We start from the raw sequence: 121,896 nt of genomic DNA, 5'->3' as shown, positions 1-121,896 counted from the left end.
TAAATAAGAATACTTGTGAAACATACATAAATATCTGGGGTACATAGATGTTCTAATTGGTCATGATTCTACCTGTGTGAACACACTACACCTGTTCTTTCCTTTACAGTATATTGGAGATACTATCATTCTCAGATACACCATTTTATTTATTTTAACTAGCAAATAGCCTGTCTGTGCATAGCTTTTTTTTTTAGGCTTTAAATAACCATACACATTAAAAATCAAACATTTTATTTAAGCACTTAGGACAAGTTTACTGTACATCAAAAACTTCTTGCAGCCAAAATCTTTTTTTTTTTTTTTTTTTTTTTTAAATGTATCTACAATAAATTGAGTTTGGCAAAGAAAAAAACATATGTGATAAAAAAAAAAAAAAAAATTGCGTAACTGTAGCATAAAGATGATACTGACTAGCATAATTTAGTAGTTTACTTTGACATTACTAACAATATATATGAAAAAATTCTGCACATTTTACACAGTGCTATTATGAAAAACCAAATGAGCTATCTGCATACTTTACAATTGAGGTCAAAGTGGTTGCTCATTCTTAAGTCACTTATGAGATATCAAATCACAGCAACTGTACATGTAAAAGGAGTACAAAGAATCAAGTCACAATTTAAGAAATCCTCCAGTCTCCAGATTTACCTTAATTTTTTTTGTTCAGCACTCAATAGAAACAAGCGGGTAGAGTACTAGGGTAGCAGGTTTAATAGGGCAATAGGCAAGTCTATGAGACATAGCACACAGTTTTACTAGTTAGGGGAGAAAGATTTTGGGCAAAATTCTGGAGCTCTCAATTAGGTCTGATATATGTTGGCTGTATGGTTGCATTTTGTGTGATATACTTCTGAATTTTGTGCTATTTCACCAATACTGAACATTGTGTAATCTGCTGCTATTCAATGGGTAAGTAGCACAGTTGCTATCTTTTCTATGGTTAAAACTTTTATAAACATACTAACAAAATTGGCAAATGATGAAAAAGTGCATAAACATGTAAATAGTCAAAATACTGTACAACAGCAAAAAAAAAGCCAAAAGTAAAATGATATCCACATAACTTTAGAAAAAGGTCTAGCAAACCACTATAACACTGTGTATGAATGATGTAGGCTATTTATTTTTTTGTCCAGGAGTTGTTAAAACACACTCAGTTTCCGAAGTCACAGCTTGTTTTTTTTTTTTTTGTTACACTTAATATACATATCACTTCCTTAAAAATGTTTAACAGCGGCAATTCATTCTTGAATCTGTTTTGAAAGATACACGTTGAAGCAGTACTGAAGATCGGTAAGCCACTGTTCTTGAATTTCACAGCTTTTGAGATTCTAAAAGCAAACAAATATACATAAATATATATACATACATAAGACACTGCAAGGGAAATAAAAAAATCAAACAGTAAATTAATTATTAAAGGAACTATTTATCAAGTCCATTATTTATAAAACATTTGTTTGGCACCTTCGGTTTAAGCCATCCTCAGATGTTGTAAACCGCTTTAAATCTATGGAGGCAACCTTGCAGAGAGGGATCTTATGATCCATTTTCCACTCAGCTCAGGAATGTGACATTGTGCGCAACTGCAATGGTCAGATTCTCAAGAGTCTTTCACAAATGTAACTTGCAGAGACAGTGATTATTGTTACCGCTGTCCCTGCAAGTTACATTAAGTACATATAGCAGGAGCATTTTTTCCTAAGAAAGTCAGTTGCAACATGGACTGTTAAAAATCACGATTATTAATATATAGGCCCCTAAGTGAGTTACAAATATAAACAGTAGTACTCACTGAGGCAGTGTCTAGGGAAGGCGGACATAAAGGATCACAATTACGTATTAAGTGGGACAGCATAGGAGTAAAGGATGAGAAGGTATAGAGCCCTGCTCGTGAAAGCTTAAGTCCAGGGGAAGTGGACGTAAAACTGGGAGGTGGACTAGGAACAGATGAGGAGGGAGAAGAGTTAGAGTGTGAGGAGGGCTGGTGGACTGAAATAAAACAGGGGGCTGGGGCATCCATGTATAGATGGAAATTGTTATCAGTAGAGTGGTGAAAGTGATAGTGTAGACTGAAGGAGCCGATTAAATCACCACAGGAGGAGGTGGTGGAGAGAAAGGATCCAAGGGCAGAGTCTTTTGAAACATCACTAAAAAGAGAGTGTTCCTTCTCTGTCTCTACTTCGTCCAGACAGAAAGATAAGAACACAGCTATGAGAGGTGGCAGTGTCACAGAAGAAGTGGAGGCTTTAAAGGAGGAAAGTGTTGTCAGAAAATATAAAGGCAGCTGACAGATCAGTAAAGATGAGAATGGAAAGCTGACTGTTAGAATTAGCGGTGAGGTCATTAATGACCTTGGTAAGAGCGAGGAATAAAGAGTCCGGAGGGGAGAAGCAGGAACCCCATGAAGCTGTTAGAACAATTAAACAAACCAGAAGAGAAAAGGACCAAAATCCTCGCACGACTGAGCCTAAGGGAGGGAACGCAGTGTTCCCCAGCCTGCTTAAGAGAAAAAGATTCAACGGTAAGTTGATCTAAAGTCTTATTTTCTCTTGCAGCAAGGCTGGGGAATACTGGACAATGGGACGTTCAAAAGCCGCCCCCAGTGGAGGCAACGCTCAGGCTGCCTGACCGGAGAATTGTACGTCCAAAGTGGGTGCCACCGGAGGCAAAAAAACCTGAAAATGTAAAAAAGGTGCGGATAGGGACCAGATAGCTGCACGACGGACCTGTGCTGCTGAATTCCCGCATTGCGCTGCCCATAAGATCGCTGCCAGAGCGGAAGGCGCTAAAACCCCCGCTCCAGAATAGGCTTGAGTGATGACCGAGCGGATAAAACACACAAGGGTCTGCTGAGTACCGGCCAACCATGTTCACACGTGTCAAAAATAACCCATAGAGAATAGTGTGGCGTACCAAAGATGATGTGTTCAAGGAAATCCACAGAGCTTAGCCCAACTAGCAGAGCCAGACCATCCCAGTCCTGGGAATTCGCAGAAAGAGGAAGAACCGGCAGAGGAAGGACAATATCCTGTTTTAAGTACAAAACAAGAGTCAGTCGGAATGTAAAACCTGTACGGAGAACCGCACAATCATCATAAAGACAAGCAAAGGCGGCTTGCGCACCATAAACATGGAACTATTCTAAGGGAAGGCAACAGTCTTAAATAACCAGATTCCAAGCAGCTAACTGAAGATCCACGGAACACAATGACTCCAATGGAGCCTGTGTGAGAGCCGATAGGACTAGTTTGAGATTCCACGGCTCCACCTGCTGACGAAACGGTCAACCGGCCTCCAGACCCTCCAGAAGGAAGGGCAAGAAATGTGAGAGGCGAGAAACTTGTTATGGGTACATCACAAGAGGTAAAGTGTCCAAACTTGGTGGCAAGAGCGAGAAGGAAATGCCGTCCGGACTAGCAGCCTAGTAAAAACACACCGAGAGAGAAAAACCTACAGCTGTCTCATGCTCGGTCACGCAAGACAGGTCATGTCTTGACAGAAGAAGGTCCCTTCGTAGACATCGGGACTGGACGAAGTGGAAGACGCCACCCCGAACCTACCGACTTTAGGATTACAACCGCATACTCCGAACAGCGTAGCCAGTCTATGGCCCATAGGATTACCGTCAATCGGGAAGGCTCAACACGCCTGGAGACCTGATGTAACAGCGGGGTCAGAGGAAACTGATGCTCTAGATGAATAATTCCACAGAATAGTCAAAGCATCCACTGCTGGAGCCAGCGGATACCCAGATCACAGATAAAACGCTGGAGCCCCCTGTCCCCCGGAAGGCCTCTGAGCTAACAGTAGGAATACCACTGGAAGGTGAGACCACTGCCCTAGGGAGAGACATGTTTCTGTTGAAGGGGTATGCAGCCCAAGCTCCCAAAACAGATATAACGACCGCTGAGAGAGTCTGAACCAAGGTCTCCGCCCAGGAAGACTTCAGGCTGCCTCCAGTATCACCCACCGCTCTCTTGCCCGGAAGATGTACATATGCCACTGCCTGTTCGTTGTCCGACTGACTGCATCTGGGCGGTGAGGATGGACAGGGGCCACAAGAGAGCCTCAAGATGGCTTGGAGCTCGAGCCCATCGATCAGCCGAGCCGTTGTGGACCGTGACCCAGGGCCCTGGTGCAGAAAAAGCAATTTCATGGCACCTCAGCCCAGGAGACTTGAAGTTGTGGTCACAATGAGCCAATCCGAAAAGGACCAAGGATTGGACCTGGAAGAGGAGAACGGAAAGCCAATACACTACGAATGGAGAGTGCATGCAGACTAAACGGAACCGCGACGAGAGGGATGTCGAGCAACCCTTTCTAGTTTGGAGAATTACCCACTGGACCTCCTGCAAGTAGAACCAGCTCCACTGAATGGTCATCATGCTCAACAACCTAATGTTCCACAAGGTCGACAGACAAGGTACAGACTGAACCATTAAGACGAAGTTTGTTAGGGTCCGTGCATTGTCCGCCGCACGAAAAAACACAGCTGGAGAAAGGTGTCGAAGGCTACCCCCCAGAACTGAAGGTACAGACAAGGAAGCAAAAGTCAGCATACTTCTCTGAAAGTACTTGACACAAGTGGCCTAGGAAGGTCCATAACAGTGAAGCCAAAGTATCCTTCACAGGCAGGACATCTGAAGAGGGCCTAATTGTGATACTTTCTGTTCGCAATATGCACGGCAACAATGACCTTATTGTGGGGCACCCCCAAACAGACAAGGAACAGAGACGATTGCCCACTTGAGGAAGAAGGAAGAACTGCCCAAAACAGAACCTGAAGACGTCTAGCGAGGATTTGTTGGCCTCAGTGCTGTGTATCCCTGATCGTAGAGAGTTTATGCGAACTGAACTACCCACCTCTTAGTGCTAAAGGTACAACATGAAAAGATCAACCGGAATGAGCCGTTCGGCAGTCAACCAGGAAGGAGATAGAACCCCAGTTTCCATCCCTGCTGTGGAACTGGAGCAAAAAACTACCGGCTGAGAGGAGTGGAATGACAGCACGGTCCAATGCCACGGGTGTTCACCGCTTCCTGGAGAAGAGCAATGTTGAAAGACAAATCAACAAAGCCGGCCGTAACTGAAACCCGTAAGCTACCTGTGCCCAGTCTTGCATGGATTCTCACACAGAGCCCGGCGCAAAACTGTCCTGCCAATCCAGCAGGAAATCCCAGGGTAAATCTCTGTAAACCCCTGTGATGAATACGCCACCAGAAGTGACCAAAGCACACCCCCCCTCCCCCATGTCGAGGCTTGCCAAGGCCGGATAACTATTCTAGAACCCATTAAAAACAGGCTGGAGACACCCGTCCACGTTTTAGCTAACGGATCCCTAAAGGATGCTGACCCCTGAACAGGAAGGGGCGTGGTCAGAGCTAAACTGCTACCGCAGTGACAGTCGTGGGTGGCAATTCCACTCAGAAACCTAATCCGTGGAAGCAAATGTGCGAGGAACAGAGACCTCTTAATCGGGTGTCTCCTAGGCCTCCCTGATGTGACCCGGAGAGATACGCCGAAGGGAAAGTAGTGACTTTCCGTCACCAATGCTTGGCCAGACCCACAGCCACTACTAAAACTCCTAGAAAGTGGCACACAGCAACGCTGAACCCAAAAGGACCATTGGTCTTCACCCCTTGGAACAGCGCAAATCTTCGAACGTTCCTTTGCATGCGAAACGTCTAATGGGGCTTTCTAAGGAGGAAGACGCAGCCAAGACCACCCTACACCTGCGCCTTGCACAGAAGAGGATTCCTGAAAAAGTGTGCCAAAACGAGGAACTTGGCGTATATTGTGACGCCACATGTCACAAAACACGCAGCCAAAGCGGGACATACCTTGGCTGGAAACTAAATCCTATAGAGGGAAAGAAGCCTGCGCCAAAGATGAAGGAATACCCAAGCCTGAATTTGGCTTCCCTGTAAAGCACCGCCAGCTTTACTAGGCGTACACCAACTTGCTGAGAGCCCCAGCACAGGCAGGTCCCACCCAAGTGGATGCAGCACCCCAGATGCCTGTGCTTCTCCGGGTTCTATACGCACGAGACCCCCAGGGCAACTGCACGGTACCCTGCGCATTGGAGAAAACATTGCCCAAAATCCCTACATACAAACTCCACAGTCAGGGCTCTAGCAGGAGTCGAACTGACGACCGCAGTGCTGTGAGGCAATAATGCCAACCATTACACTGTGTGTCGTCAGAGCCACCCCCACATGCCTGAACAGGTTTGGCATTGTCCGTCATAGTGCTCACTGATGAGTCAGTAGAGCTGTAACAAATTCATCATGGGATGAAAACCTGTGACTATCACACGCTAAATCTGTAGAACATGTGCACTTTCCCATTGAGCCACCTGATCTACTTTAGGACGCAGAAACAAATCCCCTTGCAAATAACACAGGCAACACAGCAGATGCAACAATAGAAAAGGAAATATACTAAGCCTTCCTGAGAGACCAACCACTGCAGAGGAGAGGAGCTGAGAAGAGGACTGCAGCAGCCGATAATCCCAGACTGCAGGGTCCAAAGAACCCAGGAGTTCAGCAGCAATCTTTCTGGACGGATCGCAGCAGCAGCCAGAACTGTAACACTGCTGCTGTAATGTGTAGGAGAGGCCGGTAGCTACAAGTTCCGCCCCCCCTATGCCATGGCTGTAGTCACTCTCTCACAAGTGCTACTCCCCTCCTGTGGAAAGCATTTGGTATGGTCTGACTAAGCTGCCTGTGAGGTGCGCGCTCACGCAATGGAGTCACCATCATCAAACCCGGCAAGATGGCGCCGACATCTGGGACAGCGCTGCTGCCCAGTACCCTCTAAAATAGTGCAAGCGTGCACTGTCCCCAGGTCCAGGCGGTCTTTCTTAGAGACCAGAGTGCTCTGTGAGGGGTCCAGTCGGCGTGCACCAGCCCCCGCCGCAGCTGCATACCAGCAAGCTGACCCACAGCTCCCGCACTCGCACTGTGCGCTACTACAAGCAGAAGAGAGTGGGAGGAAAGGAAAGTGGACAGGCATTGGAAAACAAGTTGTTCCAAGATCGTGTAGGTAAATGGAAGGAGAGAAAGGGGGTGGTAGCTGGAGAGGAAGTTGTGATCCAAAGCATGTTTTTTTTGTAGATTGAAACGCATTGGTGGGGGGCAGTCTGCAGTTATGAGAAGGCGACCTTACATTAGGGGAAAGGAGACTAGGTGCAAAAGAAACACGGCCCTAAGCACATCTTTGCTGTTTAAATCCCTCCAAACTCTGGCAGGAGTCCCCTCACATTGTTTAGAGAAAGAATTTTACTGTCTTTTATGTAAAGTTTGCAAAAAAAGGTTTTACACTATGGACCTTCTCGCTGGAATCTATTCCCTAATATGAGAGTCGGAAAATTAAAAGGTTCCTATTTACCAAGAACAAGGGGAGGAAGGAGGTTCATGGAGTGAACAGTAGAAAGGTCTACTTGACGTGCCTGTTTAACAGTTCTCATTTTTAAATGCTTTATGTACCGGGCATCCCCGTCAAATCTTATATTAGGTGGTTGATTATGCACAGACTATCATATTTTACCACTTTAAACAATTGAGACTTTCTATTTATCCAAACTGTATTACACAAATGTGTTGTTTTTACTTTTTTTTTGTTTTATTTTACATGTAAGCACATCTACTGAGGCTGAAGAGAGAGAACTTCTCCCAAATATTCAAGTGACATCTGGTTAATGTTCTTTGTATTTTATTAGTTAAGCACCACTGTTAACATTTGATTTTTTTGGTAGATTCAAGGGTGTGTTTAAAAGAGGAGGGGACAATCTAGAAAGAGGTTAGCGAGATGGGAGCAACCGAAAGAACAGAAGGTGGGTAGGGATGGGTTCGTAGGGGCAGATGGAGGAAGAAGAGACTAGCAAATGGACTTTTTCAAAAGTGGCATTGGAGAGGGAAGAAAGGGTATGAAGCCCAGCATTAAAAAAGGTGGGAGAGGAGCAGAAGGATTTTTGGGGGGATAGCTTCAATTTTGGAATAAAGGTTATTAGTGAATGCAAGGGCTGTGAGAGAAGAGTGGAGGGGTAGAGGAGGTAATAGAAGGTAAGAAAAATGTAGCTAGAGCTGAAGGATTAGGAGATTTGAAAAAGGATTGTTTGGAGAGAAAAAGTGAAACTAAGAGGACAGCAAATCAGAGAAGGAACAGGATTTTCTTCAATGCCAAATCCACTGCATGGGAACATTTTTGTAGGTAGCAAGTGAGTCTAGAGCAACAGCGGTGGAGTGTGGACCATTAGACGTTGAGAGTAACTGCTGGGGCAATGAAGTCTTGGGCAGAAGGTAGGAGGAGAGACTGATGATGGTTAGAGAGAGGAAAAGGGAAGTTGATGAAACCAGAGATGTGTCAATGGTGGGAAAAGACTAGGGCCCTCATTCAGAGCCACTCGCTATCGGCAGTACGCTCGTTCCGAGCGATGTTCGCACATCTGCGCATGCGTACGGTTTTTAGTACGCATGCGCAAACCAGTCAGTGCGGCCGAAAATCATTTGTACGCAATATAGCGAGTGCCTGCTATTTTGAGTGACAGAATGAGGCGTATGTGGGTGGTAACAGGGGAAGGTGCTTGAAAATGGGGAGTGGAGATCCGATCGCAGGCATGCTTAAAGGTCAAAACGGGCGTTTTATGGGTGTGCATAATTAATACAGCAGCGTCAATGACCACGTCACTTGGTTTTTTTTAACTCAGAACTGCTCGCAAAATAGCGGTTGAAAAAACCAACCACAAGAATAACGAGCAGTTCATATCCTGTTCAATGTACTCGATTAATCTAATAAATAGCGGACATGACGTATGGTGCGAACGGCCAGAGGGCGTTTTTAAGAAATAAAAGAGCGTATGTTTTGCTCGCTCGTTCAGACTTAGAAGTGTGAACAGACTGCAATGTGCGAACGGATCATTTGCATAGCCACCCCTTGTTTTTGAACGAACGCAAATAGCGAACGGCTCTGAATGAGGGCCTAGGTCAGGAGTGTGCTACTGGAGTGAGGAGAGGGGACCCATTGAGTAAGGTTTAGGGATTAAGAGAGGCAAATAAATTTAGATGCAGCACTGTGGCCGGACGCCTTTCGCCTAGGCCGTCCCGGGTTAGCGCTTTTGGACTCCCACTCATCGTCAGTGACCGCCTGTCACTGACTCCGCCCACTGCGCCGTGGGCGTGTAACGATGCTGCCACCACCACACTCTACCATCGGCGTTTGGAACCGCTTTTTACGTACAATCAGGCTCCTGCCTAGGCAGCTGGAACCACTTCTGCTGCGTATGCGTTGACCAACTGCGTACACACCTGTTTGGTGTCGGCTGTTCCCACCTGATCTCTCGCAATGGACCAGGTCTGCACGGTAGCTTGGCAGAGGGCTTGAACTTGGAGACACGGAGCTCTTACCCAGAACAGCAGGAGAACGGAATAGCGTTTTGCGCAATTCTGTTGGTCGCAGGATACAGATGTAATAGAATTTAAAGGCAAAGGTGTTTATTGCTCTCAGTCTTAAAAAAGACCCTCCCTTCAGATTGAAGGGGAATTTCAGCATACAATACAAGATGTTACAGCAATTCTTCTCCACACAGGATTCACAAGGATGTACAATATTACCAGGCACAAGCCCTTCTTTTATGCCACTCTAATACACATTTCCGCAGGGGGTAAGCCCGCCCTGTGGTTTCCAACCAATCATCATAAGTGCATGACCTGTGCATGTGCTAACCACATGCACGTTTAACATTGTCCCTTATGGCAAGGGGGAGTGGTGACTCCCCTGTGCCTTGGCTCAACCTCTGAGCTGCGCAAAGCCCATGGCTCCGCTCCGTCTGGACACAGCCTGGGAAGATAAGAATTTCCCTCCGAAAACGGACTTCCAGGAATCTGCTAAGGGACCAAGCTTGCTACTCTTGCCCAAATCTGAGCTCCAGAGGTGGGCAAGCAGGGTCCCTGGCAGAGACTCCTGGCCACGGAGGAAAGTCCGTTTGGAGCTCGGTGGAAATTCTTAGCTGGCTGCATTAGCCAGCTGCCTATGCACCTCCTCATCCCACTTCCAGGCATGAGGCCGCATAGGATGATACTTTATTTCCCTGGACGGGCTGGAAGATCCAGCAGCCCACTGAGGACTCTGGATCCCCCTAGCCGTCCATGGAAATCACAGGTAAGTGCATTATACATTTTAAAATACATTGCATGTTATAATACATATATGTACACTGAAACATTATTATTTAAGTATGTGTAGTGTGTGCTTTTAACCATTGTGTCCAGCGCTCAGCGCTGGGCTTTACTAAACCAGCCCTGCAGTGCTGGGATACTGGGAGCTGAGCTCTCCGTCCCCAGTACCGGGCTCTTAGCTCTGCAGCCTGGGACCATGCCCTGGCTGCAGCACCCGTACCTATTTCAGCAGTGCTCAGCTGCTGCTCCCTTCTTGTCGCCCTGGGGCACTAGGAGCCAGCGCTCCTGATTCCCAGTGCACGGCTACCTCAGTCTCTCCCTCTGTGTAGTGCACCGAGGGTTAAACTGCTGGCCACACTGCCCGATGAGACTGGAGAGCCGGGAGCTAGGCTCCCTGCCTCCAGGGGTCAGCGCGCCACATCCATCTGGGAGGCTGGGTAGCTGAAGCACCAGCAGCCTCCGTTCCTGGTCTCCAGCTTGGAGTCGCAGAGCGTCTCCCTTGCCCCTGCCCTTCCCCGGTGTGGCACACCAGGGGTTAAGTCCCCGTGCCGCCGCAGCGGCTGGTGCCTTTGCAGTCCGGGACAAGCTTGTTCCGGCTGCAAAGGCATCCTGCCAGTCTGGAGTGCTGGCGGCCTGGGAGCCCTGCTCCCATCCCCAGCCGTCAGTGTACAGTCGGAGCGCAGGGAGTGGAGCTCCCCGCCTCCGGCTGGAAGTGCTGAGCGGCTCCCTTGTTCTCCCCCCGGTGTGGCATACCGGGGGTTAACACTAAGCGCCACTGCCGCCGGAGCCAGTTTCCGGCAGCAGCGGAGCTAAGAGCCGGCCCCCAGTGGGCACACACTAGGCTGCCGTGGTCCCTCCCTGGACAGCGGCAGCTACACAGACCTTCCCGGCGGTAGCGCCGGTAACATATTTAAAAGATGGTGCCTAGCGCCGATAATACAATTAAATGTGGCGCCTAGCGCCCATACTTAGTTTAAAAAAAATGGGGGTTAACCCCTTCAGTGCCACGGCAGCCATTAACCACGTGTGCAACCGAGGAATGAGACCGCACTAGTGGTTAAATTTGAGTGACACTTAAAGAGAGTCACTATAACGCAATAACACAAACCAACATAATAGAAATCAAAATAAGATTCTCAAAATATTTATAAGTTGGTGGTGCCTCCCAAAAAAATTTGTGCTAAACACATGTAAAAAACTCCTTTATTGCAAAAAGCAGAAAAAAGGGGAAAAAGACAAATATGTCTTTATGGGAGCACTCTTGTATAAGAATTAAATATGATGTATATAGAAATGAGGTGAAAATAAAACTTAACATTTATTGAAATATTATTTAAGAAGAATTCCCATCAAGGGTGAAGTTATGTACAGGTGTCAATCCAATGAGAGGTCACCGTACTTATATGAATCAAAAGTTATCACTAAGCATATATAAATAAATTCCAATATCTCGCTATATATGAGAGTGACCTTGTATTTGATCTAGAGTGACATGAAGTGTACACATGTAGCAACGTTGTGTCATCGAAAACCCTGAGGGAAAAGACAATGATAAACATAAATTGAGAAACATATAATGTTATATATCTCCTGCAGGGATATGATATAGAGTGTACACCCGCGGCAAAATTATTCAAAGAGTAACCCTGAGGAAAAAAGACAAAATTCTTATATATACATAATGTATGTCTCCTGCAGGGATAATTGCCTACTCCAGAGTCTCGAATTATACGACAATAATCAGCCTCCAATTGTATTCACCTACGGACAATGACTGGCAACATAATTGACTGTTACATATAGAATTTCCCTTGTTGAAAAAGGAAGTTTAAGGATATACACATGAATTGAATATTATCAAACAATTAATCAGAGCCACAGTGAGGTAACAACAGATGAATAATAAAACCTCTTGCTGAGCTCCGTTGTTATTGGACACGGTATAATTGTGATTATATTGGTGTATGTATCACGTGTTAGATGAAAGAAGTTAGATCCAGGGGGATGAGAAAAGCGAGTGGCCAATTCTGCTTTCCCCTGTCTTGGGATCAAACAGGGGATGAGAGAGAGGGAGTCGCTTGCCCTGGAGGAAACAACAGTAGTGCTTCTGCTATCTGGGGAATCCGCCGCGTCTATCTCCTGTTACCGCTGGGCATTGCAGGAGAGGTCGCCGGCTTCCTCCCAGATGAGAGAGCACTGTGAGGGAAAGAAAAGAAGTTACCTTAGTTAAGGTCCGTGTGCAGTGGGGCTGCTGGAGTGGCGTGTAAAGTGATGCTGCTGGCGCAGTAGGACGCGCGTTTCGCCGGGAGGCTTGGTCACCTGATCGTCAGTGTTGACTCAAGCTTCCTGCCTTTTACATTACCTGCATCCAATCATGGAGCTAGGCTAGAGAATGACTGCATCGTTCACCAATAACCTGAATGACTCAGACAACCATTAATAGTAGTGCTAGAGAGAGACAGGGGAGTGTCCCAGAGCTCTCATTACCATATGTAAACAAAACGGATTTCTAAGGATAAAAGCTCTGATTCAATCACATGGATAAGGGAAAAATGAAAACATCATCATGGATCTATAAAGTGACTATTACAGTCTCAATAGAGCCTGTTAAAATGATAATTAAATTATGTACACATATATATGTTTATATTTGTAAGGACATACTCAAGTGATATAATTATACATAAATAGTAATTAATGAAAAATAGAAATAAAAATTAAAAATAAATATAAAAATTAAAAATAATAGTAATAAAATATGTAAGTATGATTAATTAGTGAAATAAGTGAAATTATAAATAATTACATATATGATTAGAGAAATTATATTATATAGTTATATTATAGACATATTATAAATGTCTGTGAGGAAAAGAGATAAAAAAGATATTACTTATATGTTAACATATATATTTATCACGATCATTAAAAGTGGCTTTGTTATATTATTAACAGAGTGTGAGACAATTATGGTGTGGGAAAAAGAGTGATTCAAAAGGTGGAATAGATGATTATAAAATATATACATATATATATATATATATATATATATGATAATAAGTCCTATGTGTTAGGTGGTGTTGATGTGAAGGGTAAAGAAATACAGTGTGTAGCGAACAGCAGATTTATGATGGGTATAAGTGAGTGAATGTGGGCGAACTCATAAATGTGAATATTTAGGAATTATACAAGTGAAAGAATACAATAAAATAAAAATAAATAAATATAATGTATAGAGCAATTACCCTATAAGATGAGACAAGAAGGGGTGAGATGTGATGAAATAAAATGTGAAAACTAATAAAGCAAGAGAACTGAAAGTAATAACAAAGAAAAATGAATTAATAAAATGATGCACAAAGTACAAAAGAGTAAACATGAATAAAATGACAGAATAATTAAAAATCCAATGTGACAACCACATAATCTCAAAATCCATATGTTGAAAGCATAAAGTTGTGATTATAGAGATAACGAAATACAAAAGTGGAAAATAAAGCGTTTTATTAACATGGTCATAAGGGAAGAGAGTTAAATAGAGAGTTAAGTTGGCTAATAATATTATTCAGCCAAAAAAACAGTATAATTTATATTCTCGTTTAGGCCTCCGGGTATTAGTGTTCCTAAACGGAAAATCCACTCACTTTCTCTTCTCTGGAGGGCTCTGGTTATATCTCCTCCTCTGAGTCCAAGTTTCACCTTCTCTAGACAGAATACTTTGAGATCTTGTGTCCTTCCGGAATGTACGGAATGGAAATGTTTTGCCACTGTGGTAAGTTGTTTCATTTTAATAATATCAGTGGCGGCATTTCGAACATTTCCTATGTGTTCAAGAATTCGGGTCTTCATCATTCTTGATGTCATGCCAACATATTTTTTCTCACATGTACATGTGATACAATAAATAACGTTAGTAGTTTTGCAATTATGAAAGTCTTTAATTCTCATCTCCTGACCGAATTTATCTTTAATCGTTTGGATATTAAGAATATGTGAGCATACTTTGCAGTTGCCACATGGGTAACTGCCTACATTAGAAGAGATTTTTTTGGGTTGTGAGGTAAAATGACTCCTTACCAGTTGGTCTTTGAGATTTGGTGATCTTCGCCAGCTCATATTAACCTTTTCATCTAGGTTTTCGGCTAGGTCACTATCTGATAAAAGAATGTGCCAATGTTTCTGTAGCGTATTTTTAACTTCTTGCCAACTATTACAAAAATCCCCTATAAATCTAATGTTGTTTTTTTCTCTTTGAGATTTATCATTGAAAATAAGGGATTCTCTTGTTGTTCTCGAGACAACAAGAGAATCCCTTATTTTCAATGATAAATCTCAAAGAGAAAAAAGCAACAACATTAGATTTATAGGGGATTTTTGGCACATTGGCACATTCTTTTATCAGCGGCGGATTCCCCAGATAGCAGAAGCACTACTGTTGTTTCCTCCAGGGCAAGCGACTCCCTCTCTCTCATCCCCTGTTTGATCCCAAGACAGGGGAAAGCAGAATTGGCCACTCGCTTTTCTCATCCCCCTGGATCTAACTTCTTTCATCTAACACGTGATACATACACCAATATAATCACAATTATACCGTGTCCAATAACAACGGAGCTCAGCAAGAGGTTTTATTATTCATCTGTTGTTACCTCACTGTGGCTCTGATTAATTGTTTGATAATATTCAATTCATGTGTATATCCTTAAACTTCCTTTTTCAACAAGGGAAATTCTATATGTAACAGTCAATTATGTTGCCAGTCATTGTCCGTAGGTGAATACAATTGGAGGCTGATTATTGTCGTATAATTCGAGACTCTGGAGTAGGCAATTATCCCTGCAGGAGACATACATTATGTATATATAAGAATTTTGTCTTTTTTCCTCAGGGTTACTCTTTGAATAATTTTGCCGCGGGTGTACACTCTATATCATATCCCTGCAGGAGATATATAACATTATATGTTTCTCAATTTATGTTTATCATTGTCTTTTCCCTCAGGGTTTTCGATGACACAACGTTGCTACATGTGTACACTTCATGTCACTCTAGATCAAATACAAGGTCACTCTCATATATAGCGAGATATTGGAATTTATTTATATATGCTTAGTGATAACTTTTGATTCATATAAGTACGGTGACCTCTCATTGGATTGACACCTGTACATAACGTCACCCTTGATGGGAATTCTTCTTAAATAATATTTCAATAAATGTTAAGTTTTATTTTCACCTCATTTCTATATACATCATATTTAATTCTTATACAAGAGTGCTCCCATAAAGACATATTTGTCTTTTTCCCCTTTTTTCTGCTTTTTGCAATAAAGGAGTTTTTTACATTAACCACGTGTGGCCCGGCCTCCGGCCACAAGCACAATCCATGGAATTATCAAGGGGGATATTAAAAGTCATCCAGCACGAGGAAAGGGATATCCAAAGAAGTGGGGACCAGTAAGTAGTATATATTATTCATCTTAACGTACCATGACATCTTGGAGGGTCTGCTGTACCAGGAAAGCATTGGTCATCATGTGGCTTCTTAGCTGTGTGTTTTGGAGAAGTAGACGAAGTAACTGTGCAATAACTGGCAGCTCTTCCTGACATGCTCTGCTGACATGAAGATTTTGCAACATCAGCTTCAGAACATTTGGCAGCATAGAAAGTAAGGAAATGCACGCTCCCCATAGAGAGTCCCTAAAATAGAAAATCATACGTGAATTACATTAAACATGAAAACATACAAATTGAGATAACTGAATTATATAGCGGATTTAGGCTGGATGTTATTGTAGGGTACTAAGCGTAAGTCTTTGACTCCAAGGGCCAAATATAATAGAGTGAGAGTTTAGAAAATGTGAGTTCTCTCACTTTTTAAACTCGGCCAATGTAATAGAGTTGGAGAACAAAGCAACAGAGCACACTCATATGTTTTTCAGACTAAAAAAACTCACAATTTAAAATCTCATCCAGATGTTTCCCAGTTTGAAGATAAAACACAACCAATGTGAGTTTACTGCTAAACTCTCACATTTTTTTTTTTTTTTTTTTTAACTCTCACCCTATTACATTTGGCCGCAAGTCTTTTACTATGCATATGTTGATAGTGATTACATATATTTCAATCTATATAATAATGCTGCTAAGCATATGCCTAGAGCCCAGTGGAATGAGCGTCTGTCATCGATGTGAGCAGCAGATGTCACAGCAAATGGGAGGTGCGGCCATGAGAGTAGGTGGGTGGTATTCTGTGCAACAGTGTTGTTGTGGGTGCGCACAAATGCTGAAGTCCAGAGGGACTATGTGAAGTAATTGAGCAGACACTTTGTAAAATCGCCGCATTGTCCGCTGAGAGAGATATAATATAGTGATTTTTTTTTTGTGAACTACAAGCACAGAGTCCAGTTGATTTCACTCTCTGGCCAAATGTATTAAACATATATGCATTATTCAGCATGGGTGTAGATATGAAAACTAAACCTACTACCAGCTGAAATGCATACTTCGGTCTGCTTGTTTGTGTGCTTTTACCTTTTCTGTACATGCTCAACATCTTTCTCAATTGTGAGCAAGAAATTAAAAATGCTGTAACAGCTGGAGGCCAAATATGCATGAAGACTCTCAGATGGCGAGCAACTTTGGTCAAGCAGTGTACTTATGGCATGGAAAACTGATCCAATGGTACTGTCAGGTATTACCACCAAGCCACCCTGTTGAAGACAATAACAATCAGACAAAATAGTTAAACGTACCAGTAAAATAGGATACAAGTATGTCCTGAAAGACATGTACCACATTAAGTAATAATAAAAGGAGTGTTATGGTAATTCTTTGTTAACTCGCTTTCTTTGAAGTCCACAGGGATACAATGGGGTGTAGGTGGTACTTGGAGGACCGGACACCAAAAGCAAAGCTTTTTTCTGTCCCAGGATGCTCCGGTCCTTCCCCCTATACCCCGCCAACAGCTTGAAGGCAACTTAGTTTTGTTAACAAGCCCAAGGCAGGGGCAGGATAGAAGGAAGACTGGTACACTGAAGAATCACACTCTCAAACAGAGAAAGTGACCAAGAGAAGAAACCCATAGAAGTCCGGTGCGTCAAGGCGGGTAAGATTTACCATAACTCTCCTTTTCTTCTTCAGGGTCCATAGGGCACCACAGGGAGACAATGGGGATGTCCCAAAGCAGTTGTTCAAGGGTGGGGACGCTCCTGAGCCGAGAGGAGAATTCGGCAAATGTATGAAAGGCATAGAACCTAAGAAAGGTGTGGACAGAAGACCATGTGGCCGCCTTGCACAGTTGTTCGGCAGATGTGCCACAGTGGGCTCCCACAGAGTGAGTAGACTGAGCAGATGCTGTAGCCTGCACAGGAAGGCCAGCCTGCGTGTAAGCTTGTGAGATAGTCATGCAAAGCCATCTGGCCAGAGTGTTTGTTAGCTGGCCATCCCTTCTTGTGCAATCCATATAGGACAAAGAGGTAATCCGTTTTCCTTCCTCAGAGCACGGACCACATCCAAGGATGCCTCACCTGTCGAGAGGTCTAGTGATTGGAAGGCCAGAACTACAATTTCCAAGGTGGAAACGAGAGAGACCACCTTGGAAAGGAAACCAGGGCGCATTCGAAGAACAGCCTTGCACTGATGAAAGATCAGAAATGGGGAGCGACAGGAGTGTGCCCCTAAATCCGATATAGCCAGAAGAAAAAGTCTTCACAGTGAGCCATTTGATGTTTACTGTGACCAGGGGTTCAAATTGAGGTTCCTGAAGTGCTTGGAGAACCACAGACAAATCCCACAGAGCCACAGGAGGGACAAAGGGAGGTCCTTGCAGGAAGGTGTGAACATCCGGGAGTGGAGCAATTCTGCACTGGAACCAGATGTACAGACAGCACTATTGATTATTGAGGTCGTATTACCATCAGTCCGTTATATCCATTCATTCATTACGGTTGCTTGTATTACTCTGAACCTCAGCACACATTACAGTATATATTATTGGTGCCATTTTTTCACATTTATTGGTACTGCCTATGTGTGTTTTCCATGATTTATTAGTGCTACCACATTTTAGATGTTTACACGGGTATCTGTATCTACTTTTTCTGTTTACTACCGGTGATTGTAGTCCCGCCCCTGTGTGACATCACAGAGGGGGTGTGGCCTGCACCAGGCCTCCAAATAATGTTATATATATCAAAATAGCCCTAGGCAGAAAAAAAAAAGTTCCCCACCCCTGCTTTAGACCTTAGGAAATATGTCTCAATAGCCACGCCATCAAAGACAGACGGGCCAGGTCTGGACATTGAGGAAGTTGGAGAGGAGCGTCTATGGAGAGACTGAAGATCAGAGTACCAATAGGACCGTGCCCCCTTCTTGCTTGAACGTCCAAAAAACCCTGGAGGGAAGAGGTACGCCAATTGGAAGGTCCACTTCACTGATAATGCGTCCACGAAGGCTGCTTCGGGGTCCCTTGTCCTGGACCCGTACACTGGAAGCTTGTAGTTGTGTTGTGAGGCCATGAGGTCCACGTCCGGTAGCCCCCATTTGTCTACCAGGAGCTGAAAGAATTGTGGGTGTAGAGACACTCCCCTGCGTGCACGTCGTGACACCTGAGGAAATCCGCTTTCCAATTGAGAATCCCCGAGATGAACACTGCGGAGATGGCGTTCGGCCCATGTGAGAATGCGTGACACTTCTGCCACTGCTGACCGACTTCGAGTGCCTCCCTGGTGATTGAGGTAGGCTACTGCCATGGCATTGTTGGACTATACTTGTACTGGCCTGCCCTGAAGAATATCCTGAGCCAGAGTGGAGGCTCTGTAGATGCCTCGGAGTTCTAGGACGTTGATTGGTAAGATCACCTCGGCTGATGTTCAGCAACCTTGGAAGGAGTGCTGTCCGGTCACTGCACCTCACCCGCGGAGGCTTGCATCCGTGGTGAGGAGTACACATTCCGGGTTCCAAATGGGGCAGCCCTTGTTTAAGTGGGACATCTGTAGCCACCAGGAGAGGTACAGGCGAACCTTTGGTGAGAGGTCCTTCAACTGTGATCTGATCAGATGGGGCAGCCCATTCCACATGGAGAGGATCAGATGTTGTAGGGGTCTGGAGTGGAACTGAGCGAACTTGACCATGTCGAAGGTGGACACCATAGATCCCAAGGTCTGCATTGCAGAGTGAATTGACACTCGGCGACTGTGGAGTAACCCGTGCACTCGGTGCTGTAGTGTGGGGATTTTGTCTGCTGTCAGGAGGATTCTCTGAGCCAGAGAATCCAGGAAATCTCCCAGATGCACCATTCTTTGAGAAGGGGTTAGGGAAGACTTTCCAGTTGATCAGCCAGCAGTGTATTTGTAGAAGGGCAATGGTTACCTGTAGATGGCAGTGAAGGACCTCTGGAGAGCTTGCTAAGAGCAAGAGATCGTCCAAGTATGGGAGCGGTCTTATCCCCTGACAATGAAGAGGGCCGCTATAACTGCCATGATCTTGGTAAAGACCTGTGGAGCTGTAGAAAGCCCAAACGGCAGTGCTTGAAATTGGCAATGTTGCTGTAGGACAGCAAACCGGAGATATCGCTGATGAGAGGGCGCTATAGGTACATGTAGGTAAGCGTCCTGAATGTCCAGAGACACCATAAAGACCCCAGGCTCCATAGCCAGGACAATAGAGTGTAGGGTTTCCATACGAAACCTGGGCACGCTGGTAACTTGTTCAGATACCTAAGGTTGTGGATAGCTGATGAGACCTGTTGGGCTTCTGAACCAAGAAAAGGGTAGAGTAATAATCCGTCCCTCGCTGTGATGACGGGACCGGAATTATTACCCCCGAGTGCAACAATGACCGAATGGCCTTCTGGAGGAGCAGGGCTTTGCTTGGGTCCGATAGAGGGCCCGTGCAAAAGAACTGCTGGGGTGGCCGCCTCAGGAATATGAGGTCGTATCCCTAAGAAACCACATCTTTTACCCAGGCCTCTGTGGTGGTCTGACACCAGAACTGGACGAACTGAAGAAGTTAGCCTCCCACCCTGGGAACCCCCAGGGAGAGGCCCACACCATCACGCTGAAGGCTTGTCCTCAGATTTGGCAGGTGGACATCTAGTAGCCCAGGCCTGTTTGGTCCTAGGCTTTGAGGCCTTTGTGGAAGACTGCCGTTTAAAGGACTGATCTTTAGCCTTTCCCTGAGGAAAGGACAAAGGATGACATCCAAGGCTATGTAGTAGATGCAGAGGGCAAGAACGCAGTCTTTAAAGCTGCCAAGGTAGTCACAATCTTGTCCAATTCTGGGCCAAGGAGTATCTCCCCAGACTAAGGCAGATGCCAAAGCCTTTTTAGAATCTGCCTTCGATGACCGAAGCCAAATGATACGGCGGGCTACCACGGAAGTAGCAGATGCTTTGGAAGCTAGGAGACCAGTATCCAATGCCGCCTCTCTTAAATAGGAGGCTGCATCCCTAATGTGAGAAATGTAGGACAGCTGTTCCCGAGAAGCATCAGAGGGAAATGTGTCTTCTAGGGCCTCTGCCCAACTCTCAATGGCTTTTGCCACCCAGGCCGTAGTCATAGCAGGACGAGTAATAGCTCCTGTAAGAGAGTATATAGACTTTAGGCAAGCTTCAATCCTTCTATCTTTAGTCACCTTTAAGGAGGTTGCTGTATGACTAGGTAAGGTAGAGTTCTTAACCAGATGTGTCATGTGGGAATCTAAGGCGGGGGAACTCCCCATTTAGTGCAATCAGTAGCTGGAATAGGGTAAAAAGAAATCAAGCATTTAGGCAGCTGAAAAATTTTATTTGGTGTATTCCATGCTTCACTTATTAGATCAGCTATTTGAGCAGAGTGAGGAAACTCCAGCAAAACTACCTTCTCTTGTTTAAAGAGTGGTCCTTTTGCCCTAGGAGTGGGTTCCGTATCAACTATTTGAAGAATTGATTTTACAGCAGTCACTAGTGCAGGTATTTTCAATTTAGAGGGGGGCTCCTCCTTTCCCGAGGGGGAGTCAGAGTGAGAGAGGTCTGCGTCTTCAGCCTCCCCAGATGATAACTCAGAAGCTGGGTGGACTGGGAAGGTAACATAGCATGCTTAGTAGTTTTACTAGGTAAGGATCTCTCCTTTTGCAACATTTGTTGACAGGCTGTAGAGGTAGCTGCCAGACTCTGCACTGAGGTAGAAAGTACATCTACCCATGGAGGAGGCACTGGATTTGCTGGAGTAACTGTTGTGGCCATCCCATAAGGGGGGGCTACCTCAGGGACCACTAGGTGGTCCGCAATTTTTGCCAAAACCTGTGAAAAAGAAGCCCAGGGGGGTTCCTGAAGAGAGGTTGCAGGGGCCGATGGGCCAGGTACCATATAACAAGATGCACATAGACCAGTGAACCCTCTATACCCTCAGTATTCCAGGGTTATAGTGAAAGAAAGGGAAAGGTATAAGCTGACAGTTGAGAAAAACAGATAGCAGCGTTGGCACGTCACATACAATGCAGACTATACAATATAACTGCAGTGGGCACTAAATTCAACTACACAGACCGCAGTGGCTGGTAGGAAATAGCGCTGTATAACCTGGCTCCTAGTAGAGGTATACAGGGAGACTGGACCCAGTGTTCAAGACGACCTGTGGCTGTTGCAGAAAATGGCCGCCATGAGCCTCTGAGGGGGTGGTGGGTGAGAATGGAGCAGCTCAGGGGCGGCAAGACCGCTGTGGAATGGCGCGCTGAGCTGGGGGAGGGGCCGCAGGGAGAGGACCGTCTGCCCTATGGTGATATCAACCACTGGGTCCCTGGCCTCAGCTATCCCCTGTGCCAGTAAAAGTTATGCCCTGGTGGTCTAGTGGAGTCCCGGATGAACCGGTGTCTACATCAGAGGCTCCGGTTTATCTCCTGAGACCGGAGGTAAGACTGCGCATAGATGTGAGTTCCAGTGAAAGGGAACCTGCCTTACCTGTCCCCTTGAGTCACGGCTGTAGTCTGGGGTCCAAGAAGCCCTGCTAGCTAGGTCCCCCTTGGAACCCCGCCTAGAGTACCTAGCCTATGGCTGGAGTTGCGGCGGTGCAGAGGGGTGATGGAGCAGCAGTGCAGACATCCAGAGGAATGTCTAGCACTGCTTGCTCTGTTATAGTAAATAAAAAATAAATCCTAGAATAAAAGCTTGGGCTAATTAAAAGCAGCCCCACTGTATAGCGGTGAACCAGCTCCTGCAGCAACACCAATGAAACTGAGTTGCCTTCAGGCTGTAGGTGGGGTATAGGGGAAGGACCGAAGCATCCTGAGACAGAAAAAAACTTTGCTGTTGGTGTCTGGTCCTCCAAGTACCACCTACACCCCATTATCTCCCTGTAGAGCCCTATGGACCCTGAAGAAGAAATTAACACTTTATTCAATAGATTGCTATTCAACAAACAATAGAACAGTGGGTAATAAATGTTGACACTTAAATTACCTGTAGTTCCGGTAGAGGACCAAGTTTATGAGAGTTAACATGAAATGAAATCTAGGTAAGGTCTCAATCTTAATATTTTATGTATCTATTTCCATACTGGATTAAATATTTTTTTATATTCAAAACACTAAGTTATCATGTGCTATTTTACATAATCCTTATATATTTGAAATTAACCATGCTCATCTATTCATGTAATTGTAGGGACTAAACATCCGTGGAAACACTAAATCATCACCCAGATGCCATCACAGATGTGGTTCAGTAATCAGCTGATATATCTGCTACACAGGATTTAAGAGATATTCCTCCACATCAGGATATTTGATAAGTTGTTATCAAGTATCCAATCTGGCACATTATTTGACAAACTTGTTTCAATTCATAAAAGGGTGCCTCCAGTCTCTCTCCGTATTTGGCATTTAATACTATGCATATAATATATTGAATCTTTAAGATTGTAAGCGCTCATGAGCAGGACCCTCTTCGTTTCCTTACTTATACCATTATCTCCTGTCCCTTGCCAACAGAGGCACAGAAACTTCAGGTTCATCCTGTCACGATTTTGTGGGTATGATGATTGTATATGTATTATTTTTATATTGGTTTGTATCCTCCTATATTCTGCTTTGTTTTGAACCGTAAATTTTATGGACATTACATCTTGTTATATTTGTACTGATCTGTATATGCACTGGGAAGGTGCTTATGACTCCTTGTGGTGCCAAAAAAATAAATTGTAATACTACTACTACATAATTTTTAACACAATGGTTCTAAACTGAAGACTTTTCAATTTCTGACTTTGCGTTGTACATAAACAATATGCATAAGATAAAGTGATATCACTCCTGAAAATGACAGCAGAGACATGAGGAAGACATCTAAAAAGAAATGTTTTAAAATTTTAATGATTTTAGGCATAAATGGATTTTTTTTCTAATGTGAATAGCTTTTGTATAGTATTGGTTATAAAGTTAGAACTTTATATAAGAGAAGAACAGTAAATAATATAAAAAAAAGGAAATCTTTATTTTCAACAAGTCTTACCAAATGTTTGGTGATTGCACTTTGGAGAATATCAAAACACTGGCGTCGTGATCTCACTGAAGAGAGACTGCTGCATACTGCCTGTTAAAATACAAATACTGTTAATGCCTTTTGAACATAGTGTGTTTTTCGCATACAAAAGAAATACCATGTAAAAGCTGTAATCATTTGTTAGGCGCCACAAAATCATCCAGCATTGGATCTACTGAGGACTTCTAAAGCTCATGAACATATTACACAATTTCTTTTTGCACAAGGAGCAAAATCCTTTATTAATATTTAAACTAATTCCTTCACAACGATCATATAATTTGTGACACACAATTTTGCAAGTTTTATGACCGTTAATGTAAAGCATTTGAACAATAACCCAAATGTCCACCAGAGTGCCCTAGCAAGTTACAAATGTTGGCAGTAATTGAATGTTTTTCAACATTTATACCGTACATAAGTAGTTGAAGTTTAGCACTTATGGTGCCTGCATCTTTATTTTATTTTTATATATTTTATAGATTTTTCAAAACCAAAGAGAGAAAAACAATCATCATTGCAAGTACACTGAATAAGAGAGTTTACATAGTGACAAGGCAAACCGTGATAAAGATCTAGTCATAACACAATGAGGGGTAATAGAACCAAACTCATTTACATCCAACGTGACACTCAATTCTGTTATCATGAACATATCGCAATCGAATACACAAAAATTATTACACAATTCAGTCATACATGGTTAAAACACTAATAAACCTACTGCACTGACCCCAGATGTATACGTGGAATTGCAAAAGTGTGTCACTTAATACTCTTATCAGAAGGGGTCAGGAAAGCGTTTTGACACTGTAGACACAACTATTATCGGTGGGGGAAAAAGCCCAGGAAGATGCTAGCAAGAGCACTCCGGGCACAGATATCTCAGGCCTATATACAGAAACTAAAAAATTCTTCAGGTGCTCCCTGTTCCTCTGACTCAAATTGCAAAACTATTTCAGGCTTATTACTCCAGCCTTTATAATTTGATTCAGACCCGCTCAGATCCTGAGAACTTGAGACATGAGTCAGAGGTTCAGATATACTTGGATGATATAATGTTCCACACTCTTCACAGCTATTATTCAGAAGTATTCTCCTGGCATGTCACCTCTTTGCTGGAGATGCAGGAAAGAAAAAAAAAAGGTACAAAGTTCCATATCTGGTGGGATTGCCCGTTGATTACACCATTTTGGACCGGGGTTATAGCCGTGGCATCAGAGATTCTTGGTTATCCGGCCCCTGCAAACCCCGATTATTGGTTACTATCGCATACAACCATCCCTCTATCTAGATATAAAAATTATCTTTTAAAACACATGAACAATGCAGCCAGAGCAGTAGTTCCACTCCATTGGCGATTCCCCCCCCCCCCCAAGCACCTACTGTCTGGGACTGGTGTCGAAGGTTAGATTTTTACATGGACGACATATTTCACATGGCCCCGGAGAAACAACCTGATTTCACGGCACTGTGGTTTAGCTGGCTAGATTTTAAACTTTCCCCCTCGTATAAAGATTTGATACCACAAGCTCCAGGCTGTTTACCCTCCTGAAGTGTTTCTACTTGCTGATCTTATTGTTTTATGCTATTCTACTCCACCATTACTTTTGTAAGTGCTCAGTGACCTGTCTGTAATCACAATATTCTCTGTGCATTTTCTTTACTCCTCTCTCCATCCCCCCTTTTCTGTTATGTGTTTTCAGTATTATGTCAGATAAGTTTAAGATATTGAAGGTTCCTATCTGTATATAATACAAGATATTATATTACTTATTGTGAATTTATGTATTGAAATGCGATTTTTCTGTAATATGTTTTTGAATTGGGTCCTAAATGACTATGTGGTCAAAATTTTTTTGCTGGAAACGTTCAATCAGTCTTTATATGAAAAAATGTAAATAAAGAATTTATCATAAATAAAAAAACAAAATCTAAAACCAAAAGAATAAAGAGATATTGAAATTGACTTGACAAGACAAGGGGTGGAAAACACAACAGGAATATAAGGGGTAGGAGCAGGGAGGAAGAGAGCTTGTGAGAGTGATAAAGAGAATATTAGAGATATCAATCTCTATTTTATTATATGGAAATATTTCTATATAAAACTCTTCAGAAATAACATTAGCTATTCAAGTAAGCTTATGATAAAGATACCAATCCGTATTTTCAAATCTTAATACATGTTGTTGAAAGATTCTAAGAACTGACCCCACTTTTTGAAAAATCTAATGACTCCTCTCTCAACATCAGGTAATGTTGACTGCCTTTCAAAGAAGAGGGTTTTCATTAATAATAGTTTGACTGTCTCCAAAAGAGGGGCTTTTTTTTTTTTTTTTTTTTTTTTTTTAAGAGGTCCGAGTTAGCAAAATCACCTTTTCAGCAAGAGTGACTACGGTTGTCAATATGGGAATTAAATGCTTATGTAATAGTATAGAATGCCAATTACGAAGTCAGCGCATAAAAATGCTAACGGGTCTAGTGGCAATTGGAGGCAAAAAGTTGAATTGATATAATTAAGTTTGTTCCAAAAGTGCTTGACCTTAGAACAGGCCCATAAATTATGGAAAATAATTGTTTTGTGCTTTACATTTGGGACATTGTTCCGTCACATCGACCACCATGTGCATACGTTGACCCCTGAGAGATATATGTAGGCTCTACACAGTTTGAAAGTGAACTTCCTGAAGATTGGCAGAGGGGAGGTATAACAAAGGTAGTTCCATTTTGGTAAGAGATTCCGCAGAGGTGAAATTATTAGGGATTTCTTTGACCCAATTATGTTAAGATTTCCATAATCTATCTTTATCTATGATCAGGAGGTCACAGTAGAAATATTTTGTTTTGTAAGAAATTGACATTAAAAAAGGATATAAAGATTGCAAAACATTGTCATCAATCATCCTACAAACAGGAGGTGTATATAGAAGGTCTCGTGTGTATATATATATATATATAAATATAAAAACATAAAAAGTGAACATTACCAAGAGCTGGAGGGAGGCAAGGATTACCACATAATGGAATATACTTAGAGGTGACGTGACTACTTGAAAAAAATTTGTTCATTTTGATCCAAGAGAAATAAGTGTCTCTGAATAAGAGACTGGATTTTACCAGGGCAAAAGCTTTTGGGGAGTATGTAGAAAAACACTCAGAGAATAGGGAGACTAAAATGGTGCCTGCATTTAAGCGAAATTCACAAACCTCTACATAAATAAGCAAATACTTTTATGGAGAAAAAATAATGGCTAGGAAAGAGACCGCGTGACTTTGCATGATGACTGTTAGGACATGTTTGGAAGGAGCCAGTGACTAATACCACTTTCACACTGACATTCCAGGTCCAACCTGGGTTATTGAACACTGTTTCAAACAGTGTCACAGCTGCTGAAACAGTGTTCACACTGCAGGCTGGATCCAACCTTTTCAGACTGCACCTGTGTGCAGTCTGCGTGATCTGTGGGTGCTAGGTGATGACATCACAGTCCTTTTAGCATGACCTTGTTTTATTTCATCATCGATGTCAATAGATGCACAACTTTCTTGGCTTCAAAAATATGCTGCTGTCCACTAACTGACTCCTCTAAAAGTTTTTTGTCCAACCAGAAGTGAGACAGAAGTGACAGAGGGCAATTGAAAATTAATAAATTGTTGGCCTCGCCATTTGAGTCAGTAGCAAATAAGAACAAAGAAACCATTTTTATTGATCATTTAGTGATCTGTAAAGCTAGACATAGGTTTATAGCTTGCACTTTATTAGGACATGGCCTTATGTTGAAATGTAGCCTGTTTGAGCTTACAGAAACAACTGTAGTCCAGAGGCATGCCATTAATAGGAGAACTTGAAATTTTATCCTAGTTTTCTTAAAATCACCTGGGTCAGGAAACTTACAGTATAACCCTGTCTCCTTGTTTTAAAGAGCAAAAACCAGCTCTTAAAGCTTTTTAATGTATTCCAACAATACAAAAGAAGATTTGGGTTTGAAGCCTACCACTATTTACCTCTATGATTAGGAAGTTCTTGAAAAGAAAACAATTGTTACCAATTTATAAAACCAAAACATGTTGCAGGAAAGTTAGCAGGCACAAGCGAGTTCTTACTGAGAAAAGTGCTATATTAATAAATTATTAAGTCTCCCATATCCAAATATTCCAATATACGGAATACACTGTATTCCGAAATACGGAATATTTTTAGCATGACTGAGATAGTGAAAAAAATATGAGATATGGTAAGAACTTGCCCTTGTTATCTCTATTTCTACGAAGTCCATAGGGTTCCACAGGATACCTTGGGTATATAGGTGATGACGTCAGGCATCGGGCACCATAGAGTTAAGTTTCAGCCTCCCAGGATGCACTAGGGTCCCCCTCCTATACCCTGCCCCCGAGCCAAGGCATCTCAGTTAGGTACCAAGCCATAGGCCGGAGGAGGAGAAGGAAGAGAGAGAAGAAAGATCTGGACACACAAGAATCACATTCTCACCAGAGGGAGACGGAAAAAACGGTGACCAAAGTAAAGCCCATCTGCAGCACAGGTGCGACAGGGCGGGAGTCCTGTAGAACCCTATGGACTTCGTAGAAATAGAGATAACAAGGGTAAGTTCTTACCATATCTCATATTTTCTACTTCAGGGTCCATAGGGTATCCACAGGATACCTTGGGGATGTCCCAAAGCAGTATCCTTTAAGGGTGGGGATGCTCCTGTGCTGTAAGGAGAATCCGCCGCCCGAAGGAAGCATCCTGAGAGGCGAAGGTATCAAAAGCATAATACCTTACAAAAATATGGACAGATGACCACGTGGCTGCCAATCACCGCTGAGGCGCCACGTCGAGCTGCCCACGAAGGACCCACAGACCTAGTGGAAGAGCTTTAATAGAGGATGGAACAGGAAGACCTGTGAATCCATCCTGCCAAAGTTAGCGTAGTGGCAGGCCAACCCTTTTTATGGAAACCAGAAAGGACAAAACCGAGAGTCTGATTTCCTAAATGGACTGGTACGGTCAACTTAAATTCTTAGCGCCCGTACCACAGCCAAAGAGGCCTCACCAGCAGACAGGACTGGGGAAGTAAAGGCCGGTACTATAATATCCTCATTGATGTGGAAACTAGAGCCTCCCATTCTGAGATCCTACTGGCCAAATTAAGAGCCAGAAGGAATACAGTCCAAGCCGTAAGCCATTTGAAATCCACTGAGCCCAGTGGATCAAATGGCGGTCCTCAGAGAACCCTAAGGACCACAGCCAAATCCCAAGGAGCCACAGGTGAAACAAAGGGATGCTGAATATAACGTACACCCTGCACAAAGGTGCGGACATCAGGAAGTGTAGCAATCCTACACTGAAACCATACTAACAGGGCAGAAACCTGCACCTTCAGGTAAGCAAGGCGAAGACCGTTATCTAAGCCCACCTGTAGGAAAGCCAACCTCTGGATATCCGGAATACCCGAGGAGCCTAGCCTCTAGGGCGACACAACTGAAAGAAAGTATACCATACCCAATGGTAAATTCTTGCAGATAAAAGCTTCCGAGCTCTTAGCATGGACAGAGCCCTTGTTAACTATAGAGCTGGAAATACTCCTAGACCTTAAGAGGGCAGTCTCCACCGCCACACCGTCAAGGACAGACAACCCAGGTCTGGGCATCAGCCACGATCCTGAGACAACAGGTCCGGGCGTAGAGGCAACAGCTTCGGAGTGTTAACTGAGAGGCTCCGAAGATCTGAGTAATAGTGCCATCTGGCCCACGCTGGAGCTACCAGCTGGAGCGTGCCTCCTTCTTGCTATTACTGGAGGAAGAAGGGATAACGGAGGGACGAGGTACACAATTTGGAAGGTCCACAGGACCTACCTACGTCTATCAGAAGAGTCTCATCTCTGAAAGGCTCCACTTGTTCACCAGAAGATTGAACACCTCCTGATAAAGAGGAAATTTCCCTGAATGCATGTCTTGACGGCTGAGAAAGCCTGCTTTCCATCTGAGGATTCCTGAAAGAACACTGCCGATGACGGCAGGGATAAAGCCTTCCACCCAAGCCAGAATTCGGGACACCACTGTTAGTGTCGCCTGACTTTGGGAACCTCCTAGGTGATTTACATAAGCCATCATGATGGCGTTGTTAGACTGTACCTGTACGGTATTTCCGTGGAGGACCTGTCCTGCATGCTGGAGAACCTTGAATACTGCTCAGAGTTCTCAGATGTTTATGGGAAGCGCAAAAACTACTGGTGTCCACCTGCCCTGGAACAAGTGTGGACCAGTCACTGCTTCCCAGCCACGGATACTGGTGTCCATCGTCAGAAGGACCCTGTTCGCAATCCCAAAGGGGGTGCCCCTTGTTTAGGTGAGCTTTCCGCAGCCATCAGGCCAGAGAGAGACAAACCTCCGGGGAAAGCCTATTGACTTTATCCTATGTGGCAACCCATCCCATCCGGAGAGGATCAAGTTTTTCAGAGGTTTAGAGTGAAGCTGGGTACTCTCCACCATGTCGAACAGAGACACCCTGGAACCCAGGAACCACATTGCCAAGTGAATAGACACTCAGCGACTCTGCAGGCAACTGCGTACCCTTGCCTGTAATGCAGAGATCTTTTCCTCAATCACAAAGATCCTCAGAAGTTGGGATATGGAGCATCCTCTGTGAAGAATCAGAGAGGACCATTTCCAGTTTATCAGTCAGCCCTAATGTAGCAACACAGATATTGTCCGTTGCATATGGCACTGAAGTATCTCTGGAGACCGTGGTAACAACAGGAGGTCGCCCGGATAGGATAACAAGCGGACCCCCTGCATCCGCAGGTGGGCAGCCATAACTGTCATGACCCTGGTAAACTGTGAGGCGCGGAGGCCAGACCAAGGGGCAATGCCAGAAACTGGAAATGCTTATCGACCACTGCAAACCTGAGGAAAACACTGGTGTGCTAAGAAAAGAGGGATATTCAGGTAGTCACCCTGAATATATCCACAAAATTTCCAGGCTCCATTGAATGATGGAATGCAGGGTCCCCCTCCCGAACCAAGGAACCCTTAAGAATTTGTTGAAGGATTCGAGGTTGAGAATGTCCTGGTAAGACCCATTGGGTGTCTGTACCAGAAAGAGGATGGAGTAATACCTCGTTCCCCTTTGGGGCAACGGAATAGGTACTATAACTCCTGCCTGGAGCATAGAGTGTAACACCCTCAAAAATTACAGGGCCTTGTCCTGAATTGACAGAAGACCTGTAACGAAAAACCGTCTGGGAGGCTTTTACCGGGAGGAGAGAACATACCTTCAAGAAAATACTTCTTACCCCAGTGTCCGTGGTGATCAGACACCAAGCACTGGGCGAACTGGAGAAGCCGGCCTCCAATTCTGGGGTCTCCCGAGAGGAGGCCAGTCCCATGAGGCTGAAGGCTTATAGTCCAACTTGGGAGTAGGACGTCTTGTACTCCAAGCCTGCTCTTATGGCTGAGCAGATTTCCTGGCTACTGACTGTCTTGGAAAGCTGTATTTTAGACTCACCCTGGCCTCACAGGGCCGAAAAGACAAAGCAGACGTAGCTGCTGCCTGCGGGGCCACAATTGCGTCCAGACGAGGGCCAAACAGGACTTGTCCCGTAAAGACAAAGCATTCCAAATGGAATCTGCGTCCGCTTTCCAAGAGCGCAACCACAGGGAGCGGCAAGCCGCTACTGCTGCCGAGGAGATTCTGGAAAGGAGTAGGCTATATGTAAGACCGTCTCATTATGACCGTGGCAAAGTCTCTGAGAATTTGCCACTATCCACCTGCTCTGCTGGAGAGTCAGTGTGCAGAGATCCAGTTACCTACTCAGCGCTCCATGGCTCTGGCCCCCCAGCACACGGCCATAGCCGGCCTGGAAGCCCCTCCAGCAAGGGAATATTGGATTTTAGATATATTTACCCCTTGCAATCTGGAACCTCCTTCAAAGAGGACCTGGAGGGCATGGGCAACGTAGCACTCCTCACTAGGCGTGTAACATGAGAATCTACCCGTAAAGGTACCTCTCATTCGGAAATGTAATTATCCGCAAAAGAGGTAGGCAAAAAGTCAACAGTTTTTGAGGCTGGAACCGCTTACCCGGATTTTCCACGCCTCCTCTAAATGATCCACCTGACCAGATAGAGGAATTACAGTGGCAACACCCTTATCCTTAAAGAAGGCATATTTGGATTTAGCCACGGGGGATATGTAATAACCAAAGCCGCACGGACTGCCCGTATAAGGCCAGGTATATAGACTTTAGACCCAGACTACGCCTCCTTTGCACTAAGGGGCTCGTGTCTGAAAAAGTCAATAATGTCACCGTCATCAGACGTCATGCCTTTACCCGTCTGAGACCCGAAAGGCCGTTTAGAAGGCCAAAATGGTGACTCCCCCTGTAAAACGTCCATCAGGTGCTATACCATTTGGACAATAAATTCACCCACACAGGCTCCTGCGAGACCTGGGGGGGGTGAAAAACAGGATACACTGGGGTACCATCAACTGTCCCCTGCATGTGATGAGACCACCACAGGCTGCGATAACCCCTATGGGGAAACGCAGGGGGCGTTGCCCACAAGGGCGGTAAGCATCTTAGCTAGCCGAGGGCAGTCCCCTTTTTTGTGCAGGCACAGTGACAGAAATGGGGCGTGATATATAATACAACATGCCCTCCATAAACCCTCAGCGTCTACATATCCTTCCGCTAACTGCACATGATATCAGTACATTATAGCTGGAAGAGGATATCCTCATTCACTTTCAGACATGAGGAGTGTTAACGGAGCGTATGTGACCTCCCACACAGAAAAAACACGTTTACTGTGAGGTAATAAACACCCTGCAACACTGCACCGCAAGGGCTGTAGCAGAAGAACAGGGATAGGAAAAAGGCTGACAGTCAGAAATGAAAGTACAGGCAAACAGCACTAGCATTTAAGTCACATACAATGCACAGATAACATCCTGCATTAGAAGCACTGCGATCAACTACACAGACCAGAGCCTGGTAGGAAACAGTGCTGCATACACTGACCGTAATTGAAGTAGAGGTATGCGGGGGATCCGGACCGCAATGGCACCTGTATCGGCTTCCAGCAGCGTTTGCCATCCCCAGCACATGTAGTGATAAAATGGCCACCGAGGAGCAGAGAGGAGGCAGGGCCCGGGGGAGGAGCGCTGACACAGCCCGCTGTGGAATGGCACTGTGCAGCGGGGGAGACGCCGGCTGTGAGACAGGGAAGGCGTTCTCCCCTGGCCTGCTATTAACCCCTGGGACGCCGCGCTGTACCGCACATGCTGCGGTCCGCTGTCCCTGGTGGTCTAGTGGAAGGCGCAGGATCAGTACCTGGCCCCACGCGTAGCCGGTCCCCAGGGAGCCCCCTGCCTGGGGACCAAACAGGACTGTGTTACCGGCGGGTGCCCACCGCGGGACCCTGCCGCTTACCTTGATCCCCGTGCATCCGGCCACAGTCCAGGTAGCCGGGGTCACCGCTAGCTGTGACCCCAGCTACCTACCAGCATCCCCGGATCTGTACCAGCGGGGTGTAGGAGTGACAGCATGGACGTCAATACTGACTGTCCTATGCTGGAGCACTCTAGTTGTGCAGCCACAGCTGCGAAGAAATATTCAGGGGCCTTAAAAAGACCCCCCTCTGTACAGTGCGACTGGTCCGGCCAGGCACCGACGAAAACTGAGTGGCCTGAGGCTCGGGGTATAGGAGAGGGACCCCAGTGCATCCTGGGAGGCTGAAAGTTTAACTCTGTGGTGCCTGGATGTCTGCCGCCATCGCCTATACCCCAAGGTATCCTGTGGAACCCTATGGAACCTGAAGTAGAAAAAGGCGTATTTGGACTTTGATACCGGAGGCACCTCATCCTCAATAACTAAAGCAGAACGGACTGCACGAATAAGGCCAGGTATATACACCTTAGACTTAGCGTCCGACTCTTTAGGACGGGGAGGTTCCTGGTCAGAAAGATCCAGAATCTCCCCATCGTCGGTCGTCCCGTCGTTGTCCTCATAAGGAGCAGACACAGACGCCACCGCCGCTTGTGAGGCCGCATCACAGACTCCCCTTGCAACACTTCTGACAATTGCTGTACAGAGCGAATTAACCCACGCAGGCTCATGAGAGACCTGAGGAGGGGAAACAGGGAGACTGTGGGGTACCTGCATGGGTGACGACACCACTGACTGCTGGGACAAACCCATCAGAGTGAAGGCAGGCTGCGTAGCTAACTGGCCGACGAGGGTTGTAAGCGCTTTGGCAAAACAAGCCCAGGGCGGCTCCTGTAACGGAGCCGTGACCGTAATCGGTCGCGTCAACGAATAACACTGTCGACATAGTCCCTCCGCACTACCGTCCCCCTCTGCTATAGGTACCTTGCATGTAGTACATAAAAGCTGTAGAGGAAATTCACTTTCAGACATAATGGTAAGTATGTGACCCCTCTCACTGATACTCGTTAGTATAGTGAGACACCACCCTGCAAGCACCGCACCGCAAGGGCTTCAGCAGAAAGAACAGGGACAGTTAAATGCTGACAGATAGAAAATGAAGTACAGGCAGCAGACGCTAGCATAGGTCACATACAATGCAAAGAAATCAATTCCTGCACTATAAGCGCTGATCCTCAACTACGCAGTCTCAGAGCCTGGTAGGACACAGCGCTGCATACAGACCTTAATTCAACGGAGGAGAGGTATGCAGGGGGACCCAGACCGCGATGTCACCGTCCTTCAGCGTCCAGCAGCGCTCACCATGCTTCCAGCAAAGATGGCCACCGAGGAGCAGAGAGGAGGCCGGCCTGGGGGAGGAGCGCTGCACAGGGCCAGTCGGCATGTGCAGAAAGGGCTGTGTGCAGCGGGGGAGGCGCCGGCTGTGAGACAGGGAAGGCGCGCTCCCCTGGCATGCATTTAACCCCTGGGACGCCGCAGCGCTACCGCTCTGCCGCGGTCCTGCTGTCCCCAGGGGGGTAGTGGAAGCGCAGGTTAGAACCTGGCTGCATGCTGCAGCCAGTCCCCATGGAGCCCCCTGCCTGGGGACTCTGGACCATGTATCAGCGGGGACCCACCGCGGGACCCCGCTGCTTACCTTGCTGTCCCCCTTGATTCCGGCCATGGTCCTGAACATCTGGGGTCACCGCTAGCTGTGACCCCAGATGCCTACCAGCATCCCCGGATCATGACCGGCGTTCTGGTACCGGGAACTGACTGTCCATGCTGTACTTCCAGATGTGCAGCCACAGCTGCATTGAAGAAACTTCAGGGGCTCTTCATAGCCCCCCTCTAACATGTGCATCCGACTCCGGCCGGGCACCAAACTAAACTGAGATGCCTTGGCTCGGGGGTAGAGGAGGGGGACCCTAGTGCATCCTGGGAGGCTGAAACTTAACTCTATGGTGCCCGATGCCTGACGTCATCACCTTTACCCCCAAGGTAGCCAGTGGATACCCTATGGACCCTGAAGTAGAAATTGATTTTTTAATGGTTCAATGTACACACTTTGTAAGGCACAAAATTATTAAAAATAAAGTATAAAATGACCTATAGGCAGTGTGTATAAGGTATATATGACAAATGATTTTCATGTATGTACACAAACTTTGTTTGAGCCACAAAATTATTAAAAATATTGTATAAAATTACCTGCAGGCTGTGTGTATAAGGTGTATATAAAACATGAATGCATTCTGTGTTTAAATTTGGGCCCTATTCCTAAGACATTTCAATATGGTATGCAAATATTCCAAAATACGGATTATTCTGATATCCAAAATACCCCTGGTCCCAAGCATTTTGGATATGGGAGACTCAACCTGTAATATTATCATCAGGAATCTGGAGATAAGCAAACAGTATGGGGCATGATTAATATTACAACTCAGAAAATAAATTTGACACCCTCAGTATAGACAGACCTAAAATAATCACTTTCTTGAAGTAATATACAGGTTGATTCTCCCATATCCAAAATGCTTGGGACCAGGGGTATTTTGGAATATTTGCATATCATAATGAAATATCTTGGGAATGGGACCCCAATATACACACAGAATGCATTTATGTGTTATATACACCTTATACACACAGCCTGCGGGTAATTTTATACAATATTTTCAATAATTTTGTGGCTCAAGCAAAGTTTGTGTACAGAAATTAAATTAATTTATGTTTCATATACACCTTATACACACACAGCCTGAAGGTAATTTTATACAAATATTTTTTAATAATTTGTACCTTAGACAAAGTTTGTGCACACTGAACCATCAACAAAGGTTTCATTATCTCAGTCATGCCAAAATTATTCTGTAATTTTGAATATTTGGATATGGGAGACTCAACCTGTACTATTTACCCAGACCTAAAATGATCACTTTCTTACAGTAAAATAATACTGTGGTGTAGAACATTACAAAATATGCTATGAAAGCTAGAAGGTAATATAGATATGATGACTCAGTTCTGAAGTGAGGGAGCTTGGGTGGCAATTTTTAGAAGAGAGGCAATTCCTTAGCAGGCTTTGTAACACAATATGCTTTTTGAGTTGGGCAGAGATGCTTCATCAGACAGAAGGTAAAAAAAATAAAATTAACCACAGGTCCAATACTTCCAGAAATAGTCATTTTTAAAAACACTTAAGCATACACAACCCTGTAAATCTGTCTCGGATAAATGCAATGTGTAAAAAAATCAATTTTCTGGCTACAAAGTATAAAAAAAAAAAAAAACACAGTAGTAGAAAACGCTCTATTTTTATAAGAGAAATTGAGTATAAGGTTCCAGAAGCTATCACATGCATTAGATATATATATATATATCTCAAAGGTGTATAATAAAATGCGGTCTATTGAATATTTTCCTCGAAAATTAAAATAATTTGAAGCGATGGAAATATGAAAGAAAACCTAATAAATCAGAGCGCATCTCCTCAGGCTGTATCTTGTACTGATTGAGCATCTGCTTAGTGGTTATCAGATACATTATTTGATGCTGGCATTTATCACATCTGTAGTTCATCACCAAAGCATTTAGAAAGAGGTAACAAAAAGCCGAATACATTTGTTTAATGGTTTTTTTTTTCTTTTGTCAAATTTTATTTTTACATAAAAAATTTCTAAAAGCTAAATATCAGGGTAAATGCAAGTGGTAATTATGGGCATGTATAAATAAAACACATAGAAAGTATAAGAGGAGGGAGGGGAGGCAGGTATAAAAATAGGGGAAAGGAGGGGAGGCAGGTATAAAAATAGGGGAAAGGAGGGAGGAGGTCCCGAGCTTACGTATTCAGTGTGCACTTGTATTATAGCCCTATGCCTGGTGAAAGCATTCCATCTGAAGGGACAGATCTCTGCACATCAACAATTCTGAATAGCCCACAATTCCATTGATGTTCCGTCATTAACCAATGTCCCATTACCATCGTTTCAGCCACAAGTAACAGTTGTGTAGAGCTCTGAATAACTTGCAGATGTGTACAATGGGCTCTGGAGCATGTGCACTGTGAAGACAAGCTAAGGTCATCTGAAAATTTGCTAGAGTGGCTTTGAGTAGACATAAAGAGGTAAGGGGAGCGGAATTGGCAAGTGTAGAGGCTAGAGATTACAAGTAGGGGTGGTAGACTACATAGAACACATGTGTTTGAGGGATGGAGGCTAGTCTGATCTGGATTTTAAATTTTTCCATACTAACCATCTCCAATAGACACAAAAAAGGTACTAAGTAAGGACATTCATCAAAAATTGTGTTCTGTGTCACCGGAAATTGCTTATTTTATGTTTGCTAAAAGTCATCGTTGACCTATAGCAACATTATAGATTTTATGAAGAATATTTATTTTAATCACAGGATTTAGGATCATAAATTGGATTCATTTTTAATCACACTACTGACCAGGCATAACCACAAGCTCAATTGAAATGCATTGATTGTGTGCACCCGTTTTTAGTCCCTAAAACATTCATAAATTTACATTCAATCCAGCATGTGAATAGGAAATTGCCCTTGTTGAAACTAATGCTGCTGCTTTTTAATGACCTTGTAATTGCCAAGCCTACTGCCTCCATACTAAATTTGCCATATTGCCAAACTCCCAAGAAATCCCTAACCTTAAAAGTGGTGATAAAAATACACGTCACATTACATGTCGCTTTCTTTACGACCGGTTATCCAACGTCATCGACAAATTTGTTCATTAAAACGTGGATACACATCATTCAAATCAAACGACAAGCAGATTTTTTTTCATTAGTTTGGTAAAATAAATGAAAGAACCCGAGGCAAAAACAAAATAAAAAAATTCAGTATTTTTTAATTAGAAACAGTGCATGCAACTTGTCTATCTGAATCAGCTCTGGGCTGAAGTGATAAGCATGTGAAGCAGCATGTCCTAGGATGAATTTATACAAATTAAAAAGAATGTAACAAAATAAAAAAAAATAAAACCAAATTATTATTAAGCATGTGAATTGCATGTCAGATGGAAAATCCTGGATTTATTAGACCTTTGCGGTATTATTTGATGTAGTTACTTATTCACTGTTAATATATATTTACACACTTCTGAGTTATTTTATTGACATCTAGAAAAAGATTAAGGCTATGAACCGCATTCAGAGCTGGACACAGACGATTACGGATGCAGATCGAGTGATTGTTTGTACAGGCCGCAGCTGCGATGCATATGAAATCTGAGTCAGACCCTATGACATGATGTAGTGTCAAAGATAAATGATACCTTTTATAAAACTTAAATGGCAAGTCATACATTTATTGTTGATTCTACAAAAAGTGCCTTATTGGGCTGATGCATCCACAATGGATTGCCTCAATTCCCTGTTTTGTCGACGCTGGCGTGAGGGAAATCCAACATGTTGGACAACCTTGATTACCCGATTCCAACCTGAAAATGGTCGGAATTGGAGAATCCGATTTTTAACATGCTTTTTTTCCCTGATCTGCCAACGGACGGGTGATCTTCAATGTATGCGGATTGGCGTTTTTGATTGGCGTTGGCAGGGAATTGGGCCGCAAATGTATGTCCCACAGACTGCGTAACGGATACTGCAAAACAAAAAGGATCACAGGGCTAATGCCATCAAACCTATTAAAGAAAATAGATTGACAGCCACTGTTAGAGAAAATGGTTATTGTTCATTTCAAAGATATGCAGGATGTTATTAGAGTAATTTAGTATAAACATTTCAAGTATATAAGGGGGGAAAGTGATAATTATACCTGTTAATTTAACAGTGGACAGAGGTGGTTTTAAAGAGGACCATTATCAATTCAAAATGACTAACAACCAAACTATAAACCCTGATAGAAGATATATCCAAAAACAGGTCTACCAGTGACTTGCCCCGGCTTCACATGGTGGCAATTTAATCTCGCCACAGCATTCTCCATCTCATAACAACCTACTCCATGTCACCACAGTCCCTGCATCCCACCACAGCCCCCTGCATCTTACAACAGCCTCCTGCTTCTCACCAGTCCCCTGCTGCTCACTCCTGCTCCCTGAATCTCACCAGTATCAAGACAACCCCCACTGCTGCTGCCCTGCAGCTGGCTGGGGCTCAGCCACTGGGATGTGCTGGGAAGGGCAGGAGGATTATGGATGAGATATTTGTACTGCAGCCAACGTAAGCATTAACAGTAGCATGTCCCTAGTGCTGGAGCACCTGTGCATATTTCCGCAGCCTCCATGCACACCCTTTTCCAGATACTAAACTTGACGATGAGCAATGTCCTCTTGTATTTCCTAGGCTTCCTGTTGAGCTTGTTCGCCGTGATGCCACTGTCAAAGAACAGCTCTGACTTCCATGGAAGGTGCCTCCTGTTCACCAAAGGTGTGTGGCTGAGCGGGATCATCAAAGTGGAGAGGGAGCACTTCACAGTGGAGGAGTGGTGGTCGTAGTCCGCCCGCAGTTCCAGTGCAGGGATGGACATCAGAATCCGATTGTTACTAAACATCAATGTTTTTGTTCCGATGCTAGTGTTTTTACCATTTTCTGGTGGTGGTCCGATGTTTGTCACCATCAAATGGAAATCATTTGATGGTGTTCCGATGCTTGTTTGTTTTTATTATATTTCTGATAGCTATGCCTCCCCTGGCTCCTTCCTGGCTACTGTATCTGCATCAGGGCATCTTCATGGGTTCGTTGGAGGCTGTCTCTCACAGACGTGACCCTGCTCAGTCCCCAACTCCTGCCCCCCTCTAGGCTGCTGCTAAGTAACAGGGCACATTGCTATCTCCGATTGGCTGTTTCAGATGCTCTCTTGCTGTTTCAACACCCTGACCAGCAGCTTGGTGAAATATTTTTGTGTGTGACTTGCTTCACTAAAATATAGGCTACTCGGCTCCTTTTTGTCAAAGATGAATGGTTCATGCACATAAACCTTACTTGACCAATTCTGTAAAGATTAGTGAAAACCCCATAAAAATGTATATAAATATCAAAGTGGCCACTTTATTAGGTAGAACTACTTTTTTTTGCAATTATAATTCAATTATGTGTCAGTAATAGATTGCATAATAGCATGCAGACATGAGTTAATGAACACTACTCGCAGGTTAAAAGCAAGGGGAAAAAGACTTAATTAACTAGCTCCGGCCATTCAACCCAGTGCTTAACTCTAGCTCTAAACACCTTGCTAAGAACAAGAAACTGTGGCTACATTGGTTCAACAAATGTGGACATTTGGAAGATTGTAAAGATGGCACTTGGTCTGTCAATTTTTACTGTGACATCCAGATGGTAGAGTTAACATTTTACATAAATACAAGGCATGACCCATGGATTTGTATCAATGGTTCATGCTGGTGGGGCGGAGTAGTGCAGGGAATGGTTAAGTAAATATTTTCTTTGCATACATTAAGCATTGTTTAAATGTCACAGCCTATGCATATTCTAATGCCTACTATAAGCAGGGTAACGTTCCATGGCACAAAGCAAATGTTATCTGAAAATAGCTTCACATACATGACCATAAGTTCAGCATGCTCCAATGGCCTCCACAGTCAAAACATCTCAATTCTATAGAGGACCTTTAGAATGTAGTGGAACAGGATATCTACAGCACGAATGTGAATGAATGTGCAGAAAACAAATCTACAGCAACTGCGTGATGCTGTAAACTAAATTAAATATTTAATTTAATATTTAAAACTATAGAAAAAAAGGGATTCTGTGAAAGACAGCCTGCAGTAAGTGTGTACAGGTTGAGTCTCCCATATCCAAAATGCTTGGGACCAAGGGTATTTTGGATATCAGAATATTCCGTATTTTGGAATATTTGCATTCCATATTGAAATGTCTTAAGAATAGGGCCCAAATCTAAACACAGAATGCATTTATGTTTTATATACACCTTATACACACAGCATGAAGGAAATTTTATACAATATTTTCAATTATTTTGTGGCTCAAACAAAGTTTGTGTACATACATGAAATTCATTTATATTTCATATACACCCTATACACAAAGCCTATAGGTAGTTGTATCCTTTATTCTTAATAATTTTGTGCCTTAAACAAAGTTTGTGCACTTTGCACCATCAAAAAGCAAAGGTTTCACTATCTCAGTCATGCTAAAAATATTCTGTATTTCAGAATATTCGGATATGGGAGACTCAACCTGTAATACCAGTCAGTATGCAGTGGATTTATTTAATTTTGTAGTTGTATCTTTGTATTGTGCTGAAAAGGTTGATGTAATGGCATAGGTAGTGTATAATATATGTCTACTCCATGCAGTATACAGTAAATAACTTCAGTATACCGGAAGTATGTTACCATAACACAGAACTGAACATTTGTTTCAGCACATTTTCCGGGCACTACATGATGCATTTAAATAAAGAAGAGCATAAATATAGAGTTATGGTAGACTTACCTAGATTACTTCTTTTCTTTGAGGTCCATAGGGTCCACAGGGATACCATGGGGTTATTATGGTTGGAAGACCAGGCACCAAACAGCTTTGGCTCCCAGAATGCCCTTGTCCTCCTCATATATATATATATATACCCCGCCCCTAGCCATAGGACTTCAGTTTAGTTAACAAGCCTAAAGGCAGGAGAAGGAAAGAGGGGAAGGAAGAACAATCGTACACAAGAAACACTCTTACAGAAGATGAGGGAATGACCGAAAGAAAATGACCCAATGAAGCCAGGTGAGTCAGGGTGGGCACCCTGTGGACCTCGAAGAAAAGGAGTTATCAAGGTAGGTCTACCATAACGCTATATTTCTTATTCGGGGTCAATAGGGATCCACAGGGATACCATGGGGATGTCCTAAAGCAGTTCCCCTAGGGTGGGGGATGCTCCTGAGCAGAAAGGAGAACTTGTCGCTCAAAGGAAGCATCCTGGGAGGCATAAAACCTACGAAAAGTGTGGACAGAAGACCACGTGGTAGCCTTGCACAATTGTTCAGCAGAGGCACCACGACTGAATGCCCATGATGGCCCTACAGATAGAGTAGAATGTTCTGTCACTGTGCTTGGGACAGGAAGATTAGCCTGTGTGTACACCCGAGAGATAGTAATGCGTAGCCATCTCGCCAGAGTCTGCTTATTAGCTCGCCATCCTCGTTTGTGAATACCATATAATAGAAAATCAGATTCTCTTTTTGTAACAGTTTGTACGCTCCACATAAATACGGAGAGCACGAACTACATCCAGGTAGGCTTCACCTACAGAAAGGTCTGGAGTCTGAAAAGCTGGAACAACAATTTCTTACTTTACATGAAAAAGGGCCAGTACCTTAGGAAGGTAACCCTCCCTTGTACGAAGAACAGCTTTATCCTGGACAAAAATCAAAAACGGGCAGCAACAAGAGAGCGCTGCCAAATCAGAGACTCTGCGAGCAGGAGAGATAACAAGAAAAAAAAAAAAAAAAGGTCTTTGCTGTCAACCACTTCAAATCTACAGAATCTAAAAGGTTCAAATGGGGAAGCTTGTAACCCCTTAAGAACCAAAGACAAATCCCACAGTGCTACCGGTGGAACAAAAGGAGGCTGAACTCGCAGGACTCTTTGGAAAAAATTTTTAACATCTGGTAATGAAGCAATCTTCTTCTGGAACCAGACTGACTGTGCAGAAACCTGCACTCTCAAAGTGGCCAGACGGAGACAATTGTCTAACTCTGCTGCAGAAAAGCCAGTATCCTGGAAATCCTAAACACCTTAGGATCATATTCCTTATGAGAACATAAATCGACCAAAAGAATGCCAAACTCTGTTATAGATGCAGGCAGAGGCAGGCTTTCGTGCTCTAAGCATCGTTAGAACTACAGAACTGGAAAATCCCTTAGCTTTTAGGATGGAAGATTCAAGAGCCACGCCGTAGAAAGCCAGGCGGGGCAAGTCCGGATGTCAGCAGGGACCCTGCGTTAGCAGATTCTGCCACAGAGAAAGAGAATGTGGATTGTCTACCGACAGATTCTGTACGTCGGAGAACCAATGACGTCTGGGACAAGCTGGAGCCACCAGTATTACTGTTCCGCCTTCCTGCTTGAATTTCCTGAGAACTCTTGGGAGCAGGGCAATTGAAGGAAAGAGATATGCCAACATTTTACTGCCAATGCATCCACGAAGGCTGCTGATGGGTCTCTGGACCTGGCCCCGTACCTGGGGACCTTGTGGTTGTGGCGTGACGCCATTAGAATAATTTCTGGTAGACCCCATTTGTTTACCAGGAGCTGAAACACTCCCGGATGGAGAGACCACTCTCCAGCGTGTATGTCATGGCGACTTAGGAAGTCTGCTCCCAATTGAGTATTCCCGGAATGAATATTGCCGAGATGGCCGGAAGATGACGTTCTGCCCAAATGAGAACTTTGTGACTTGCTTCATGGCCGCATAACTCCTTGTGCCTCCCTGATGATTGAGGTAGGCCACTATAGTCGCGTTATCGGACTGGATCTGGACAGGCCTGCCCTGTGCCCTAACAAGTGCTTTGTATAGAATATTTTAGAATGTTTATTGGCAGACTACTTTCTTGATCTGTCCATCTCCCCTGGAAGGTGTGATGACCTCCCACCCGCGAAGACTGGCGTCCGTGGTGAGAAGCACCCAATTTGGAATCCAGAACGGGCGCCCTTTGTTTAGATGCTCCTTTTTTAGCCACCACAGGAGGAAATGACAAACCTCTGGAGTGAGAAAGATCATCTGGGACCGTATTAAATGATGCTGTCCGTTCCACCTGGAGAGCATCAACATTTGCAGAGGCCCGGAATGAAACTGAGCATGCCCCACCATGTTGAAGGTCGATACCATTGATCCCAGCACCTGCATTGCTAACAGAATGGATACTCTTCGCTTACGTAACAGTATGTGTATCCACTTTAATAAGGCCCCAATCTCGTCCTCTGGCAGAAACTTTGTGCCTGAGAATTTAGAAATGCTCCCAGATAGACAATCTGCTATTTTGGAGAAAGTGATGATTTCTTCCAATTAATGATCCAGTCGTGCCTTTGTAGGCAGGCTATGGTCAGTTGAAGATGGTGTTGCAAAACCAACGGAGTCCGTGCCAATATCAGAAGGTCGTCCAGATATGGCAGAATTCTGACTCCTTGAAGCCTGAGATAAGCAGTCATGACTGACATTATTTTGGTAAATAGGGAGCCATAAAAAGGCCAAAGGGTAGAGCCTGAAAATGGTAATGTTGCTGAAGGACAGCAAATTGTAAAAATTGCTGGTGGGATGGGATAATTGAAAAATGCAGATTCGCATCCTTAATATCCAGGGAAACCATGTTGTTATCTCCCGGCTACATAGCCAAAATAAATGACCGGAGAGTTTCCATGCGTAATTTGGGAACATGGATAAACCTGTTGAGGGTTTTTAGATTCAATATAGGGTGATATGCCCCATTTGGCTTCTGGACCAGAAATAGATTTGAGAAATAACTAGGGGTGTGCACCGGCCACTTTTCGTGTTTTGTGTTTTGGTTTTGGATCTGGATCTTTCTTCGTATTTTGGATCTGGATTGGTTTTGCCAAAACCACCCTTCCGTGTTTTGGGTTCTGGGTTTTGTGTTTTGGATCTGTATTTTTTTTTAAAAATGCATAAAAACAGCTAAAATCACAGAATTTGTGTGTTTTTCTGCTCCTATGCTATTAACCTCAATAACCTTAATTTCCACTCATTTCCAGTCTATTCTGAACACCTCACAATAGAGTTTTTATGTCCAAAAGGTTGCACCGAGGTAGCTGGATGACTATGCTAAGAGATACGAGTGGGCGGCACAAACACGTGGTCCATCTAGGAGTGACACTGCAGTGGCAGACAGGATGGCAGTTTGAAAAACTAGGCCCCAAACAGTACATAATTCAAAGAAAAAAAAAGAGGTGCAAGATGGAATTGTCCTTGGGCCCTCCCACCCACCCTCATGTTGTATAAACAGGACATGCACACTTTAACAAACCAAACAATTCATCGCCAGGGTCTGCCACACGACTGTGGCTGAAATGATTGGTTCGTTTGGGCCCCCACAAAACAAGCTGGCAATTAATCTGTCCCTGCACAAACTGGCTCTACGGAGGCATGATGTCGTCCTCATCCACCGATTCCTCACCCTCTTCAGTGTTGTGTACATCCTCATCCTCACAGAGTATTAATTTTTCCCCGCTGGAATCCACAACCACAGGTCCCTCTGTACATTCTGGAGGCTGGTCTCCCTGGAAGAGTTGATAATTAATTTTATGAACATCATCTTCTCCACATTTTGTGGAAGCAACCTCCTACGCCTTTCGCTGACAAGGTTCCCGGCTGCACTAAACACTCTTTTGGAGTACACACTGGAGGGGGAGGGGGCAACTCAGGTAAAATAGAGCCAGTTTGTACAGGGGTCTCCAAATTGCCTCTTTTTCCTGCCAGTACAGGTACGGACTGTCTGACATGCCTACTTGGATGCTGTCACCGATGTAATCCTTTAACAGACAGACGCATGCTTGTCGCTGCTGCTTTGAGGATGCAGGTGCGGCTACAGCCCACACAATTCACACACAAACACAGAAAAAAAGATTTTATTTTGTTGGTGCGCACTTTGGGGGTAACACCACCCTTTAACAGACAGACGCACGCTTGTCACTGCTGCTTTGAGGATGCAGGTGCGGCTACAGCCCACACAATTCACACACAAACACAGAAAAAAAGATTTTATTTTGTTGGTGCGCACTTTGGGGGTAACACCACCCTTTAACAGACAGACGCACGCTTGTCACTGCTGGTTTGAGGACAGTATCATATGCAGTGACAGTAGACTTGTCAGAAATTGTAGGCACGTCCTTCAGTCCGGACCAGATGTCCAAACCGGCCCTTGACTTATGACACAGGCGCACGCTTGGCGCTGCTACTGTGTTGATGCACGTGCGGCTACATCGCACACAAGTCACAAACACAGAAAAAAAATGTTTTTTTATTTTTTGGAGCACTTTGGGGGTTACACCACCCTTTAACAGACTTATGGGACACAGGCGCACGCTTGGCGCTGCTCCTTTAATGATGCACATGCAGCCACAGTGCACACAATTCACAAAACACAGAAAATAAAGAATTTTTTATTGTTAGTGGAGTGCACTTTGAGGGTTACACCACCCTTTAACAGACAGACGCACGCTTGTCGCTGCTGCTTTAAGGATGCAGGTGGAATCTAGACGGGATTTGGAACCGGGGACACACTACCTCCATCAATTGTCTAAATCCCTCTGTACTAATGGCGGATACCGGACGCAAGTCTAACACCAACATAGCAGTCAAGGCCTCAGTTATACGTTTTGCTTCAGGAAGACTGCTGTCGTACTTCATCCATCTCGCTAAGGACTGTTGGAGGGTCAATTGTTTAGTAAAAGTAGTGGTGTTCCTACTTCCTCTCTGGGATGATGAACAACTCCCAGCAGCAGCAACAGCACTAGGAGGAAGTGGTTCTTGATCTTTCTCTATTTTATTTTTAATCGGAGAAAGTTTGGTCCTCCATTTATGTTATATTGATATATACGTGCGGCTAAGGCGCACACAAACACAGAATATATTTTTTTATTTTTGCTGGAGAGTAGTGCACTTTGTGGGTTACACCACCCTTTAAGAAATGAGCCAGCCGGGCCTTTACTTATGGGACACAGGCGCATGCTGGCGCTGCTCCTTTGTTGATGCACGTGCAGCCACAGTGCACACAATTCACAAACAGAAATTTTTTTTTAATTTTGTTTGAAGTGCACTTTTGGGGTTACAGCACCCTTTAGCGGTCAATCCAGCCGGCCCTTTATTTATGGGACACAGGCGCATGCTTGGCACTACTTTGTTGATGCACGTGCGGCTACTGCGCACACAATTCACAAACACAGAAAATATTTTATTTTTTTTGTTAGCACTTGGGGAGAGCACCCCTTTAGGACTGGGACTCTGCACAAGACTTTGGAGTGGACACAGTCCCTATGGACAACAGCAGCACAGCACAACACAGCCAGCCCCTATGGACTTTGGAGCAGTGGACACAGCCAGCCCCTATGGACTTTGGAGGAGTGGACACAGCCCTTATGGACAACAGCAGCACAGCACAACACTACACTGCACTACACTGCCCAGCTAGCCCTAACTCCCACCCTCCCTCTTCACTGTCCACAGCCGAGTGAGAAAATGGCGCCGACGCGGGTACCTTATATAGGATCCAAAACCCGCAAGACCCGGAAGGCGGGATGATGACGTTTTGCCTCGATTTCAGATCCGAGTCAGACGGGAAAAGTCGAGCCTGACTCGGATCGGCCGGGCTCGGGGGGGGTTCGGATTTCAGAAATCCGAACCCGCTCACCCCTAGTAATAACCCCTTAGTTGTTGGGACACAGGAACTGGGACTATTACCCCTGCCTGTAGCAGGGAGTGAATGGCTTCCTGAACAGCCAAGGCCTTGTCCACATCTGATGGAGGCTTTGTGGCAAAACACTACTTGCGGGGATATCTCTTGAAACTGAGGGCATACCGCTGAAAGACCACTTCTTGGACCCAGGCATCTGTAGTTTAATGCCAATAATCTGCAAACTGAAGTCGGCCCCCCACCCTGGGATCCCCCAGGAGGAGGCCTGCTCCATCAAGCCGAAGGCTTGTTGTCCGGCTTAGAAGCAGAACGTCTTGCCTTAGTTTTTCGATTTGACTTAGGAAAACTAGTCTGCCTGTAAGAAGTCTGTACTTTACCTCTTCTCTGAGGACGGAAGGACTGAAAAGAAACCTGCCTAGCTTTACTATTTGACTTAGATGGCAGACCTGCTGACTTTGAAGCCGCCAGAGTAGAAATTATGTTATCGAACTCTGCTCCAAAAAGTACCTTTCCATGAAAAGGTAAAACTTCCAGCGCCCTCTTTGATCCTGTATCAGCTTTCCAAGATCCTAACCAAAGGGCCCTGCGTGCTACTAGGGATGCTGCTGATGCCTTAGAAGCTAAAATTCCAGCATCCACTGCAGCTTCTCCCAGATAGGAAGCCGCTTCCCGTATGTGGGAAATATCCATCATCTATTCACTAGTAGCATTTGGTAGAGAATTTTCCAATGCCTCAATCCATTCTTCAACAGCCTTGGCTACCCAGGCTCCAGCTATAGCTGGATGGGTAACAGCTCCAGATGATGAGAATATTGCCTTAAAACAGGCTTCAATCTTTTTATCTGTGGAATCCCTCAGAGAAGATGCTTATGGAATATGCAATGTTGCATTTCTTAATAAATGCGTTACCTCAGCATCTACAGTAGGAGGTACCTCTCACTTGACACATACAGAAGGTGGGAACGGATACAATGACTATCCTCTTATCTACATAAAACCGCTCATCAGGGTTACCTCATGCCTCTTCAAAAAGCTCAGTAAGCTGTTCAGACACAGGGAACGTTTTGACCACCTTTCGGTGGTGATTAAACACTGGAGTATTCTATGAGCTGGATCATCATCCTGAATATCTAGGACTGATTTAACGCCCTCATCAAAGTAGTAACATCCACAGTAGATGGATGATCCTCCTCCCCAGAAGTAGATCCTGGAAAGGAATCCTGTCCATCATCAAATTCCTCTGATGATGCGTCTGAATCCATATGCTGGGCAGACTGAGATAAAGACAACTTGCGTTTAGGCGCTTTAGTCACTACTGGTCTGTTAACATTAGATGGTGCCATACTCCAACTAGAATGGCCATCAACATCCCTTATTGCGGAATGCATATGTGGTGAAAACATATGGACACCCCATTCAAGGAGGCAACGTTGGAGAAGCCAAACGATCCACCACCTGCATCATAACCTGGGACAAAGAGGTAACCCAAGATGGCTCTTGACCAACAACAGGTAAACCGGACTGGTAAGGTGGCACTTTATAACACAGTCAGTCACCACTCAAACCCTCCTTTATGTCCTGTGAGGACACACAAGCCTTACATGAAACCAGCACAGGTGGCTCCCCCTCCTGTTTCCCTTTATCTTTTGACGTTTTCAAAGTAAAGGCCAATCACAAAGTTATGTGACAGCCTTCACAAGATCACAATGAATGTGAAGTACTTCAGAAAGAAACAGTGATAGTTATAATTGACAGATAGAAATAAAAAACAGCATCAGTCAGCAGCTAGCAAACAGTCACATACAACGCATATGTAATATAATTACAATTGGCTCTAAATCAGCTGCAGCAACGGAAAGGAATGGTAGGACATAGAGCACCGTATATCTTAACCAAGGTAGAGGTATACAGGGAGACTGTCCAGACCCTCCTGAGACCAACATCTACCGGGTGCACTGTGTGGACCGTGAGCATCTCATACACGTGGAGTAGACGGAGCAACCCAGACACACAAAACCCTTCGTAGGGACTGTGTATGAGGGAGGAGCTGCCAGGGGAGTGCCTACCTCCCCCTAAGTTGCATTAACCAACCGGGTATGCTGGCCTCGTGGCAGCAGATATGCGTCTGCTGCCGATCCCCGGCGTCAGATAGGGCCCCAGCTGGTGTAGTAAGGATGCAGACAATCCCTGGTCCTTACAGCAGCGGCTTCTGGTGCGTCTCTAACACCAGAAGCAAGGACTGCCAAGCGCGTTTTCCCGTAACCAAGGAATCACCTTACCTGACATCTCCGAGCGTCCGGTGCAGTCCAGGTCGCAGCATCGCTGCTAGCTAAGCTCAGCCACGACCCGCCCAAATCACCAGCACAATTACGGATGTTGCAGACCGGCGGAGGTAGACGGAGTCGCAGTACATGCGTCTTAATACAGACGCTTTGTACTGCCAACTCAAAAAACTTAAAAAAAAAAAAAAAATAAAATAAAAAGCTTAGGACTGCCTGAGCAGTCCCCTGTTACAACAGTGCATTTGAATCCTGGGAGCCAAAGCTTTGACTGTTTGGTGCCTGGTCTTCCAACCATAATATCCCCATGGTAGCCCTGTGGACCCCGAAGAACGAAATATTGAATTACTGCTGCAGTGGGAATGTATATATTGCAATAAACATCCAGAATGAATTGTCCCAAATATGTTATCTGTTACACAGGTTATAGCTCTGGACACTGACCCCTTTTTGCAATGCTGTGTTTTTATAAAGCATATGGAACTTAACTTTGCTAACATGCCTCTTAGCCGCACAATAGCCTAAAACCCAAATGCTAAAGGGTATATGGCACATTAAAATAAAGAAAGGTTTTGGTACAAAGTTATTGTTTAAGTCCAAAAAAGCTATTTCCCACCTCATGTTCAGCTCCTATGACCCCCTTCTCTCTAGCTGAGCAGATCACGGAGATGACTAATGTTTTGCTACATAAGTTAAGAGCTTTATGAACATAAGGAATGTCACCTAGTCTGGGATCAGGATTGGATCACCAACTCTCTACTACACAATGATCTCTCCCCTTATGTTGGAACTTAAGAGACGTATATGATGTACTCATAAGCCGAAACAAAGAGGTTGGGATTACCAGGCATTGCCTTTTTTTTTCCTCAGTGAGATAATGAGCCTTGGTATGTACAACCCTGAAAACGGCAGGTAAAAAGGCATGATCTTATGTGGTTTGTTATAGCTAGAGCAATATTTAACCCAGTGAAGCATTCTCACATCTTTGTGCTTGCAAATTATTATATTTTGAATAACCTTCCTGTGTTTTACAACAAAACTATGCCAGTACACAAACATTTGGTTTTGGCATTAACAATTCAAGTATTTCCTGAACTAAAGGAAATCATATTGTAAGTATGAAATAAGTTGTAATAAAATCGAATTAAACTATAAAGTGCATTCTATTTAGGAGTAAAGCTGACCGATACGCCGGCTGATTTGTGAGATATAAACACTTAATAATCATCCGCTCGATATGTCAGGCATTTAAATTTGCCCGCCCAATTACAAGCTGTTGATACACAGCCAGACATAGATATATCTGCAAGATGTATCGGCGGCAGTTGTGCTGCAGGGCCGACCGGATATGTCTGTCAAAACGTGTACACAACTGTCGATGCTCTCGCAATATATTGTTCATTGATCAAATATATCAACAAGTGTGCTCCCAGCTTAACAGTATAGCGTATTAAATACTCCTGTTCCACCACATAACCCTGACACCAGATCACTCGCCACACCCTCCTGCCTCAGCCATCTCTACCTTGCCTACTTCCTGCCCTCAGGTCCATAATCCACGTCATGTCATGCCTGTTTCCCCTAGATTGTAAGCTCCTAGGAGCAGGGTCCTCCCTACTGTTCTCACAGCCCTCTTCTGTAGCACTTCAATGAAAGCCTTCACCTTCCCAGTTGTATTGTTTACTTGTGCACTGTTTATGTTTTGGTTACAGAATTGTAATGTAATGTTCTGTGTACTCTGTACTGTCCTCCTTTTGACGTTTGTACGGCGCTGCGTACCACTTACGGGGCCTTATAAAGAAAATGTAATAATAATTTATGAACACTGTACGGCATATATGCTAGTGTACAAACTTGAACACATCTGGAGTCCCTTGGCAATGGTTTGATGGCTTTAGTGTTTTGATCGGAGTGTGAGCAAGTTCCCCATGCTTTTGCTTGCTGGTTACACAAATATTTCCAGTGCACTATTGCCATCGCTGATAACAAATTTTTCCGTTTTGAATAGATATATGGCATTAATATGCCATGCAGCTGGAACCATGTACAATATGGGTAAAACCAAGCACAGGTATCTTTCTTTTTAGACAGGTTCTCATTTGATGGTGGTAAATAATAGGCATAGTTACTGTTTTTAGATTTTAAATTTTTTCACATTATATTAATTTTCCTGCACAAAATCGATCTACCTGGTGGTTAGCGCAGCTTGCAAACCTATAACTTCGCATTAATAGCAGACTTTAAAATTAACTTTTAAGGGCAATTTAACAGCATCTTATATTTAACATAATTAGTCTACTTATTGAAAAGCTGACAGTACTTCTCGAAATAAGAATAAAAAAAAAACAAAAATGTAAACCCCCTAAAACAAAATTACTTAACTTAAAGTATGAAATTACCTGTGTCACTGTCCAATGGTGTGCAAAATATGACTGATCAGTCAAATAAAGGCAGATGCGCGAGACCCGTGTTCTGCTCACTCGAGAACTTAATTTATTACTTTGCATCAAAACCAACTTCTCGGCGGAGAATCCTGGCACATAATAAAAGTAAAATGTGTGTGTATATACAGACAAAAAGTTATGTTTGTAATAATTCTATCAGTACATTTCATTAGCAATACACAAAACAGTGCAAATTAGCATTCTAACATACCAGAAAAATAAACCAAAGATAAATTAAATTAAGATTGTAACAAGGTTTATGGCTTTCACGGGAACCTCACTTATTTTTGACTTGTGTTTGCATCTGTACCTATATACAGTATGCCGTCGAAGTTTACAGTCAGGTGCATAAATATATTGGGATATTGACAGAATTTCATATTTTGGCCTCTATTCACCACCACAATGGCTTTGAAATTAAACAAACAAGATGTGCTTTAACTGCAGACTTTCAGATTTCATTTGAGGGTAATTACATCCAAATCAGGTGAACGGTGTAGGAATTACAACAGTTTCTATATGTGCCTCCCACTTTTTAAGGGGCCAAAAGCAATGGGACTATCAACTCAAAAGCTATTTCATGGACAGGTGTGGGCTATTTCCTCGTTATTTCATTATCAATTAAACAGGTAAAAGGTCTAGAGTTGATTCTAGGTGTGACATTTGCAATTGGAATCAGTTGCTGTCGACTCTCAATATGAGATCCAAAGAGCTATCACTATCAGTGAAGCAAGCCATCATTAGGCTGAAAAATCAAAACAAACCCATCAGAGAGATAGCAAAAACATTAGGTGTGGCCAAATCAACTGTTTGGAACATTCTTAAAAAGAAAGAATGCACCGGAGAGCTCAGCAACACCAAAAGACCCGGAAGACCACGGAAAACAACTGTGGTGGATGACAGGAGAATTATTTCCCTGGTGAAGAAAAACCCCTTCACAACAGTTGGCCAAATCAAGAACACTCTCCAGGAAGTAGGTGTATATGTGATAAAGTCAACAATCAAGAGAAGACTTCACTAGAGTGAATATAGAGGGTTCACCACAAGATGTAAACCATTGGCGAGCCACAAAAACAGGAAGACCAGATTAGAGTTTGCCAAACAACATCTAAAAAAGCCATTACAGTTCTGGAACAACATCCTATGGACAGATGAGACAAAGATCAACTTGTACCAGAGTGATGGGAAGAGAAGAGTATGGAGAAGGAAAGGAACTGCTCATGATCCAAAACATACCACCTCATCAGTGAAGCATGGTGGTGGTACTGTCATGGCGTGGGCATGTATGGCTGCCAATGGAACTGGTTCCCTAGTATTTATTGATGATGTGACTGCTGACAAAAGCAGCAGAATGAATTCTGAAGTGTTTTGGACAATATTATATGCTCATATTCAGTCAAATGCTTCAGAACTCATTGGACGGCGCTTCACAGTGCAGATGGACAATGACCCGAAGCATACTGCAAAAGCAATCAAAGAGTTTTTTAAGGCTAAAAAGTGGAATGTTATGCAATGGCCAAGTCAATCCCCTGACCTGAATCCGATTGAGCATGCATTTCACTTGATGAAGACAAAACTGAAGGGAAAATGCCCCAAGAACAAGCAGGAACTGAAGACATTTGCAGTAGACCAGCGTCTGGTGATGTCTATGCGTTCCAGACTTCAGGCTGTAATTGCCTGTAAAGGATTTGCAACAAAGTATTAAAAAGTGAAAGTTAGATTTAGGATGGTTTAGTTTTTCCCATTATTTTTGGCCCCTTAAAAAGTGGGAGGCATATATAGAAACCGTTGTAATTCCTACACCGTTCACCTGATTTGGATGTAATTACCCTCAAATGAAATCTGAAAGTCTGCAGTTAAAGCACATCTTATTTGTTTCATTTCAAAGCCATTGTTGTGGTGAATAGAGGCCAAAATATGAAAATTCTGTCAATGTCCCAATATTTATGCACCTGACTGTAAATCTGTTTATTGAGGTTAGCTTCCAAATCTATAGATCTCTGCTGTTTTAAATCCTTAAATGCATAGTAATCTTTCAAATTTTAATTGTTTTTATTTTAACATCCAAAAATGATCATACATCTTCACAGAAAAATGTGATTGAATATCTATTTTCCAATGATGCACAATTAAAATAAACTAATATGACTGAGGTAGAAGAGAAGAGCACAAGCGGCAGGAAGCTAGAAACGGTAAGAAATATAAAGTAGTCATATAATGAGCTTGTAATAAATGGTTTTAAAATGGAAAAAATGTGTAACATACAACAAAATATAATGATGCACTTAACAATTGTAAATTACATTAAAAAAAAATCCAATAATGTGGCAAGTGGACTAATTGTAATCTTTATGGGAGCAGCATATCAGTATTATCAGACATGAACTCTGTACACCAGTAACAACAGAATAAGGAGAGAAAAGAATTGAATGCAAAGATTCCAGAACAATAGATGCTGACAAATATAATTCAGGTACTTATACATTCCCTATAGGCGCCATATGCAACTCCAGCTTATGAAGCATGGGAGGATGGTACACACACATACAAATTAGAGATGTGCGGGTTCGGTTTTACTCAGATATGTTCGAATCTCAAAAACGGCATCTCATTGAACATCGGCTATCACGTTTTGGATAGCCAATAAAATAAATCTGAACTTGCGATAATTTTGAACAGATTAAAACCGAACCGCACATCTATAATACAAGTACCAGATGTAACAACCTAAATTACTAGCGTGTACATGGAAACAAGCATTGGTCCATCCAGTGCAAAATTATCTCCCACTGGATCTTACTATTGTTTTGTATCTCTATCCCTATGTTTTTTGTGCTGCTGGTGAGTGAAAGGAACAGTAGCCGCTATAGATGAAGTTAACAGTATGGAGACCGGTGCTCTAGGACTAGTGAAATGCTTAGCTAACAGTGTTTACTTTCTTCCAAAGTGCGGTTGAAGAGTTGCTGATTCCATTTCCGGGGCCACAATCTAAACAGACGTATCAGGCAAAACATTTTTGTTGCCACATAATAGCATGTCTAGGTATCGTTCACAAATGTCCGATGGCTTTCTTGATCTGCCCTACTGCACTGAACCATTACAGATGCAGCAAGTTAAAATATATGCAATGTGCAGTCCTGCCTTCTGGCTATCAACACCTAAACCATGCTGCAAGTCTGGGACAATTAGATTTTCTACACTAGTACATTTACTAACCATATATTTTAACTGACAATTTAAAAAATTACAAAAAAAAAAAAAATCTTAATAAAAAAAAAATTAATAAAAAGCTATTTTTTGTTTAAAGCATACCTTACCTATAAGTGTTGAGAACAAAAAACTGAAATAGTCCACATCATACATTGTAATTTCAGGCGCTGGACACAAACAATTTCCAAAAGAAGACCTGTAATAAATGAGACATTACGGTTGTTTCAAACATGTAAATGCTGGCTATTATTAGAACTACTGTTAACCAAATTCAATGAATCTATAGCATGCAGCTTATGCCGCCTATCCACTACGCGACATTACTGAACGATTGCGCCAATCACTCAGTAATCGGACACAAATCTTGCAGATTAATGTCGGAAACTACCAGCGATGCACGCTCCTGCTGGTCGTTTCCGACATCAATCATCGACCGAACATGCTGGTCAACCCGACGATAACGTTAGTGTATGCTTAGGGACATTAGGGGTGCATGTTAAGGGATGATTAATGTGCCTACACTGAACGTTCAGTGTAGGCACAGCACAGACTGTGAAACGACTGCACGATTATGGTCGTAATTGTGCAGTCGTTTTTTGGTCTGCTAGTGGATGTTACCCTTTAGTATTATGGGTAGTATGACACCAATGAAAATTATGCCATTTAAAATATCAAGAAATATTTCCAGATAGTACTAAAGTGGTCTGCATCTTAAAATTATTATATATTTTTCATAAAATATTTCTCCATTATTTAGTAAAGGAGCCCACTTCCAGCACTCATTTCTGAGGTGTATTGTTAATTTTAAGTACATGTAACATTTTTAACAGCTTAGTGTTTAGTCCAAAAAACACAATATTTCAGACCAACTTTTCCCTGTAGTTCCGTACAGCCTCACAAAAGGAATACTTGAAATTAGGAACCCAACAGCACACAAATAATTTAATCAATAGTCTAGTGAACTAGGTTTGTAATTGCTGCCAATCACATCACTAATATGCAGAACAGGTCCAAATCCCAAAGAAAATGTGCACAAAGAGCCAATGTTTTGAAGACCCTTGTTAACGGTGTATGAGCAATTATTTTAAAGCTTTTGCGCATGCAGCCAGATTGCTCCTCTGAAAGGGGTGGGATTAATTTACACACTCGTGGGCCCACCTTGATGATGCCATCATATCTCAACGCTCCTGGGACAGAGTGGTGATACCAACTATAGTGAAAAAAAAAAAAAGGGGGGGGGGGTTTATGCATAAAATATGCATAAAAAATAGACCACAATTCGGATCCTCATATATCTATAATTGGACCCAGCATCTAGTCCATAGTGCCACAATTATGCATTAGTTTTTAAATCACTTCGTTCTCACCAGACTTGTAAATATAGGGAAGTCCTTTTAATAGTCCCACGGACCAATTTTCTCCAGTTTTAGTAATAGCAAGGGACATTCGCAGTGACAGTCCTTTAATATAAAGAACTGGGTCCAATTAAAGATATGAGGATCCGAATTGTGGTCTATTTTTTATGCATATTTTGTGTGTGTTTATCTGTTTTATATTTATATGTACATTGTAATTTGTTATTTGTTTTTGATATAAAGTACACTGTGTATAATATTGGCGTCTTGGTTTAAATCCTGCCCTGTCAATGCAATTTTAGTGTGTTTAATTATCTTTAATATTAGCGCACCACTATTTGGTTATCTTCAGTGGCAATTACAGATTTTCCTAGGAAAATTTGTTTTTAGGTATACACAACCTACTGGTGTGTGCTGCTGTGTGTGAATATATTAAGATTTTTTTGATTAGCGCCCAGCTTTTTGGTGTGTTGTGGGTGTTACTATCAGTGTTTATAGCGGGCAGCTGTTAATTATATATTTGACATGGCAGAATTTATGTGTTTTACGAACAGACTTTCTAGGAGAGAATTATATATACAAGAAAATGATTTTTCTGAACCTAGGGAGATTAATGAACAACCTGATACTGAGTTAATAAAAGGTTTTTTTAAATTGGAACAATTATTGAAGGACGAGATGAGTCACTGGTGGGATAGTGTAACCCTTACAAAATATTTAAATAAGAAACAGATTCCCCGTGGCCTAAGTATTTAAATCACTCTCTATACAGGATGATCAGGGTTTGACGGAAAAATGGAATGAGGTATTAGATAATTGTTCATTTAAGTTGATTGAATTATTAATCAAATATAGATAAGAAGGTGAATGAAACTATTAATAAAATCGAGGAAACTAAGAATTCCTTGATGAAATTTAAAGGAACAGCAGCATTTATAGAACGAGATCAGATAACCAATCAGAAGGTAGAAATGTTTGAAAAAGATCTTATTTCTCTCAAAAATAAGAAATTGTCAAAAGACAATCAGGACTACAAAGATGACAAGGTTAGGACTTATAGGAGACAATCCTTCTCTAGCCCTTACAGAAAAGAGGGTCGTCTGTTTAGAAAGGGAGGATTTGACCCTACCCAAACACATCAATTTCACAACCAAGCTCATCAATATCATGATGATTCTAGGAATATTTATGCCCACTCTAAAGGAAGGTACAATCATTTTCAATCACCCAAGTTTAGATATAGGAGATTCAGCAATAATAGAAAACCGCATGGCAATGAGAAAATCAATCAGGCATCCAATTATTCATCTAAAGACAATGTCCCTCAATCATTCTCTGAGGAGGTTTTTTTTTTTTTAGAGACTCATCCAAAAGGGAAGTTCATACATCTGAATCTATATGCCCCCCTCAGTTTAGGTACACCAAAAAGACACAGGGTTACAGAGGAACTAGGGGAGGAAGAAAATCACATAAGAAGGGCAAGACTCCATTAACGGGTAAAGGTATTTTCAATTTGACCACCAAACAGTTAACAAATTCTCAATTGAGCCTTCTATAGAAAGGACTCAATTTTTCACCTAGTCAGAATCCCAATATGTTTGACTTATTTGTGGAACTTAATCTGTTTGTGAGAAATTTATGTAGGAAGAGGTATTTTGCAACAAAATTAAAGAAACAAAATGTATGCCAATTGTATTAGACAAGATGGATGGTGATACACTGTCTTTATTAGAAGAACTATGGAATGAAAACCATGTTGAAGTTGAAGAAACAGTCAAACCAATATTTAATATTAATGAGAACCCTGACAATAGGGGCAGTAGAAGTAAATTTAAGGAAAGTCAACTTTCTTTCCATCTAAATCAAAAGTCTAATACTATCCTATATTTTTTTATAAAAAAACTATTGATGATTTTCAAGTTATCTGTTCCCAAAAATCATCATGGTCTAATTTAACACAAGAGGAAAAAATAGCTCTTAAAGAATTAGAAAAAGATTGTTCCATGGTTATAAGAAATGCTGATAAAGGGGGAGGAGTGGTGCTCTTGGATAGGGAGTACTATCTCAAGGAAGCCCATATACAACTAGCAGACACCTCTTTCTACAGTAAACTCACAACAGATCCTACTGAGGGTTTTCTAAGAGAGTATAATAACCATATAGAGGCAGCCCTGAAAGGAGAGATTATTTCTAAGGATGAGTATCGCTTTCTTTTTGTTAATTTCCCTATCACTCCTATTTTTTATCACATTCCTAAAATTCACAAATCACTTACAGCACCTCCTGGGAGACCTATTATTTCTGGTATTGGGTCCCTCACTTCTAATTTATCACAGTTTGTAGATTATTTTTTACAAAAATATGTGATTACTTTGAAATCACATATTCGTGACACTATACACTTATTAAATAATATGAGGAATATAATATGGAAACCGGGATATTCTTTTCTATCTTTGGATGTAAAAGCTTTATATACCCATATACCACAGGAAGGGGGTGTACAAGCTATTTCGGAATTTCTAAAAAATTATTATGAAATAAATCCATCTCGAACTAAATTTATTCTGGATTCCATTACTTTTATCCTTAAACACAATTATTTCACTTTTGAGGATTTATTTTATTTACAGGTGATGGGCACGGCCATGGGCACTTGGTTCGCTCCTAGTTTTGCCAATTTATATATGGGTATATTTGAACAGACATTTATTTGGGAAGGCCCTTTTGCAGCGAACCTAGTGTACTATGGCCGTTTTATGATGATTTATTTTTTATTTGGGATGGGGGTGAACCTAAGGCACTGGATTTTGTCACTTGTCTTAACACTAAAATTTTATTTAAGTTTTACATACTGTTTTAGTGATCATCAGATTAATTTTTTGGATTTAACCATCTCCTTTGAGGGGTCCTCTATGGTCACGAGTAATTATAAGAAGGAGGTTGATAACAGCAACTTCCTTTATTACTCCAGTGGTCACTATAGACCATGGTTGAAGAAAGTTCCATTAAGTCAGTTTTTACGCCTACGGCGTAATTGTTCGCAATTGGAGAATTATCGGACACAGGCCAATCAATTATTTGAGGATTTTTTGAGTAGAGGGTACCCGAGACCCTTATTAGAAGTAGCATATAGGAAGTCCATCAATACAGATAGAGGATCGCTTTTGAAGAAAAAGTCAACTTACAAGCAAGGGGAACAAATTAAACAAGGTGAGCAAAGGAAAGAGATCCAGAAACTTTATGTTGTCTCCAAGTTCAATAATCAGTCCCAGGCTATTAAGAAAGTATTAGTGTCAAATTCTAATATCTTACAACAAGATTCTATTTTGAGTAACGTAATTGAACCGGGATTAAAGGTGATTTTTAAGAAAAATAGGAATTTAAAAAACATTCTTGCTCCCAGTGCATTAAAAAGTAAAAATGCCTATGCCAACCCTTTATCTATCAGCCCTATGTGGTTTCCTTCTTTTCCTAAGGGCTGTTACCGATGTGAAGGTAATAGATGTATTACTTGTGGCTTTATAAGGAATAAATCCACAGATATTGTGTCATTTAGATCTAATCTAAAGTATTCTATTCAAGAGTTTATCAATTGTAATACTGTTTACTGCATATACGTATTGCAGTGCCCTTGTGGACTGCAATACGTCGGTAGAACGACTCTTTCCATCAAGACGAGGTTTAGGGAACATCGATTGAACATACTCAAGAGATTTAGGTTACATAGCGTATCCCAACATTTTAATCTAGTACACAATGGTGATCCCGCTGGATTGATTACAGGGGTACATCATGTAAAATCCACAATAAGGGGTGGGGACAGATATAAAACTTTATGTAGTAAGGAGGCATTATGGATCTTTAGATTCCAAACACTTTTCCCTTTGGGACTTAATGACAACATTGATTTTGAATCATTTGCCAATTAAATCCGAGGATTGAAATAGATCTTATAACTTATATTTGGATTTATTCTTTTTGAAGGACTATGTATGATAATGGGATAGGTGTAGTGAGAGATCATTTGGATCATTGAGGGCGAGTATCTATTTCTGTTGGGATGGATCATCCAATCATGGTTTGAACTTTTTACTGGTGATTAGTTTCATCTGCCATAATGAGAGAATGAGGTTAAAACACGTAATATTAGTGTAATCAAATAGGGATTGAGAGAGATCTATTGATCGTTTGATAAGGTGATAGTGTAGAGGTAAAGAACATGATCTTGGAGACTCACACACCTTGAATACTTGGGTTCGCATCCCGATGGAGATATATATATTTATTATATTTTTATTCTAATTTATATGGTTTAATCAATAGGTGAGGTAATTAGATAACTCACTCTGTATTTGTATATGCATATTTTAGTTAGTGACATAGGGAGGTTTATTTGTCAAGTTAGGAGTAGTGAGGGGTCTGCAAATAAAACTGGGTGTGAGAGTTCCTATTTCTGTTAACATCATCAGTAATGTGATATAATTTACTGTTTAGCATTCCCTACTATATTATTTATTTGGGAATTGAAGTCTATATTGATTAGTGGGTATACTTGCCAAAACAAAAATAAAAATGCGAGAGTCTGGCTAAAAACGTATATTTAAGTAAAGCTAATTAAGGATTGAGAGATGTATTGATTATTTGACCGTTTGGTACCTATAAGAGGATAGTGTAGAGGTAGAGAATGTGATCTTGAAAATCTGTGTCTCTGAAGACCAGGGTTTGAATCCCGGTATAAAATTGATTTAATATTTTTATGTATATAGAGATATATATTATATTATATATACATATATATATATATATATATATATATATATATATATATATATATATACACATACACACACTTTTTATTTCTATAATTTGATTTATAATCATCTAAGACTATGGGTATAGATTTAAAAGATGTATAATTTTGAATACAAAGTGATTAACCTTGACGCCAACAACTTGTTGTTTTTATTGTCTTAATACCCTCTATGGGATTTTTTTATGTGATTAATGACCACTAGAGACACCTGTTTGAGCAGGTGTAAAGATTTGTGCCAATCATTATCCAATTAAACAGGTTTAAAAAGGAGATATCCGGAGCCACAGGTATCCATACTCTTTGATAAAGCTTCCATAGGCTGAAGCAAAACACGTTAGAGATACCTGCTTTTGTGTCACTATTTCTTGCCAGACATCATCCTACTTCAATTGGAAGCCTTGTTACATGGATACAGTGAGCCGTGAGTATACAAACAGAGACGGACCTCCAGGACTAGGAGCACACGGGTGGTAAGAGAGAGGCGGTCACAGGCTGACTCAATTAGTGCCTCTGTAAACCATTGAAGCCGGTCGCTCGGAAGTCCAATGGAGACAGTTCTCCAGCATTCGGAGTGTGCAAGCGGCTGAAAAGAGGCGGTCACAGGTTGACTTTATTGGAGCCTCTATGTACCATCAAAACCGGAGCCTTCTAAATATATGTGCGGGCTGATTGGGATTATCTACAATAAAAGTTCTTTATATTAAAGGACTGCCACTGCAAATGTCCCTTGCTATTACTAAAACTGGAGAAAATTGGTCCGTGGGACTATTAAAAGGACTTCCCTATATTTACAAGTCTGGTGAGAACGAAGTGATTTAAAAACTAATACATAATTGTGGCACTATGGACTAGATGCTGGGTCCAATTATAGATATGAGGATCCGAATTGTGGTCTATTTTTTATGCATATTTTGTGTGTGTTTATTTGTTTTATATTTATATGTACATTGTCATTTGTTATTGATATAAACTACACTGTGTATAATATTGGCATCTTGGTTTAAATCCTGCCCTGTCAATGCAATTTTAGTGTGTTTAATTATCTTTAATATTAGCACACCACTATTTGGTTATCTACACATGTTTGTCTGCCCTACCCTTTTTAGAGTGTAAGCTCTTGCGAGCAAGGCCCTCTACCCTCTTGTGCTTCTCCCTTCTTAAATTTCATCTACTTTTTACTCCCCACTAGGACACCTAACACTTGGTTGCTTATGTCCTGCTGCTTATGTGGGTGTTATGGTCGCTAATGTGGCAATGTATATTATCCATGTCCTTGTCCTGCATTGTATTGTGCTGTAAGTCTTGTCACCAATTTGTTTTCATACATTGTAAGGCGCTGCGGAACACTTGTGGCGCCGTATAAATGATAATTATAAATGCACACAGCTCCCATATATGATGTCAATTTGTGCATCTTGTGTCTTGTTTGACAGACACTAGTCTTGAAAAAGGTCCGACAGACTGAAACGTTGACACGAACAATGAGGTGTCTATTTTAATGGCTGTATAATAGCCTGTGGAAATTAGGTCTCAAATAAAAATTATATTTCAAAGCGAGTGCCTTCATCCGAAATATAGTCTATTTTTGTTCATGCTGGGAATCCGGTCACCCAGAAGTAACACTGAATTGCCAGATTTTATTGTTTCTGATTGTAACACATATGAATCTAACATAAAAATGTTTGTTGATAGTCTATAACAACTTTTAGGAAATAAACATGTTGCTATTAAAAAGATCTATGTAGATATGCTACAATCACACAGAACCAGATGTTAACATTAATATTGATTATAATGCTCGCACAATAACAGTGGATCATTATGCCAAAGTGATCTACTCCAGAAGACAAATTAATTAGTGATAACTCACCTGGCATGAAATAAACCAATGAGCGTGGACACAAGATTAGAGGACAACCTTTCAGTAATGCAGCACTGGCTCAAACGAACAAGCAAATCAGATGACACAAAAGGAAGAAAGTACAATAGCTGTATCAACTTCAACTGCAGATCTTCTGGCAGAAGCACAAGGACTCCTTCTTCTGAATCTAGAAGACGCATAATAAGCACCAAGATAATCAGAGTAAATACTGTCATTAAGTAAATGTAAAGTAATTGGAGTTTTCCCAACTCTGTCTACACACATTATCCCTAATTTAATATGATCAATTCAATCTGTCCGAGTTACTTTCGGTTAGCTGGTGACAAAAAAACAAAAACCACTTCATTTTTAATGTGTCTATATGCATACAGTGTAATATTCAGAAGCACGTGCACCCAAACTGCACTCTTTTTCCGGATAGGTATAATCCCCTGGGTTCCAGAATTGCCTCTGTGCTCCCCAAAAATGAAATGCAGCCCAGGGTGATTAAAAGCACATAAGGTCAGTAGCTATAACGGTGTATGAATTAATTGCTTTGGACAATCATAGGATTTGATATGGAAAGGTACTGTATGGCAATTTATACAAAGAAAGTATTAATGCTAAGATGACAATTCATGTTCAAGCCCTTAATACATGAGATAACACAGCAATTACTTGAAAGCTTTGGAGTGGTTGCAATAAAAAAAAATGGTAATTCCATCCAAAAATGATTACCAGTGTGCAACTATTTCTGCAGACAAGATAGCATGTTGTCAATGTTCCAGATCCAGACGTTAATTGGAACATGCACAATGGGAGGACATTGACAAAAACTGCCTAATTGAAACAAAGCCACAAAAGCAAATGGAGTATTGCTTAACCATTACAGAGACTTTGGAACCTGGCAGATTAGGAGGAATGCCAGACACTAGGTAAGGAATAGTCAGTATTATAGTTGGGAATTTTCAGTTTCTGGTGGCGTATTCTTTGTTACTTTATGTTTTTCTCTGCAACTCACTGAGGATGTTCTTTATCACCTTCATTGTATGTCATATGTATTGAGCCTCTGGAGTCATAGGAAGGTCTCTCTAACACTGTACTTGGAGAAAGTCCCTTTATCAGACTTCACTTTCGAATCTCCATGCTCCTATTACAGGGAGATTGTAATTTGACCACTTACCGCGATAAGCCACTTTTTTCCACAAAAAACTGCTTGTAGTGCAAATTTATACTTATTCAGTTTTCGCGACTGATTCAGATGGATCGCAATTGCAGCTGCGATTCCTTAAGGAACGCAGCGGTGAAAATATGCTAATACTCGCCAAAGTTCAGCCAGCATGAAGACGACCACTTCTGCTTTCTCACATCCATTCAATCTCGCTCTTGAGAGTAGACATCGGTACTATCAACGCACAAAGACCACTCACGCAGCATTTACAGCAGGTCTGACCTGCCACAGACACTGCAAGTCTCCTTGTATGCAGAGAGCTCTCATGCAGCTTATGCAACAGCAGTGGCTAATTTATGCGCACCAAGGAAACAGCGCTCAAACGTACAGGCACGCCGGCGTTTTTCCAACCACTCCCCCATCACCACCCCCAAATGATGACATCCTGTCACTCACTCTAAGATGGGCTCCTCTGTCCGTCATCGCAGTGCGGTCACTTTCCACGCGCAATGCGGCTTATATGCATGCGCGATGGCAAACAATCACATGATCTGCGTCGGTAGTTGCACTTGCAAATCGGTACTGAATCAGGCCCTTAGTTTTTACCACCATCTGAGCATGTGAAATGTTTTGGAAAATCCCTATTTCAAGGTAAAAAATATGAGATATGGTAAGAACTTACCCTTGTTATCTCTATTTCTACGAAGTCCATAGGGTTCCACAGGATACCTTGGGGTATAGGCGATGGCGGCAGACATCCAGGCACCACAGAGTTAAACTTTCAGCCTCCCAGGATGCACTGGGGTCACTCTTCTATACCCCGCCCCCGAGCCTCAGGCCACTCAGTTTCGTAACAAGCCATAGGCCGGAGCAGGAGCAAAAAAGAGAGGGAAGACAGTCTGGAACAAACAAGAATCACATTCTCACCAGAAAGAGACGGAGAAACCATTGACCAGATCAAAGCCCATCTGCAGTACAGGTGCGACAGGGCGGGAGTCCTGTGGAACCCTATGGACTTCGTAGAAATAGAGACAACAAGGGTAAGTTCTTACCATTTTCTACTTCAGGGTCCATAGGGTATCCACAGGATACCTTGGGGATGTCCCAAAGCAGTATCCTTTAAGGGTGGGGACGCTCCTGTGCTGTAAGGAGAATCCGCCGCCGAAAGGAAGCATCCTGAGAGGCGAAGGTATCAAAAGCATAATACCTTACAAAAATATGGATAGATAACCACGTGGCTACCAATCACCGCTGAGGCGCCACGTCGAGCTGCCCACGAAGGACCCACAGACCTAGTGGAAGAGCTTTAATAGAGGATGGAACAGGAAGACCTGTGAATCCATCCTGCCAAAGTTAGCGTAGTGGCAGGCCAACCCTTTTTATGGAAACCAGAAAGGACAAAACCGAGAGTCTGATTTCCTAAATGGACTAGTACGGTCAACTTAAATTCTTAGCGCCCATACCACAGCCAAATAGGCCTCACCAGCAGACAGGACTGGGGAAGTAAAGGCCGGTACTATAATTTCCTCATTGATGTGGAAACTAGACACCCCCGTAGGTAAAAAACCAGGGCAAGTGCGAAGCACTGCCCTGTTCCTAGGAAAGATGAGGAAAAGGGAGGTCTACATGACAGAGCCTCCCATTCTGAGATCCTACTGGCCAAATTAAGAGCCAGAAGGAATACAGTCCTAGCCGTAAGCCATTTGAAATCCACTGAGCCCAGTAGATCAAATGGCGGTCCTCAGAGAGCCCTAAGAACCACAGCCAAATCCCAAGGAGCCACAGGTGGAACAAAGGGATGCTGAATATAACTTACACCCTGCACAAAAGTGCGGACATCAGGAAGAGTAGCAATCCTACACTGAAACCATACTAACAGGGCAGAAACCTGCACCTTCAGGTAAGCAAGGCGAAGACCGTTATCTAAGCTCACCTGTAGGAAAGACAATCTCTGGATATCCGGAATACCCGAGGAGCCTAGCCTCTAGGGCGACACAACTGAAAGAAAGTATACCATACCCAATGGTAAATTCTTGCAGATAAAAGCTTCCGAGCTCTTAGCATGGACAGAGCCCCTGTTAACTATAGAGCTGGAAAAACTCCTAGACCTTAAGAGGACAGTCTCCACCGCCACACCGTCAAGGACAGACGACCCAGGTCTGGGTATCAGCCAGGATCCCGAGACAACAAGTCCGGGCGTAGAGGCAACAGCTTCGGAGTGTTAACTGAGAGGCTCCGAAGATCTGAGTAATAGTGCCATCTGGCCCACGCTGGAGCTATCAGCTGGAGCGTGCCTCCTTCTTGCTATTACTGGAGGAAGAAGGGATAACAGAGGGACGAGGCACACCACTTGGAAGGTCCACTTGACCTACCTACGTCTATCAGAAGAGTCTCATCTCTGAAAGGCTCCACTTGTTCACCAGAAGATTGAACACCTCCTGATAAAGAGGACATTTCCCTGAATGCACGTCTTGACGGCTGAGAAAGCCTGCTTTCCATCTGAGGATTCCTGAATGAACACTGCCGATGACGGCAAGGATATAGCCTTCCACCCAAGCCAGAATTCGGGACACCACTGTTCGTGTCGCCTGACTTCGGGAACCTCCTAGGTGGTTTACATAAGCCATCATGATGGCGTTGTCAGACTGTACCTGCACGGTATTTCCGTGGAGGACCTATCCTGCATGCTGGAGTTCAGATGTTTAAGGGAAGCGCAAAAACTACTGGTGTCCAACTGCCCTGGAACAAGTGTGGACCCGTCACTGCTTCCCAGCCACGGATACTGGCGTCCGTCGTCAGAAGGACCCTGTCCGCAATCCCAAAGGGGGTGCCCCTTGTTTAGGTGAGCTTTCCGCTGCCACCAGGCCAGAGAGAGACAAACCTCCGGGGAATGCCTATCGACTTTGTCCGATGGGGCAACCCATCCCATCCGGAGAGGATCAAGTTTTTCAGAGGTTTAGAGTGAAGCTGGGTACTCTCCACCATGTCGAACAGCGACACCCTGGAACCCAGGAATCACATTGCCAAGTGAATAGACACTCGGCGACTCTGCAGGCAACTGCGTACCTACCTCAATCACAAAGATCCTCCGATGTTGGGATATGGATCATCCTCTGTGATGAATCAGAGAGGACCATTTCCAGTTTATCAGTCAGCCCTAATGTAGCAACACAGATATTGTCCGTTGCACATGGCACTGAAGTATCTCTGGAGACCGTGGTAACAACAGGAGGTCGCCCGGATAGGATAACAAGCGGACCCCCTGCATCCGCAGGTGGGCAGCCATAACTGTCATGACCCTGGTAAACTGTGAGGCGCGGAGGCCAGACCAAGGGGCAATGCCAGAAACTGGAAATGCTTATCGACCACTGCAAACCTGAGGAAAACACTGGTGTGCTAAGAAAAGAGGGATATTCAGGTAGTCACCCTGAATACATCCAACGACGCCACAAATTTCCCAGGCTCCATTGAATGATGGAATGCAGGGTCCCCCTCCCGAACCGAGGAACCCTTAAGAATTTGTTGAAGGATTCGAGGTTGAGAATGTCCTGGTAAGACCCATTGGGTGTCTGTACCAGAAAGAGGATGGAGTAATACCTCGTTCCCCTTTGGGGCAACGGAATAGGTACTATAACTCCTGCCTGGAGTGTAACACCCTAAAAAATTACAGGGCCTTGTCCTGAATTGACAGAAGACCTGTAACGAAAAACCGTCTGGGAGGCTTTTACCGGGAGGAGAGGTCATACCTTCAAGAAAATACTTCTCTTACCCCAGTGTCCGTGGTGGTCAGACACCAGCACTGGGCGAACTGGAGAAGCCGGCCTCCAACTCTGGGGTCTCCCGAGAGGAGGCCCGTCCCGTGAGGCTGAAGGCTTATAGTCCAACTTGGGAGTAGGACGTCTTTTACTCCAAGCCTGTTCTTATGGCTGAGCAGATTTCCTGGCTACTGTCTTGGAAAGCTGTATTTTAGACTTACCCTGGCCTCACAGGGCCGAAAAGACAAAGCCCCAGACCCTGATGGGACTGTAGCCGATGGCAGACACGCAGATGTAGCTGCTACCTGCAGGGCCACAATTGCGTCCAGACGAGGGCCAAACAGGACTTGTCCCGTAAAGACAAAGCATTCCAAATGGAATCTGCGTCCGCTTTCCAAGAGCGCAACCACAGGGAGCGGCAAGCCGCTACTGCTGCCGAGGAGATTCTGGAAAGGAGCAGGCTATATGTAAGACCGTCTCATTATGACCGTGGCAAAGTCTCTGAGAATTTGCCACTATCCACCTGCTCTGCTGGAGAGTCAGTGTGCAGAGATCCAGTTACCTACACAGCGCTCCATGGCTCTGTCCCCACAGCACACGGCCATAGCCGGCCTGGAAGCCCCTCCAGCAAGGGAATATTGGATTTTAGATATATTTGCACCTTGCAATCTGGAACCTCCTTCAAAGAGGACCTGGAGGGCATGGGCAACGTAGCACTCCTCACTAGACGTGTAACATGAGAATCTACCCGTAAAGGTAACTCCCATTCGGAAATGTAATTATCCGCAAAAGAGGTAGGCAAAAAGTCAACAGTTTTTGAGGCTGGAACCGCTTACCCAGATTTTCCACGCCTCCTCTACATGATCCACCTGACCAGATAGAGGAATTACAGTGTCAACACCCTTATCCTTAAAGAAGGCATATTTGGATTTAGCCACGGGGGATATGTAATAACCAAAGCCGCACGGACTGCCCGTAGAAGGCCAGGTATATAGACTTTAGACCCAGACTACGCCTCCTTTGCACTAAGGGGCTCGTGTCTGAAAAAGTCAATAATGTCACCGTCATCAGACATCATGCCTTTACCCGTCTGAGACCCGAAAGGCCGTTTAGAAGGCCAAAATGGTGACTCCCCCTGTAAAACGTCCATCAGGTGCTATACCATTTGGACAATAAATTCACCCACACAGGCTCCTGCGAGACCTGGGGGGGGCGAAAAACAGGATACACTGGGGTACCATCAACTGTCCAGGGACCCCTGCATGTGATGAGACCACCACAGGCTGCGATAACCCTTATGGGGAAACGCAGGGGGCGTTGCCCACAAAGGCTGTAAGCATCTTAGCCAGCCGAGGGCGGTCCCCTTTTTTGTGCAGGCACAGTGACAGAAATGGGGCGTGATATATAATACAACATGCCCTCCATAAACCCTCAGCGTCTACATATCCCTCCACTAACTGCACATGATATCAGTACATTATAGCTGGAAGAGGATATCCTCATTCACTTTCAGACATGAGGAGTGTTAACGGAGCGTATGTGACCTCCCACACAGAAAAACCACGTTTACTGTGAGGTAATAAACACCCTGCAACACCAAACCGCAAGGGCTGTAGCAGAAGAACAGGGATAGGAAAAAGGCTGACAGTCAGAAATGAAAGTACACAGCGCTAGCATTTAAGTCACATACAATGCACAGATAACATCCTGCATTACAAGCACTGCGATCAACTACACAGACCAGAGCCTGGTAGGAAACAGTGCTGCATACACTGACCTTAATTGAAGGAGAGGTATGCGGGGGACCCGGACCGCAATGGCATCTGTATCAGCTTCCAGCAGCGTTTGCCATCCCCAGCACATGTAGTGATAAAATGGCCACCGAGGAGCAGAGAGAAGGCAGGGCCTGGGAGGAGCGCTGACACAGCCCGCTCAGACCGCTGTGGAATGGCACTGTGCAGCGGGGGAGACGCCGGCTGTGAGACAGGGAAGGCGTTCTCCCCTGGCTTGCTATTAACCCCTGGGACGCCGCGCTGTACCGCACATGCTGCGGCCCGCTGTCCTTGGTGGTCTAGTGGAAGGCGCAGGATCAGTACCTGGCCCCACGCGCAGCCGGTCCCCAGGGAGCCCCCTGCCTGGGGACCAAACTGGACTGTGTTACCGGCGGGTGCCCACCGCGGGACCCCGCCGCTTACCTTGTTCCCCGTGCATCCGGCCACAGTCCAGGTAGCCGGGATCACCACTAGCTGTGACCCCAGCTACCTACCAGCATCCCCGGATCGGTACCGGCGTTCTGGTACCGGCGGGGTGTAGGAGTGACGGCATGGACGTCAATACTGACTGTCCTATTCTGGAGCACTCTAGTTGTGCAGCCACAGCTGCGAAGAAATATTCAGGGGCCTTAAAAAGACCCCCCTCTGTACGGTGCGACTGGTCCGGCCAGGCACCGACGAAAACTGAGTGGCCTGAGGCTCGGGGGCGGGGTATAGGAGAGGGACCCCAGTGCATCCTGGGAGGCTGAAAATTTAACTCTGTGGTGCCTGGATGTCTGCCGCCATAGGATACCCTATGGACCCTGAAGTAGAAATGTCGGGACTCAGTTTGGAACCACTAGGACAGCCTCCTTAATGACTAATTAGACAAAATACATTTTTTTTTAATTGGCTTAATTTGGCCAATAATGACGTCATTTTTGGGGTGAAAAAGTGGAAAATGGGTTAATTGAATATGGGACAGGTATATGGGGATGCTATATGAATAAGACAGGATGTTTTAAGATTGCAGGTGGGTGTTAGAGGTGTATTTTGAAGGTTTTTTTTAAAAGTGTCTTTAAATAAGACAAGTATATACTTATAGGCAATTTTAAGCACCCCAATTTAAATATATATTTTTGCCAAAAAACACTTGCATTTGAAGAACCTCAAATACTTTTATTAGGGCCACTAATACACTTCTATATTGTTGTAACAAATCACTTTGGCTTTTATTGGGGTTAAGTAAGATTTCCTAATTTTCACCTACAGTATACTTATCGCCAGTAAAACGAGGAAGAATTTTCGCATGAACTTTAAAATGATGTACTTAATACTGTTTTCTTGCAACAGTCAGTTGTACAGACCATACAGAATTACCAGCCAGAAAGGCGAGAACTATACCATTTATAACGTTCAGACATATCTATGTCTTGCAGTTTACTGGACCACTCTGCTTCTGAAAATATTACAATCTATAGGATTTCAGTCCTCAATCTTTCTCTGTTTAAGGCTACCCACCACAATACATTTTATATGCTCATCTGAAATAATTTTACCTCTTAATGCAATAACAAATTGCAGACATTTTAGAGGGCTCCTCCACCTTTTTTATATGCAAGAATAGTTTTTCTATAATTATCAAATATTCATGTACCTAAACAAGAAGTATGGGGTTGGTTTTGTCTGGTTACTATTGATTAATGGAGGGGGGTTTTATTGAAATAATGTCATTTTTCTTTCAACATATCGTCATTAAATTAAGAGCCATTAAATTCTAGGACTTGAAAAAAGATTGTTGTTAATTATGCCAAATATGTAAAACCACAGATTTCAGACATGGTGTGCATTCATTTACGAATGACTGTATATTGCGCGAATACCATGGGTTTCAATGAACAATTCTATCCTACATTCAAAGCAAAAAAAAAAAAAGAAAATTACCATATATTTGGCATGCTGCTGTTTGGAGGTTCTGTAGCAAGTCTTTGTTTGAACGAGCTGCAGCAGTATATATTGTATCAATCATAAGGGCAGAAAGTTGATGGTTTCTTGGACCAAGATGCACAAGTTGCATTGGCAACGTAGCAAGCCAACGAGATAAAACTTTACTTCGACTTCTGCAAAATCAATAAAACAAATTAGCATGCCAAAATGTAGCTTTGCCGTTATTGCTGTAGTACCTCATATGTAAATAAGTAGGTGATAGGATGTCTTACCAGAGATATCATTGCATAATGGGAACAACTACAGGGGGCACTGCATAATGGGCACAACTACAGGGGGTACTACATAATGGGAACAACTACAGGGGGCAATGTATAAGGGGCACTGTATAGGTAGACCTATGGGGGTCCAAGGAAATTTTGCTATGGGGCCCCATACCTCTGGTTACGCCCCTGGACATAGAAGCTGTATTTAAAGGATGAAACTAATGACAGCATAGAGAAGTAATGAAATGAAAGGAGATACTACATAAAGAAAAACAATACCTTACCTTCCCAAGTTCAGACACATATCTTCTTCTTTTAAGTAAACTCTATTAAAAAACCTCAGGAGCATGGAACGTACGGCTAACTGCAGGTCTCTCTGCAGGTACATCATGTACACCGCTTGAATTAACTTTTCTGTAGCCACTGAAATATAGTAATTCAATTAGGAAGTGACTCAACTTAAAATATTTTATACACATCTCACTTTAAGAACAAAAATACCTAAACCAATCACAGTACTTTGTTTTCAAGTTACGTTAGCATGATACATAGAATGAATTAGCCAAATTGGTTATAAATGACTAAATACCCTAAATGATGAAAAAGGCTTGCCCCATAAGGATTAAAATCTCAATCTTTTGTGATTATTGCACATTAAATCAATAATAGGTAAGACACATTTTACCTATACTGTAACAGTTTCCCAAAAAAACTCACCTCTATTTCTTTGAATATTTAAAAGTCTGTTTGTTACTTCAAGGAGTCGTTTTAACTGCTTGCCATTTAGCTTCCACCCATTGGTCAGTTTTTCAGTCACAAACATCCTAATCATAGCCAGCCATCCCGAGTCCTCTTGAAGGGTTGAAGGATTTGCCAAGGAGACCATAATGTCACATAATGTTAAATTTAATAAAAGATGATCTAGGCCATTATGGGGAAGCAATCCATCCTTGTTGCTAAAAAAACAAAAACAAAACATTAATTTCAAAAGTATAAACACGCAGGGTAGATTTTGTTAACAACCATGCTATTGGTGCTATATACAACCATATTATTGGTGTTAGATACAATTGAATATGTGTACTATTTCAATGAACACTATGGGGGTGATTCAAATGTTGTGTGGGCAATGATAATTAATGGGCTTCCCAGTGTTGCAATTCAATTGTTCTGGTGCCCATTAATTATAGTAATCTTCACGCCCTATTAGACTGGGTTAAGCCATGTAAAAAATGCTAAACCCGCCTAAATTCCTAGTAAGGGGACCCAAACCACGGGTTTAGCGCACATTTTTGATCACACCCTATTGAGAGTAGAAATGCCGTCACCTATTGCGCTCAGATGGAGCAACAATTAAATTGCTTTGTCAGGTACCTTAAAAAAAAAAAAATAGCCGCCGCCTACACAATTGAATCGCCCCCTATGGAGTGAGGCACTTTTTCCAGTTACCCTGGCTGGTGAGTGTTTGCCACAGCGATAATGAAGATCACATAACCCTGGGGTACTTGACACACACATACATTTAAAAAAATCCAACCATACCTTTAGCACAAAAAGCCAGAATATGGAGCAAGTCTTATATACCTCTCACTTGATTAGGAACACTTTACAAAACAAAAAAAAGATGAAAATGTATCTGCAAACACAAGGTCTGAACTAAAACTATTGAGCACACGACATTGAAGTTAAATCTTGACGCTTTATATTGTACACACAATACACTAAAAAGCACACTGAAAGAAATGCACCTTTCGTAAAAGATGTGAAAGGATACGAGACAGGACAAGCCGCAAGTTTATTGCCCATGTAACTGTAGCCAATTGCTTTTATTCAATTTATTACATTTTTCTATACACATTTCTTGAAGAAATACATTTCCCATAAAGCTTTCTTAGATTTTATTCCTTAATTATCAGGTATACAATATCAGTTATAAATATTTGCCAAAAGTGCCATTTCTGTCCTTAAGGCTCTGACATAAGCTGGCAATACATTTTAAAGATCATTTGGTCAGTCATCCAACCAGTTTGCCGGATTGGAACAAAGTGTATTGGAGAAAAGGACAGTTGATCATTTGTTCCCAAACATCGAAAATGGGCAAAAACATCGAAAATGGGCGAGAACATCGAAAATGGGCGAGAACATCGAAAATGGGCGAGAACATCGAAAATGGGCGAGAACATCGAAAATGGGCGAGAACATCGAAAATGGGCGAGAACATCGAAAATGGGCGAGAACATCGAAAATGGGCGAGAACATCGAAAATGGGCGAGAACATCGGAGATGGGCGAAAACATCGGAGATGGGCGAAAACATCGGAGATGGGCAAAAACATCGGAGATGGGCAAAAACATCGGAGATGGGCAAAAACATCGGAGATGGGCAAAAACATCGGAGATGGGCAAAAACATCGGAGATGGGCAAAAACATCGGAGATGGGCAAAAACATCGGAGATGGGCAAAAACATCGGAGATGGGCAAAAACATCGGAGATGGGCAAAAACATCGGAGATGGGCAAAAACATCGGAGATGGGCAAAAACATCGGAGATGGGCAAAAACATCGGAGATGGGCAAAAACATCGGAGATGGGCAAAAACATCGGAGATGGGCAAAAACATCGGAGATGGGCAAAACCATCGGAGATGGGCAAAACCATCGGAGATGGGCAAAACCATCGGAGATGGGCAAAACCATCGGAGATGGGCAAAACCATCGGAAATGGGCAAAACCATCGGAAATGGGCAAAAACATCGGAAATGGGCAAAAACATCGAAAATGGACAAAAACATCGAAAATGGACAAAAACATCAGAAATGGGCAAAAACATCAGAAATGGGCAAAAACATCAGAAATGGGCAAAAACATCAGAAATGGGCAAAAACATCAGAAATGGGCAAAAACATCGAAAATGGGCAAAAACATCGAAAATGGACAAATTGGTTAAAACAACCGGATTTAACAATTTTGACATAATGACCGATTTTGACCATTTTCCAGGAAGGAAGTGGTCGATTATAATTTCCAGATTTTTGTTCCAACCAGCCAACTAGTTAGATGATTGAACAAATAATCTTAAAATGTACAGCCAGCATTAGATGCTATACGAGGCCCATAACACTCACACAGAGCAACACTATCAACAATGAAAATAGACATTACATTTATTTAAAAGGGGTCCTCCACCAAGCTATACATTTAATTGGTGAGATATTTTAATTATTATAAAGTTTACTGGATGCAATTAGTGCCCAGAATATTAACCTGGAAACATAGTCATGATTTGTTTTTCAATTATTGAAATTTATGTAAGCTATTCAGCATTATTTTGAGCAGGGACGGCGGTTGCAGTAACACGCTGTCCCTGCGATGTTACAGAAGGCATTGTTATCGGTTTCTGAAAAACAAGAGATATGGTAAGAACTTACCTTTGTTATCTCTGTTTCTACGAAGTCCATAGGGTCCACAGGGTTGACCTTGGGGTATAGCTGGATCTGGATCCATGGGCACCACGCAGTTAACGCTTTAGCTGCTCCCAGGATGCACTTGGGTCCGTCCTCCTCTATACCCCACCCCCGGCCACAGCACCTCAGTTGGTAAGCAGCCAAGGCCGGAGGAGGAGACTAAACAGAGAGAAGGAAGACTGGAACACACAAGAAACCATACTCACAGAAATGGGAGACGGAAAACCGGTGACCAGCCACACAGCCCATTTGAAGCCAGGTGCGTCAGGGCGGGCGCCCTGTGGACCCTATGGACTTCGTAGAAACAGAGATAACAAAGGTAAGTTCTTACCATATCTCTTGTTTTCTACTTCAGGGTCCATAGGGGGTCCACAGGGTTGACCTTGGGGATGTCCCAAAGCAGTACAACTAAGGGCGGGGACGCTCCTGTGCTGAAAGGAGTACCCGGCGCCCAAAGGATGCATCCTGAGAGGCGAAGGTGTCAAATGCATAGAACCTCAAAAACGTTTGAATTGAAGACCAAGTGGCCGCCTTACACAGCTGAACAGCAGAAGCGCCACGTCTAGCAGCAAAAGAGGGACCCACAGAACGAGAGGAATGAGCCTTAACAGAGGCTGGCACAGGTAAGCCCTCCTGTGCATAAGCCTCACAAATAACGGAACGAAGCCAACGGGCTAACGTTTGTTTGTTGGCAGGCCAACCCCTCTTGTGAAAACCAAAGAGGATAAACAAGGAATCAGACTTCCTAACCGAAGCCGTCCGGTCTACATAAATTCTAAGCGCCCAGACCACATCTAAGGAAGTCTCACCAGCTGAAAGATCAGGGGACTGAAAAGCTGGCACAACAAGTTCCTGATTAATATGGAACTTCGAGACCACTTTGGGCAAAAACTCAGGACGAGTGCGGAGCACCGCTTTGTCCTGGTGAAAAATCAGGAAAGGAGGGCGACAGGAAATCGCCCCCAATTCAGACACCCTCCTGGCCGAAGCAATTGCCAGGAGAAAAACCGTCTTAAATGTCAGCCACTTGAGCTCCACCGCCTCAAGAGGCTCAAACGGAGGACCCTGCAGGACCCGTAGCACCACCGCCAAGTCCCAAGGAGCCACAGGAGGCACAAAGGGAGGCTGGATCCTGAGAACACCTTGGTAGTAGTGGTAGTATTGCAATCCGCCGTTGAAACCACACGGACAAGGCGGACACATGAACCTTCAGAGATGCAAGGCGTAAGCCGAGATCCAAACCTGACTGAAGAAATTCCAAGATCCTAGAAACTCGGAACACCTGAGGATCATAATGTCTGGACTCACACCACTGAAAGTAAGTGTGCCACACTCTGTGATAAATCCGTGCTGAAGCAGGCTTGCGTGCCCTGAGCATGGTACCAATAACCGAACTGGAGAAGCCCCGAGACCTCAAGACGGCTGTCTCAAGAGCCACGCCGTCAAAGACAGCCGACCCAGATCCGGGTAAAGGCAGGGCCCCTGAGACAACAGGTCCCGACGCTGAGGAAGAAGGTACGGAGCGTCGATGGAGAGGCTCCTGAGATCGGAGTACCAAGGACGTCTGGGCCACGCCGGAGCTACCAGCACGAGCATGCCGCCGTCCTGCTTGAATTTCCGCAGAACCCGAGGAAGCAGGGATATCGGAGGAAACAGATACGCCAGGTGAAACGTCCATTTCACCGACAGCGCGTCCACCAGACTTGCACCTGCGTCTCTTGTCCTTGATCCGTAAACGGGCAACTTGTGATTGTGACGGGAGGCCATCAAGTCCAGCTCCGGCAGTCCCCACCTGTCCACGAGTAGCTGAAACACCTCTGGGTGAAGCGACCATTCCCCGGGATGCACGTCGTGACGGCTGAGGAAGTCCGCCTCCCAATTGAGGACTCCGGGGATGAAGACCGCCGAGATCGCTGGAATGTGACCCTCCGCCCAAGTCAGGATACGAGACACCTCCGACATCGCTGCCTGACTGCGAGTTCCGCCTTGGTGATTGATATACGCCACCGTGGTGGCGTTGTCGGACTGCACCTGTACCGCCCTTCCGTGAAGAGCGGGGCCGGACGACTGCAGGGCCCTGTATACTGCCCGCAGTTCCAGGATGTTGATGGGGAGAAGTGCTTCTTCCGCTGACCAACGACCCTGAAGCGACAAAGAGCCGGTCACTGCCCCCCAACCCCGGAGACTGGCATCCGTCGTGAGCAGGACCCAGTCCGGGATCCAAAATGGGCGCCCCTCGACCAGATGAGCTGTCTGAAGCCACCAAGCCAAAGATAGCCGAACGTCCGGAGACAACACCAGCACCTGAGAGCGGATCCGGTGAGGTAACCCGTTCCATTCTGATAGAATCAGCCCCTGCAGGGGCCGGGAATGGAACTGGGCAAATTCCACCATGTCGAATGTCGACACCATGGACCCCAGAACTCTCATAGCCGAATGGACCGACAGGCGGCAACAGCTCAGGCAACTGCGTATCCGCAGCTGTAGGGAGGCGACCTTCTCTGGAGTCAGGAAGATCCTTTGCTGACGCGAATCCAGCAGGGCTCCCAAATGAACCATCCGCTGTGATGGAATCAGGGAGGACTTTTTCCAATTTATCAACCACCCGTGTGCTTGCAGGCAAGCGATCGTCAGGTGGAGATGTTGAAGCAGTACCTCCGGGGAGCTCGCCAGCAACAGGAGGTCGTCCAGGTACGGCAGCAGCCGTACATTCTGGTTCCGAAGATGTGCGGCCATGACCGCCATAATCTTCGTGAACACCCTCGGTGCCGTGGAGAGACCAAAGGGTAGCGCCCGGAACTGATAGTGGTGTTGAAGGATAGCGAACCTCAGATACCGCTGGTGTGAAGATGCTATCGGAACATGGAGGTAGGCGTCCTGGATGTCCAGGGACACCATGTAATCCCCCGGTTCCATCGCCAGAATGATGGAACGTAACGTTTCCATCCTGAACTTGGGAACTCTGAGGAATTTGTTCAGAGACTTCAAGTTGAGGATAGGGCGATGAGAACCATTGAGTTTCTGCACCAGAAACAGAGACGAATAATACCCCGTCCCTCGTTGTGATAGAGGAACGGGAACAATGACCCCTGCTTTCAGCAAGGACTCTATAGCCTCCTGAACCTGTAACGCCTTGGTCTTGTCCTGAGAAGGACTTGTGCAGAAAAACTGGTGGGGTGGTCTGTGCCGAAAAGACAGGGCGTACCCCTGGGAGACTACTTCTCGAACCCAGGCATCCCTGGTGGTATTGTGCCAGCACTGGGCAAATAGAAGAAGTCGGCCTCCCACTCTGAGGTCCCCCAGAGGGAGGCCCGTCCCATCAGGCCGCAGGTTTATCTTCCTGCTTGGAAGAAGGGCGCCGAGCACTCCAGGCTTGCTTCTTGGGTTTAGAGGCCGTCTTACTCGCAGACTGTCTCGGGAAGGACTGACCTTTCGCCTTACCCTGAACCCGAAAGGAACGAAAAGCCGAACTCCGAACCTTAGCAGGCAGTGCCGCCGAAGGAAGGCCGACTTGGATTTAGCCAGGGTGTCCACTTATTTTGACCAAGTCCGGACCAAATAGTAATTCCCCATTGAAAGGTAAGGCCTCCAGACCTTTCTTTGAATCAGAGTCCGCTCTCCAGGACAGCAACCATAAGGATCGGCGGGCAGACACCGCTGCAGCCGAAACCCGCGAGGTCAGCAGACTAGCATCTAAAGAAGCTTCTCCAATGTAAGAAGCAGCGTCCCTCATTTGTCCCAACAACGCCCTCTGGACATCCGGAGCGTCGTCCGGGAAGGTATCTTCCAATGCATTGGCCCACCCCTCAATGGCCTTGGCCACCCAGGAGATGGCCATGGACGGTCGGGCCACCGCCCCGGAGAGGGAGTAAATAGACTTTAAGCAAGTCTCAACTTTCCTGTCCGTGGGATCCTTCAGCGAGGATATCGACGGTAATGGTAAGGTGGCGCCCCGAGTTAAACGGGTGACATGGGAATCCACCGCCGGTGGAGTTTCCCATTTTTTACAATGTGCCTCAGGGAAGGGGTAATTAGAAGCCAACCGCTTCTGAGGAAGGAATCTCTTACTGGGCGCCTGCCAAGCTACCGCCATATGATCCGTCAACTGATCCGACAGGGGAAACACCGCAGAAGCCACCTTAGTTTTTTTGAAACTAGGAAACTTCGACTTAGGAACCGGTGCCTCATCCTCTATAAGAAGAATAGCTCGCACCGCCCTAACTAGTGCTCGCACATTAATGGACGACTTGGTATCCATTTCCTGGACCGAGGCGTCCGAGTCAGTGTCATCAGGGACCTCCCCATCATCTGAGGAACCCTCTGAGTCCGATACCTGAGCAGCCCGTGTCATGAGTGGGCGTTTTGAAATCCTAGAAGGCATGTCAGTCTGCAACATTGACTGAAAAGCCGAGGAAGCGGCCGCCAAATTTTGCACGGAGTTGGAGAGCACATCCACCCAGGGTGGAGGAGTCACCATAGGGGCCTGAAAAGGTACCACAGACTGCTGCGGCACAGGGGAAGCCTGTATATACATAGGCAACCCCGCATAGGGACCCACCGACAGACCCAGGAGGACACCGCAATAACTGCGGGACACCCGGGGAATGGGGGATGGTCGGCTGTGGCAACGACCTAGTAGGGAGAGCAGTCGGGACCGACAGACGGTCCGCAATAGACACCAGCACTTGAGAAAACATCGCCCACGGTGGTTCCTGCGCCAGAGAAGGTCTGGATGGGCCAGGAGCCACCTGGCATCGACTACACAGGCCATCCTGTGACAAATCCTCCCTATCTACTCCTGCAGAACAGCGTCCGCAGGAGGCCAACACCGGAGCCACTGAGCGCTCAACCTCCTCGTCTGACATGACAGAATATATTATATAGTCAAAAAATATATCTGGCAACAGGGCAGAAGAAAACGCACTCACCGGTGTGCTAAACAACAGCCCACAATACGGCACTGTGTAGCACACAACTGTATGTGACGGACCTCACAAATACGTTATCTATATAAGTGAGGTCAGTAGAAACGCCCCTCCCCCACACACCTGTAGGGCTTGTAGGAGAAGTAAAGGGATAGGTATAAGCTGACAGTAAGCGGAAAATAAGCACAGACAGGCAGCACTAGCAAAAGTCACATACCATGCAGGAAGATATACTCACTGCACCTTTCCACTACAATCAACCTGCCCAGATTCAGTGTCTGGGAGGGCTATAGTGCTGTGTACGCTGTCCTTAATCAGGGGAGAGGTACACAGGGGGACCGGTCCGCGTGCTCCCTGAGAGATCTGCGCTGCCACTGTGAGAAAATGGCCGCTGGAGACCTCAGAGGAGGAGTGGCCCGAGTAATCTGCAGCTCAGCGACGCCAGACTCCGAGCTGAAAGGCGCGCTGAGCTGAGGGTAGGAGCCGCTGAACAGGGAAGGCTTCCTCCCCTGGCTAGCATATTAACCCCAGGGCTTGCCGGCATCCCGCTTGCCATATATCCCTGGTGGTCTAGTGGTCCCACGGGTTATTCCTCCTCAGAGGGGGAGCCCGCCCCCACCGCTAGCGGCCCCCGGTCTGTCCCCTAGGACCGGGGGCAAAGGACTGCATCTGCAGGCAAAACCCGCAAGCCGCCGCTAATCGGCGACTCGCGGCTTACCTTGTCCCCGGCGACTCCGGCAGCAGTCCAGGGAGGGACCCAGAGTCCGGCTAGTACGGACTCTGGCCTCCCGCCGCGATCCCCAGTGCAGTACTGGCGTTGCGGCGCCAGCGGGGAAGGAGAGCGGCAGCGTGGGCGTCTGCATAGACAGCCCGTCGCTGCCACACTAGAGCCTCTGTTTTAAAATAAAAATCTAACAGGCTTTTTTTTTTTTTTTTTTGAATAACAATAGAAAGCTTTTGGGGGCTGCTCCTGCAGCCCCCCTGCGCAGGTGACCCGACTCCGGCCGGGCACCAACTCAAACTGAGGTGCTGTGGCCGGGGGCGGGGTATAGAGGGTATAGAGAAGTGCATCCTGGGAGCAGCTAAAGCTTTAACTGCGTGGTGCCCATGGATCCAGATCCAGCTATACCCCAAGGTCAACCCTGTGGACCCCCTATGGACCCTGAAGTAGAAATAATCCCTTCTGTTACTGCACATGCTGTCATGCGCTCGGGAATAGTCACTGCCCCTGCTTTGAGATGACCGCAGAGGGGTAAGTGCATCTCCAGACTGTCCAAAGTGATTGACGTGTACACACCGGCTTTATAATAGCCTGTATACATGCATATTTATGTGCCTTTATATTTAACATTTATATATAAATGTTAAAAAGCACATAAATATAAATGTATACAGAATAATATAAAGCCTAAGTACACATGTCAATCAATTTCGGCAGGTTTAACATGCTCTAGAGTGACTTATCTGTCCACGGTCACAGCAAACCAGGGACGGAGACTGGGCGGTCTTACAAAATGCTGCAGGGACTTATGGGAAAATCTCCCTCTGTCCCTACAGTTTTCGGGTAATTTAATGCATTTTCTTCATATAACACCATTCTGAAAAGGAGTTATTTAAAGTAAAGATATTTCGAGCAATTTAACGCTTTTTGCTTTGCTGAAGAACAAAAAGCGTTAAAGCACTGTAGAGATCAATGGCTGATCCCTACAGTGCGAGATGGGAATTAATGGAGAAAATAATTACATTATCCCATTGCAGAATAGTGGATTTACGTAAAGAATGCGGAAATTATGATTTCCACTTGTATGTAAAAATATCATTGCTGAATAGACCTCCTAGTAACATAGTAAATGGCCTAGTGACGACACCTTCTGATGTCGAGTGTTCCAGTAAATTATGCACCACAGATCTGATTTTGTGTATTAAATATGTTTTTGATGAATGGTTGATCAGTATATTGTAACTGCTTTATGGCTTCAGTGGAAGCAAACTGCCAACACGAGTCAAGGCAGAGATCAACAGGATGAATTAATTTGTCAGCGCTCGGCATCTAACTAATGGGCGTCTATCGGTGCAATTCAATTGTTGCTCCGATCAGATGCCCATTTGCCGCAGCAGTTACATATTTTTCTCGCAGCATCCGGAGGTGCAAGAAAAAATGTGTGTGAAAAGTACCTAGTTTAGACGCCCAAAGCAGGATTTTAGATGGGGTTAGCTGCTTTACGCCGATCAACCCCATCCTGTTGGTCGTGTAAAATACTAATTGAGTATATAGTGAATAGTGATCAGTAAGGCTGCATAGCCTGTGGCTGCCATAGTCCGTGTTAGATGCAAAGTGTTAGATTATAAGTGTAATTACAATTTCATAACTAAGACGGAGTTACGCTGTAGTTAGACTGGAGGAAAACTAAGGGAAAACATCCTCAAAACCAGAACACTTTCTGAACAACAACAAGCAACACCCTTTTGTGAGTTACCTAATTCACCATCAGCTGCTGTTGGACATTGCAAGTACTCCCCTATCTGCTGCTGCTCTTGTTGATTGATCTTTGTTGCTCAAAACACCTCTGACTGGATCGGCTCTGTACATTGTAATTTTTGCCTTCATACTACAGAAAATCATTTTTCCATTGCATCGCATCAATCCACTTTAATCATTCTTTTAATAACTAATTCCTTCTTCCACTACTCACACACTTTATATTTCACTTTCGGAGCTGCACTGTTCTTTTACCTGTATTTTTGAACATTTAACAACTTTTATCCACACTGTCTCTACATCACACAGCCTCCACTCCAGTTTTCATCTTACTTATTACCTCATCCACAGCATGAACACCCTTACTTCAAACACCCCCCCATATTCAATGTTCACATAATCCTCTACTTTATCAACCCCCATCCTCCCCCTCGTCTTCTCCACTTGCTGTTCCCCCTTTTTTTCTCTCATCAGTCTACTTTCCAACCCTCGGCTTCTTTCCCCCGCCTTTCCTGTTCCTCCACCTCTCTCCCTGCATGGCCTTGCTACCCCACCACTAAGCCCCACTCCCTCCTGGTTCTGCCTGTCACCTCCAGGGATGCAAAGAAATTCTGGGCCCGGATACAACATCCTGTGGGACCACAGAATGTTAGGCATGGCTGCACCAGTTTGTGGGTGTGTCTAGCATGCGAGATGCACCCACTCAGAGGAGCATGGCATAGCACCCAGCAGCTGGGACTAAAGTATTCACTACTGTATTAGGATGGCAGGACAGTCCCATAATAGCTGCATTTTTAGAAGGATGTATTTAGATGCTAAAATGCAATACAAAAATTTAAGTGCTACAGCTTTATTTTGTACATCTCTCAAATAAATAACACAAACAAAATCTATTTTCTGTCAGAGATAGAATAATGAAGGACTTAATTTTGACATAACATCAGGTCATCTTAAACACACATTCCGCAGTACATATCCTAACCCACTGCGCCATGCTCCTTCCTCACTTTCTACCCCATCTGTGTCGCCCCTGTCTGTCTGCCCCTCCCCTTTAGAATGTAAGCTCTCACGGGCAGGGCCCTTGTCCCTCATGTGTTTCTCCTATCCCTACTTATAGTTTAATTTACTCCTAACTCCCTAAATGGCACCCAACATTTGGTTGCTGAGGCCCTGCTGCTTGTGTTATGCAGCTAAGCTATGTTAATAAACCATGTCCTTGTCCTGCATTGTTTTGTATTACTATTAACTGTTTTTCTTGTGTGCTCATTTATGTACTGTGTAAGGCGCTGCGGAACCTTTGTGTGCCATATATAGGATAATAATAGTTGCTCTGATAAACACCCGTTAGACGCCCAGAGCTAACAATTGAATTGCCCTCAGAATGTGATATGAGGGAAAAATAGGATTTTTGGCCAACTTACCGTTGAATCCTTTTCTCTTAAGCAGGCTGGGGAACACTGTACCATGGGATTGTAGGTTAGGGCTGGAGCCGACACTTAAACTGTAGCTTTAAATCCTATGCTCCTCCCCCCTGCAGTCCCACAATTCCAGTACTTCTTTAAAAGAGTCCGGAGAGGAGTAGTAGGAACCCCGTGAAACTGTTAGAACAGCCAAACAAACCAGTAGGTTAAAGACCAGTCGAGAACCAAGCACAACTGAGCGTGAGGGAGGAATCGCAGTGATCCCCAGCCTGCTTAAGAGAATAGGATTCAACAGTAAGTTGACCAAAAATCATATTTTCTCTTGCAGCAAGGCTGGGGAACACTGGACCATGGGACATACCAAAGCCGGCCCTCAGGGGAGGGAACGTTCAGGCTGCCTGTACCGGAGAAGTGTACACCCAAAGTGAGTGCCGCCGGAAGCTAAGGACCTGAAGCGCAAAAAAAAAAAAGAAAATGAGCAAACGTGCGGCCAGGGGACCCAATAGCCACACGGTGAACCTGTGCTGCTCAAGTAGCCGGCCAACCATGTTCATCCATAATGTAAAGAACCCACAGAGAACTGTGAGGCATATCAAGGAAGCAAGTCCAAGGAAATCTGCAGAGCTCAGCCCAACTAGCAGAGCAAGATAATCCCAGTCAGTCACTGAAGGACGAGGAACTGGAAAGACAATATCCTGTTGAAGTAACAGGCCAAAACACGTGTCAGCTTGAATGTAAAAACTGTACGGAGAACCACACTATCCCCATGGAAGATGTGAGAAGGCGGCTTGGAAACCCTAAACACAGAACTATGCAGAGTTAAGGCAATAGCCACAAAGAACAACAGCTTTCAAGCAACTAATTGTAGATCAGCTGAATGCACCGACTCCAATGGAGCCTGTGAGAGCAGATAGGACTACAGTAAGATTCCACGGCACCACCTGCGGGTAAACCTGTGGCTGAACACGCAGCACACCTAGTAAAATGGTTTTGGACCTTCGAAAGAAAAGCCAAACGCCCCTGGAAGTAAAGTGACAGGGCTGAAGCCTGTATATTCACAAAAAGAAGAAGTAGTCAACCGGCCTCTAACCTGTCCCGAGGGAAGGCTAAGAAACGTTAGAGGCGAAACTTGGGAGGCAGGAACCCCTACCTGTTCACAACAGAGGTAGAGCTTCCAAACTCTGAGGGAATCGCTAGATGAAACTGGAGTCCAGGCCCACAGACTAGTGCGGACCACCGAGAATGAATACAAAAATCATTAGCTGTCCAATGTTCAGTCGTGAAAGCCAACCAAAGAGGATCCTCATGTAGAAACAGTCCTGATGTAGCAGGTTTGGTCCAAGATGCCACCAGGACCTACGGACCCTTTTTAGAACGTCTGCGTGCCACAACCAGCGTGGCCAGCCTGGAATCCCTAGGATTAGAATCACTTGTCAATGCTTGACGAGCCTGGGGACCTGTGGCTAAAGTGGGTAGATGAAAAATCCATGTAAGAGTCATGGCATCCCCTGAAGATGATAGCAGATACCTGGATCTCGTACAAAACTATGGACCCAGGAACTTATGTGAGGCCATGCAATCAACCCGAAGGTCCCCCCATCCTAATGAACAGTTGGGAGGCTCTTGGATGGAGAGAACACCCACCCCACCCCGCTGAGTAAGTCCGTTTTCTAATTTAAAACTTCCGATAGAAATGCCGAAGAGACAGGTGCAAAAACAGGCTTCCCCCCGGAAAAGATTCGGATTGCCTCTGCCATCGCATCCATGCACACCGTGCCTTCCAGATGACTTACATAGGTCATCGCAGAATCGTTGTCAGACTGAATGAGAGTCTGCCTGCCGGTCACGATGGACTGGGCCCCCTTCCCCCGAGACCCAGAAAAATGGCTCAGGCTTGAGTACGTTGACTGACAGAGCCGTCTTTGATGGTGACTAAAGGCCCTGGAGCCGAAAATGTAAAGACATGGCACCTAGGCCCAGGAGATTCACGTCCGTGACTGCACAGAGCCAGTCTGGAGTGGCTAAAGTTATGAGCTGGAGGAGAGAATCATATCACAGACAACACTGGTGAGTGGTTTCGGCCAGAATGAGAATGGAGACAAGAGGGATGCTGAGCTCCCAAGTTTGGAGAATAACCAACTGGAACTCCCTTGAGTGTCACCCAGCCTCCGGTATGGTCTTTAAGGTGGAGACCATTAAGCCTAACCACCGCATGCTCTGCAAGACTGGCCAACAAAGGTATTGAAAGCACCCTCGAGATGAAGGCCGGTGGGGTCTGTGCTTTACACTACAAAAAAAAAACCCTGGAGAGGGGCTACCCCCATAACTGACGACAGAGACAACGAAGTAGATCTTGCAAACGTCAGGGTCCAGTCTTGATCCAGAAGTACTCAAAACATGTGATCTAAGAAGTTTCTCAACTGTGAAGCAGAATTATCCTTCACAAGCAGAACATCCCCAAAAGGGCATGATTGTGATACTACTATGAGCAATAAACTCAGTATTACCGACCTGATATTAATAAAAAAACATGGAGCCGCGGCTCTACTGAATGGTAGGGTCTGGAAAAAGGATGACCTGCCCAAAGCGGAACCTGAAGATCGTTGGCCTCTGTGCTGTAGATCCCTGATCCGGAGACAGTCCATTCGAAATGAACTCCCCTTCCATGCTCAAGGCACGAAGATTCAACAATGAGCCAGTCAGCATGCAAGCAAGGAAGAAGATGGAGGAGAACCCCAATGTCTGGTCCAGTGGCAAAAGTGGAGCAAAAACCGCCGCCCAAGAGGAGGGAATGACAACATAGCCCTATGCGCCCCCATGTTTACCACCTTGGTGACGGAGCTCTGGGGTCCAGGATGGGAACATTACGAAACCAGGTATCCAGGTGTCTGCAGACTCCACACAACGGTCTCTGAACCGGAGCAACTGCCCCATGACTTGCGACTGAACCGAGTAGAGAGAGAGAGAGAGACCCCGGTTAGGCACTTGGCTACTTTAGAGCCTTGGTCCCCAAATGGTGAGTGGAAGTAGACCAAAACCTGGGAACCAAGCGCCTGCCGGGGAAAAAATCGGCTTATGGCAGACTGCCCTTGCAAGGACGCCCCACCCCCAAAGAGGAGCGAGAACTTAGAAACGATTATTTTTTCAAGTAACATGCAATATTTTAAGCATTTTTTTTTAGTTTATGTTGGTGTTTCAATTATTTTACTCATTTAATTGGTTATTGAACATATCTTTATTTAACCATGTACACTATTTCATTTTGTATTCTGAACTTAGACCTAAGCCATTATAACTTCTAAATTGGATTTAGATTTAAGTACATTCTACCGTTTTATAAGCACTACTATTGTTTTTTGTGCTTTTATTTAACCATTTTTAATTGCCCTTATGTGAATTATTTATTTACTGATAGTTTTGTTTTGTGCATTAATATGATAGTTTTCCCGCTAGGCTGTTTTATCAGGGTGCCTGCTTTTAAAACTGTAAAATGTGCCCTGCCCTTATGGCGGTGCCTTGCTGAAACAGTTTGCTGGGGATGCTGGGTGCCGTCCACACTTGCAGGCCGCAGTGTCCCCCAGGTGGGAAAGTTACAGTGAAACAGTCGCCATCGGCATCTTTTCACTCTGCAGGGAGGGCTTTGGGGGCTGCCTAGCATATACTTGAGTGCTGGGCATGCCCCCTACAGTGACGAAATGGGGGCACGTCGTAAGGACACCCCATTTTCAAGTTACCACACCCCTTTTTTCTGGCACAAGCAATAGCACCAGTTTTCACGCCAGGAGCCCTGCTCTCCTGCCCTGGTTTGAACACTATATGAACAAAGATTTATATTAATATAGTCTTGTAAACATGTACCGTTTCAGCTCTATTTTGATAAATTATTTTCAGTTAGCCATATATATGTTCCTCCGGATGTACAAAACCGGTTAAACACAGTGAATGAGGATTGCTTTAGAGTTGGGCACAATTTACATCTCAAAAAAAAAAAAAACTGTAAAATTGTGTCACAAAAAAAAATATTTTTAATAAGATACGCTTTAAGGTCATAAAACGTTATCGGCATATCACTTCTACAGATAATAGTGAGGCTTTCATATGGTAGGGTCTGAATTCATGGGAAAGACCCAAGTGTATAGCACCGAATGGGAAAATCCCACTATGGCTTAGTAGGGTTTTTTTCCTCTAATTTCTAACCGGAAGATTGCCTACAGGGACCATCAATATGTGGTTCAGCACAATTAATGTTAATAGTTCCTGAAATGGAACAAAACTGTACAAGCTGAATTACAAATTAACAAAACAAGGTATAATACTAAATACAATACCTTTTCTTTAGTTTTTTCTTCTGTTTTAAGGTTTCATGTAGGGTGTAAGGAAAATGCTTCATAAAATGATGCTTGAAATCTTTAAGGTAACTCTTTCTAAGCCAAACATCCTGTGAGGGGAAAAAAAAAAAACACCACAAGTTACATCAACAGATAAAAAACTAAGGGGGAGGACGATTACTAAAGCTCAGATCTGCCCATTGTGGCAGGTTTTCTGGTTTAAACTGGTAGGCTTTGTTGGGCTACAATAATGTTCCTGTATATAGCAAATTTATTTTGTGCCAGGGAAAACTTGCAAAAAAAATTAAAAATCTTTACCATTTTAAGTGCAGATTTTCTTTTTTGTGAAAACATATGTATAATCTGGCTTGTGGCTGTATTGGTAAGGTCAATAAATACCAAAACAAGAGACAAGTATTTCTTGTGTTTCACTTTCTTGAAATTTCAATAAAGAAGCAAATGCTTTTTAGGTGTTTTGGTCACATTTTATTTGACGCGTTAGAATGAACAAAATTACTAACGGTATTATCTGAAAACACAAAAGTGCATATTGAGAGTGAATTTCTTAAAAACACCACGGTGTTGGGTTTTTCCTATCCAATTGCAGGGAAGAAATTTCAATATTAATTAACGCAGCATGGGGCTGCAAGAAAAACTGGAAAAGTGTGTTTGTGTACCCAGTTGAGCTGCTGCTCCCGCTGGTGTCGTGCCCACGGGTCACTCAGATGCTGCTCCTGGCTTCTGTTAGAGGACATGAAGGTGAGAAGGCTCTGTACACAAGAAGGTGTCAGCTTGGGGTGCACTGATCTTTCCATCAAAGGAGGAAAGATTATTCTTCCAGTCACTTGCTTCTTTTTCTGCTAAAGTAATCGCTTTGCACAAAACCAGGTGTGAGCTGTCCCTGAATGGCATTTGCAGTAATAACTGGTCCTGGGAAGCAGCCTGACATTACAGGGGAGGGAGGGCAGCTGCTGCTATACTTACACCTGTGACTTCTGCCACTTGCACCCGCTCTACCTACTGCGGGGAAACAACTGCATATTGCAGGTGCACTTTAATCCTTTTACCCAGCCTGTCAGCGAAGGATACATGGGTGCGATTCCCCCCATTCACTGTCAGTCTGGGCAGACAGACATGGGAGTCTGCAATATACGGCAGCTGGGCACAGCAGTGAGAGGAGCGACCAGAACACTTTGGCGAGTCACCTTCTGTCCCAACATTTTTTTTTTCTCCCTTCCAGGTTTTGGCTAAGAAAAAAAAAAAAGTGTGACTAATTTTTAAAATTGACCACCACAGATATCAGGAGTGCGCTTACCCGCGGTAATTCAAAATGGATCGCAATGTCCGCATAATTTGTGGCAGAAATTCCTCTTGGAATTTATTACGTCAAAGTCTTTAAAAAAAAACACCCAAGGTATAATTTGTGTGGTTACTGCATCGAAAAAAAATTAAACGGATGTTGAAATGAGAAGAGTGAAAGGGTTAAACTGCTTTTTTCCCTCATTGCATACTTTATTTAACAGAAAAGAAAGCCACCTCCTTGTCGGGCAAAAAGATTCTAAACTAAATATTACTTTGAAAATAGTGGTGCATTGCTAATACAGTGCAAAGTTAAGCTAAGTAAATTTGAAGAAGACAGAAATGAAGTAGTGAATCATCCTAAAATGGATGCCAGAGAAAATATAGTTGATAAAGGTATGTATGTTTTCCCAGGGGTTTATACACATCTGCTGATGAGCACTTGCGTTAAGCCAGTCAATATCTTTGGATCTCTCAGTTCATGAAATTACAGAAGGACTGTGCTACAACAAGGTATTAAACCTTGTATCTAATAATGGCTATACTATTGTGTTTCTTTTTAAAGTATGACATTTGTTCAGAGTGCATCAGTGGTCAAATTGGTTTGGATAATTTACAGCACCTTCTAGCCTATTAGTAAGTAGCAGAATGGTTAAGATACATTTTCCTATGAGACCATGAAGAGGTGAAGCAAATCAGTCTGTATATAAACTGCAGTGAACCAAAAGACAAAGTGGGTATTTCAAATGTTTTCTCGCGCCCGATAGGATACGGCACCCACAGGCAGGAATTCAGTTGTTCTGCCGTTTGGGTGCCCATAGAAGCGGCTGCACACATTTCTGCTCTCAGCCTACTGAAGAGGCAAGCAGAAATTGGAGATGTTGGGCACCCTAACACTTCAAATGGGTTTAGCCGCTTTGCGAGGCTAAACCCAGTGCTTTTGGGAGCTTCAAAAGTAATGGACGCCCAATCAGAGCAACAATTGAATTGCTCCGATAGGTGCCCATTATATTGGTGCCTAGCAACTTAGAGCATCAGCAAACAATTCTGAGTGATACGCATGTTAGTCGCTTTTCACCAACAGCTAAATGGGCATTACTGGGTGGCAAAAATGCGTTTGCACATAGGAGCTGCAAAATATTCTAAGTTAAGCGGACGTAGACTTCACAGGAATGGGGGGCATAGATGCGTCCACCAGAACTACACTGCATTACGTGCGATTCAGAATCAGGTTGGAGCATGCCAACAGTTCACTGCTGGATTTTTCAGGTAGATAAGGTAAACATGTATAGCATATTTTCCTGCTGGTGTACAAAACAGGTACAGTCAATGAAATATTTAAGAAACTGTTTAACTAGAACTACCACTTTGATGTAATTTACTGTTGAGGGAGTAGTGGAATGCAGACTTCAAATAGCGAGTATTGCTAATGTAATAGCCCCCATGTCAAGCATCCTATAGATATTGAACTAGCGAGTAGTTATTCATGATTGTATGATTTACAGTCTTTAAATTGTTTCCTAGTGCCAAACTAAACCCAAAAGGCCAAATACTACCAACATTAATCCACGTCCATAACATATCCATAAAGCATATTCTTCTTTAGAGGTCTGTCAATGATCTACCGCTTACTAATCTACAGATAGCAAAAACAACAAAATCTCTAATAGATAAAGTATGGAATAAAAAAAAATAAAATACCATTTTCTGTGATTCATCCTGGTGTTCACTAAGCTTCCAAAGAAGAGAAATGATGCTCAACACCTGCTGCAGGAGATGATGTGCTACAGGCTGCAGAAGTTTCTCTGAAGCATCACCCGTGGCCTCACCAGGCGATTCTTCAACCCAGCATTCAATCAAAATTGGAATGATTGCTTGAATAAATGCTTTCAGATTATTTGCAGTAGAGAGACCTTCATCTGTGTTGCTAGATACACCAGACAGTGTCCTTAAAAAGAAAAAAACAAACAAAAAAAACCACATTTTAAAAAACCTGAGATGAAGCAATCAAGCAAAAAAATCAATTGTGCAAAACTTAAAAAGTGCACGTCTTCCAAAAATGTAATGTGGAATGCATTGTACCCTTTCCTCCAATTATCTCCAGCATTGCCCAGAAATCTGATGCAAGTAAGCCTACACATGTACATGGACAGGAAAAGGCCCAAATGTTTGATATAGTCTAATACAAAAAAAAAAAAAATTAAGTTTGATGAGGGAATTTTGCATACAACCATGGTAAAAAAAAAAAAAAAATCAGACATTCCAAATGCAACAATGAAGAATAATCTGCATGTAACATTACTGAAAAGCGCAATTTTAATGCTTCTATCCAACCTGATCTAACAAACGCTTTACCTACGATGTTATGTTCAGGTTTACAAACAGGCTCACTACTAAGCAAACCTATCCAGACCCCATATAACTTATGGGAATGGGTATTAAGCCCCAGTGGCAGCCCGAAGGGAGAAGATCCCGACAGCGCAGGTAAGTACCCCATCCCTCCCCTAGTGGTGCCAAACTCTAACCCCCCCACCCCAGGGGTGCCTAACCCTAACCCCCCTTACCGCAGCCTAAACCTAACCCTACTGGGGGAGGGTGCCTAGCCCTAACCCTCCCCCCTAGGGGTGCCTGACACAAACCCAAAAATCTAACCCCAACACCGCTACGCTTGCTAAACCTAACCCTACCCTCGCGCAACTAAGGGCGCCCCGGACTTACCTCGTTTGGGGTGGCGTCCTTCGGTGTTGTGGCGTCGGGATTAAGATAGGCGCCAAAAAACAGACGCTTACCTTAAATCCCTTGTCGGGATATCCATGTTGGTATTGAGACCGGTGGCATAGCGGCCGCCGGTCTCATAACTACATCCCCACTGATGGGGTCCACTGGTATAACAATTCAAGGCGAATGATAAGTTCAAACACAGTAATTAGCATCCTCATAGTTCGTTACTGCCTGTTAAATTTTGGGACCTTTTCTGTGGATTGTACTAATTATGTTACAAGAAGAATTATAGAAAATTATTTTTCCATTATAAAGTAAATATATATTTAATTGCTATAATAACCTGCATCTGTCTTTAAAATGCAATATAGAATATGAGATATGGTAAGAACTTACCCTTGTTATCTCTATTTCTACGAAGTCCATAGGGTTCCACAGGATACCTTGGGGTATAGGTGATGACGTCAGGTATCAGGCACCATAGAGTTTTCAGCCTCCCAGGATGCACTAGGGTCCCCCTCCTATACCCCGCCCCTGAGCCAAGGCATCTCAGTTACGTACCAAGCCATAGACCGAAGGAGGAGAAGGAAGAGAGAGAAAAAAGATCTGGACACACACAAGAATCACATTCTCACCAGAGGGAGACGGAAAAACCGGTGACCAGAGTAAAGCCCATCTGCAGCACAGGTGCGACAGGGCGGGAGTCCTGTGGAACCCTATGGACTTCGTAGAAATAGAGATAACAAAGGTAAGTTCTAACCATATCTCATATTTTCTACATCAGGGTCCATAGGGTATCCACAGGATACCTTGGGGATGTCCTAAAGCAGTATCCTTCAAGGGTGGGGACGCTCCTGTGCTGAAAGGAGAATCCACCGCCCGAAGGAAGCATCCTGAGAGGCAAAGGTGTCAAACGCGTAATACCTAACAAAGGTATGGACAGAGGACCACGTGGCAGCCTTGCAGATCTGGACTGCAGAGGCACCACGTCGAGCTGCTCACGAAGGACCCACAGGCCTAGTGGAATGAGCCTTCACAGAGGATGGAACCGGAGGCCTTCATGAAGATAAGCTTCTGAAATTGCCATACGGATCCAACCTGCCAAAGTTTGCTTTGAAGCAGGCCAACCCTTTTTACGGAAGCCATAGAGGACAAACAAGGCGTCCGACTTCCTAAACGAAGAAGTGCGGTCAACATAAATTCTTAAGGCCCGCACAACATCCAAAGTGGCCTCACCCACTGAAAGATCAGGCGAGTTAAAAGCCGGCACAACGATTTCCTCATTGATATGGAAACGTGAAACAACTTTGGGAAGAAATTCAGGACGAGTGCGCAGCACTACCCTGTTCCTATGAAAAATCAGGAAAGGGGGTCTACAGGATAGAGCCCCTAAATCAGAAACACGTCTGGCCGAAGCGATGGCCAGAAGGAAAATTGTTTTAGCCGTCAGCCATTTAAGGTCCACTGAGCCCAGTGGTTCAAACGGCGGTCCCTGGAGAGCCCTCAGGACCACAGCTAAATCCCAAGGCGCCACCGGTGGAACAAATGGCAGCTGAATTCGAAGAACACCTTGCATAAAGGTGCGCACATCAGGGATTGTAGCAATCCTACGATGGAACCAGACGGACAGGGCAGACACCTGCACCTTCAGAGAAGCAAGGCGAAGCCCATGGTCTAGTCCCGCCTGTAGGAAAGCTAACACTCTAGACAGACGGAACTCCCGAGGTGCATAACCTCTCGGCCTACACCACTGGAAGAACGTATGCCACACACGATGGTATATTCTTGCAGAAGGAGGCTTCCGAGCTCTTAGCATAGTTCGTACTACAGAGCTGGAAAACCCCCTGGACCTTAACATGGCCGTCTCAACAGCCACGCCGTCAAAGACAGCCGAGTCAGGTCCGGGTGAAGACAAGGACCCTGTGACAGAAGGTCCGGTCGTAGCGGCAACCGCAGAGGAATGTCCACGGACAGCCCCTGAAGGTCTGAGATCCAGTGCCGTCTGGGCCACGCGGGAGCTATCAACAGGAGCGTCCCTCGTTCCTGTTTGAATTTTCGGATTACCCGTGGAAGAAGGAAAACGGAGGAAAGAGATAAGCAAACCGGAATGTCCACTGGACGGACAGAGCGTCCACCAGAGACGCCTTTTCGTCTCTTGTGCGAGACCCGTACACCGGCAACTTGTTGTTGTGCCGTGACGCCATGAGGTCGATCTCTGGAAGACCCCACCTGTCCACCAGAAGTTGAAAGACATCCTGGTGCAGAGACCACTCCCCCGGACGAACGTCCTGGCAACTGAGAAAGTCCGCCTCCCAGTTGAGAACTCCTGGGATGAATACTGCTGATATGGCCGGAAGATTGCGCTCCGCCTAGACCAGGATGCGGGACACCTCTACGAGTGCCGCCTGACTTCAGGTTCCTCCTTGCCCATTTATGTAGGCCACGGTGGTGGCGTTGTCCGACTGGACCTGCACAGGGTGACCTTGGAAAACCTGCTGTGCCTGCTGGAGAGCATTGAATACAGCGCGGAGTTCCAAGATGTTTATCGGAAGCTCCTTTTCCGCCTGAGTCCATCTGCCCTGGAACAAGTGTGGACCAGTGACCGCTCCCCAGCCCCGAAAGCTGGCGTCCGTTGTCAATAGGACCCAGTTCGCCACCCAAAAAGGACGACCCTTGTTGAGATGGGTCGTCTGCAACCACCAGGAAAGGGACAGGCGAACCTCCGGAGTGAGCACCATCGTCTGGGACTTTAGACTGAGGCAGTCAATTCCATTTGGACAGTATCAATTGCTGCAGAGGTCTGGAGTGAAACTGGGCATATTCCACCATGTCGAATACTAACACCATGGAGCCCAGTAACCTCATCACCGAGTGTAGACACACGGTGACTCTGCAGACAACTGCGCACCCTCAACTGCAAGGCAGAGATCTTTTCCCCCGTCACAAAGATCCTCTGCTGACTGGAGTCCAATAAGGCTCCGAGGTGCAGAATCCTCTGAGACGGGATCAGGGTGGACTTTTGCCAGTTTATCAACCAGCCGTGGCTACAATTTTGTCCAGATCCGGACCAAAGAGGACTTCTCCATTAAAAGGCAAAGCTTCCAATCCCTTTTTGGAATCAGCATCCGCCTTTCAGGATCGCAACCATAAGGTGCGACGAGCAGCAACAGCTGCCGAAGAAATGCGAGATGTGAGGGTACTCATATCCAAGGCCGCTTCATTGATGTAAGTGGCCGAATCCCGGAGGTTGCCTACCAACTCGGACTGTTCAGCCGAACAGTCGGAATCCAAAGATGCCTCCAAACTATCAGCCCAGCGCTCCATAGCTCTGGCTACCCAACATACGGCCATAGCCGGTCTGGATGCCCCCCCTGCGAGGGAATAAATGGACTTTAGGCAGATCTCCACCTTACGGTCCGTAGCATCCTTCAAGGAGGGCATGGGCAATGTGGCACTTCGGACTAGGCGTGTCACATGAGAATCCACCTGAGGAGGGGATTCCCACTTAGAAAAATAATTGTCCGCAAACGGATAAGCCACCGCTAAACGTCTTTGAGGCGGATACCGTTTGCTAGGATGTTTCCACGCCTCCTCTAAATGTTCTACTAACTGACCCGAAACAGGAAACACTGTGGCGTCACCCTTAATATCCTTGAAAAAGGCATATTTGGACTTGGACACTGGAGGTTCATCATCCTCAATAACTAAAGCTGTGCAGACTGCACGAATAAGGCCAGGAATATAAACCTTAGACTTAGCATCCGACTCTTTAGTACGGAGAGGTTCTTGGTCAGAAAGATCCAGAATCTCCCCATCATCGGACGTCACGTCGTCATCCTCATAAGGAGCAGACAGAGACGCCACTGGCCGCAACACAGACTCCCCTTGTAACACATCCGACAAATGCTGTACAGAACTTGTCAGTGAATTAACCCACGCAGGCTCCTGAGAGACCTGAGGAGGGGAAATAGGGAGACTGTGGGGTACCATCAGTTGTCTCGGGAAACCCTGCATGGGTGACGACACCACTGACTGCTGGGACAATCCCATCTGGGAGAACGCAGGTTGCGGAGCTAACTGGCCCACTAGGGTTGTAAGCGCTTTGACGAAACAAGCCCAGGGCGGTTCCTGTACCGGAGCAGTGACTAATTGGTCGAGCCAATAAAAAACACTGCCGACATAGCCCCTCCGCGTTACCCTCCCCCTCCGCCATGGTACCTTGCACGTAGTACACAAAAGCTGGAGAGGAAAATCACTCTCAGACATGATGGCAAGTATGTGACCCCTCTCACTGATACTCGTTAGTATAGTGGGAGAACCACCCTGCAATCACCGCACCGCAAGGGCTTTAGCAGAGGAAGAGCAGGGACAGTGAAATGGCTGACAGTAGAAAGTGAAAGTACAGGCAGCAGACGCTAGCAGCAGTCACATACAATGCAAAGAAATTAATCCCTGCACTATCAGCGCTGATCCTCAACTACGCAGACACAGAGCCTGGTAGGACACAGCGCTGCATACACAGACCTGTTCCAACGGAGGAGAGGTATGCCGGGGGACCCAGACCACGATGCCACCGATCAGCAGCTTCCAGCAGTGATCACCATGCTTCTGCAAAGATGGCCACCGAGGAGCAGAGAGGAGGCCGGCCTGGTGGAGGAGTGCTGCCACAGGGCCAATCGGCAGGTGCAGAGAGTGCTGTGTGCAGCGGGGGAGGCGCCGGCTGTGTACAGGGAAGGCGTGCTCCCCTGGCATGCAATTAACCCCTGGGACGCCGCAGCGCTACCGCCCAGCTGCGGTCCGCTGTCCCAGGGGGGTAGTGGAAGCGCAGGTTGGTTACCTGGCTCCACGCTGCAGCCAGTCCCCGGGGAGCCCCCTTCCTGGGAACTCAGGACCATGTTTCATCGGGGACCCACCGCGGGACCCCGCTGCCCCCTTGAATCCGGCCATGGTCCAAAACATCTGGGGTCACCGCTAGCTGTGACCCGAGATGCTTACCAGCATCCCCGGATCAGTACCGGCGTTCTGGTAACGGCGGGGGTGTAGGGAAGACAGCATGGACGTCAGTAGTGACTGTCCATGCTGTATTTCCAGATGGGCAGCCACAGCTGCCTTGAAGAAAACTTCAGGGGCTATCCTTAGCCCCCCTCTAAACAGGTGCTCCGACTCCGAGCCGGGCACCAACGAAACTGAGATGCCTTGGCTCGGGGGCGGGGTATAGGAGGGGGACCCTAGTGCATCCTGGGAGGCTGAAAACTCTATGGTGCCTGATACCTGACGTCATCACCTATACCCCAAGGTATCCTGTAGATACCCTATGGACCCTGATGTAGAAAATTCACATTTCTTTAAGCCTGACACGAAAATGTTAATATTGCTTTTGTCATGAAGGGTATAAAAAAAATATGATATGCGCTAAGAACTTACCCTTGTTATCTCTATTTCTACGAAGTCCATAGGGTTCCACAGGATACCTTGGGGTATAGGTGATGACGTCAGGCATCGGGCACCATAGAGTTAAGTTTTCAGCCTCCCAGGATGCACTAGGGTCCCCCTCCTATACCCCGCCCCCGAGCCAAGGCATCTCAGTTACGTAACAAGCCATAGACCGAAGGAGGAGAAGGAAGAGAGAGAAAAAAGATCTGGACACACACAAGAATCACATTCTCACCAGAGGGAGACGGAAAAACCGGTGACCAGAGTAAAGCCCATCTGCAGCACAGGTGCGACAGGGCGGGAGTCCTGTGGAACCCTATGGACTTCGTATAGAGATAACAAGGGTAAGTTCTTACCATATCTCATTTTCTACTTCAGGGTCCATAGGGTATCCACAGGATACCTTGGGGATGTCCCAAAGCAGTATCCTTCAAGGGTGGGGACGCTCCTGTGCTGAAAGGAGAATCCGCCGCCCAAAGGAAGCATCCTGAGAGGCAATGGTGTCAAACGCGCAATACCTCACAAATGTATGGACCGAGGACCACATGGCAGCCTTGCAGGTCTGGACTGCAGAGGCACCACGTCGAGCTGCCCACGAAGGACCCACAGACCTAGTGGAATGAGCCCTCACAGAGGATGGAACTGGCAGGCCTTCATGAAGATAAGCTTCTGAAATGGCCATACGGATCCAAGCTGGCAAAGTTTGCTTTGAAGCAGGCCAACCCTTCTTACAGAAGCCATAGAGGACAAACAAGGCGTCCGACTTCCTAAATGAAGAAGTGCGGTTAACATAAATCCTTAAAGCCCGAACAACGTCCAAAGTGGCCTCACCCACCAACAGGTCAGGTGAGTTAAAAGCCGGCACAACGATTTCCTCGTTGATATGAAAACGGGAAACAACTTTGGGAAGAAAATCAGGACGAGTGCGCAGCACCGCCCTGTTCCCATGAAAAATCAAGAAAGGGGGTCTACAAGAGAGAGCCCCTAAATCAGAAACAGGTCTGGCTGAAGCGATGGCCAGAAGGAAAATTGTTTTAGCTGTCAGCCATTTAAGATCCACTGAGCCCAGTGGTTCAAACGGCGGTCCCTGGAGAGCCCTCAGAACCACAGCTAAATCCCAAGGCGCCACCGGTGGAACAAATGGCGGCTGAATGCTAAGAACACCTTGCATAAAGGTGCGCACATCAGGGATTGTAGCAATCCTACAATGGAACCAGACCGACAGGGCAGACACCTGCACCTTTAAAGAAGCAAGGCAAAGCCCATGGTCTAGTCCCGCCTGTAAGAAGGCCAGCACTCTAGACAGACGGAACTCCAGAGGTGCATAACCTCTCGGTCGACACCATTGGAAGAACGTATGCCACACACGATGGAATATTCTTGCAGAAGAAGGCTTCCGAGCTCTTAGCATAGTTCGTACTACAGAGCTGGAAAACCCCCTGGACCTTAACATGGCCGTCTCAACAGCCACGCCGTCAAAGACAGCCGAGTCAGGTCCGGATGAAGACAAGGACCCTGTGACAGTAGGTCCGGTCGTAGCGGCAACCGCAGGGGATGTCCACGGACAGACCCTGAAGGTCTGAGAACCAGTGCCATCTGGGCCACGCGGGAGCTATCAACAGGAGCGTCCCTCCTTCCTGTTTGAATTTCCGGATTACCCGTGGAAGGGAAAACGGAGGAAAAAGATAAGCAAACCGGAACGTCCACTGGACGGACAGAGCATCCACCAGAGACGCCTTTTCGTCTCTTGTGCGAGACCCGTACACAGGCAACTTGTTGTGCCGTGATGCCATGAGGTCGATCTCTGGAAGACCCCACCTGTCCACCAGAAGTTGAAAGACGTCCTGGTGCAGAGACCATTCCCCCGGATGAACGTCCTGTCGACTGAGAAAGGCGGCCTCCCAGTTGAGGACTCCCGGAGTCCATCTGCCCTGGAAGAAGTGTGGACCCGAGACCGCTTCCCAGCCCCGAAGACTGGCGTTCCTTCGTCAATAGGACCCAGTTTGCCACCCAAAATGGACGACCCTTGTTGAGATGGGTCGTCTGCCACCACCAGGCAAGGGACAGGCGAACCTCCGGAGTGAGCACCATCGTCTGGGACTTTAGCCTCTGAGGCAGTCAATTCCATTTGGACAGGATCAATTGCTGCAGAGGTCTGGAGTGAAACTGGGCATATTCCACCATGTCGAATACGGACACCATGGAGCCCAGTAACCTCATCGCCGAATGCAGGGATACCCGGCGACTCTGCAGACAACAGCGCACCCTCAACTGTAAGGCAGAGATCTTTTCCCTCGTCACAAAGATCCTTTGCTGTCCGGAGTCCAATAAGGCTCAGAGTTGCAGAGGTCTCTGAGCCGGGATCAGGGTGGACTTCTGCCAGTTTATTAACCAGCCATGCCGTTGGAGTACCGCAATCGTGAGGTCCAAGTGGCGTAGAAGGAGCTCTGGAGATCCTGCTACCAACAGAAGGTCGTCCAGGTACCGGCAACATGCGGACTCCCTGCAGCCTTAGGAAGCCGCCATGACCGCCATCACCTTGGTGAACACACGTGGTGCTGTCGCCAGCCCAAAAGGTAACGCCCGGAACTGGAAATGATCGTTGCGGATTGCAAACCTGAGGAACTGTTGATGGCGTAAAAGAATAGGGACATGCAGGTAAGCGTCCTGTATGTCCAACGACACAATGTAATCCCCAGGTACCAGCGCCAGGATGATGGACCGTAGGGTCTCCATCCGAAACCTCGGCACCCGCAAGGACTTGTTGAGTGCTTTGAGGTTGAGGATCGGACGGTACGACCCATTGGGTTTCTGCACCAAAAACAGATTGGAATAGAAACCCTGGCCCCTCTAGGAGAATGGAACAGGCACGATAACTCCAGCCTGGAGCATAGTGTGTAAAACCTTCCGCAGTTCCATGGCTTTGTTCCGGTCTGATGGAAGACCCGTGGTGAAGAATCGGGACAGGGGTCTGTGCCAGAAGGAGAGGGCATACCCGTGAGAAACCACCTCGAGAACCCAAGTGTCTGTCGTGGTAACCGACCAACACTGGGCGAATTGCAGCAGGCGGCCTCCCACTCTGGGATCCCACAAAGGGAGGCCCGGACCGTCAGGCCGCAGGTTTGTCATCGGACTTAGGGGCCGGACGTCTGGTAATCCAGGCCTGCTTCCGGGGCTTGGCCGATTTTTTGGGGGCCAGCCTGACGGGGGAAGGACTGTGCTTTAGGTCTACCCTGGGCCCTGTAAGGCTGAAAGGACGACGTACCTGAACTGGAAGGAACCGCAGCAGACGGGAGACATGCCGATTTGGCTGCCGCCAGCGTGGCTACAATTTGGTCCAGATCCGGACCAAATAGGACTTCTCCATTAAAAGGCAAAGCTTCCAAACCCTTTTTGGAATCAACGTCCGCCTTCCAAGACCGCAACCATAAGGTGCGACGAGCCGCCACAGCTGCCGAAGAAACCCGGGAAGTCAGGGTACTGATATCTAAAGCCGCTTCGTTATGTAAGTGGCCGAATCCCGGAGATTGCCTATTAACTTGGTCTGTTCAGCCGAACAGACGGAATCGAAAGATGCCTCCAAACTATCAGCCCAGCGCTCCATAGCTCTGGCTGCCCAACAAATGGCCATAGCCGGCCTTGCAGCCCCCCCAGCGAGGGAATAAATGGACTTCAGGCAGATTTCCACCTTACGGTCCGTGGCATCATTTAAGGAGGACATGGGCAACGTGGCACTGCGGACCAGGCGTGTCACATGAGAATCCACCTGTGGCGGGGATTCCCACTTAGCAAAATAATTGCCCGCAAACGGATAAGCCACTGCTAAACGTTTTTGAGGCTGATACCGTCTGCCAGGATGTTTCCACGCTTCCTCTAAGTGGTCCACCAATTGACCCGAAAGAGGAGACACTGTGGCGTCACCCTTGACATCTTTGAAAAAGGCATATTTGGATTTTGAGACCGGAGGTTCATCATCCTCAATAACTAAAGCTGTGCGGACTGCACGAATAAGGCCAGGTATATAAACCTTAGACTTAGCGTCCCACTCTTTAGTATGGAGAGGTTCTTGGTCCGACAGATCCAGAATCTCCCCATCATCTGTCGGCACCTCGTCATCCTCACAAGGAGTAGACAGAGACGCCACCGGCCGCTTGTGAGGCAGTAACACGGACTCCCCTTGTAACACGTCCGACAAATGCTGCACAGAACTTGTCAGCGAATTAACCCACGCAGGCTCCTGAGAAACCTGAGGAGAGGAAATAGGGAGACTGTGGGGTACCATCAGTTGTCTCGGGAAACCCTGCATGGGTGACGACACCACTGACTGCTGGGACAATCCCATTTGAGGGAACGTAGGTTGCGGAGCTAACTGGCCCACTAAGGTTGTAAGCGCTTTAGCAAAACAAGCCCAAGGCGGTTCCTGTACCGGAGCAGTGACAGTAATTGGCCGCGCCAATAAAAAACATGGCCGACATAGCCCCTCCGATATAGGTACCTTACACGTAGTACACAGAAGCTGGAGAAGAAAATCACTTTCAGACATGATAGCAAGTATGTGACCCCTCTCACTGATACGCGTTAGTATAGTGAGAGAACCGCCCTGCAATCACCGCACCGCAAGGGCTTTAGCAGAGGAAGAGCAGGGACAGTGAAATGGCTGACAGTAGAAAGTGAAAGTACAGGCAGCAGACGCTAGCAGCAGTCACATACAATGCAAAGAAATCAATCCCTGCACTATCAGCGCTGATCCTCAACTACGTAGACACAGGGCCTGGTAGGACTCAGCACTGCATACACAGACCTGTTCCAACGGAGGAGAGGTATGCCGGGGGACCAAGACCACGATGCCACCGATCAGCAGCTTCCAGCAGCGTTCACCATGCTTCCATAAAGATGGCCACCGAGGAGCAGAGAGGAGGCCGGCCTGGGGGAGGAGTGCTGCCACAGGGTCAATCGCCAGGTGCAGAGAGGGCTGTGTGCAGCGGGGGAGGCGCCGGCTGTGTACAGGGAAGGCGCGCTCCCCTGGCATGCAATTAACCCCTGGGACGCCGCAGCGCTACCGCTCAGCTGCGGTCCGCTGTCCCAGGGGGGTAGTGGAAGCGCAGGTCCGAAACCTGGCTCCACGCTGCAGCCAGTCCCCAGGGAGCCCCCTGCCTGGGGACTCTGGACCCTTTTCCAGCGGGGACCCACCGCGGGACCCCGCTGCTTACCCTGTCCCCCTTGAATCCGGCCATGGTCCCAAACATCTGGGGTCACCGCTAGCTGTGACCCGAGATGCCTACCAGCATCCCCGGATCAGTACCGGCATTCTGGTACCGGCTGGGTTGTAGGGAAGACAGCATGGACGTCAAGCATGACTGTCCTTGCTGTACCTCCAGATGTGCAGCCACAGCTGCCTTGTAGAAAACTTCAGGGGCTATCCTTAGCCCCCCTCTAAACAGGTGCATCCGACTCCGGCCGTGCACCAACGAAGCTGAGATGCCTTGGCTCGGGGGCGGGGTATAGGAGGGGGGACCCTAGTGCATCCTGGGAGGCTGAAAACTTAACTCTATGGTGCCCGATGCCTGACGTCATCACCTATACCCCAAGGTATCCTGTGGGTACCCTATGGACCCTGAAGTAGAAAAAAAGAATACATTTCTAAAACAAAAATCAAAAAAATATAGCTTGCAAGATAAAGAAACAAGTTACCTTAGACGAAATGATGAGTTCATAGTGGTTTGTGATTCTCCACAATCAAACAACCTGATAACTTGCTGACCATTTGCATGTTCTGACCAAGAGATATAATTATTTTTTTTTATTATAAACATATTTTCTGTGTTGTCCTGCAGGTCCTCCTTACTGGGAAATCTTTCAGAAGCTCGTTTCACTAAAGCTTGAAGAAACTTTTTTAATCTGCTTAGTACATTTATTCTCCACTTGTGGGAAGTAATCTTTCTATTAGGATTCACAGATAATGTCCATGCAGATGGTTTATCGGTGGTCTTTATCTCTTTGGAGTTCTTCTGATGAGAAATAAGTTCCAGAAAATTGTTCACCAACATGCTACTACGATCAATAAGTAGGTCAGGATACTCTTCCAAAAGGATATCCAAGATCTTTAAGGAGTCTTCTTGGATACCTGCCATAATATGAGTCATAGCAGTTGAGAGATGGGCACTTACAAGAGGAAAAAAGGGCGCAATTTTTTGTTGCGATATCATGGGCGCCAAACTCTGCAGGACAGAAATAGCAGCTGATCTAACCAGATGGTCTTTATCTGTAAACACAGCAGCCACTTCACTCATTATATTGGAAATGTGTGAATCAATTATTGATGGATGAGTTGACAGGATTTCTCTGAGACCAACAAGAGCACCATGTTTAACACCAGCATTGTAATGGTGCATTTGTGATAGGATATCCTGCAAAAGAAACCAAATAGTAAGTCATTCAAATATTATCAAAGATGTTGCAAGAGATCAATAATTAAAGCAGCAATCCCACCTAGGGTTCCCTCTAAATAACAAGTACATGTAGAGCTTGCGCCTGAGACACACTGGGCCTGATTCAGAGCCGCTCGTATGCGGCCGCTCGTTCGCTCCGAGCGATGTTCGCACATCTGCGCATGCGTATGGGTCGTAATGCGCATGCGCCAACCAGCCAGTGCTGTCGGAAATCGAGCGCTCGCAAAATAGCGAGTGCCTGCTAATTTGAGTGACAGGATGAGGCGTTTGTGGGTGGTAACAGGTGCTTGAAAATGGGGAGTGGTGATCCGAACGCAGGCATGCCAAACGGGCGTTTTAAGGGTGTGCATAATTAAAGCAGCGTCATCGGCCACGTCACTTGGTTGTCTCTTAGCCTGAACTGTTCGCATGATTGCGGCAGGAAAATCCTACCACAAGTACTGCAAGCAGTTCAGACGCCTTTCGATGTACTCGATTAATCTAATAAATAGCGGAGATGACATAAGATGCGAGCGGCCAGGGGGCGTCTTTACAAAATAGCCAGCACATGTTTCGTTCGCTCAGACATAGAGGCGTCAACAGACCGCAAAGAGCGAGCGCTCAATTTAAATAGCCGGCCCCTTTTTCTGAACGAGCGAGCGCAAATAGCGTCCGGCTCTGAATCAGGCCCACTGTTCTTAGCCATCTCCTACAGATTATTGCTTCCTTTTCATAATAATTTTAGAAGCAATCAAATATGACTGCCACATCTCTCCAGATCAAGTGAAAGCAGAAGAGGAGTAGGGAGGAAATGCCACAACAGAAACAGATCCAGAGGGGCATTCCAAAGTAGCTCTGCTCACTACACTGTGTCAAGTGAATGTTGTTGTCATGGTAATCACATAGTTCTGCAGATTTTACAATGTTATCAATCAGTAATAGTAGTCTGAACAAACCAATGAGAAAATGGATTTGCCAAGCTGCTTCTTATATCCACCCACAGTGACTAAGTTATCCATGGGATTGCAGTTTTAAGAGATAAACATTCACAATGGAGCGATGGGCATGCATTCCGACATCAGAATGAATGCCCTTGACCGGGGATTGCCCGTACACACTGGAACGAGTTAATGAGCGACAAAACGATCACAATAATTACTAGTTTGCTAGCGATATCGCTAGGTTTCATGTGCAGCACATCAAACCTAGCAACCACGGCAGTGCGCAATCGCAGGTGCAGGCTGAGCAATGTAGGCAATTTGTTGTGACGAAATGGCAAATCGTCCCGAAATCGTTCCAGTACAGGTCCTTTTCAACAATTTTTCTCTATTAAAGCCATTAACAATAACATTTTGGGTTGGACAATGTCTACATTATAGAAATCTACTGAGAGGAGTTTGTGGTTCTATTACTTTATTCACACCTGCCTAGCTGATTACATGTCCCCTAACCAGATGTTACTATACCGGTCATCTAAGCCGCTTATGTCCCAAGCAGCCACAGCACCCCAGAGCCATCAGCTTCTCCTGGGAAACCTGCAGATAACTGGTGTGTGAGAGAAGACAAAGAATCATATTCAATTTGAGGCAAAAAGTCCAGACTTTTTGCCTGCTGGACTTTTCGCCTCCTTTGCCTGTCTTCCAGGCGGAACAGTATCACGTGCATGCCCCCTATTCCTAGCGTTCCCACAAGGCTGTTTTAGTGGGGCGCGGCGCCCTGCCCTCCTTCTGGAGGGCAAAAAGCACCCTGCCCTCCAGGAGGATGGCAAAAAGCGCCCTGCCCTCACAGCCTGCGGGTGCCGTTCTCAACCGCGGGACGCAGTGTCCCGCGGGTGGAGAAACATGCGGTGACCCGGTCACCGCCGGAGAATAGACGCCGGGCGCATGCGCCCGGCATCTATTCTCCCTTTCTGCAGCGCTTGGGGGCTGCCCGGCATGTCCGTAAGCGCCGGGCACGCCCCCAACTATGACGAAAAGGGGACGCGTCTTATAGACACGCCCCCTTTTCATGGCCACGCCCCCTTTTCGGGCACGCGCGCACAAGATTGCCCTCTCTAGCTACGGCGCCCTGCCTACCGCCGGAGCTAGAGTGAACACTATATTCCCCGTATTAAATTCGAAAGTAGGCAAAATCGCGAACCGGCGAAAATTCGATCAGTGAAAAAATACAGGAATTTTCGGGAAATAATTGTAGGTCCCCCCCTAAAGATGTCCAGACCTGGGGGATTCCTATGGGTACCCCTGTTTTTGCCTGCAGAAGAAAGTCAGGTTTTTAAATAGTCGCAGCAGGTATTTTTTTCCCGACATTGAAGAAGTGATGAAGAAGAGCACTTAGGTTTTATTTTTTCGTTTTTTTAAGTGGTCCCATCAAATATGGGGTACATGAATATGGGTACTAGTATATTTTTAAGTCCCTAAACCAGTGGTTCTCAAACTCGGTCCTCAGGACCCCACACAGGTCACATTTTCCAGGTCACCCAGCAAGAGCACAGGTATTTTCATTACTCACTGACACATTTTAAAAGATCCACAGGTGGAGCTAATTATTTCACTTGCAATTCTGTGAGGAGACCTGCAAAACATGCACTGTTTGGGGTCCTGAGGACAGAGTTTGAGAACCTGTGCCCTAAACTAATTTTTTTTAAATTCTGCAAAAATGCACCTGCCGCTAATAGCCTATTCTAGAAAACACCTGCCGCATACCTGCAGAGCACTCCTGAACCTATTTCGCTACTTTTAAACACTGTTTCCCTTTTTTTATTTTTCACCCCAAAATTTTAACACCATTTTTTGGAGGGTCCTGAGGGTATTTTTATTTATTTAATTTTTTTTGACAGTTTATCCTAAGGAGACTTAATAAAGGCTGCAGGCTATTTTTTTTTTATACCCGACAGCCCTAACCCCCAATTCTACACTTTATTTTGCCTGCTAAAGGCAGGCGAGTAATTAGCCCCGTTTTTTTACATTTACTTTTTACACCGCGAAAAGTCAATGTAATTGAATATGGGGATATTTGAAATAGGCAAACATGACGTCATCGGCGATAAATGATCGCCGATTCCAACATTTCGCCTCAAATTGAAAACGGGCAATAGCCTCAGGTACATGGGCATCATGCTCAGGTGACAGATCACTGCAGCCGCCCTTCAGGAACAACAGAAGATGACACACTGGGAGCAGCTGGGCAGAACAGTAATTGCCATGAGGCCACAGCTGTTCCGAGGACAAGGAGGAGGCACTGAGGTAGTCAGAAGGGGGTTAATAAGAACAATGAAATGTAACCTGCAGCATCACTTATGGCACTAATCTGCCCTATTGCTTAGGTTGAAAATAGCAGTGTGTGTAATAAGGGCTTTACAAAAGTAACAGCGGTTGCAGTAATACTGCACTAACATGTCCAGGTAACAGAGGCTGCGGCCGTCCTCCCGGTGTTACTACAGGTCAGTACTTACCGTGATGGTCAGCTTCCTGTTACTGGTGGGCAGGGAGTGCTCCTCCCGCAGCTGCTCGCTCAGGTGGATGGCCCGGACCCTGCACTTGGTATCGGTGACATTGTCCGCCCGGGGCTTCTTCTTCCCAACCTTCAGCTTCACTCTCTGAAAATCCTCCTGTCGCTTCCTTTTAGTCGCCATTGCAAAGCTGACCGGCCGCTGCTTCTGCTAGTACCGGGTGTCGCAGGGCGCTGTGCGTGGTGCTGCTGAGAGGGAACGCTCACTCCAACATGTCACACCACTAACGTGCAGCATCGCCCGCTCCTCAGGACAAGACACAACTACTTCCGGTTACCACAAGCACGTCCGGCCACTACTACGGAACGTGCAGTGAGACAGATACAGAAGAAAACGCTTTGCAATTGCACTCTGCATGCAAGTACATTTCTAATCATTGTCAGTGAAATCAATTGAATAACACAAAGCAGTCACAATTTCTGATTCGTAGTAAATTTTAGAAATGTATAGAACGGAATTGCATAAAGCAGCAGTTCACAAACTTTTTTGAATCACAGCACACTACTTATCATTTTGCCCCTGTGCCAAAAGTTTCTTAATGAGAATTTCAGCCAAAAATAAGTGTAGTAAATTGTGCTTATGGACCACTCTTATGCTGCATACCAGAGCCGGCCCTAGGCATAGGCATTCTAAGCAAATGCCTAGGGCATCTGGAATTCCTGGGGGCATTCCACGGCTCTGCTGGCTGCTGCAGAGATTGATAGGAGCTCAGCTCTCTGATCAGGCCAGTGGAGGGGGGTGTTGAGGGTAATTCCTTCTCTGTAGGTTTCAAGATTCATGCAAGTTACAAGGAAGTGCATTGTTCTTCAGCAACCCCCTCGAGGGCCCCCAAGCACCAGCAGTGTCTGGCTACAGCTTCCCGGCTAAACAGTGAGTGGAGTGCAGTACTGCTGGGGAAACTTTCTATCAAGAGGAATTCTGCTGCTTCTGCTTTTGTGATGCAGTGTATCCACTGCCCCCATTTACCCCCTTACTACCTGGGGAAATGGGCATGCATTTCAGTCAGTGTGCCAGCTGTTGCAACCAGCAACAACTTACATTATACAGGTACCAGCAACAACTTATATTGTCCTGTATGAGAATATGAGGCTGTGTGCAGGATGTCAGAGGTCTGTTATGTGTGTCAGTCTGGAAAGACCACACAGTTCAAGGTGGGTTCATAGAACTGCACTCTACGGGGGTGCAAAGGGGGTTAAATGTATTGTAGCAGAACTGTCAGATATTCTTGACAGTGACAGCTTCATATATGGGCAGGGGGGAGATCTGAGAATGCTGCAAGGAAGGGACACTCACCTACACATGCACAGTGTTCCAAAAGCTGCCTGAATTCCCAGTTTGTTGTACTTCTATGGCTGACATAACTGTAGTCCTATGCCAGGGCGCAGAGGAGGGCTCTCCCTCATGGTAGTAACTATTTCCCCTTCGTGGAACGGACCTACCTACGTCAGATATGACGTCGGCCAATGGGGCGTGGCTTGCATTCTGACGGTGAATTAGGGCGCGGCTTGCCAGGGCGGGAATGATGCGGACGGTCTCTCTAATCCACTGCGTCAGTGTGACTGGGAAAGTGAACGGTAATGGCAGAAACTAAGTGCGTGTTCAGTGCTGCCTACTCCCGACTCGTGGTGTTTTTTTGGTGGCGGTTTCCAATTTCACACCCTGTGCGGTGCAAGGTATAGAAGTTTTAAAAGTTGAGAACATAACTTTTACTATATATATATATATATATATATATAAACAATAGCGGGGGTGGCGGCACTCATAGCGGCTTGCAATAAAGAACACTTGAATCTCTGTTATATCAACGTTTCATGAATTTACTTCATTTCGTCAGGATGTTACAAAACATAATAAACGACATACCTTTATATCAAACGCCTCGTGAAGAACGTCTTCCGACCGCCCGGAAGCAGAAAGTGACGTCATAAAGAACAATTAGTGCACCCATCACCATGGTTACTAAAACTAAACAAAGCAAAAACCGATGAGCGTTCCACTAGACAAAAACTACACTGGATTTCTAATGAGAGAAGCATGAGCATATATAAAAAAACATAAGCATATACAAAGCCAGCTACCCACAAATAGAGAAAATGGTGATACAATGTCATCAGAAGAAATATGCGCTCGCTGCTAACTACAATTAAATACAATTAGTACTAATTCTGCAAAAGAGGCTATACCTTCTAAATTAAAAAAACTTTTACCTCCTTCTAAATTTGATCCTCCTTCGACTAACCATTCATTGAAAACGTTTACACGTCTCTTAAAGGATTCGGACAGCATTAAGCAGAAAGCTCTGAATAGAAGTACAGTAATTTAAATCTTTCTAAGGAACAACGTCAAGCTTCTCTGAAGCTGAAGCAGATGCTATTTTGAGAAAAGAAGCACTGCTTGACACAGATATCCTCTCCAATGAACAAATATACAGAGATTGGTACAAAATTAAAAGAAGAGAAGTGGACTATACTTATCATGGTATAACTTTATCTGATTATTATAAGTCCAAAATGATCCCCAGGGGCTTTAGGATTCATAACGTTCCCTCTATTGGCAGACACAATGTAGCATTTTGCAAAAAATGGGTAGCAATTTTAAATAAGTGCGCATTCGACCTTATATTACTCGTGATCGAGGAAAGCACACGTGAATTAAATTTAACCAAAGAAAAACTGCGCTCTTTTGAATCTACCCATATAGAGAATCTTTGCAAGGATACCTCGATTGATTGGCTGGATAAATTGAATAAACAAGTGGAGAAATATACCAAAGATCTCATCTTGTTTAAAAAATCTAAATTATCTAAAGTTGAGACCGACTATGCCACACAACAGGTATATGGTTGGTTAACTGGACATCGTGAACGCCAGCGTCTATTTACATACAGACGTAAACATCAGCGTTTCACTAGAGATTCAGCTTCCTCTGCAGAGTCACACTTACAAAGTGACTCAGACGTAACCCATACCCCTAATAATTCCACAAACATCCCTTTAGGCATGTCTACCAGGACAACTCCAGCCAACGCCAGAGGACCTACACAAGGCGGTCGAAACAAAACCAAAGGCAGAGGCGGAATACGCAGACCACCATTACCCAGGAGGACCTAGTCTTCAACTTATCAGACAGAGAACTAACTCCCATAGAACGCAAAGTTTTGAATTTGGGTTTATCATTTGTGCCTACCCAGAGCCACGATACTTTTAAGTGGCAAGTGGAAAATCATAAATTGGGACGTAAGTTGCGCCTCAGGGAACACTTCTCTAAAAATACAATTAGTACTAATTCTGCAAAAGATGCTATACCTTCTAAATTAAAAAACCTTTTACCTCCTTCTAAATTTGATCCTCCTTCGACTAACCATTCGTTGAAAACATTTACACGTCTCTTAAAGGATTCGGACAGCATTAAGCAGAAAGCTCTGAATAGAAGTCATTTAAATCTTTCTAAGGAAGAACGTCAAGCTTTATCTGACCTAAGACATGACTCTACAATTATTATTAGACCATCAGATAAGGGTGGATCAATAACTATCCAAAACCTGGATGATTATAAAAATGAAATTTATTCCCAATTAGCGGATTCATCAACGTATATCAAGTTACAAGGAGACCCCACTGGCTCTTTTTCTAAAGAATTAGGTATTATTTTACAGTCTGCAGTAGATATCATATCATCTAGTTTAAGGGACGCCTTGTTACCTCAACATCCTAAGATTCCACTTTTATACACCATCCCCAAAGTCCATAAATCTTTGGTCAAACCCCCGGGCAGACCTATAATCTCTGCCCGTGGATCCTTATTTCACCCCGTTGCAGTTTATCTCGATAATTATCTTCAACCAGTGGTTCAAAGTCATAGTTCCTTTTTGAAAGATTCTACTACCTTATTAAATCTTCTTCAGACTTTCACAGTTTTCCCAACGAACTTAATACTGTGCACTGCAGATGTTAAGAACTTATATACCAGTATTCCGCATCACTCTGGTCTATGCGCAGTGAGACAACTTTTGATAAATCATCCCGCTTACCTTGGACCGGATATTGATTTCTTTGCACAATTGCTTGAGTCGACTTTAACAAAAAATAATTTTTTGTTTGATAGTTCATTTTATCTGCAAATATCAGGTTGTGCCATGGGATCAGCGGTGGCACCTTCCCTGGCCAACTGCTATATGTTTGAAGTGGAGAACCAGATATTTTTTGATGATCCAGCTATCTCAAAACATATCTTTTTATACAAACGTTATATCGACGATCTGATAATTTTTTGGTCTGGTTCACTACAGGCTTTGGAGAATGTTTTTATCCACCATAATGCTTTAGCGCATGCACCAAAACCATCAATTACTTAGACGTCACGATTAGTATTGACAACGAAATGTTTGTAACTGATTTATTCCTGAAACCTACTGACAGAAATAATGTTTTGCATTACAATAGTTTTCATCCTCCAGGTACTAAACAGGGCTTGCCGTACTCTCAATTTTTAAGGGCATGTAGGATTATCAACGACAGGACACATCTAGAGACACATTTGGATGGTATGGTAAATAAATTTCAGGCCAGAGGTTACCCACTTGATCTTTTGATAACCCAAAAACAAAAGGCATTGGCCATACCTAGGAAAAATCTTTTAAATCATATTGCACCAAACAAAGACACCAAGTCTAAGAATCATTGGGTGAATCATGTTAACCCTACAAGCTCTCAGGTCAACAAAGAAATAAAAAAGTATTGGCCCATAGTAACTACGGATCCCGAATTAAAAGGTTTGCAGGATACAACAATTATGCAAAGCTTTAGTAGAGGTAGAAATTTAAGGGATTTGCTTGTTAGAACAAATATTTACAACATGAAATCTCGCACATTGGGGCAACCTAAGATTTCTAAAAAAGGTTGTTTTAAATGTTTAGATTGCCTCACGTGTCGGTATTTAGTTCCCGGCAGTTTCTTTAACCATCCACCTACAGGCAAACGATATACCATTAACTATTATTTATCATGTACCTCTAAGTTTGTTATCTATCTTATTAGTTCTCCGTGCAGTAAAAATTATGTGGGAAAAACTGAACGAATGTTCAAAGAGAGAATGGCCCTGCATAGAAGTGCCATTCGCAGTGCATGGTCAAAGGGCTCCAGTGATCAGCCTGTAGCCCATCATTTTGTTGAGGCCAAACATAGTTTGGCTACACTCAGATACAAGATAATTGACCACATTCCACCCTTTGATAGAGGTGGGGATCGATCTAAAGCTTTGTTAAGATTAGAATCCCAGTGGATATTTCGCTTGAATACACTAGCACCAATGGGGTTGAATGAACATCTTGGATTACAATGCTTTTTATAGCAGTATCCACAGATGCATTTTTATGATCACCCTGGATAACAGTGAGGATGTTCTATTTATAGTTTGATATACATTCTATTTATAGTTTGATATACATTCTATTTTGATAAGTGGTTTAAGTTCTATAATTTAAGTTAGTATCTGTATACAAAATAATAATAATAATTTTCCTTCTATAATCTCAGTATATCTTTGTATTCAACCATGTTGTTTACATTTAATTACAAGCAGCGAGCGCATATTTCTTCTGATGACATTGTATCACCATTTTCTCTATTTGTGGGTAGCTGGCTTTGTATATGCTTATGTTTTTTTTTATATATGCTCATGCTTCTCTCATTAGAAATCCAGTGTAGTTTTTGTCTAGTGGAATGGTCATCGGTTTTTGCTTTGTTTAGTTTTAGTAACCATGGTGATGGGTGCACTAATTGTTCTTTATGACGTCACTTTCTGCTTCCGGGCGGTCGGACGACGTTCTTCACGAGGTGTTTGATATAAAGGTATGTCGTTTATTATGTTTTGTAACATCCTGACGAAATGAAGTAAATTCATGAAACGTTGATATAACAGAGATTCAAGTGTTCTTTATTGCAAGTCGCTATGAGTGCCGCCACCCCCGCTATTGTTTAGATGATTTCCTGATGCCAGCGAGCCAGGCATGTGGAGGCCACCGGCGCACTACATTACGGACTCCGGGAGTGCCAGCATCTTGGTCATATATATATATATATATATATATATATAAAATAAGGAGTTTGCATCTAGATATATAATAGTTCAACTTAGGCTAGTATACCCCATTTTTTGGACTTGGGGAACATATAGTCAACACAGGTTCTGATGCTGATTAACTAGGTGAAAGCCAGTCTTGCATTTAGCTTGCCATAAAGCCTGTGTAATGTGCATCTGTTTTATACACATATATATATATATAATAAGGAGTTTGCCTCTAGATATATAATAGTCCAACTTAGGCTAGTGTACCCCATTTTTTGGACTTGGGGAACCTATAGTTAACACAGGTTCTGTGGCTGATTAACTAGGTGAAAGCCAGTCTTGCATTTAGCTTGCCATAAAGCCTGTGTAATTAATGTGCATCTGTTTTATTTATATATATATATATATATATATATATATATATATATATATAGTCCACTGTGGGCTATAGTATGAATAATATTGTGCTTACCATTTGACTAATGTGACATCACTTCCGGTAGCGCTACACAGGTGATCCCGATTGTAATTTACTCAGGTATAAATGACACCCAAGGATGCACATGCTGTTATACTGCTTGTATGAAGGGAGATTCTTTGTCTGTTCAGTCTTGACAAAGGCTCTGTGGGAGCCGAAACGTCTACTATGCTTATGGATTAAATTGATTCTTGTTGCTATAACTCTGATGGAATTTTGTGAAGTCTGGTGAGTGCTCTCCCATAATTCTACAATATATGTGGGGGTCCTAATGGATGGACTTCCTGAGATCTGGCACCCCAGCAGTTGCTGAAGTTTGGGGCCCGGGAGTGCGGTTTTCTCCGGTGGACTATATTGGAGGACTTGATAAGTATTCTCTAAACCTGCACCCGCATTTTTTTCTATGATGCTTATTTTTTCATTATTTTGGAATATTTATTTGTGACTGAGACAGAATTTACCAACATACAGGAATTACTTTATGGATAACTAGTTTGCAGGTTTTGGTATGTTCTGTGAACCTGCTTGTGGACTTTATATGATTCAGGCCAATAGTGTTATCCTATGTTTTTAAACTAATGTTAGTTTTCTAACTAGGGTTATTTGTTGAGTGTTATTGTTTGCTCCCAAAGTTTGCTCTGGTGATATTTTAATAAGGATGGCCCATAGGATCACAACATTTGATGATAACTCCCTGAGCGAGGTAGAGAATATACAGATTAGCCTCACAGATGATGAGGTTGATAAAATTTTGTTTAATAAACTTGAATTTGATCAATTACCCTCCCAGGCCCCTATCGATATATTCGACAAATTAAACCGTTTAAAAAAACGTGAGATAGATTTAATACTGCATGGGCAATTTTTGTCATAGTATTATGAAAAAAAAACAGATCCCACGTGGGTTTAGGATCAAAAACACGCCCACCATCGGACGCAGGAACCCTAATTTCTGCGTCAAGTGGTGTGGTGTGCTAAACAAATGCTCTCTAGACTTATTGGTATTGGTGATAGAGGAAGTGGGTTCTGAATTGCAGAAACTTCGGGTGGAATTGAAAGCTTTTGAACGAGAGCTTACACCGGTTCTTACCGCTGATAAATCTGAGGATTGGATGCAACGGATCCAATCACAAGTTGAGAAATATAAAACAGATTTAATCTCGTTCAAAAGAAATAAATTGGACAGTGTAGCCCAGGATTACCAGAGGCATTCAGTATATAGATGGCTCTTGGGAGAGGATAGATCTATCCGCCCAAATCAAGGAGCAAGACAAAGACAATTTTTTTAGAGCTAATCGATTTGACAATTATACATCAAACTCATCCTCTGAAACTGATACCACTGATAGCCTTCCACCTTCAGGTTCATCTTTTTTAGGTCCCAACACGAGATCTCAAGTAGAAGGTTCAAACAGAGAACCTGGAGACCGCATCCGCGGCGGGGGGGCACTAAGAGGAAGACCAAGGGGTCGGGGGAAGGGAGAAAGGAATTAATTTTTAATTTATCCTCACATATTTTGTCTGAAGCTGAGATTTCTCTGCTCTCTAGGGGTTTATCGTTTATTCCAACACATAAAGCAGACTCTTTTCAATGGTCAGTTGATTTATTTAAAATTGGCCGTAAACTTAGATTAAGGGAATATTTTGATAATAAACAAGACCCTAAAGCGCAGAAAAGTATGTGTAAGTTTAGGAACAAAAGTACTTTTGATCCAATTTCGTCCAATGCAAATTTGAAGACATTTCTAAGGTTGGTGAATACTGATTGGAATGATAATTTTAAAGCTAATGATAAGAGATTTGAGAATCTGACTATGGCCGAGAAATCAGCCTTGAAAGATTTGCGTAACAACACCTCTTTGGTCATAAGGAGTGCAGATAAGGGTGGTGCGATCGTGCTACAGGATTACTCCTCCTATGACAAAGAGACAATTGTCAGATCATTCTACCTATTTGAAAGTTGATTTTAACCCTGTAGCGAGGATTAAGAAAGAGGTAGATGATCTTATAAATTTTGGTGGAGGTAATGGTTGGATTGATGAGGGGGTGGTTGCATTCCTGACAGTTGATTATCCAATTTGTCCGATTTTATATACGTTGCCAAAGATCCACAAGACATTAGTGGACCCACCTGGGAGGCCTATAATATCGGCCCGAGGCTCTGTACTACAGCCTATAGCCCAATTTTTGGATTTTTATTTTCAACCTATTGTACAGAATGCGAGCACCTACCTTCGAGATACTGGCCATTTACTAGCCGACCTTAGGATGTTAACTGAACTTCCATCTGAATATATGTTGGCAACACTTGATGTATGTTCCTTATACACTGTGATCCCACATACACAAGGTATTGAAGCAGTAGAAAGAGCGTTGAGTGAGGGACCTTATAATGGTCCTCCTATACAATTTATGTTGGAATTGTTAAAAAAGGTATTGGAATGTAATAATTTCCTGTACCAAGGAGATCATTACATTCAAACGACCGGGACGGCTATGGGGTCGAATTTGGCTCCGGCCTATTCTAATTATATATGTATCAATATGAGAGGGAACATATACTGTGCAAATTTGGGGAGCAAATTTTTTACTATAGGAGATTCATAGATGACGTTTTTTTGATTTGGTTAGGCAATGAGGAGTCTTTTAACACCATGATCTCGAGCCTTAATAGTCTCTCAAGTCCTATAAGATTTACATCATCTTTGAGTGATAAATCCACAAATTTTTTGGATCTCACACTATTCAAGAGTGATTTTGGGTTGGAATATACTCTTTTTAGGAAACCCACTGATAGAAATACGCTTCTGTGGGCAAGTAGCCACCATCCAAATTCATTGAAGTCAAACTTACCAATTTCGCAATTTTTACGCATTCTACGGAATAACTCCGATCGGCAGTTAGCCGAAATACAGATACAAGAATGTTGTAAGAGATTTGGAGATCGTGGTTATAAGGAACAGATAATCAGAAATAGCCTTATAAAGGCAAGAAAACGATTCGCTGAAGGGGCAAGTTTTGCCTAAAAGAACTTTACAAGATGAAACAAGATTTATTTTGAATAGTAGGTGTGACACTAATCTTTCGGTGGTACAGAGATCGATCAAGAGAAATTGGCCTATGCTGACCACTGATCAGGCATTTAGGAAATTGGGGAGAGCACCACCACTTCTGAGCATAAAAAAAGGTCCAAATTTGAAGGATCTGTTACTTCGTCCAAATATGCATCAGAGAGATAGACCTATGGACAACTGGTTATCAAATAAGAAAGGATGTTTCAAGTGCCTTGGATGCACTACATGTAGATCAATGCTGACTGGAACATACTTTAGTCATCCACATAGTGGTAAGAAGATCTTCCTCCATAAGCATCTGACGTGTCAACTTGACCATGTTGTATATTTCCTCACGTGCCCATGCGGATTATTTTATGTTGGCAAGACGGTGAGGACATTCCGTGAACGGATGAACCAACATCGGTCTTCTATTCGATTGGCATGTTCCACTGGAACTTCTGACAAGCCGGTGGCGATTCATTTTCTGAAGAATGGACACCCTATTCCTACTTTAAAGTGTATGATAATTGACTGGATTCCACCCTTGGAGAGAGGTGGAAATCGTGGATTCATTTTGTTGAAATGTGAAGCCAGATGGATCCACCGCCTTGAGACGGTTGCCCCTAAGGGGCTAAATGAAACCAACCCTCAATCTATGTTTATTTAGAAGTTGAGACTAGGATTCGGGCTCTCATGGTGTTATAACTCGGCACTAAAAGAGCGAGTGTTGAATTTATTAGATACTGTATGTTAATAATAGGATAATACACAGAGGTGTAGTTTATACTTAGTAAATGTTAGTCTTTTTTGTCTTGTACATGTGGTATTAATGTATATGTATGTGCACTATTGGGGGTCTTTGTACCTGAGATGTTATGAATATCCTAATATTGACAAATGCGATTAAGTAGAACTTAGTTGATGTGATTTGGTTACTATGACCGGACCTGTGGCTAATTATTGTGTGACTAGCACTAGAGGTGCAGATCTGGCTCTAGTGATAGAGCTTGCGGTTCACTGGTCGTGCGTTCCAGCACGCTGGGGAATGCCGTTTTGGCACTTCTGGTTTCGCGGCTGCCGGTAAGAAGTCGGAGGTGGCTCCTTGTAAGCAGTGGGGCCCTACACATGGAGCCGATACATGGATGTCGTGGGTATGTTGAGATTGGGATAATAGATCCTGTCGCTGTGGGCTATAGTATTGTGGGCTGTGGGCAAATAATATTGTGCTTACCATTTGACTAATGTGACATCACTTCCGGTAGCGCTACACAGGTGATCCCGATTGTAATTTACTCAGGTATAAATGACACCCAAGGATGCACATGCTGTTATACTGCTTGTATGAAGGGAGATTCTTTGTCTGTTCAGTCTTGACAAAGGCTCTGTGGGAGCCGAAACGTCGACTATGCTTATGGATTACATTGATTCTTGTTGATATAACTCTGATGGAATTTTGTGAAGTCTGGTGAGTGCTCTCCCATAACTCTACAATATATATATATATATATATATATATATATATAGTGTATCAATGTTACCGGCACTCCAACAAAATTAGTAAATATAACTGGCCGCGGTGCTCACCCTGGGGCATGGAGACCCCTGCACATATTCCAAATAGTTAAAGCGGCACTCACAGACTGCAAATTCGTGCAAAAAAATCTAATGCTTTATTGCATTAGCATGGCAACGTTTCGGGGTCCATCCCCCGTCATCAGGACATAAACAGTGAATGACATACATACAATTTATACTTACAAACAGGATGTGTCTTCCTGCATCGCGCTGTCCAGGCCTCCGGTGTCCGGCGTCTAACTTCCGGATACAACGATGACGTCACACCGGAAGTGACGCTCGCCGGGTGCACAGAACAGCTCCGATGCTAGGGGTGACAGTGAAATATGATTTAAAATAGTGTCAGATGTCCGCAATTACGCGTACAGCACAATAAAAATATAAATAAGAATATAAAGAACAGCCTTCGTAGCATCAAATACATAATGTCTTAAAGAACAAATCATAATGGATATATAATATATAACCAAATAGATTCTCATAAATTAGAAAAGACCCCATACAGTGGAAATTACAAAAATTACAACACTCACATAACATTCTTATGTGTAGTTAACTTTAAAGAGCCAATATGTTATATTCATTATGACCCTATTAATAAGTTACCAAAATTCTTTTTTATTTGTATCATAACACTCCTTGTAAGGAATATAATCCCTGGTATCTTACAAAAAACAATTTAGGTTCAAAGCTTCATTCAAGCCATATGGATTTACCGTATTCAGCTTGAATATCCACTGGCTTTCTATTTGAAGTAGCTTTCTGGCTCTATCTCCACCCCTGATTGTCCATGGAACGTGGTCAATCATACGGTATCTGAGAGTCGCCATCGAATGTTTAGCCTCTACAAAATGGCGGGCCACTGGTTGTTCACTGGTGCCATGTAACAGAGCAGCTCTAATGCTGCCCTGTGTTGGGCCATTCGTTCCTTGAATTGTCTTTCTGTCTTGCCCACATAGCATAAGCCACATGGGCAAGACAGAAGATAGATCACAAATTTCGATGTACAAGTTAACGAATGCTTTATTGAATATACTTTGCCCGTGTATGGGTGATTGAATTTATCACCTGGAATGAAAAAACTGCAGGTTACGCACCCCAAACATTTATGGCATCCTGGTTTCCTAGTCAAAAAATTAGTGCTTACTGGATTGTAATTACCTATATCCGTATGTACTAACAGATCTTTCAAATTAGGACCTCGTGAAAAACTAGGAAGTAAACGGCTGTCTTAATGCTATTAGATGAGGATCTGAAGTAACCATGGGCCACCATTGTTTTGCCTGTTTTACGATTTCCTTACTTTTGTGACTAAATCGGTTAACCCATGGCATACATTCCTTCTTTCGCTGATCATTATTTTTCTCTTGCACCAAAGTAGTTCTCTCTAATCGGGATGCTCTTTTCCTAGCTTCATCTACCAATTTTTTAGGATACCCTCTGTCAAGAAATTTAACAGCCATATGGTCCAGTTGCACAGCTTTTTCAACAGGATCATTGTTGACTCGACACACTCTAACAAATTGTGAATACGGGAGACTAGATATAGTGGACCTAGGATGACAACTATCGTATTTCAAAAGTGTGTTTCTGTCCGTGATCTTGGAAAAAAGTTTTGTATAGATCTTATTAATAGGGTCATAATGAATATAACAAATTGGCTCTTTAAAGTTAACTACATATAAGAATGTTATGTGAGTGTTGTAATTTTTTTAATTTCCACTGTATGGGGTCATTTATAATTTATGACAAGGAGAATCTATTTGGTAATTATATATCCATTATGATTTGTTCTTTAAGACATTATGTATTTGATGCTACGAAGGCTGTTCTTTATATTCTTATTTATATTTTTATTGTATTGTACGCGTAATTTCGGACATCTGACACTATTTTAAATCATATTTCACTGTCACCCCTAGCATCGGAGCTGTTCTGTGCACCCGGCGAGTGTCACTTCCGGTGTGACGTCATTGTTGTATCCGGAAGTTAGACGCCGGACACCGGAGGCATGGACAGCGCGATGCAGGAAGACACATCCTGTTTGTAAGTATAAATTGTATGTATGTCATTCACTGTTTATGTCCTGATGACGGGGGGTTGGCCGCCGAAATGTTGCCATGCTAATGCAATAAAGCATTAGATTTTTTTGCACGAATTTGCAGTCTGTGAGTGCCGCTTTATCTATTTGGAATATATATATATATATATATATATATATATATATATAAATAAAATAAGTAGTTTGCCTCTAGATATATAATAGTCCAACTTAGGCTAGTGTACCCCATTTTTTGGACTTGGGGAACCTATAGTTAACAGGTTCTGTGGCTGATTGACTAGGTGAAAGCCAG

The 121,896-nt window shown here is 44.3% G+C and overlaps 1 protein-coding gene across 1 annotated transcript; it reads right to left on the bottom strand.

Moving 5' to 3' along the window:
• Nucleotides 1–246: 246 nt before the first annotated feature.
• On the bottom strand, nucleotides 247–108,662 carry TEX10 (testis expressed 10). Its single transcript, XM_088445678.1, has 14 exons — nucleotides 108,311–108,662; nucleotides 104,123–104,838; nucleotides 91,979–92,225; nucleotides 88,979–89,088; nucleotides 73,080–73,318; nucleotides 72,647–72,785; nucleotides 72,094–72,269; nucleotides 63,482–63,659; nucleotides 55,548–55,636; nucleotides 52,186–52,319; nucleotides 23,668–23,748; nucleotides 16,716–16,894; nucleotides 15,671–15,881; nucleotides 247–1,337 (listed from the first exon to the last, which is right to left on the bottom strand). Exons 1-14 carry the CDS (start codon nucleotides 108,488–108,490, stop codon nucleotides 1,248–1,250), a joined length of 2,769 nt encoding a protein of 922 aa, XP_088301804.1. The 5' UTR covers nucleotides 108,491–108,662; the 3' UTR covers nucleotides 247–1,247.
• Nucleotides 108,663–121,896: the final 13,234 nt, after the last annotated feature.

The sequence above is a fragment of the Taudactylus pleione genome, unplaced genomic scaffold (assembly GCF_031769625.1).
Source record: "Taudactylus pleione unplaced genomic scaffold, aTauple2 ptg000386l, whole genome shotgun sequence".
In the NCBI taxonomy this organism is placed as follows: domain Eukaryota; kingdom Metazoa; phylum Chordata; class Amphibia; order Anura; family Myobatrachidae; genus Taudactylus; species Taudactylus pleione.
Note: the sequence above shows the minus strand (reverse complement) of the source record. Positions and strands in the feature narration are given on the sequence as shown.

Excerpts from the sequence above, each read along its gene's own strand:
- TEX10 (XM_088445678.1), bottom strand. The coding sequence starts at position 108,490 with ATGGCGACTAAAAGGAAGCGACAGGAGGATTTTCAGAGAGTGAAGCTG. Across the intron at positions 104,839-108,310 it reads ACAGGAAGCTGACCATCACG|GATATCCTATCACAAATGCA; the intron begins GTAAGTACTGAC and ends TTTCTTTTGCAG. Across the intron at positions 16,895-23,667 it reads GTGCAATCACCAAACATTTG|GGTGGCTTGGTGGTAATACC; the intron begins GTAAGACTTGTT and ends TGTCTTCAACAG.